Source organism: Antennarius striatus, chromosome 17, assembly GCF_040054535.1.
Source record: "Antennarius striatus isolate MH-2024 chromosome 17, ASM4005453v1, whole genome shotgun sequence".
Lineage (NCBI taxonomy): Eukaryota > Metazoa > Chordata > Actinopteri > Lophiiformes > Antennariidae > Antennarius > Antennarius striatus.
This window is the reverse complement of record NC_090792.1, coordinates 9,947,595-10,064,061: the sequence shown is the minus strand read 5'-3', so window position 1 is coordinate 10,064,061 and position 116,467 is coordinate 9,947,595. Positions and strand designations below refer to the sequence as shown.

Below are 116,467 nucleotides of genomic sequence, written 5' to 3'. Positions count from 1 at the left end.
AAATTTTTTGATCACTTCACCAATAAAAGAATGACCCTACATGACACCATCCATCATCATAAGGAATGACGCAGTGATCTAATAAGTAGATCCGACTCTTTGCTGCAAACGTAGAATAAGTCTAAGTCATCCTAAATGGTGGACAGATGGTTGGGCCCTCTGTAAGTAATCACAGCCAATGATTACCAAACTTCTCATCACACACTATCAACTGCTGAGAGGAAACAATAAGTTGGTGGGAAACAGTAGTAGGACTAACTGGAATTCAACCATCACAGCCTCTAATATTAGCCAGGCATGTTGTCAAACTGGCAGCATCTGTCCTTTTGTTTTGTTCAAACGCTACAGAATCTATTTATTTTCAGGGGAAGGCCAAAATTATTCTGGATCAATCTGTAAGTAACAAATAGAAACCGGGTTGTTATGCACATAACAACCCTCCCAACACATTCTACTTTTACCCATTGTGAAATCGCCTGCTGCTTTGGCCAAATTAAAAACAAACTGGTACACAACGAAATATGCAAAATTTTAAGCCAAAGTTTAAAAGGCTCTGAAATTTATCTAAACATCCCACGCATAATGGACCGCTATCAACGTCATGTCATGCAAGTCTTGATTTACAAGTCCTGTGATTGATTCCTCAAGGTTATCGTGTCTCTGGGCCAAAACAGTTAAGTAGAAACAGTTGAAGGACAATATGATGGTGTTATCCTTTTGTTAACAGCTCTTGATATTTCTCATTTCTGTCATCGCTTATTTTCCTGCTCATCTGTCATGCTGTTTTTATTAATTTAGAAATACTGTATGCCGCTTTCTTGATAAACAGTGATCTGGACCGTGCTGAGACTAGCCATGTAGAAAATAAGCTAGGTACTCACTCTGCATTACATTAACAGCACCGGGTCGGATCAGACAACTCCCCTCCATAATGACAGACTGATAAAGTACAACCTTGGTGCGCTCTGTGTTTTCATGTACCCCTGGTGTCTTGCAATGTAACACAAGAAAACAAACAGCATCCGTGTGGACACCCTGTTCTTACCTTTGGACCGTAGCTTATAATTTGTCAAAAAAGGTGCTCTTTAGTTTGTTGAATATATGTAACAGTTACAGCTCCATTTTCTTTTTGGGAAACAAAGATACAGTACTTATATACACAGAAAAAGAACATGAATAATTATTAACTCCTATGTTTTTCAAATAGCCACCAGTACATGTTACTTTTCAAGTTAAAGAAAGTACAAGGATTTTGAATAATGTAAAGTTTATCATTTCTGTACATTTAATTTCACAAACAGATTAACAAGCAAAATAACATATGTGAAGTGACGTGCTTTCAGGTGTTATTAAGAGGATGTTGTTACATTCAGACAAAACAGAGCTAATTCATTTTAGGTGAAGCTAACCAAGCAACTCTATTCCAATAATTGTAACATCACGTGACACCAACAAAAACAGATTGCAATTATTCGAAAATCCTTTTAAATTTAAATGCAACAGAGTGCGGTGTGTATTTTTAGTGTTAAAATGTTAAAATGCTTTTTCTGTTTGGGAAGAGACGACATCATCTGTTGATGTTTGGAAAGCAAATATCTGTGCCATTCTTGCTTTACTTACGATTCAGTTGCTCAACAGTCTGTTATTCTTGTTGCATTCAGTGATTTTTAACGAACCACACATGTTCACGGTAGACAGGTTTGCACTGCAGAGCAACCAGCCTTGTTCTGAAGCTACATTATTACATCCCACTTCAAAGCGGTGATGTATTGTAATTGCCAGTGTTTGTGTGTTCATCCGTTTGTCCGTTTGTTTGTCCGTTCATTTGTCCAACAAATATCTTCGCAACCGTTGCAGATAGAAAGATGAAACAAAAAGTACATTACTCAGGCGGCAAAGGGGATTAAAATGAGACGATGACCTTGACCTTGAGAAAACTAGGTCAAGGTCAAATTTCAACTTTTGTACACTCAGGAACCAGATAGGATAGATAGAGGAGGGAAAAGGCCAGTGTAAGACCATAGATCAAAGCTAGTGCTTTGACTGTGCACTAGCTTTGATCTATGGTCTTACTCACACTGGCTTTCTCCATATGCACTAGTCTATGCACCAGTCAGGTACTACTTTCAGGGTACTCTGACCTACCCTGACAGTAGGTCAGGGTAAGTCGCAGGATGTTGCAGTATTGTCTGGTCCATAAAGATGCTGTGTGTGTAGCAGTAAATGTGACTCCTTCCAGCACTGATGTTACCTTCAAAGACGTGTGAATTACAAATTCCTCCTACTCTAATAACCTTACTCCATACCATCACAGATGCTTTTTTACTTCAAAAGTCTGCATGGCAGACTTTAATGCAGTGAGCCTCTCCTCATCTTTATTCATCGTTAATGAGTGAACTTGAACTTGAGGATAAATTCAAATATGATACCTTCAAATATCAGTGAACTACTTCACTAATGATTAAAATTGGGGTTTTTTCACAACTTCTGAGAATACATACTGGCCTCACATTCAGAATCTGTCTATATTCACAATGGTTTATGAGAATAATGATGTACAACTTTAGATATGGTGTTTTTCCAAAGTTTTCAATTAAATCAAAAATCAAACAGGATTGGAAAAATATTCATAGTCTGTTTTGATCAGAATCAGGGTTGGCCTATTTTACTATGTAATAGACCAGAATAAAGTTGCTCCTTTGGAATGATGAACATCTTTCACTCTTAAGGCTTTTGGCCCTAGGACTGGACTGAGCTGCTGTGATATGTTCAGTCAGCTATTCACAAGACAAATAAAGGCTGAAATACAGGTAGAGCATTTCATTTTTTTGACCCATCTATCTGAATGCAGTTGCACCCATCCAAAAGCAGCTCCACAAACTAAATATGTAATGCCTATCAGCCACGTAACCCTTGACCTGATGCTAAATGGAGGGCAGTTGGTGACCATTTGGTCATGTCCATGTGTTCCCCATGGTGCCATGTGAAGTCACGAGGATCAGCAGGATAAGTAAATTCACCTCTCCTGGCACTTGCGGCTGTTTAGCAGCATGTCTGTCTGCAGGCTTATTAAAACTTGGCTCCTTAATGAACATTCGTCCTTGAAGCCTGCTGAGTGCTTAGTGCTGCTCAGGAGATGGGGCTCTGGACACACGGGGCCTCTCTTCCTGCTCCCTATGGAGCGCTTGAGTATAAAATTCAGCTGTACAGGCAGGCTGGGTTGGAGTATTGTAAACACTTTTACATTACATTGAACTGGAATGTTAACAAAAGACATTCCAACGAATAAATTCTGAAATTCCTCCTTCGTGTTTTGGGATTTTAGGAATAAATATGGGAGTCCATAGAGAGATGACTTTTATGTAGGATTTTCACTGCAACTGTTTTTTGTTTATGTTTTTGTCTCTGTCATATTGTCATCTCCGCCTTGGGTGATTTAAACTCCGCTGCTACAGCATGAGTGAGTGGGAGGAAAAGGCAGTTCTTCATGAGGTCTCGTAACTACTCCGTGACTCCCCCACACTCCATTGTGAACATGCCAATTTATGTTTGTGTATGTATGTCTGTTTATGTGAGTGCTGGACAAAGTTGAAATGTGGTGTTCGCTTGTAGACATTGTTGCACAACAACACGTCTAACCCAACAGTTCCCTGAGGGATATGATTTACAAGCTGGGCAGTGACAGACGACATCCAGGAACTAAGGTCTACTTAACAGACATGGAAATCCCATTCTGAGAAATTCGCTTATTTTTCTGTGCATTTTTCTTTAACTGTAGTATGTAGTTATTGGTTGAAGTCTTGTGCTGCTGGCTAAAACGATTATGTACAAAATTGAAAAAAGAAAAAACAAGAAAGAAGAAAAAAACACCAAAAGTATTTCAAAGAGATTCCACAAAAGTGCCATGATGAATGGGGCAATTTTCCCAAACATCTGTCGGAGGCCGTGGTGTCTGTCTGCCTGGAGGGTCTCTTACAGACAGGTCAGCACAGTCAAAGCCGCTTCATCCCCGATTCTCACATGCCTATTCTTCCCTTCAGCCCTGCTCCCCGGATCCCATCAGGGTAACAGGGTTTCATTGATGGGAGTTGCAGCGGCTGAACTGAAGTTTACTCTTTGTTATATGACGCTATTGGTGTTACCCTATTGACCTTGGCGCTGGAGGGATCCCCACCCAACACCGGTGACTCATAATTAGTGAGAGCATGTGGCAGAAAATACTTTGAAGTCATCTTGGCTAATTGTTATATCATCTGTCTTGTTCTTGAAGGGTTCTAGCATTGACCAGACTGCACCTTACAGCAGACAAGTGTTTTTCCTGACTAAATGGACTATGGAGAAAAGGTTTAATGGATTGAAAAATAAATTTATCATACTTAATAGGAAGCTATGCGGGTCAAATTGAGCTCATGCAGGGGGTTAAATCACATCATAACTTTCTGGAGCTCAACTTTCACTCTTAATTGAGGGCAGTGAAGAAGATTTTTCATTCACCTAACTGGTGCTGCAGAGGAAGCACATGATTCTCGGCTCACAGCTAATCAAGCATGAGACCCAACCAGCAGCCATCAAATGTGGGCATCGCATGAAACTGAACACTACATGTATGGGAAGGAGAAGCTTGAAAATACAGTGAGCAATTAGTTTGGCCATAACCACGGCACCATAACGAATTGATGTGTTGCTGTGTCAGAGGCTGGAAGGGACGTGTCATCACTGAGTCACACAGCAAACGTGGTTTATGCGTCATCAATTCCCGGCAGAAAAGGTAAACAGACCTGAAAAAGTATTACTCAACAGGCTGCAGTCTAGAAGGAAAACCATTAAGAAGTTGGCACGTCTTTCCTTCATACATGTGGGCTGACTGTTGAGTCGGTATCTTAGTGGTGAATAAATGTTTTTCTGTGTCAGACGCTCAAAGTTTGTACCACAACAGTTCTACAATCCTTAACATGATGTGTAGTGCAAGAAAAAAAAACCCCCAAAACCCTCATTTCCAAAAATCTTCCAGGCATGACTTATAACACTGTGCTGCACTAGGAGTACAAGTCAGTATTTGGAGCAGTTGAAATACATGCCTGACAAAATCCACATTATAATCTGTTTCGTTGATAGGTCATTGGTTGAAAAGGACTGACCTCTGGATGCAATTACAGGGTAAATGAATGTAATTTAATGCTTTTTCTGTGAGTGTGAACAGTATATTTTACAATGCCTGGATGCAGAATAAAACCACTTTTAAGAGCTGCATGACAGCCATTAAAGCTACAGAAAGGAAATACATCCAATGAAGCCTATCAATTTTTCTGAGTACATTATAACCGAGTTCCAATGAATCCGTTTTCTTTTTATAGCACATACGATACATCAGAAACTCAGTTCATGGCAGATTCAGATGAACTATCAGAGGGTTGTTGACAGTTTGGTCCCAGACGGTTGACAACACTTCAAATTGTCTCTCTCACCTTTAGCCTTATTTCTAAGATATCCTTTTCCAATATTACCTCTGAATTATTCTGATTTCATATGAAAGCCTGTTGAATAGAGTCATCATCAGTCAGGACTGTTGTGAGATAAGTGGGTGGAGCATTTTGCTCTTTGCTAGGAGGCGGCATGAAGAGTAATTGGAGCAGTTATCTATGTCTATCCTCCTGGTAAAGCTGCTAATGTGGAAAATGTTTGACCTTGATTTTCCATGCTCAGTTGGTAGAGACACTATGAAACAATGTAAATGGGGACTGAAGCCTCCTTTGGACAAATGACAGATAAGTCAATCCAGTGGACTTGTGGCCTTGTCGCAGTCAGAAGGTCCAAATGGAAGGGAGCCATCGAGGACCGAGCTGACAGCTACAGAGGCATGCTCAATCGAGGGTGAGGGGCCAGGAAAATTGAAAGGGAGGGGAGAGAAAAATGGGGAAAAAGAGGAAGAAAGTTCTGAGTGAAAAGCCAGGATGATCTATTGCACACATTAACCCCTCCTATTTTTTTCTTTTGTCAATTCTTCTGAAGGCCAAAGAAAACATGATGACTAAACACAACACTAGCATGTCGAGAGGCCACAATGTCCATCCCACACTTATTTAGACATTACTGCCTTCATTAATTTATTCTGTGATTGATTTCATGTAATTTCAATGTTTTACGCTACATCTAATTACTAGACTAAGACCCAACATCTTAGGAAAATGTATGATGTCTGGAAAGTTATGGCAAGTTCTTATTTGACTTAATTGGTTGCCGGCATGATCCACCCTTTGAATACACTCCAGTGGCATTTATCATGAAACAGCATGACATCATTCTGTGTATTGTTCAATAGGAGACACTTCTAAATCAAACGTCAAGAGACAGAAGGACTACACCACAAAATTTAAGGCTGGAGTGGAAAATTTAGAAAACGTTTAGTGAACTGAGTACACCGTTTTGTAGCTGACCAAAGATGAAACCGTTAACCAGCACATTTTTCAAAACCCACCAAGGTTGCCATCTACAAACTATTTTAATGTGATAAATTAAAACAATCATTTTGATAAATCCACAAGAATTTTCCTCTGTCTGTATGTCTGTAGCAACACCGAAAACAAATTTTCATTTCAGTACAGAAAGAAATTGACAATTGTGATCAGATTTATGGTTATAATGTACGGTATCTTTGTGAGACACCAAGACCAGAGACGATTATGTTGGCTAAGGAACAACAAAACTTTTTTTGCTTTATGAATATTAGTCCCATAGAATCAGGAGGACAGTAACTTTTGGGAAGATCCCGGTATCTCAGGAAACAGTGTTTTCTCAAACTGTCAGGGCACTGACTCTGGGGATTGTCACCACTGGATAACTGTGGTTACCACTGGGTAATCAGTGGTTACCCACTGGTACCAGTGGGTAAGTGTGGTTGCCTCTGATATGTACAGTGGTTGCCCTGCCTTAATCACATCAGCATACACACTAACCATCCAAGTCCCTGTTGCCCAACCCAAACAAACAGGAACTAGAACCAAGGCATTCACAGACTGCAACATCCCGCAACACCCCTGAATTAAAATTTTTACCCTGACCTACTTGCATAGGTCAAAGATAAAAGCTAGTGCTTTGAGCTATGGTCTTACACTGGCCTTCTCCCTCGTCTTTCTATCCTATCTGGTTCCTGAGTGTACAAAAGTTGAAATTTGACCTTGACCTATTTTTCTCAAGGTCAAGGTCATCATCTCATTTCCATCCCATTTTCTGCCCGACTAATGCGCTTTTTCTTTCATATTTCTATCTACAACGGTTGCGAAGATATTTGGTTGACAAACGGATGAACGGACGGACGGACGCACGACAATTACAATACATCACCGCTTTGAAGCGGGATGTTAAAAGGCAATGACTAATATCTCTCTTCTGATGCCCCTGACTCATTTATCCTCCCTCAAGTCAGGCAGAGAACTTCAACTTCAAAACTTCCTGCAACCATCTGCATAGTAGAATTTTGTATGTCTCCCCCTTCTGGCAATGAGATTCTAAAGAAAACTGTTGACATGCAGTGGCACAGTGGCATTGTCAAGTAGTACTGTTGGCTGACATCAAAATGGTCCTGAGACCAACATAGTTTGCATGTCCTCAGGTTCCCTCAAGGATCTTACACAATTTAAAACCATAGATGGTTGCAGAAAATGAATGGGTGGTTGTTGGCATGCTGATGATGCCACAATCTCCGCCATAGTGTTATTTTCTTTTGCTTATTGAAAAGTGTAGTTGTATGTGCAACACAGCAAATAGATGCTAACTCTACTTTGCCTGTTGCCTTGAGGAGATTGGGTTTAGGTATGAGGATTAATGAGTAGTTATAATAAGAATGTCATAAGAGTGTGGATAATTTCTGCACCACCCCTCAAAAATAAATATAACAAATTTTGCAGTGGACTTTTTTTTTATAATCAAACTGGGGGATTTTTTCAATTATTTATTTTTAGCACCTAATATTCTTGCCATTTTTTTTCACATAAAGTCAAACAATGTTGATTGCGGTGAGTGTGTGTGTGTGTGTGTGTGTGTGTGTGTGTGTGTGTGTGTGTGTGTGTGTGTGTGTGTGTGTGTGTGTGTGTGCGCGCGCGTGCATGCGTGTATGTGTGTGTGTGTGTGTGTGTATGCGCGCTATGTCTCAGTATTGAATTATTAATTTGAACAGAGTTTAGAACAAACAAGTAAAAAAAAAAGACGAGTGGAGGCGACATTCAATGGGCCACATTCATACTCGTATGAAACGAGTATCTGGCTCAACCCTGGTAACCACTAAAGCAGCACCTGTTCAACAGGATCGATAAAGATTCACACCAGTGGAGTCTGGTATTTTTTTATCTTGCCTGAAGACCCAATGGCACGTAGACCTGGGAACTGACCAATATACATTGGAAGACTGCCTCAATATCCCATTCTTCTCTGCAGTTGCTCTTTTTTTTCAGTTGTGGTAAACAAATCTTTGCTGGTTGATATAAAATACTTCACAGCTTGGGAAAGTCACCACAGATTACAACATGTAAAGAGTCAAATAAAATATGGGATGCACAGACTGTGGTGCTGTTACCTCACAGCAACAAGGTCTGGGTTCAAATCCACTGGAGGATGAGCTGCTGTTCTGTCTGGAGTTTGTGTGGTCTCCCCCTGTGTCCCAATGGGTTCCTTCCGGCTTCTTCTAACCACCAAAAACATGAACTGGTGACTCTATATTGACCCTAGAATGTGAGCATGAATGGTAGTTTGTCTTCCTATGGACTCTAGTGATAAATTGGACGCTTGTCTATGGTGCACCCCACCTCCTAGTTAGCTGGGATAGGGTCCAAACCCCTTGTGACCCCACACAGGACAAGTGCCAGTGTCTGAATGAATTATTGTACTGAAAATTACAGCCCTATTTGTTAACATTAGGCTTAGTTAGCAAAACACTCATTTCATAGCAGCTCAGAATAAAATAGACACCACTTGCCAGGTTTACACCTTTAGGTACATCCTGATTATATCAATTCATATACTGTAATATAGAAAAACAAAAATATTGGGGATGAATTTGGTCCTTTTTTAATTTTATCATCTTTATCATGATGTGGGATATGAAGCTTTAATTCATTGGATGCCCCCATAAGCTAAGCTGAGATCTAGCCATACGTTGGACTGTCATGTAATAAATGGTCTGCATATCTAAGCTCAAGCAGAAGTCTCAACCCTGAAGTAATGCAGGTTGAAAGTTTTATCATAATATAGTCTTAACTTTTCTTTCTTTCTATCGTTTCGGCGTCTTTCTGTTTGAAAGAGTGTAGATGTAGCCAATCCCTTTGTTAATGTGGTCCTTAAAAAAATGTATGACATATTTTTAAGGACTACTTTGAATCATCTAAGTCTGTTTCAAGCCAGCACTTGCAAATATGTTTATGAAGAAAAAACAAGTATGAATATCATGAAAGCCTGTCTTAGATAACGCCCATGTGACCTACTTCCATTACCCAGCTAAGGACACCTCATTCATACAAGCACATTTATCAGGCTCAATCTTCTGTTTCCTCTTTTGTTTGAATGCCTGTCTTATGTACTGTACACTGCTCAGTGTGTAAAGAAGCACCATATTGGTCTTACATAACATTCCATCCTAGAAAAGGTGGTCACGTTCAATTAAAAAAATACAACAACAAAAAAAACTGCCTTTATAAAGCACATAATTTCAGCTTTTACAAAACATTTCTTTGCCAAACGAACCTTCGTTTTCCATGTTTCCCTCCAGGTCTTCACTGTTGCCCAGTCTGAACAATGTCCGTATTATGTGCTCCTGGGCGAAAAGGAAGGAGAGCTAAGGGCTTTGATACAAATAGCCAAAGGTAGCTAATGAAGAGATTGACATTCCTTGTTGGTACTTTCCATTGAAAGTCATCACAGGGAACGATTCACATGGATCACTTAAAATTCTGCAGGAGAGGCAAAGAATCCCCTGTTGACACTTGCTTATAATAAGAACCCTACACTCTGGGTATAATGATACTGTTTGGCTTTCTAATGGGTACACTTGAACTCTGACCCTCCGCTAGTGACGAGGCAGTTGCTTTCAAATACATGGATGCAAATGTTCCTCTCCTGGGATGTTCATGCTGTCAGGTAATCATGTAGAGTTTGCTCCCATTGCGAGGCCTCAAATCTGCATTCAGTGGATTCAAAACACTTGCTTCACAGTTATGTAACTGAAAACCTCTGAGAAATCGAGCAATTAAAAGCACCATGTAGCATGGAGACAAACCAGATTGATTTTGAGATTGCTTTATTGGACACACACACAAGTTGTTTGCATCTGATTGCATCAAAGTTAATTATAGTGATGTAAAGTGGTTTGCATCAGTATAATTATATGACTTGGACACTGTTGTGTTTCTACAGCTCTGTGCTTTGTGAGAATCGGTGCAGTGTAATGTAGTTATATTTCTGCTCTGCGTTTGAAAGATGATAGGAGTGGCTTGCTTGTCATGCCAGAGTTTTCAAAGGACTCTTTGTGTAGCAGCTTTGGTCATAGCCAGAGTCATCCTCCTGGTGTTTATTTTAGAGCTCCTCCAGATGCTGCAAATTGTGTCAAATTGGGCCACATTAAAGCCCAGTTTCATAACATGAATTACTGTTCCATGGATCTTCAGTGACTGAAGCAGGGCTGCTTTCACCCCAGGGGCAAGGCTACCTCTGCAGTTGCTATGGCTTTGATAAAGATTATTCAACAACAGCCCAACAATTTGATTTGAATATATACAGTTGGAAGCAAAATTATTCAGTTGCCATTGTATATTATGTTTATTGGTTGAATTGGCTGTTTATCAGTGGCTTGCAATAATAGATAAAGAATAGTTTGAACAGCTCAACAAAACAAATATTACATTTTTTCGCCAGTAACACAAAAGCAAACATAAAATTTCTGTTGAAGTAGCACAATTAGTATTACCTCTTAATGCCAAGCGTTTTTCTTATTTTGTAAAGCATCTTTTTTACATTTATGACCTTCTGTAAATGTTTTACGTATCTAGAAACCAGCCTCTGACAGCATCCTATGGAATCTTTATCAATTCGCCATGGACATAGGCATCACGCTGTGTAATACTCCTGGTTTATGTGTTGTATAAACCAGGACTTTCAAGCCAGGTGAAAGTGACATTCGCTATGAAATAATACACTATTTCTGGATGAGGTCAGTTTGGGATCTTTGTCTTTTTGGAATGTTGAGTTATGCCCAACCTTCATCTTCCTCACATATTGTGAGATGTTTTTTTCTGGGATTTGCTGATGCTTGAGGGAATTCAATAACCCTCTGCATGCCACAAGTCTCTAATGAAAAAGGCAGAAAAACAGTTCCACGATATCACTGAGTCACCACCATCATCAGAACTCATCTATTGATTGAAAAAGCTGCAGTTTCCTCGATCCATGGAACAGGATCCCAAGACTTCTGTCTCATCTAAGGTTTTAGTGAACTGTTCTTCTGGGTGAGCAGTGGTGAACACCTTAGATTTTATAAGTGGAATGCTCATGTAAATTTAGATCTTAACAAAAACAAAACAAAAAAACATTTGGACTCCAATACCAAATTAAGCCTATGCAGTGTGCCCTTACGAAGAACGATATTCAGGGGGTTAAATCATTTTTAAACTGCACCAGTCAGTTAAAATAACATTTTGTGTTGAATGTTATAAAAACAACAACCCAGCATTAAGCTATTTAAACCTTTTTTATGTGATTTTTGCTCTCATAGCTGGCTCTATGTTGTCCGCATAGCATAATTTTAGAACTTTAATTGGCTGAGGCATACTATTGCTCTCTCTAGTCATTGTTCCTACAGCTGGCACTTGCTATTGTTTACATGCTGTTGATGTGTAAAATGGTGGCTCGAGGTAAGAATCATGGAAAATGTGATGTCTTAATATAAAACACTTTGTATATATTTAGTAAAATGTGTATTTAGTACATTCATGGGTTTGTACAAAAAATCGTCAGAAAGCTAAATGTGTACAGAAATGTTAGATGGATAAATATAATATATAAACAGTTGGAAAAGGGAAAAGTAATGGACCAAAACTTAGACCAGATAGATACAATGTCATTATAAATTGCTCCATTTAGAGCCTGAGGACTGTCCAGTCCTGGCTACTGTAAAAACATGGTGGCACTCTTTTTATGGGATGTAGTTATAACACTCATTCCTACAAATTTTAAACTTGCAGCTCAATAAGATGTGCTAGCCTTGGAATAATTCATCTGAGAGTGTAGCATATATTACAGATGGCCGCCCTCTAGAGTCTGGGTCCAAACCGGAGTTTCTTCCTCAATGGGGGAGTTGATCCCCGCTGCTGTCACTTGCTACCCCTGGAGGGTTCTGCTGGGTTTCTCTGTCTGTAAAAGCACTTTGAAATGTCAGTTGATGTGATTAAGTGCTTTATAAAATAAAAGTCGATTCATGGATTTATCTTCATTTTAATTTTGGAAGATGCTGATTGCAGAGCTGCTCAATTGTGACTAAAATACAGAGAGCTGTTTCTGCCATTTTGTCTTGTCTTGAAACACTTTCACTATTAAACATAATTTGTACATTATACAGTATTAGAAATCTGGATGTCCAAAATCTGCCTCTCCTAATAGTGGCTGTAACATTACAATTTTACTTGTGGATGGATAGAGTTGTCTCTTTATACAGAGCTACTTTCGCACTTAAGAACAACATGATACAAAACCAAAATTTTCTTTGCTTGCATGTGACACAGGTGTGTTTTCTTGACATTGACAATAGCACAGATCACACAAAATCTGATGTTTTTAACTATAGTTTGGCCTTTTTCATACGCTATGGGTTCCTGTAACAGGTACATATCTAATTCCTGCTGATGTGACAGCATCGATGGTCAGTTTTATTTCCCTGACAACGCTCAAAACACTGTAAAGTCAGAATCGATCAATTATCTACATTGGTAAAAGATCAATGACACTAGGGGATCCAACATGTAACAATAGAAGAAGATGCCTCTTTTAAATCATGATGGACCATCAACTATTATTACATTATCATGTGATGCAAGAAATGAACGTGTGCACTTCTATATAAGCTGGATGTTGTGTGTGCTGCCATTGGCGTTTTCTGTTGTTCAACAGTGTGCAGACTGTACAGATTAGTAGTAATATATGATCCATAATTCAAAATGAAATTTGTATGGACAGTACAAAAACATCAGATTTAACTATGCCATCTTGGATAGGCTCCAGCTCCCCGTGACCTGCTGCGGCGGATAAAGCAGAAGAAAAGGATGAATTCCTGATTCAGTTTTAACTGCAGTGTTGATGCAATCAACTATCTCTGATCTATGCATCCATTTTCTCTTATTAAACTTGCAAGAAAAAGTTCTGATCAGCTGTAGAGAGCTAAAAAGAGGACATCTCTGGCTGTCTTTTGAATCTGTTCATTCAGTTTTTCTGAGAAGTTTTCATACCTCAGTTGTGGTAAGATGAATGTTCAGACTCCTGGTCATACTCTTAGCTCCTGTATGTTTTGGATGGCATTCTGGTGAGTGGTAATGCTGCTCAGGGACCACTCATGAGAGAGACTGGCGTTCATCTTTGTGGGTTGAGTTGGAGGAAGGAGCCAACTCTCTTCGGGTTGTTTAATATCTTAAGGGAGAAGAGAAATGTGTTGTTTCCAGAGAGTCAGAAGGAAAGTGATGATACAGCATGGGTGAGAGGGGGAGATGAATGGGATCTGTTACATAACCTGACCAGTTTTCCAAGACTTCTGACTGAAATTAAACTGTGAGCTTCTCATGTCTTTTTTATTACTGGATCAAAGTGTGTTGGCATCCAACGACCAGGGTGCATGTTTAACATGTGATTCATAAAAACTGAACAGCCCATTGTAAATTGGATTCAAAATGCTTCACGTTGCGTCACATCAACAATAATCCTGAACTCATTCAATTCAAATAATCATAAAAACAGACTGCATTCACTCAACAATTAGTGTAACAGAAAGAAAAACACCTGGTTTCTAAATGTTTATTTGAGTGTAGCTGCCTGTCAATTCAGATTCACATTGAAGCTACAGATTAATGCGGTTGCATTCACGGCCATTCCTGTACATTTGTTGAAAGAAATGACAGAAAAAGACGCAGAGTAAAGTGATGTAATCTGGCAGAGAAAGTGCATGTGGGCACATGGGCCGAGCGGTGCCGTGAGGGAAGCAACAATGCAGCCGACAAGGGGGAGTTTCTTCTTCCAAGCGCAATGCAATCCCTACAAAAATTCCCAGTGACTTCAGATCCAAGGAGGTGGTGATATTCATGGGAGCACGATTCAAACTCTCTCTGGAGTAGAAGACCAGCTTCAGCAGTCCTGGAGCCAGCGAGCTGCTCTTTTTTTGCGCCACATGTAAACTAAAACAGATGGATTAAGGTTTGCGCAAAATAATAATCTGATCAGCGCTTGAAGGACAAAAGTTAAAAGTTTATCACGTTGGACTGACGTTAGGTGTTTATTTGACAGCCTGAAGACATTCTGAGAAATCTTACCTGGGCATTATGAAGAGGTGTCCAGGTATTTTTTCATTCTTGGGAAAGGATACCACTTTATTGAACTCGTGATTTTTAAATTTTTGCTCTGTATTTAGTGTCTCTTGCTAAATCTGTAACGCGACCTGCGCTTTTACGCGGTATTTTCCAAAACTTTACACGTACAAAATGGACCGGACTGGATTTGCTGTTTTAATTGTATTGACTGTGTCAATGGTGCGAGTTGGTGACAGTCAGAGGGACACAACAGGTGAGAGGAAAGAAGGCGCGCAGACAGGATGGGCGCTCTGGGACCAGCAGCCATCCCGGGAGAGGAGTCAAGGTCACTCTCCAAGAGGGCAAACGGCCGGTGTGTCCGCTGAAGCCTCTCCTGAGTCCATCCACTCTGCGATCCTGATACGCGTACCCAGGCACACATCATCCCGAGGGGATGGCAGGCACACATCCATAGCGGAACCGCTTCACGCAGCAGGCGCTTTCCGGGAAAACCTTGCGCCCCGGGATGGTGCGGTGCGCACCGCCAGACACCCGGCCAGCCAGCAGCACAGAACCAAAGCAAACCGCAGGCAAAGCAGCAAGCCCAGTTCTGCAAGTACAAGAAGACTTATTGGGTAAGAATGACAACCATGTGCTCCACAGTCTGCCACACAAATACTACATTGTCAAACGGTTTAAGCCATTCTGCTTCGCGCAGGATTAATATGTTACTGTTTGGCTCCATGTGGCTCACTGTAAGGTGCTGCTGCTCCTGCTAAGCAGAGTTTCTATTCCTGCAGGGAAACCAAGAGATAATTAAACATAATTGCGCAGAGAAATTACCTACAGTGTCAATCCAGAACAGTGCAAACCTGCTGGATATAATACATGAACCTGTCATCTAGGATGTGAAAGAGATGCATTTTAACAAAATCTGAATAATTGCATGTATATCTTGTCTTCAGGGTTATGGCAGGACATGGAATAAATCAAAGTTTAACACTGTTTTGATTAAGGATTGAAAGTGGAAGCATTGAAGCAGAAGGATGAATGAAAAGCATTTGAACTGTTGAGACAAATGTAATGCCGTATTATCACTGTCCCCTCCCTTTACACAGGGCTGCATTTAAATCATAGTTGGACAGACTGCTTCAAACCACTTCAATTTGTGTGCCACAGTTTTGTACTGTTTTGTGTAGCCAAGTATTCTAGTGGCACGACCGGAGCATTTCCTGGTGAACATTTACAATTTTGCTTCCTGATCAAAAACACCTGTTTCTCCGATGGCTCTCTCTCCGGACTGCAAATTAATCCTTTCTTCTGCTTCTGTTAAACTCCAAACAAGATGACTGGTTATTTCTTTAATAGAAGCCTTTTCTTGTTAAACAAACCCCTCATGCATCCAGTTGCTTCTTCCATAGGAACAAAGCATGATACAAACAGGAGGGTGAGTGTATACATAATAATCAGAGGGTGATTTGAATGACTGACATTAAATATAAATAAAGTATGTATTTTTTGCATCATAACAGTTCTTCTTGCCTGTAGGAAATGGATTGTTTTTATGGTCGATTGATGTGAATATCTACAGGAAATGGTACAATTCACCCAACAGATACACCCCCTGTGGGCAAACATATGATACGTACCGACTTGCCTTGATTTTAATGAATCTATGAGGATTGGACAAACCTACAGTATACATTTCAGTTCCTGGCCTGAAACGGTCCCATGCCCCCACCCCCCCACCCCCTGCTAGTTGCCGATGCCTTCTCCTGTTGAATTGACTTTGTGGTTCAGGACCTTGAAGATTAACTCGCTATTTACAACAGTTGACACGGAAGTGAACTGATAGTCAGGGATGTTGTCCATTTGCATTTTCCTGACTTTGTGCACAGAAAAAATGTCATCTTGTTCCCCATTAACAAGCCCCTATCCATCCCACCTTAAAAACAACATTTCTCAGCATATCCGTCAGCTTGTCAGCTGCACTTATGCATGGTTGAATTGAGATGCGGTCTACCTAAAGCACTATATAAAGAAAATAGCTGCCTGTAGTATTAGATCCAACATGGTTTATTGCAGCACAGGGCAAAAGGCTTGCTCGACTTTGCCAAAAAACATAGTTCAGTGTTTAATGAATGGGGTTCTTTGAGTTTTAAAGTAGCATATAGATGGTGTAACGAAGCTCTGCGGGAGCATGAACTTAAAACACTATGGCTGTTTGATTCACAAGCTTTGGATGAATCATCTGCTGCTTGTTAGAGAAAGTGTGTTCATGACACATTTCCTCTGCCTTTTTTTTTTACAGTATTTTACAGTATGCTGTGGCACTTACAGGCCTGGTTCACTTAACTCTTCTTATAACCTCATATTGACTCATTATGACTCTCAGAATGACTCTCAGTATGACTCGCCGTCTGTTTCCAGTGCACCTGTCAGAAGTTCGACTGATTCGATGGTGAAACAATACCCACCACCTCGTGTTGGGGTTTTAAACAAAAATATAGCGAGTGTGAACATGATGCTCTATTCTAACCTGTGGAATGATCTTCATTATGCTGCCTAATGTTCTCAATTATATGCATATATTCCCTGATGGAATTTGATTGTGATGATTGATGACTTTGGCACAGGCCCAATAAGATGTGTTGGATTCATGACTAAGCTAAGCCTACCAGAGGGCCCACACAACTGTATATCATCCCTGTGACGCCCCAGTAACACTTTCACTATCTAATGAGTGCAATCCAAGTGAAGTCAGTGAGTCAGTTCCTGTTATCTGCTCAAATCACCATGAGTCAGACAGCCACTTACTGTAATAACTTGTGAAAGGATGATGGGGCACAGATCCATGCCAGCACACTGACTGTTGCCCTGAAGTTGCATTCTTGTGCCGTTTCATCTATATGACCACAGAAAATAGCCTGTGTGACAAGTACAGATTAAAGAGTGCAAATAATCCACTTGTCTTTTTAAAACTTGTCATCTCTCATTTACTCAGTGGTTTACAGAAAATGCCGGTTTGCTTTTCATGTTCTGTGTATCTCACATAATCCTCTGAAGACTTAGATAACTGTATTCACTCCGGACTCTCACATAACAGAAAGGGGGGAATCTAGGTCCGCATTCAGATAGAATTTCATGACTTGCCCTGAAATTTTTATCCCAGAAAATGAAATTACAGTGCGATCTCTGAGGTGCTCGTATCAATAGTGGAGCCACATCAGAGTGATCTGAAACTATAATAGCATTTGCAATCAGATTAGTTTGTCATGCAAAAGATTGAGGCTTTCCACCCACCCTCTCTGTTATTGCTCTGGATTATGAAGAGGCCCACATTATTGAAATAAGTTGTAAACTGTACTATCAGTGTCTCATTTCACCCTGGTGTCTGTGCATGCCTTTTTTCAGGCCTAATGTCTGTGGAGGTCAGCAGTGCTGCTCAGGCTGGGCTTTGGCACCAGGGACCAATCGCTGTATTAAACGTAAGTGAAATACAACTTCCATTCAGCTATGAAAGACAATTATTTGACTCTTTGTGAACGCAATTCATACATGTTTATAAAATGTTTGATCATTCCCCGAAACACATGTACTTATCATGTCCAACATTTTAAAGCTGAGAAACTTTACAGACAGAGGCTTTCCAATCTTATGCACTCATACGGAATAATAACACAGTAAATGAGTACTGAGGACTATCCTGTCAAGCCGAATAACCCAATGAAAGTTTCCAAGGGTGTTATTGCCCCCATGGTTATGTTCATCATGTGGTGTTTGGCTTTTCTTTGAATGTAAGATCCTTGAATGGAAATTACCACCACTTAGCATTTGGCTGTCTTTTTGACACAACCTCCTAATTATGGGAAGAACTGCTTCTCCTTTAATTTGACCACAGCACTATTGAATATCCTGACTGCTGATGAGTAAAACTGCAAGAGAAGACATAGCCTGTGAATAAATTACAGTCCATTTATTTAAAGGCTATTTTGTTAAAAAGAAAAAAATGATAGAGTTATCCTTAACTTACACCCAAATTATCAGAGTCTGATTATTGGTCTCTTCTTGGTAAGGGGCTCGTATAAGCTTAAACCAGATTTAGTCTTTGCATGTTGTGCTTCAATCTCAGGTTTATGACCCCCTATGTTTGCTGCAGACAAAAATAACAGGCTGGAACTGAAGCTTTTTAAAGAGAGTTATCTTTAAATTTTACGAGAGAAGTAAAACCCACATGGCATCTGGCACTCATTCACTGACACAGTTGTCTTTTGCTTTCATCTCTGTCTGTCTATCTATCCATCTATCTATCTATCTATCTATCTATCTATCTATCTATCTATCTATCTATCTATCTATCTATCTATCTATCTATCTATCTATCTATCTATCTATCTATCTATCTATCTATCTATCTATCTATCTATCTATCTATCTATCTATCTATCTATCTACCTACCTACCTACCTACCTACCTACCTACCTACCTACCTACCTACCTACCTACCTACCTACCTACCTACCTACCTACCTACCTACCTACCTATCTATCTATCTATCTATCTATCTATCTATCTATCTATCTATCTATCTATCTATCTATCACGCACGCACGCACGCACACACACACGCACGCACACACCAGCCCTGAGATTACACAACCAACTGATTGGCCCCTGCAGCCTCCTAATTAGATCCCCTTCCCTCCCGCACTTTCCTTCCATTTTTTGTGAAGTCCCAGCTAAAGACACACTTACCAAGGTGTAAAATACATTTAACATGGAGCTGCAGTTACCCAAATTAAAAAAGTAAATACTTGATCTGCCAGAAAGTAACGGGTCCAGTCTAACGAGTCTGTGTTAAACAAGGCAGTACATTTGAGCAGGCCAGGGGTCGGTCCAACCATCTGGACCCTCTTACAGCTTGGCCCTCACCCAGGCCTGACTGGAGGCAATGCTATCATCAGCTGAGTGAAGCCTCACTGCCGGCACAATGCCAACACAAAGGCTCTGGGGTGTAGCTGAGACTGGAAGCCCCCTTGTAGAAGACCTCCATGGAGGAAAACATGCTCAGGCAATCCTTATTCAATCCTGCCTGAGACCTGGGCTGTTTGGTAGGAAATGGCAGAATTAGAAAACATGCCCACATTTTGGGAAAGAAAAGGAGCAAACCTGGAGAGTGGGAGCACCAGTTAAAGTAGTGGCATTTGAGAAATTGTCACCGAAGGCACTGAAATAAGGCCTGATATTAAAAGTGTGAGTTGTAGACTTCACCCAGGAGGCCGGATTGGGTGTCTAGAGTTATGGTTTCTTAACAATACGTTCTTGTTCAATTGGACTGAGCTAAGACCAAATATATGACAGGAATTGGATCACTAGTTGTCCACTGAGTGCACTTGCATTTTTTTTGAACTATGGTTATAAAACACCTTTGCCTGGCTCTCTGAAGACTGAGTCCCTTCTCTGTCCTGGCAGGACTGGTGTTGACTCTTGCATGTTGCTCTTCTTAATAAACAGTTGGTGTAAATTCCATGGGCTGAAAGTTGCCAGTATTGTGTTGCAGGTTATTTGGATTAATTTAGGTGACCAGAAGATTCCATTTCCACTGCTGTCTCTTGCTTGTTTCTCTTTTATTGAAGATAACTGTGATTGCAAATTAAATTTCTCATGTTTTCATGACTCAAATTTTATCTAACCAGTATTAGTTTCTATTGAAGGTGGCTGAGAACCAAAGGTGTGTGTGTGTGTGTGTGTGTGTGTGTGTGTGTGTGTGTGTGTGTGTGTGTGTGTGTGTGTGTGTGTGTGCGCATGGTTTTTGCTAAGCCAGAAAAGTGAGGCCAGGTGTAAGCTTGGCTGCACTTCTGTCTGCTTTACTTGCGAGCTCCTGTCAAAATGAATAGAGCATCTTGTTTTTCAGCCAGCAGTATTCTTATTCCCTGCAGTGCTGAGATTCACATCTGCTTATCTAAAAGTATTGTTGTCAAGATGAAGAGCAGAGGGAAGCCATACTGTAGCGTGACCAAGTCAGAGCACAGCAGTAGTCCCCCTTTCAGGTTTATGAAAGAAGACTGTCAACTACATTACTGTAAGTGATAACATTCACTGTCTTGACACAAAAAATGATGAAATAATCACGCTCAACACTGGAGATCCGCTCAGTATCTTCAGCCTTCACCCTAATCCCTATTGATAGTTTACCACTGGCCACTTTGAAACATTTCCCCAACAAATCAAAGACTTCATTCATAAAACACACCATTCATAGTATGGCATAGGACTGTAATTACCAAAAAGCCAAAACAGCAGTAATGTTGCCATACTGCGAAAGACTACAGAATCTGTTTACAAAATAGTAAAACACTCAGCTTTGGAGTAATCAAGAGTTTTAGTTGCTGAATTCTCAGATGGATAAAGTAACCCTCAATTAGATGTATTGTAAATTCAAGTAGAATTACTGTTTTTAACTTTGGAAAACAACATTTCAACAAAGTAGCTGAGAATATGTTCGAATCTTATCTGCTCACTTTTGTATCTGCTTTGCAATACCTAACTCCTACCTTTGTTCATTGGCTCTCTCATGCCTGGCAGTAAATGGCTTCTCTGATAGGCCAGTTGAAAGCACACAGACAATGGGAGCTAAATGAACCCTTTGGCAAGCTGAGTTTAGATACCCACACAAGAAAAGTAGTAGCTCTCTGAGGCTGTTACCGTTAAATAGATGTGCTTAAACCTGAATGCTAGTGTCAGTAATATAACGTGCTCATGCCCACATACTGATGCTTCACAGGTATAGACACGGCCATACTTTAGTGGGTAATCCTGCTAACCTTTGTCATTTAGTACTAAACACAACGTACAACAGAGGCTGCTTGAGTTCCATCTGTTTCAGAGGTTTGTTAAGTTTTAACCAGTTGGTGGTGCTAGATGTGAAGATACTGATTAGCAGTTATTATAATTCAGCCTGAGACGTATGATTTTATTCTAGGATTTTAATTTTCTATCTAGCTTTTTAGAGACCTGCTGGAACTTTCAGCCAACATTGGACGTTCGTTCTTACATCAAAAGCAAGGAAAGCTTAGTGTTGTTGTAGCTCATAGCAGCAGGGGCACCACGGATCAGACATGTTTTGTAGCACTGGCCTTTCCAGTAGACACGACTGTTTTAGTAATTGGATTAATGGCATGGCTTACCACACACAGAGTTAATATGTGGGACTATATAGAACTCTCCAGGACTTTGCAACACAGGCAGGAGCTGGCTTTTCATTTAAACTGAGGTCAGAAAGTCTGTTGCATAATTAATTTCACCACATTACATAATGTATGACAATATTTAGGATGAAGTATTCAGAACATATGGCAACTTGTTGCAAGTACAGCCAAAGGCGCCGGATTTAAATCTGCTGCTCTATTGCAGCCCGAGTGAGTGCAGATGAAAGGTGTATCATTCATGTGGGGCAATAAAGTTGTTTTCACTCTCTTAAGCAGGTGGTGATTGACAGAATGAAATGTGGGAGAGAGGAGTTTCTTTTTGATAGTCTTCCAGTTTTCTTTGGCAAGCTGTTTGAATCGAGCAATCCCAAAAATAACTCCTTATACAGAGAAATCCCTTTGTTGCTTTCTTCTCCCGTCACAAGGTGTCTTGTCCAATCTCATATCCTCTCATATCAAATACAACCTTTTCACATTTTTTATGGATTCTTTGTGCAAAATTTCTCTTGATGTGAACTCAGTCCTGTATGTGAAACACAATTACACAAATTTTTTTTTTCATTGGTTTTGGCTCATTTTTTGAAGCAGACAGCATATCCCAAACTGTGAATTCCATTATCATAACTGTTTTTCTGGGACTACTCTTCTGCATGCCAGCAAAGGAAAAACCTCACCCAAAACATTTCATTCATGCTTAAAAGTCTTGTTAATGTGTCAGAAACTTGGCCAGAGCCTCCAAAATAAAAGGTTGTCATTGCGTGAGCTGCATTGGTCAAAATGTTGAGATTATTTTTCACCATGGCAGTCAACACTGGAAATGTTCTGTACATGCAGATCTTTGTTTTACTGACATTGACCTCTTACTGTACTTTACAAGAATGTTTTGTCTAAGTGTTGTGCATCACACTGAGCCTTTAGGATTCAGATTTCAACAGGATGGTGTGGCCATTGGTGTCATTTACAACTAAATAGTTTACCAAATGACATAAACCTGTGTGAAAACCTGCAATTGCAAACTAAAATCTAAATAGCTGTATTTAAATGGATAATCTTGCTTCTAATTGGTTTCCGAGGACGTTTCTTTTATTTTTGCAAAGCATGACACTGAGACTCAGCTCATCAAACAAGCCATCAATTACGATCAATATCCCACATACACATTTGCACCAAAATATTTTGACTTCCCAGCAGTTACAAAAAAGTTTTTTCAAAAATCTGTTGCAAACAAATAGCTAATTATTCCAAGCCTTAAAGCAAAAGCAAAAGCAAAAACAAATCTTTAATGCTCTGCTGCAACATATGTGAAGCAGCTGGTGAAATATCAAGGACATACACGTGTGAACGTTTTCTGAGCTAAAAAACTGCTCAAAAACGGAGGTTCATCATCTTCACCTAATAGATACAAGCCGTCTCACTTTGCTTTTTGTTAACCTCCCTGGCACATGGCAGAATATCCACACGAACATTGGATGCATTACGCGGAGATGTGTCCTCCACACTCACCCCGAAACTCATGCTGAACCTCAAGGAGTTGGCCCAGAGACAGTTGTGCATCAACATTACAATATTCACTCTTATCTGCAGTCGTCACATGTGTTTTTAATTGTTGAAAAAAATGATTGTGCATAACAAATGTTTAAATATATAGGGGTTGTGGCATGTATACTTCATAAGATACATTAAGTCCCCATGACATCGATAGCAGTGATACATTCATTAGCTATTCAGTTTTTCCTCTATATGAGACAATAGCCTTTGGAAAGTGTGTAGCATTTGTGTACAACGTCCCACTAGCAGCTACAGAGATCAGTTTATCTCTCACTTTACGTAATGGAGATACACTTTATGAAAGAAAGAGGCCAAACACAGATGACAACCAAGCCTCCTCAGCAGCATCATGTAATTTTACAATAACAGGAGTTTTTATTTTTTAAATGCCGGCATTTCTTGCAACCTCTTTGATATCACTGCTGCACAGAGAACCCCAGATCTTTCCTCAGGTTTGCATGTTGTGTATGGATTTGAGGGTTGGGGTTGCTCAGTTCATAGTTCAGGGGCATGGCGCTCCTTTGGCAGCCCTGTGGAGAGTTATAGCCCATTAGACAGACCTGTAATCAATGTGCACCCCATCATACCAAACCCATCATTAGCATAGATGTTAACCAGCTCAGTCTTATTGTGTCTCCCCATACCAGGAGTGCTGTTTTCTCCACTCCAGCTGGTGTGTCTGTTTGTAGGTTGCAATTGGGTCCTGTATTGGCCTCCTGCACCACATGTTTTAGTAATTGCTACCATGAACTAAAGTGTGATGAAAATACAGTCTTACTCAGCGTCTGGAGCCTAGACATTTTCCTGAACGACTTCCTTTTTGTTTACTTCTATGTCTTTTTTCATGAGCTGTTATAATAGAGAAATAACGAAGAGTGCAGAACTCAACTGGCTGTGTAAAGATGCAATGTGTTCTTCAATGAAACGTTCAGCTTTATATTTAATGCCGTGATACAAAAAAACTGCACATGCTCCAGCAGATCCCTTCCATCTGAAAAGCAAGACTGGTCTTGAGTGACACTTGAGCAGAAAGTGATCCTCTCCTTTTGTCAAACACACACACACACACACACACACACACACACACACACACACACACACACACACACACACACACACACACACACACCGTGAGGACGCAGTGTTATTCATGCAGCCCGTAGACTAACTTACATTACATTATATCGTCCTGCTGCTTCAAGACCATATGGAAGTTGTTGGGAAGTGATCTCTCAGGAGGATGGGGTTTGTGGCTTTATGGTGAACACCACGTCTCACAGTGGCAGTTTTACAAGTTGCACAAGAGGCACACGCCCCCGGATCCAGATATCCTCCACAGAGAGCCGCAGCATATGGCTCATTAGAAGCCCAATGTGGGAGTCTGAGTTTTGTGGTGGAGGTATGATATAGCAGGCCTTAAAGTAATGTACACAATGTCATGGGTCAGCTGTAGGTTAGCATAATCCTTCCATAGAGCTGAGGTAGGTTAGGAGAACAAAAAGTCTCACCTTCCATGACAGAAGCACCTGAATCTGGTGAAATATTACCCTCGTTTGTATTTGCCACAAGGAGAAATTAAAGGATCAGTCAAATAATGTCAGCATCTCCTTTCCATCTGCTTCTGCTTAGAACAGTAGTGGATTTTGATTCCGGAGTTTAGAGTTAAGGTAACAGCAGTTGTAGGCAGAGCCTGAAATGTTAGCACTGGCAGTGGCGACCATGTGGAGATCACATGCTGTAAAGAGATTAACACTCATTTGAAATGATTAGCATTGAGGGGTAATTGTGTTTACTGCTCAATAGACTAATTTCTACTTCTTCAGTGGACGGTGGGAATGAATGAAAATCAAATATTTGAGCTCTGCTGACTGCCCTAAACACTTAAATCTAGTCTGTGGTTACTCCTAAAGATTACACAGGAGGGTTAACAGACTGTATAATCAGCTACTGGAGGAGTTTAAGTGCATTAAGCACATTCTACCTAGTGCATTACATCCTTATCTTTTAGAATGGATTCAGAAATAGCTGATCAGGCTGCTTTAGCCAGTCTTAACTTCTGTGGCGACTGCAAATGCTGTTTTGTCTTTCATTCTGACTTCCCTTCTTCCTCTCTTTCAGCTACAGGGTTTGAAATTGATTTCAATCAGTCCTTTGTTCATATTCTATTTAAGTCCCCAGAGCATCTCCCAGCTCTTAAATCTCATAATGGCACATAATGGCCTCAGTCTGTAGAGTCCTTCAGTCCATAAAAGATTATTGCGATTATGCTTTCATTACGATTATTATTTTCGAAACTGCCTTGTTAGCTGTGGTTGTATTGTTGACCAGAGTAAAGTGAGGAGAGTTCTCTCAGTGTTTATTCCATGTTTTGTCAGATATCGGTTTCAAATTGCTGATTGACAGAATTGTCGGGGGACAGTGAATCCCTGATGGATTGTAATGGACTGGAGATAAGCTCCAAGTTGGAAATGAGAGTCCGTTGCAGGGGGGATGAGAATGGCAATGTTCCTTGGATATGATGCAAACTGAAGCTTGTAACAGGTAACTGTAATCCACCCGAGAAATTACCACCAGTACTTACGTCAGTAAAGACCCCGGGGACCCCGGACTTTAATGTTCCTGCAGATTTATTTTGTGATTGTCTCAAATCTAACCAAGAAGTCTGACAATCAAAACAACGTTGCTTTATAGTTTATATCATTAAAAAAGTGAACCCAGAGTTGAAGGACAGATATTTGCTTTAATCACAGTCACTCATGCAGTGAGTGTCTCCTGAATTTTCCTTGTGCTGCTTAATTTTTAAAAGCCTGAGAAAAAGAGACACATAAATCTCATTTGGACTGAACCTCTCAAAACTCTGTGTCTGAAGCCTGAACCATGAAATCATTGCCAGCAAAATTAAATTTTTGAACAATGTCTTAACTGAACCTTCTGAAACATTTGCCATATATGAGCTTTAATTTATATATTTTTTACTAAGTCTGGAATTTGTTCATATGCAAAATGCAGATATATGTGTCTGATTGTATACAAGTTTATTGAGGAAAAAAAATCTTATGACGCAGAAGTCTCAAAATCCCAATAGACATAGAGTATCAAATACGATACACTTGGCTTTAAAGGGTTAAGACTGAAATGACTGGTCAATGCCCAAAAAATGGGCTGTGACTGTGTCCATCCTGGCCATGCAACAGGATGTTGTGACCTGTCCACTCAATATCAGCGCAGCTGAAATGTTTGCTGGTAGTTATGCAGTTCAGACATCACACTACTAAATGGATATCCCCTTTTAAGTGAGCCATGACACTCCAATCATTGGGTTATTTTTCTGCCCACTTCTGTTTCGCGTTCGAATTTATAGGGTATATTTGTCACAAGAGTCAATTTCCCTGGACTCTGTGGCCCATTTCAACCACTTCTTCATTCCCAAACTTGAGGTTAAACAGAATCTGGGCAAGGTGGTGGAACCCAGCCATCCTGAATTTTACTTAGAAGATGTATTTAACTCCTTTACAAAAAGAGGTCTATCAATTCTTATTTTATCCCACAATGTAAAATTTGGCTCATTTACCAAGTTCAGCGAATCTATAAACTCAAAATGTGTTTGCTTTATCAAAATATAGCTACATTTTCCTCAGAGTAGTTAAAAAGAGATGCTTGAATGAATTAGACGGTTCAAATAAAATTAGTTTCACCACAAGGCAGAAGAGAATGGTGATTGTCTGATATTTAATCCTCAATTTGTTATTTTTCTCATCATATCACCGGAATACAAAGTTTAATTTAGCGGTCTTTCAATTTGCATGCATCATGATCTAAGAAAGCTAAAACACAGAGCTTGATTAGGCATTCTTTGTGGGAATATATCTGTGGAAACAGTATCTACACAGCACTGTCGTATTTCTGTCTGTCTCTTTTACTTTGTGTTCACGTCATCCTCTGAGCTGAGTGTGCTTTTACTCAAGACTGAAAGAAATATGACGTTTCCCCAGAGTCTAAGCATTATCGAAATAACAGGAAGTGTGCAGCAGGTAGAGGACTGTTCGCACCCAGTGGGGCCCTTTTTTGTCTGCCAGCTCTCCTCATCGCCAAAAGCTGTGGCAGCGTTCCTGCCTGCGATCTGTCCACAGCATCTGTGTCAATAGCATTCCAAAGCCCTGTTGACAGAGTGCCACTGTTTGCTTTAGCCACCACAGACCAGTGGCCTGATTTACTGTTTGAACACTCTGTCATAAATCCTGGAGTGCCGTCCACTACATACATTTGTGTCACAAGATCGAGAGCCTGTTTACTTTAAATTGTGTGCCGTGGGTCTTCCAGTGATTCAAGTATCTGGAGTATGATGAGAGGATGCGGGGGTGGGCTGGAAGGGTGACATAGATTATTTTTCCATGACCATGAAATGACCTCAGCGCTGTGTCTTTGCAGACGCTTGATAAATATTATGAGCACATTCATCAATTTTACGTATGGCAAGCGCCTTTTAGATATTGTGTTTTCCTAATAAAGTCGCCAATCCATAGAGCTGTATTTCTTTTAATTAAAATACTATGGAGGGCTGCCATTTGAAGTTGGGTTTCTGCACCCAGTTTTTCCCATTTGCTCAGTTTTTATGGCCTCTAACTTTTATTAACTTTTTTTAAGCTGCTACGGTACAAGCATTCACTGGATGCTATATGAGAGACCAAAGATATTTTTAGGAAATCACCCCGTCTGGAAAAGCCAGGTCTTCTAAAATGAGCCATGAGCCTAAAGCACAGGCTTTATATCTGTGAGAAATTGGATAAGGATATAATGTAAATAATCATATACATTTACACTAAACAGGGCAGCTCAAGAAGGGAGAGAAATTGAACATGACAGCCCCTCCAGGCTCTCTGCTGAATGAAAAGTACAGAAAGAGTTGAGAAGTGAAACTAATGGCCCCTTGATTGAATCAATTTAAACTGAGTTCCTGTGTTCAGGGATCAGGGAAAACCACTTCTGCTACTGCTCTTTCATACAAGGGGGCACATGCTCAAGCGTGACCTGCTAAAAATTTGATATCCGTCTGCGTTCTCCTTTCAGCTGACTGCCAGCCCCCCTGCCAGAACCGTGGCTCCTGCAGCCGACCACATACCTGTGTGTGCCGCTCAGGCTTCCAGGGGTCTCGCTGTGAGGAGCTGACTCCGGAACAGGTGTACATCCATGAGGGAGGCAGCCTGAGGCGTGTTCAACCAGGGACCAACCCTTTCCAAAGAGACCAACCACGGAGAAAACCCCCAGAAAGGATCACTGACGTCAAGGCCCAGACCCCACGACCTGGGATCACCAGACAGCCTGTTCACACTGTGTAAGTGATGCAGCTGCACTTTCCTACCTCTTATTATAGCCTGAAGGAGCCTCACCTTTACCAAATAAGGATGGGTGACTATATAGCATTTAAAAAAGCCTTCGTCCTTAAACTCTAAATTATGGCCTGGCCTTACTAGAAAGTGATTACACACTATGCATGCTACTTGAAGGGCTAGTTTGTCAAGACAAGATAAGATAAGATAAAATACTTTGTCCCACAGTGGGAACATTTCTGGATCAAAAAGCTTTCATCATTTATTTAAATTTTTATTTTGACATTTTCATATTGCTTTCAGAAAGGTTTCAACACTGAACAATTGAGGGCAATTGAGGGTAGAGTATTATATCATAAACAGCATTACCTGCAAAGGTCAGTGCTGGTGTGAGTTTGCTCTTGTTAATTTTTGTTCCGAAATCCTTTAAAAGTTGAACAGTAGTTCATTACACTCATGTTTGCAATAAAGCAAACAAAACAAATGGAAGGATGTTTTCTTCTTTCATCCATGTGTCCTTCTTTTATCCTTCTTTTTATCCTTTAAGTATTTGTTGTCATGTTTGATCTATTTTATTGAAACTGCAATATAAGTCGCCAGACTGATATATTAACTCATGTTTGTTACCCAGAAGATTACATTTTCTTTAGATTTACTCACTTCTTTTTCCTTTTTTTTTATATGTACTGTGATTATATTGCATCCAGCCAATAATATGTCAGATGAGAAGCATTCAGCAAATTCTCCAAAGCCTACTAATCAGACCGGCCTAATAGTTTCCTGGCCTTAACAGCTGACTGTCATTTCAGTCTTGTTGGAAGGAACTTCATTAATCACCTTACCTAAACTAGACATTCTGTATGAAAGAAGTGGAAAGAGAGAAATGTTTCTTGTGATACTTTGATTGCCTCTAAATTCACAGATAAAGAATTGCTTTAACTATTTCTGAATTTTTGACTCATCGATGCTAATCCATTCGCAATCAGCTAAAGTTTTGGGCAGCCTTGGAACACCAAGTTCAACCTTCACTTTTTTAGTCACTTAAACATCCTTAGCTACATTCATTCAGGACACCCCTCCTGCTACATGTTAGAGTCTTTTGTTAGTGTTATGCAATTATTCTGGCTGAGACAGCCACATGTTTTTGGTAGCTCAAGAGAATCTCTCCTAAATGTTTTAGCAGATGGCTCATGAAAGGCTTTCAGTTCCTCATCCTTCCCAAAACAATTATCTTTGATTCATAGTAAATCTTCCAATCAATACAAGATGCCTGAAAACTACACAGTTGCTATGCATATGTTTTCTTTGTTCTTTACTCACAGGACATTTTTGCATCCTGAGTCACATGTCTGGGACATATCCAGAGATCCAGGGCTGCAGGTTTAATCATTTTGGGAATCACAGTGTTCCTAAGTCAAACATGCTGATATTATCACTGTAACAATAATAAAAAAAAAGTTGCCTGTTAAATTTCAGATGTGCTGGAGTGCAAAAATAATCAGCCATGCAGCTCGGACTAATCAAATTATGAGTTGTTGTAAATAATAGTTTCTGAAATCTGTAGGACAGAACAAGACTTGCTAACAGTGCATAATGTCTCCTTTTAATTAATTCATTTTTAAAGCTCAGCCCCTGAGAACTTCTGCAAACATTCTGTATTCTCTGTGCTCTTCAGGGGTGGAACAATGTTCCCTGTGGAGAGGTGGTGGATGCAAGTATAGGTTTCATATATCAGGAGGAGGTTCTACTACTGGCAAAGCCAGGAAATGTGAGGTCAGAGAGAGGGAGAGTCATAGCCTGAAAACCAGTGCCGAGCTCAATTAAGGTGTATGAAAACTAAAGGGGAGGACTGACGCTCGCATTCAGATTGATGTTGGCCCAACTGATGTATTCTCACGGAGCAAAGGCCACCCACCCCAAACATGCAGCACCCAGACAGTCTCTTTTCAGTGTTCCTCACTGGGGAAGGTGTGCAGGACTGTATACAGCTTTCTTGGAATGAATTTGGCTTGTTACGTCAGCAGCACCCTGTTACTGACCCGGCCTGTCAAGTGGCGCCAAAAACAGGAAAAAGTGTAGAGACTAGAGACGGACAATTAGAGAGAACAAAACAACCATGATAAGAGAAACATCAATTATAATTTGTTCAAATGAACAAGAGAAACAGATGGTTATGTTTCAGTTGCAGGAAATTCTCTAATGAACTTGTGCTTCCCTTATTTCTCGCCTGTCCATTCAACTCTTGTTCACAGCTATGGAGCCCCACTGGGAGCTTGTCAGCAGGCAGAACACAGGGAAAGTGTGGTGTCTGCACTGGGTTTTAAGAGGTCTGTTAATAGCCCAGTTAAGTTGATGCTTTCCTCAATTTTCAGCAGGCTGGCACCTCAGACTTGTGTGGGTTTTTTCATTAGCCACTGAGCAACCAGGAATCTCTGTAGGAACCTAAGTGTTTTTCTCAACAGTTCACTCAATAACCAGAGTGGATTTTAACATGCTGAAACTGCTACCACCGCCACGAGGATAAGCAGCTGATGACGAGACGAGACAAGGTTTTCACATGTCTTCTCATGGTTAAAGAAAAGGAAGCTTTAAACATTTAGAGTTCCATCTTTTGCAAATGTTGGCACAAAGCACTGCATGTGTCATTGGTAGTGCCTTACCAACATGGTTGTCTTATTTTTTTTCTTGCCTTGCACAAACCCGGTTTTCTCTATTTAGCATATGTATTTGTGCTTATCCTTGCACCCTTGGAAGTTTGTGTCCTGAAAGGAAATATAATAATATCACCAGGTCTAGTTAAATTAATTCTAACTGTGCCAAAATGCAGCATAAGTTGTATGAGGGCACTACAGCAAGCTTATAGTATTCTGCAGAAGACCATGCACTTGGTGATGGCGAGGAAAACCTGCCCTTTAACAGGCAGATACCTCGAGAAGATTCATGGTGGGCAGCCCTCTGCATTAATCAGAGGATAAGGGTTAGAAGCTGCTGACTAAGATGTCATTTTAAGGAAGAAACAGTCAAAAATCCTGCATATAAAACCTTGTTGAGATGGGCCAAATTCTTACTGTAAAATATGGGAATGTAATCCCATACCCAACCGTTCCTACCTGCCTCTAGGCTTTCACCTCTCCTATAACAATTTCAGCTGTGTCTCAAATGTTGCAGATGCCTGTCCTATAGCTTTAACATTTAAAATAAATACATCCTTATATGCTGCTGGCAAACAATTTCTTCCACTGCTTTTGCTATATGGCGGAAAAATGTTTCACTGCAAACTAGTGTTTCCTGTGAGCTCTGTGCTCAGCAGTGGAGAAAGGCTTGTCCCTGTCAGGACTATATCCTGTAGGTCACAAATATTCTGTTCACTCCCAGTGTGAAGGCCGGGGCCAGCAATGAAGGCTCCCAGCTGAGCCAAACTGTGATAAGGCACAGAGGACATATTCAGTCCTTCCTATGGGTCTTTCATATCACCTCCTTACACCCTCCATTCTCTGACAACAATCCTCTGCCGGAAACAGAGCAGGGCAGAGCAGGATGTGCGCAGCATGTGGGTCATCTCGCCAAAGATCACCTCTATCTGGTCTCTGTTACACAATCAGCAGCTGGCAGCAGCTACCTGGTCATCAGAACTATACTGTCATAATGCACACAAGTCAGGTTACTCAAAGTAGATTTGATTATTAGATGAAACGCTGAACTCTTCGTCATCACGATGATGACAATTCATTTGAGGTGGAGTTTGCAGTTAACACTGATATTGAAGTTCTGTTAAATACAGAGGAGGCTTTATCTAAATTTACATTTTGTTGAAACTGCGTTAGTCACAGAAACCAATTTGGAGACGACAAAACTGGAAAGGAAAATGATTTTTAGTGCTGCATCAGAAAACTCAGTCATAATGGTTTTAGGAAGGGCACTGCCTCCTCAAATCAGACAGCCTCAAAACACACCACATGTTTTCTGGCAAAGCACAACATTGACAAATCAAACATGTGCAAGTACTTAGATTACTTTGTAACTTAGGGTTGCGCACATAACATAATGGATTGTTACTGGCACACATACTGACCTCAGTAAGTGGATTAGGTATCAACCATTACCAATCCACCATAAACACAATTTCTGTCAATGTCACTGAATCGCGTTTAATGGTCCTCGGCCTTATGTTGATTTTTGCAAGCACAATTTGCTTAAGGGGTGATTGCAGATGTGGTCACACCCAGTAACATATTGAGATGCTGAAGAAAAACAAAAACAGCCTGCAACGTGGAGCAGAACGACCTCTAAGAGGGTGATGCATACATCTTTCTCTGTGTTAACTGTTCTGTTTATATTAGCCCCATCGCTTGCTCCGGGTGGCGGTTGTGTGTCTTGTTGACTCAGGGCTTTGCACATAGCCACACGGTCATTTCTCAGAGGAAATTGTGGTTGTAGTGGGAGTTCTCCATGTTAATCATGGATCACTGGTTGCTTTCAGTCCCGCTCCAGACAAACCACACCACCAGCGCTGATGGGAGCCACTGTCAAAATCATCTGGGTGACCTCAGCACCTGTATAGACACATTGTTTTATTACCATTACCAGTGCTCCTAGTTGTAAGGATTACTGAAGACTCTGAAGTGTCGAATGGATTGCAATTGTGCACTTCGAATAAAATACGATTACAAATGTCGAAAGGCGGGTGTTGAAATTCGCTCAATGATATTCACAGCGGAGAGGCTAATAAATTAAAGTGACCCAAATCCCACAGCAAACTTCTTTCCCGTAATACTTCTGATGCTTTTGACTCCGATGATGTGTGTTCTTATAAATAAAGTATATGCCTCAACATTCAGCCATGGGAAAGTTTTCTTATTGTACCAGCTGGCATTCTGCTTTGCTCCTCATGGATGAGACATGTCCAGAATCGTCCTCTTGTCTCCCTTTTCGACTGCTGCCAAAACAGAGGAGGCCTGCAGATGGGGAGTGAAGTTGACGTCTGAAGCAGACGGGTGAAGTGCGGAGTAATTCCCGCAGGTTGCATGCGCTGCTGCCCAGTTATAAAACAGACATATGTCAGAGCGTCTAGGGCTGTGATTTGTATATCCTGCATGAGTGCACTGGGAATTAATTTGAATGAGTTAAGGTTAACTGGCTTCGTGTCTGTGGACCACAGGCATATTTGTCTTGCTGACAGTTCTACAAACTTCACCTTTGCCCTAACCCCAGTCCCGGGTGAGCATTTCATTTGTGATATGAAGGGGCTTCCCGGAGCATTACTGGACAGCCTTTGACTCAGTATTGTGTTGTCTGGGGGTGGAGAAAAACAATTATGTACCTCTGCTACTGTCTCAGCTGAGACGGCCACCATGTCCTCAGGTGAACTGTCTACATCACTACATCATGTGTCAAAGTCATGGCCCAGCTGAATCACCAATCTATTTTATTGAGAAAAAGGCAGTTATAATTTCTTGAATTTTGGCCCCTTGTGTGATCAAGTTATGCACTCCTGGCCTACGTGCTGCGAAAGGTGAGGAAATGTTAATATTTTGCAAGACAGCAGGGATTGAACCGAGATTAATTCCGCAAATGTCGTAAAATTTTTTAATATGCATGTCTATATTTGCTGTAAATTTTTCAATTTGAATAAACTCAGCACACAGCGATATTAACTGAGCCAGGGATGGAAGAGCTGGTGTGTTGTTTTTTTTAAATTTTTTTACGAACACAAAGCCAAACGGGTCCCATGAGTGTTTTGCTTCCTACAAGGCCAGGGGGAACAAAGAGCCATAGAAAACTCAGCACTCAGCGTGGGACAGATATGTTTTTCTCTTTCGATCCCAACTCTCCAAAGCCCCATCTGAAACACACTCCCCAAGCTGCAGTGCCAGCAGGCTCAGCATCCACGGCCAAATCCTCCTCATCAAGTAGGACTGTGCAGATGCAGCTGTTGGAGCGACAAATGCTGTACAGCAGTTACAAGAAGAGGGGCGCCTACTCCAGACTGTACATGAACCTCTACTGTAGCTCCGGAGCTGAGGCAGATGGAGAGAGCATCAATCAGGCTCATCTCCCAGATATGCAACATGGTGCTGAAAGCATTATCATTATAGCTGCGGGTGGAACTCAGTAATCTAGTCAGATGTCAGGAGATAGGTTCCTATGGTCACCAGACCACTAAACAAACACAGCCAACACACTCATGTCCCACACATAAACGTCCTGTTTGCAGACGTTACAGTTCAGGTTGGTGTTGGCCGTCACTCGGTCTGCATTTTTCCTCTGTGTTCTATGTGAACCTCTGGTAAAGTTTTTATTGCTTTTAACCCCATGTTGAAAGCCTGTTCAAAAATTCCCTCAGTCACCTCACTCACTGGAAACTCTCAGACTGACATATGGCACTGGCTGGCATAGGCATAGTCTAAGTCAGCACTTTGTAACGGCTCTTCCTGCTGACTTGTGTTGTGGATTATTACTAAGCGAATGATTAGAGCAACAGCAGTAAACTAAAGGGAATTGAATCTTTTAGTTCACCAGGACTGCAGGCATTTTGAATGTGCTCCTGAACCACAGCAGCCATGCTTCTTTCTGGATTTCTTGGAGCTTGCAAACCTCCCTGGCACTGCTTCTTACCCCCCAGAGATTTAAAGGGAAGTGTTTATTTCACAGCTTCTGAGTAGAATGCAGTGGTCGTATGTCTTAAATGTGAAAACCTCAGCAAGGTCAAGTTTGCACAAAATGTATTTTCATACCGGCTGTACCCAAAAAAAATTAAGTGGAACTTCATCTCTTCACCAAATAATACTCTTTGCTAATTAAATTTCTCAACAACCAATGCTGCTTTCAGTTCTGACCTTGGCTCAGTTGTTGCTACGATATAATATAAGTCTCATTCCCTGTGGAGAGAAGAAAAAAAAAAGCTTTTTGAATCAATCCAACCTCACTGTAATTCATTTCGCCCAGGCTCTGGCTGCTACTAGCAAGATTCCTGGAAGGCCGTCCAGACAGAGAGCATGATTTAATCCAGCCTCTGTGGCTGGTGCGATAAGCCCTCAGACACACCCAGATTTTCACAAGGGGAAATATTCTGCCGGGTCTCACAATTATCCAAGTCATCACGAGTAAAGATGTTATCAAAGAGAGACTGGGCTTTAATTGCTCACCGATGTTTGGCCTTACGTGGCCCGAGAAGAACGTCCTTATTGCGAGAGAAAGGAGCTCATCGTTAAAGTGCTGCACATGTTTCTGTGACGAGGTGTTTTCCTGTTATTCCCAGTTTATAGCATGGGACACATTGGACTACTGGCAATGTTAAATCGCATTAGTATGCAGTCAGTCGTTTTGTTTTATTTGGTTATTGTGACTGTTTGCTGAACACCAGACGATGACGTTGTTCATTCATTATTCATGTGTCTTAGAATGAATGTTTCTTTTGTTTTCTGTTTGCTTGTATTATCCTTTATCACACATTAATTTCTACTTATACACACCAGGCTTTAAATCAAGCCTGACTGCTGCAGTCTGCAGTTTATATTTGCTGTCATAATGGGAGAGTGTTATTAATCTTCCCATCAATCCTTCAGCAGAAAACCGTATGACTTTTTTGAATGATACAACCCAAATAGTTTGAAAAACAAACAAACAACCAAGTTATGAGAATAGCCTGTGGAGGTTTGAGCATTTACTACCAGGGATTAAACATTCACAAAAAGCTGCAATTTAGGCTAAGCCTTTAATATGACAGAGGCTGGTGTTGAGTTATATTTGACTTTGCCACCATGCTATTGCACAAGTGTTGCTTTGAGGAGCACACACACAGCAGCAGCATAATGAAAATGCCCTTGGGGTTGGATATGATATTTATTGGTGCGTGCTAAGGTTCAAACCTCAGGATTTTATTGAAAGAAACACACATGGACCTCAGCGGCAAATGATGAATAGAAGAGGTCGTTCTGCATAAAGCCACAGTGTGACCACAGTGGGGTTTGACCACTGGTGTTACCAATGTTTTGGTGCACTGGGTAAATGAGAAAGAATTATTTCTCTCTCAGCCCACAGCGATGTTTTTCACCTTCTAAAATGGACCAAGATTGTTAGGATGGATGAAATTCTGAAATAAACTTTTCCCCTTTTCACATTTGGAACCTCAACACAAGATCAAACATGTGAAAACAACACCATCCTCTATGAGTGCAAACATAATAGACTTAAAATATTCCAATCAGTGATTCATGTCTTATCAAATATCAGAAATAAAAGCAGACATTCTGCTCAAACAAATTCTGAAGCAAACAAGTCATACTTGGAACAGGAATTCCAGTCAAACTATGACGGGTATCTTAACTGCTAATCTTGAACATTTTCTCATTTCATAGCTGCATCACAGTTAATGTGTTGGACGTTGTAGACATTCATAACATTGTTGGACTTTGAATAGCAAAACATGAACAAGAGTCAAGTGTGTCTTTGCTAATGTTCTTGAATAACACCTCCTGGGACCAGTTTCAACAGTCTGCACTGTCTTTCCTTGTCTGCAAGCTTTAGTCTGTGAAATGTGCAACACCATCTGTTGTTGAGCTTTTTGCTGAAAAACATCTCTTTCTTAACGCTCTCGAATTATATTAAAGAGCAGAAAGAGAAATCAACTCTGTATGTTTTGAGGTCTCAGTTCAACCGAGGCTCTTCTGCAAAACTGGAGAAGAATGGCTGGAAGCAATATCTATTATCATTTGTTAAAGCCTTTGGTAGGGAGCTTTGGAACAGGGCCAGTGTGTTTTGTTGCGTCCACAAACTGTTTGTACCCATCACCCATTGCTCACAGTTCTACCTCTTTCACTGCAAAGGTACGTGCCCCAAATAGTCTCATAAATCTTTTCTTCCTTTGTGTTTGGCGTGGTTTAACAGGACAAAGTTTTAATTGTTTCAGCTTCTGTTTGCATGATACTATTCGATTTCAGCTGCTCTTTCCACTTATGCTGATGATCCGCATGTTTCACGCTTTGAATTTAATGATAGCTTTAAACACCTTCCCTGAGTGAGATGAATGTGAGTAAACTTTGACTTGCGCATATTTTGATGATCATAATTTACTTTCTCATTTACCAAGTAGCCTTCAAATTGGCCTAATTATGTGCAGTTCTTATGTAATAAGGGGTTTTTGGCTGACATTTTATGTTGGAAAGAGGTAAATGGAACCATTAAATGTTTTGTTTGAATAAAAAGAATAATGACTATTTTCCTCAGCAGTACTGAACAACTCGTGGGTTGATTGGTTGTAAACCTAATGGTGGTTCCAGAGGCTTGTCATTAGTCACTACAGAGGTCAGGCCCAGTCCAGACAGCTGTGACTGTACAATGTGACAAGGATGGGAGTTATGAAGTTGTGCAGTGTGACCCAGATTGGGATTCTCATGCCAGATCTTTCTGCCTGCTTTCAGGCTGTGTTGTTTAGACAGTCTGTTCAAAGCCAAATGATTCCATCCAATAAAGAAGCTCTACGTATCAGTGAAATTTCGGCATTAGCTGCCATAAGCCAACGATCCAACCCATTAGATGTTGGTATGGACTGTGGTATTCTCAAACAAATCAAGAAGAAAAATGAGTTTGCCAAGGTAGACTGGTGCTGAGCCGAAAGAGAGAAAGAGAGAGATTTTTTATTTATTTTTAAAAATCATGTTTATTCATAAAAGCCAAATTTCAAGATAATCACGTTGACACAAAATCCAAAAGAGATTTACAGAGGATTTTCAATAGTACTGTGCGTTTCCTGAACTAAGAGAGGGAGAGAAAATGATTGTTAAAATCCATTTGAAATCACAACCTTTTACATCTTATTTCTCCATCTTGAGTCCAAATATCTATTATGGATATTTATAGGAAGAGAAGATAAAGCCCCTCAGAGGCTGGACTGTTGGAGAACAAATCAGCTGTGAGCCATACGTTACTGTGCAGCGTTTCACATAAACATTGTTCTGGTCTCGTCATACGGAGTGAGCTACAGAGATGGTTTGAGATGTAAACAGTTGGCCTATTCTTGAGTAGCTGGGTCACTGCATATAAGTGTGTGAGTGAATGTTTGGGGTGAACAGGATCATCAGATAAATCCAGAATTCCCCTGTTAGTCTAAGAGGCTCCTGTTTATAAGTGGTCAGCTTAAAGATAGAAGACAGTAACCACTGGGATGATGGGAAGTAATATTTTCTGAGTCCTCACTACGGTGGGTCCCTGGCACCTAAATGAATTTATCCACATCGACCTCTCATCACCTGCAGCTCACTCTTGTGGAGTTTAATGCACAAAACAATTTTGTATAGTGAAGTTTGGAACCTGTTGTGTAGTCTTTGGTCCTAGGTTGTGTTTTCACACTGCTTGACTTTGTGATGTTTGCCTTGTAGACCTGCATGCTTTACTACTCAGCTGGATCAAGAGTAGTGCTGGAACTGCTATTCATGCAGGCTGTCTTTCCTTCATGAAAGCTAATGCTCACGTTTTGTAACGAAAAAATGACTTCAAAGATACATAACTAAGTGTCATTGGAAGCCTTACAATTGTTTGATCCCTAGTGTGGATTCTTGGCCTTGAGTGTGACTCGTAATTTCCGCACATTTGATGAGATTTAGTTTGAGTTGTTTTCCATACATATGAAATGATGATAATGATGGGTGAAACTGGACAGTGCCAGTGACTTTATGTCTAAGGAGACCTCCTTTTTTCCACAGATAAACTGTCATTTGTTTGGAAGTCTATAAGAATTTAATGTTACCCTTTGAATGTAATTATCATGCACATTCTTGGAACATGAATCAATGTGCTAAACCTTGTCAAACTGTGTGAGTTCACTGTCATGTGTTTAACGTTATGCGTTTCCATTATGCTTTTTCTCTGGCCATGACTGAACAATTTGATTAAAGGAATTTTTGCTTCAGAAATAAAAGTGATCATTTGAGAGAGAGATCTTAAGATTGATATCAATGTTATTACTTTATGGTAGGTAGCAATTAGCTGAGCTTAGAATAACTACGGGAGAAATGGAAAAACAAGCTAAAAAAAACATATCTGTTGACACATCTAAAGGTAAATATTTGTGGTCTTTGGTTGGACTGATGTGGTTTGTCTATTCTAACAAGTACCTGTCTTCTGAGAATCTGGTACGATTACCCAAATCAGTGGCACAGAGGTGGTTGCTTGATAAAATTAGAGAACTTTAATTTTTGTAGAACCACAAATTATTGTCTTTATATAGTTGTGATTAGATAATTTATCGTATTTTACTTTTAACCTTACACAGACGGAGTTGTTTTCCACAGTTTATACTTCACAGAGTTAACCCTTTATTGGGCACATAACTATTTTTGGTCATTTGATTTTCTACATGACATTGAATTTTTTTTAAAAAATTTAAAAAAATAAACTTTTCTTATGTCCTCCAAAAACACTCTGAAGTTGAATTTATTGAGTTTCAAAGTATATCAATGAATATCCTAATAATATAAGCATTATTATAATTATCATCTGTAATTATGATTGTAAGATACAATACACATTTTAACTATAACCAGTACTCAATCGCATCGGGTCACTGTAATGTTTTGAGGCAAATATGCATGTTTGACTGTGTGGTATCTTAGGCTTGCATACAGCTGAGCAGAGCGATGCTCCAGTTCGTACAGTATTACTTGTCCTACAGAAAGCAGCTTGTCTGGGTTGTGTTCTTGCAGCCTGTTATTTTGTGAATGTTTCACTGGCATAGACTAAAATCAAAAATATACTCTTGTATTCGCTTGTATAATACTGTACACTAAGCATTACTTTTTTCTCCTCTATGCTTTCCCCATCATTGTTCTCTTTTTTCTTTTCAGCTCTTTCATGATGTAAAAAAATTTGCTGAGTTTGATTTTGTTGGTCCCCTGAACCCAAAGGTCCTTTAATATCTAATCAAGTTTTAAACAAAAGCACTGCACATCTGGTCCTTTGTACTAAAGCAGTGTATGGTAATAAAGTATGTGTAGTATGAAAACTTACTGCCATAGTAGGTGAGACCAGTTGCTTTCACAGAGCGTGACTTTAAATTCAAAGAGTTACAGGTGAGCATTTGGCCCAGAAGACATACCAGAGACAAGCAAGCACACACATGTTGGTAATGATACGAGCATGAGAATACCTAATACAAAACACCTTCTATCTATCACTCAATCAATCAATCAATCAATCAATCACTCACTCACTCACTCACTCACTCACTCACTCACTCACTCACTCACTCACTCACTCACTCAATCAATCAATCAATCAATCAATCAATCAATCAAGCTATCTATCTGTCTGTCTGTCTGTCTGTCTGTCTGTCTGTCTGTCTGTCTATCTATCTATCTATCCATCCATCCATCCATCCATCCAGCCATCCAACCATCCATCCATCTATCTTTATATATTTACTGTATATAAAAAATAAAGGTAACACTTAAACAACACAGTGTAACTCAAGTCAATCCAAATTTTTTGAAATAAAACTGGCCACTTAGGATTGACAAAATCACAAGCTGTTGTGCAAAGTAGAATGGAAAACAGGCGGAAATTTTAGGCAGTTAGAAAGACACCCCCAATAAAAGTGTGATTCTGCAGGCGCTGACCACAGACCCCTTCTCAGTTTCTATGCTCAGTGACTGATGTTTTGGTCACTTTTGATTGCTGGCGATGCTTTCCCTCTAGTGGCAGCATGAGAGGGAGTCTACAACCCACACAAAAGGTTCAAATAGTGCAGCTCCTCCAGGATGTGAGCTGTGGCAAGACGTTTTGCTGTGTCAGTCAGCGTAGTGTCCAGAGCATGGAGGCGCTACCAGGAGACAGCCCAGTACATCATGAGACGTGGACGAGTAATGAAGAACAGGATTGGCAAATTTGCCACTGACGCCCTGTGCTCTCACATCGATTTTTCTTCATGCAAGACAATACCAAACCTCATGTGCTTGAGTGTGTCAGCAGTTCCTTCAAGACAAAGGCATTGATGGTGTTGACTGGCCCACCCGTTCCCCAGGCGTGAATCCAATTGAGCACATCTGGGACATCATGTCTTGCTCCATCCACCAACGCCACGTTGCACCGCAGACTGTCCAGGAGTTGGCAGATGTTTTAGTCCAGGTCTGGGAGGAGATCCCTCAGGAGACCATCTACCACCTCATCAGGAGCATGCCCAGGCGTTGTAGGGGAGGTCATACAGGCATATGGAGGACACACACACTACTGAGCCTCTGTTGGACTTGTTTTAAGGACATTACATCAACGTTGGATCAGCCTGTAGTGTGTTTTTCCACATTTTTTTTGTGTGTGACTCCAATTTCAGACCTCTGTGGGTTAATAAATTTGATTTCCATTGATAATTTTTGTGTGATTTTGCTGTTCTCAGTTGTCAGGGTATACACACATGCACACACAAACACACACAAACATACACACACACACACACACATACATGCACACTTTAGATATAAATATAGTGTGTGTGTGTGTGTGTGTGTGTGTGTGTGTGTGTGTGTGTGCGTGTGCGTGTGCGTGTGTGTGTATACCGTGAGAACTGAGAACTGTAAAAAGGAACGAAAACAGTAGAATTGTAGACGCTAAAAATTTCAATAGGGCCAAGGGGAATTTAGAAGTTGGAAGTCCGTTAATATTAAAAATGGCTCAAGTTCTGACTTTCAAAATGAACAGAAAAGGAATAACACATGTTATTAAAGAAAAATTTTGCAAATAATGTTTTATTTGCTTCAATTCAGTCTGTATACCATATGTGCATTCAATACTTCTTTTATTGGTACCATAAGTAATTTGATTAGAACTGCATGTCCACCATTTGACACCATAAGCATATTTTCAATCTCTCTATGCAAACCATATTTCATGAACCCTTGAAAGAGGTTTGCTATCGCTTTTGAGTCACCAAGATCATTGTATGAGTAGCTCCTCTTGGATCTTTGGAGCCTTGATGCAGTTAACAATGACATTAAATGTTGAGGGGGAGTCGCTTGTTTCCTCGCTGCTCTCTGATCTGTAGAGAAGGCAATGATGCGCTCATGCTGGCAGGAAGTCACTTTGCCACTGAAAGGGAGAGAGGCAGAAAGAGAGACAAACATTAGGTAATGAGGCCAGATGCTTCCAGGCCAGGTGTCACTGTTAGCGATGGAAAAATGGAATCATGATTATGAGTGAATAATGTAGTAGGGTTAGCCCCCACCTCTAGATTCTTACCATGACATTTGAACTCCATATTTCTTTCATATCCTGTCCCCAGACCCACCCTGGACATTCAGGATCTGGTTCAGCAGTTGTCAGCTATAGTTGGCGTCTTTAGAGAAGATGACTCGAGAGACTTTCGTCAAATGTTTGCCCCCCTTTTCCTCCTCTTATGCAGTGCCATGTGCCTCTGTGCAGCAGGAATGTGGTTGGAACGAAGTGACGTGCAGAAGCTTGTGCAACATCTCACACATCTGGGAAAAACACACACGCTGTACCACACACATGCCCTGTGTACGCTTTACACGCATGTATTTATGTGTCGCACACATGTGTTTATTTGTTGAAAGAGCTGATTCTGAGTGTAAGTATGTGGTGTGTGGCAAACGACCACATGTAAATAGATGTTAACACGTGATTCTTATCCTCATTTGGGATTTGATTACAGCCTTTATTACCTTCCAGAACCACAGGTGTGTTTTGTCAAGCCGTTCCTCTGATCTAACCGACATGGTCCATCTTCATCTTGCTTTGCTGATGTTCTGTCAGGACAGATCAGTAGGATCCAGATGTTTTTCAAAAGGATGAATCCCAGCACTCCCAAAGCTGTTTTAAACACTCAGAGCCAAGTCCTGTTCTGTCTGAGAGGCACGCGTCTCCCCCAGGTCGCTCACATGAGCTCAGCTTCCAGGTCATACAAGCTGAGTAATTGACCCAAATCAAATGTTCACAGAGGGAAAAAAAAGAAAAAACAGGACATGCCCCTCATGGCCCTGGTTGAGATTTGTTCTTTGACCCCAGTTTTAATACTTCCTACGACTTGATGTAACACTCAGCATGTAACGGAAAAAGGGAGTTCAGGCAGACTCAAACAGGTGGTGGAAATACCTCATGTGTTTACTAATACGCTTTTGTCTAAGTCAGACAGAAACAACCAGTGAGTCTAATTCCCTTTGCTTGTCTGATGCTCTTTTGTTAATCATTGATGAAAAATCTTCACTTTCAGAATAGCTTTAGTTTCAAATCGGATCTTTCATTAATTAGTTTGGGTCACGGTTCTCTGCCTTACAACAGATGTTAGATTCAAAACTCTATGTGCAGAGATTGATACGGTATTATTCATTTAATTAAAATAAAATTATTCCCAAATCATTGTGCCTCATCTATAAAATCAGTTAAGCAGAGCTATGAGCTAAGGCAGCTTGTTTTCCTCTTAGGAATACTATTTTCTGTTGCACACACTCACCATGCTTTAATTGATTTCACGCTGATACACACGTGTTGCTGATGGGTGTATCTCTTCAAGTGTATATATGTGTTGGACGTTTGCGTTTATCTGAGGTCATATGTTTATGATCTTGTGATGATGTGATTGACAGGACCCAAGTGAGATGGGGACCCCCTGACTCCTCCCCTCAGCAGACCGGGACCTCCCGTACTGTGAAACGTTATCCATCATCCTCTGGACCCATTACCTCCAACGCTCTACCCAATGGCAACGGCTACACCAGCAGTCACAGCAATGACCACAGAAACTGGCACCGACAAAGAAATGGACACAGCAACGTGCACCCATTAAATCCGCACCGACCTGGCAGTGACAGCCAGTTCCATGGCCACTTCAACAATGCATTATTACCAGCAGGTAAGGATGAAACGTCAGCATGTCTATCATTTATTTATCGTCTGTAAATATTTGTTCCATGTAGGTTCAAGAAGGAGACTTAGCCTATCCCAGCTGACTTAGGGCGGGAGGTGGTGTACACCCTGGATGAGTTGCCAGTTCGTCAGGGCCACACAGAAAGAAAAATAACCAATCACGCTCACTTAAATTACGGTAGTTATACGACATATTTTTTTGATGGAACAAAGCTGGATGGGAATCCACACAAGCATGAGGAGAACTTGCAAACTCCAAACAGGTCCTCAGATGGATTTGAACTCACAGCTTCCGTGTACTGAGGCAACAGCATGCAACTCACCGTGCACCAACATTTATGTCCAAATGGGTAAATAGGAATATCATAAAACTGTAATCTGCACTCTCTTTACGTGTGTACTTAATACTTCCACTCTCCCTAGCTACGTCAAAACAAACTTGACCCACTCTGGCTCGGTTTACACAGGCTAGGATGCACACATACACATTCTGTAGTGTCATCTTTAAAATGGGACATTAGCTGCAAAAAAAAAAAAGTTGGCAGCTACCCAGACTGCACTTCTCTTCTCTCATCATCCAACCAGCCACCCCCACTGTGGTGGGACAGGCAGACATCTGACAGCAAGGCAGCATGCAGTGTGTTAACATGTGTGTGATCGGGCTCTACTCATTCCTGATCTGCAAGAGAAAATGAACCGTGTGTGTGTGTGTGTGTGTGTGTGTGTGTGTGTGTGTGTGTGTGTGTGTGTGTGTGTGTGTGTGTGTGTGTGTGTGTGTGTGTGAGATCTTATATTTTCACAGTTACATTATGTGTTATCTTTGGGAATCCTCGCTGTCACCTCTCCTGCACAAGTGGCACTGAACCCTGGCGCCTCCACCCTCACAAAAAAGAAATGCGATCTTGTCTTTCCTAATCTTTATCCTCTCTTCACTACCTCATCCTCCTCTGATCCCACTACACATACACAGCGCAGCGCACACAGCTGTCCGCTGTTCAAGCGTCCCTTGTTTTTAGCAAAGTACCACAGCAACGGCTGTTGAACAGCTTCCCGCCATTACACAACATTTACTTACGCTCATGCTCTCTTTGTCTCCTTCGCACATACACTCATCTAAAACACCTTCTCCCAGAGATAAAGCCTTTGGCGTTCAGCCGGGTACCTAATAGTAACCTCCCTCATTTGCTGGCCTGTGGCACATCACCCATTCAGCTGCGGCGTACCGCTGGCCAGCTGTCAGCACACACCCTCGCGCAGTTATAAGCCTTCCTTTTCCTAAACAGGGAGTGTGTCACAGTGAGGCTGACGGAGGAAGGATGCAGCTCGTCTCTGGCCTGTCTCTGCTACTGCTCCTTCACATTCAGGTGTGTGTATCTTTTCCAGGGGCTAACCTCACCTCCAGCCTGGACCGCATCAAGATCGTCTTCACACCCATGATGTGCCGTCGGGTGTGCAGTGGCGGGCGTTGCTACAACAACTGTGAGAAGGGAGACATCACCACGGTCTACAGCGAGACCTCACAGCAGCAGCACCAATCAAAGAATCAGGGCTTCCGGCTCTGTAAGTATTGATTCTCCCTCTGATTATCATTAACCCTTGTCCTTTATGCTTGTCATGCTCTCCACTTATTTCCTTCTCACTGACTCTTGCTTACATTCTGTATCTCCCACATTCCTCCAGCGTCTCCATCCCATTCCTTCCTTCCTTTATTATGGGGTGAGTTTCACTAAATGGGCTCCCAGTGGCATGCTGTCTGTTCTGAATGCCTGGTTTAGAGAAGGGACAGGTTGGTGCACATGAAAGCTGAGAACTATGCCAAAAACTCTTATTGTCAAAGTGAAAGAGGGACAGAGTCTGTTGTAGGCGCGATTTAAAGCAAGCTCTATAACAGAGGCCTAATCCTCCCTCACACACAAACAGACACACACGTGGAGCTGGTGGTCCCACGCTCCCAACACTTAGCCCCATCTCTTTGCGGTTTACACCTCGCTGTTGGCCCCGCCGTTAACCATTTAACGTGCTCCTTGGGAGACCAGGAATGAATGAAAGAGAGAGAGAAGCAAAAAGAGAGAAAGAGTAGCAGCATGAACAGGATTTTATAGGGATTACATTAAACCTTGCATTTATCCTGGGGGCTTTTCTCCAAATTCACACAGGAGTGTCCATAGGAAGTTGGTTTGGGGTTAAAGTTGAGGGATGAGGGGTCGGTGCCAAGGCGAGGGTTGTACTCTCGCATGATTCTTGTGTTTTTTGTGACTTCTAAGGGTCCATGTAAAGCTCAGACTAATTATTACATGTGGATTAGAGGGTGAACATACCACACACATGCACATTCAATTCACAACTTCATGCGAACATGCCGCCTTCGCCTCATCATCCCGCCCGGCCTCACCAGTTGACTTTTGAATATATAAACAGGTTGATGTTGCAGATTTATGTGCCCATTAATGGGGCTTTGGATCATGCCGTAGACATTCCAAACACTTCAGCAACACTGGCAGCGCCCTTCCACAAGATTACATTCCTGGCACCTCTGTTTCTTCTTGTGCAGCAGTTTGTTTTTAAGCCCCGCTTTCAATACTCCAGGAGTCTCCCTTCATTATGTAAAAGCGTGTGTTAAAGAGTGTGTTAAAAAAAGGGATTGCTTTCCATTAAGGTTTGCATCCTGTTATTGCTTGGGTGTGCGTGCTCTTCGAGGAATGTCAAGTGGACAGCAAACAGTTATCTCATGCTGATGTTATGTTCCTTACTCGGCACTGTAGAATCTGGGTGGGTAATTACGACAGGCTCCCCTGATGCTTAACCTGACAACCTAAAGCCTGATATTAAATTTAGTAGAATTCTGTTTATTGGGTGAGAAGTGTGGGTACATGTGCTTGTTGGTTTGCTTGTTAGTCTTTATTGAATAGATGGAGAGAAAGGCATATGACATGTGTGTTATGGGCCTGGAACACTCCAGATCAGACCTGCATCCCACATTGAGAGGCTGTCGTGAGCTGAAAGTTTAGCTAACGTATGTGGAATACTGTATGTGGACACCAAAACTGGACCTCTCTCAGCCTCTCAACTTATCACATCTTATTTTCCTAATCTCTTTCAGCCCTTATCTGCTTCTCATTTATATGTTCCATCCCTCCCTCTCTTCCTCTTCCAGTCTGTTGTTAATGCTGAGTGACACGAAGTTCATTCCCGACATGCCTGAAGGACCGTCCAGCGTCGCCCTGCTCGCTGTTTCCATCCTGTTAGTGTGTTGCTGCCTGTCTGTCTGAGACAGAGACGATGCAGCTCACAACATGTTTCCATCACCCGCATCCCCTTTCATCTCATAGTGTGCAAGCCATCTGTGTTTCAGATTTGTAAAGCAGTCCTCATATTTGTTGGGTGTGTTGCTGCTGATCCGCAAAAGTTCAGCTCTTTAATTTTTCATCTCAGTGCCCCAAAATGGTTCTTTTCTCATTTGTCACGGGTGAATGGGTTTTTCTCATTTTGATTATCTTTGATGTTTTTAGTTAGATGAGGTCGGGTCAGAGCGAATCTGAGGATGGGAGCCGGCCCAGGTATGTCGGGTACTGGGCGGGCATCCATCCCTTATGCCAAAAGATAAGGGCAATGAAAGGACTGTGAAGGCAATGCAATCAAACCCCATCTGGCCAGCACTGGTCTTTCCTTTCTTTGGCAAATTCCAAGTAATAAATCAAACTCCAATCGGGTTCAAATATTTTTTCACATATTAAAGATCGGTTAAGGTTGGTCTTCTTTGATGATTTGATAATGTGTGAATTTGCTGACATCCAACCAAGTTTCCATATAGATATGTACATTCTTTGAACCATCTAGGATGAATTATCACTCGTTGCCACACACAGAAGACCGCAAGATGTGAAAAGAAGGGCAATACCCTGGTTCTTCATGGCCATTTCTGTCAATTCGCAAACAAAACATGCAGACATGAACCTCCTCCCCAATGGGACTGTCTCTTCTGTTTCTTGCGATTTTTCCTAGATAATGAGAATATGTGTCATCGAATCATGCTGAATAACTACAAATTTCCCATTTCTGATGACCTCTCTTGTTCCCTTCTGCAGTCTTCTGTCAGATCCCATGTCTCAATGGGGGGCGTTGCATTGGCAGGGACCAGTGCTGGTGTCCATCTAACTCGACAGGAAAGTTTTGCCATCTGGTGGTACCGCCTCCATCCAAACCCGGCGCTCATAACCACAAGGATGCAAGTCACCATGTCCCAAAATCGCCTTCCCACTCCATGTACACTCTACCCCTGTCTAATCAGCAAGGTAATCCCTCAGCACTGAGTTCAATGGGATGGACAGGTGTTCTCCCGCTGGCTGTCACACCAAAGGGTAGAACAGAAACATTTCACCGTGCATTTTTTACTAAACAAATTGTTCTGCAAGGTTTTTAATGTATTGGGTAATGGTTGGTCATTAACAATGCAAAACATTAATCTCTTCACTACACTGTTAACTCCTCTATTGACATGTTTTTCTGTGGATTGTAAATATTGAAAAGGGGAAATTAATTTGGAGATAAGTGAGTTTGTCAAACAACTGTACCCTGAGGAGAGTTACAAAAAGATTTCTGAGGTGAATTCATCACCGGAGGGAAACCCCTTCATTAGTCAGGACCAAATTCTCCCGCTGAAATAAAAGTCATCTCTTATTTGAGTCCTTGCACAATTTATTTTCTTTGGCTGCTCTCTGATTGGCTCTTAGATTTCTTTGTGTTTCCTTCATCTGGTTGTTTATGTTTCTTCTCTATTTCTATCAGTTAAATTTGTTTCATGTTGACACCCTGTCTCAAACTTTTCCTGTCTTGTGACTAGTTTGTGCTCCAACAGAGGGTTGAAAGGGAATGATGTAGAACAGCTAATGGGCAACAATAGCTTGTTCCATTGTGGCGTCTCCTCATCTTTTTTCTCCCAGAAGTCAACACTGTCAAGACAACTTGCCAACCATCAGTTGAATTCCACATGAAAAATTTAATCCACTGAGTCCGATAAATCCACTGACATAAATTTGACTGCATTCCCCTTTCTAAAAAGACGATGTGATGGAGCCACTTTTCTCTGCCAATTGTTCCACTTGTTATGATCAGAGGTCATCTTTGTTTAATGGACTCATGTCTACTCCTTGATTTTGTCAACTGTGTCATGAAATGTTCTGACTCTTTTGGACGGCAGTGGAGCCCAGGCGCTATTTTGAGCAGATTAAGTAATGGATGACTCAGTGGAAGTCCTCTCATTGTTTGTACAATGCTGCTTTTGTCAAACACGTGGATATTACAAACAGAGCAGGACAACGTCATGACCTGATAAGAATGAATATAAACAAGAAAGATTTGCTCACTTTCCATTTCTATCTCTGATATAATCCTTTTTTATCTCTCCTTCATGTTTGACTCAGCATCTCTGTCTATCTAATAATAAGCAGAAGCTTTGCGTGAGATCACTCAGATTGCTCTCAGACAACTTCTATCATCCTCAATTTTGAAGTAAATTAAATGATATGTCCAATATCTGTATTGACATGTTACAGCAAAGAAACAATCATTCCTTCTTACAAGCTTTATTAAATGCTTGGAGGCAGCTTCCTGTCCAGGACTTTTGACAAGGTCTTCTCATCAGATTCTTTTCTGCTGTCTTTTTGAAAGATTATGATTTATGAGAGCGGGGTCAGGATTCTGGGAAAAATCCCTGGCACTCCCTAAAGATAGATACTTCTCTGTCAGAGTGACAGAAGATATCGTCTTCTTAATTAACTGATCAGCGAATCTGTTTTTGATGTTTAAAAATAATTTGATTTAAGTAGGAGAATACAGCATTTTTTTTCTGTTGTTATAACAGCTTAATAATGTCTCAGTGTGTTTTCATCAAGGCTGTGCTGGATGTTAGCTGATAGCTCACAAACTGCACTTTGTATACAGCTTTTATCCCTTGGCTGAGGATGCATTCACTCAGATTATTCAACATTTGAATCTTAAAAGTAAACCGTCCACTATGTCGTGTAAACTGTGGGTCTCTCCTTCTTCAGTGTCTCTCCACCCATCGTTGGTGAATGTCCACGTTCAGCATCCTCCTGAGGCAGAAGTCCAAATCCACCAAGTCGCCAGGGTCCAGCCCGGACAGAGACTGCCCACCACGGATGGAGCTCACTCTGTCCAGCAACGCTCCCAACCTGGAAACGGACACGACTCCACACATGAACATAGCAATGGGCACGCCAAAACCAGTGAGCACGGCCATGACCACACCAGGCCACACCACCACCACCACCACCACCAGAGTGGGCATGTGGGAAGATGCTTTCAGGAGACGACTGATGGACAGGTATTGGTTACTAAAACATGCTGGGTGCGCTGTCATCTGTAGTTGATATAGGCTTCAACCATCATGCCGGTGGGCATGTTACAATGGTTTTTATATTGCAATTTTATGTGTTATTTACTAAATTACCATGTTTTAAGTAAGAATGACATTAAGATAATGTCTGAATGGCATCATACATACTGGTTCCTACCCCAGATTTACTACACTTTCCACGGTCACACTGATGGATGCTACAATAAACATGCATTGAAGGGAAAAGGAATTTTGGGGGGGCAAAGACATAATTGGCAGTGTGTGAGCATGGCTAATCTGAAGTTTAATAATGCATCTGTTTACTTGGCTGCATGTGTAAGGCATTATCCAGGACTCTTAGCGTTTAGGTTTGCCTGTTGCAGCAGCACAATGAACTGCAACAGAGATGTTTTTCCCAGCATTATTCCTTGTTTGTGCTCAAGATCACCTCCCAATTTTTTCTACTCTGGTTTCATAGAGAGCTTGAAATTGACACTGCCAGTCTGTGATTTTCGAGAACATGAGTAGAACTGCCCTAGAATATAAGCACACAAAAGCTTTAGCTTTCATTGCTATTCCAGTTTGTTGTCCAGAAAAATGTTCTTTCTGTTGCCACTTTAATTTCATAAGTTTCTGTTGGCCAAAAGTTGTATAAATAAATCGGGTCAGAATCTCTTCATAATTAGACGGTGACTTAATGACTGATGCCAGGAGGGCATTTGTACTCCAACTGACTAACTAACATCAGATTTGTCTGGTTTTGCTCTGTTTCGCTATTGGTTTTCTCTCTCTCTCTCTCTCTCTCCTCTCTCTCTCTCTCTCTCTCTCTCTCTCTCTCTCTCTCTCTCTCTCTCTCTCTCACACACACACACACACACACACACTTGTAAATGCACACATGTTGTTTTGCATGCAAACAGGCATGCATGCACAAACATGTAGCACTCATTTCCAAAACTTGTACTTCAGATTTAACACAGATGTGTGTTGTTGTAGTGTGGCAAGCCTCTGCCAGGCCTAACCAAACAGGAGGATTGCTGTGGGAGCGTGGGCGCCTCCTGGGGTCTACACAAGTGTCAAAAGTGTCCAACCAAACCAGGTAAAGCCACCCACTCCATTACATAATAACATTTCTTTCTTTTTTGTCATGTTGTTCTGCGGATATTCTTGCACAGATATTCACATTAAAACAGCCTAGTGCTATATATTATGTTTAGTTACTGATACTTGTTCACATCTGGGGGGGGGGGTCTTATAACATTTTACATGTCTTGACAAATAGCTGTGTTCCATCAATGTCTGAGCTCCAGGAAGGTGCCTGTCTGAACACAGTTGTAAAATTGAAGTGTTTTTTTCTTCCGTAAAACCAAAACCAGAGCAGCAAAATTAAAACACATTTAGCATGAAGATGAGAGCCTGGCAGGCATGCCACCCAGCCTGCTGGGTTATTGGGCTGAGTTGGCCTTGAAAGAGTGAGGAAATTAACAGCCACAGCTCAGCTACCTCCAACTAAAGCTGTGGTAGGTTTGAAAAACAGCAGCAGGGTGGTTGTGTGGTGGCAGGATGGGAGCTGGTACCCCTCACAGAGGGTGGAGTCTCAGTCGGCCTTACAGCTCCCTGTGTAATTTTCAGGTCTCATGAGAAGCAGCTTTAAGTGGCACATGGGGACACCGAGCTATTTCCCAAATCAGTAACATGCTGTCATATTATTATTGCAAATGCCCACACATGTCGGTTGGCTGTCAAAAGTTGGTGTCCTGTTTAGTGTCTGACACCATCCCTCTCTGCCTCAGCCAATGTATTTCATTTGGATCCATTCCTTTTTTGCATCACTGCCTGTTTCCTCATCTCTTTTGAATTCCAGATGTTCTTCTGAAGTTAGGCTGGGAAATAATAACCCATTTGCTTATTTTTCTGGATGTTTGTGGGCGCCAAAGTGCTATAGGCTCTGATGCTAGGTGACGCAGAGCTTACCCTGTGTGTAATTATAGCATATTACTCTGATTGGGTAAAGCAATCATTTCTCTACTTCACAATACCATAGCAGACGTCTCTGAGAAACTTCCACTGTCTCTCTCTCTGACCGCTGAGCTCCTAACAAGTCTTGTAAATCTTCGACACAATACTGTGAATAGCTTTGTCAGTAAACTACTGCATAAGTACTGTAAGTGAAGTGTAGTTGAATCCACAGTGTGTTCCCTATATTTAAAGAGACTTAACAGTACTCTAGTATTTTAATGTGCTACTGAGTATCTTTATTGTTTGACTCAGTCAAACCACTTAACAACACAGACCAGCCTTTACCCATTCACACATGCACGGTAGCATGCATGGTAGGGCACCACCTACTCATTAGGAGCAGTTGTAATTAAAATAATGACATACGTCGCTTAATGGAGGCTGTTTTATTAATGCAGTGTCAAAAGGCAAAGCATGATGTAGCATGTCTTCTTTTATTTTTCAATTTTGCTTCCCACTCTTTGCTTTCACCTTCCCACAATGCTTTGCAATTTACAGCTAAATTTACAATCCATTTCTGTAAGTAATAGCATTCTGGCATTCATGCTGTAATCACGTATTATTCTTCCCAGATTGTATGGCTGTTTACAGCATGTCTGTATATGACATTAATACAGTGTGATACTGTTCAGATTTCATTGAATATTCACATCAAAGTTTGCAGTGCATGCAAACTAGGAATAGAGAATGAAACAAGAGAAAAATGAAGTCAAGAACTGTCATGTACTCTGTCCCAGAGTTTTATGGGGAGCTTTAATAAGAGAAATGCTTTGAATTCGTCTCGAGTGTTATTGTTCTTAGTTTAGACACTTGGCTCTGTCTTACAGTTGCATTCCCCCACAGCTTGCTGAGACTGTGCTTTCTTGCATATGTGATTGAAATGATATACAACTCTGAAACTACAACCTGAAAAATGATTGCAGGTCTTTTTATTTTATATTGAACGGATCTATTGTCGGCGTACACTGTGGGGAACAAGTTATATAGCTTTTAGAGAGTGCTGCACTTCTTGTAGAGTGTGATAATGATTGTCATGAAAGTTTTTATTTAACAGTATAATGCTTTCATTAGTCGGTTTACAGTTGCATAATGCATTAACGGCAAGCATTCACTCTTAATTTATTTTGGTTGAGGCATAATTTATTGCATAGATTATGCCTCAAAGTTTCAAATTAGCCTTTGCTTTCTCTCTTTGTTTTCGTTTGCTGTACTTAAGATTACTTTTTTTTATTATTATTATTATTTGTTCACAGTTTTGACATTTCTTTGAAAAGCAAGTCGTAATCTTGTTATGAAATGTGTTTTATAAATTTAAAAAAAAAAACTTTTTGCCTATTACCCCCTTCTAAGAGGGAATGTTTTTACCGGCATTGCTTTGGTTGTTTATTTGTCTGTCAGAATGATTACTGAAGAAGTTTTGAACTTATTTCAATTTGTTTGTTTTGCAGAGGTAGGTTATGACCGAGGAAAGAATCCAGATTTTAGTGGTGATCCAGATCATTTGGAATCTTTTAGGACTCTCTACCATTGTGGGATAGAGACAATTCTAAGATGCTTTCTTTTAATATCATAGATAACGCTTGCAATGCATTGACAAGATTAGAAGATTTACCACACAAGATCTACCACACATTAGTTTATGATCCAGATGAATATTCCAGCTCTAGTGATCATCAAGGAAAATTCACCACTGAGATATGACAAATGATGACACTACAAACAGTTAGGGGTCAAATGTGATGTAGGTGCATCGTGAACTAAGGCACCAATAATGAAATATTATTTTTCTGTAATAACTACAGTATCTGTACCCGTTGACTATCTTTGTATCGAGTGTGTGGGTTCACTCAGCTATGGCACTGTTATGATGGTTGGCAATGGGCTTTATTTGTATGCACCTCAAATAAACATAAATTAAACTTTCCAGATTCACAAAAATAGATGCTTTCCAGACTTAAGTCGAGAACAATTCAATATGAGGGAAAGAGAGCAACACAATCAGTTCAACACAAAAAAACAGTAACAATCACCTCTCTCTCCCTGGCTAAGAACTGTTCTCAGGAATGAGGGCAAACCAGTCACTTGTTCAGTCCAGCGTATTGAAGTTAAAGACCTGAGAGGTCTTGAAACACCAAAATCTAGGATAGTCTTATTTGTGAAATTCTAGAAATTATCTAAGGATCCAAATCTAGGTGTGCTGTAGTCTTAGTCCATATCTGTATCTCTTCCTGTACATGATGCTAGGAGGCTTTCCAGGGTGCCACACCAGAAGACCCATTGGGTCAAGGCAACACCCAAAGAAGCCTCGGTTTCTTCCTCCAATTCCCTGGGTCATCCGGGTCATCATGATGTCACCACATCAGTGCTGTTTTAGCGCCACCCACTACTCCACCTCAGTGTGTGGGAGTTGTCTGCTTGTTTCACTCCCATCTCCATTCCATGTAGGACACTACTCTTCATGAGGTTTAGATCAATAAATGAGGCAAGTCACATGAGGCAAAGAAGCAGAAGACCCACTGAGTTTACAGATCTTCCCACATGAACTCGATATTCAATATGATTTTCATCATGGGGCCAAAGCCTGTGCGTATCCCTTTTTATGAGCACTGATCAAGCATGAATACTCGTTAATGAGCAACAAAATCCAGGGATGCAACGATTTTGTCACAGAAGGAGACAGCGAGAGAGCAGATGCATTGGAATAGTTCCACGGCAGCTTCTCGTGGTGATTAAAGACACATCACACAGCTCTGACAGCATTTGATTCATTGATGTTGACTTAATATTATACCTTCACAACTACAACGATGGAATCCATTACCAGCGATGTAGCTAATCAGGACTGAGCAGAGCTAACCACGATGAGAAATAAACCTCATTTGGAGGCAGATGGATGTAAAATTTATTTCTTAATTGGATAAGAGTTCAGAAAGCTTTTATTGAGGGTGTCATGTCGACTTTTGGACCAGGTCCAGCTGGTTAGTATTTAACCTGAATTGGTGATTATGGATGAATATTAATGCAGTGATATCAGCTACAGACAAAGTAAAATGCATAATTTGTTCATATTTTGTGGAAAATTCACATCTTGTGGAAAATTTGTGTGCATAGAAGTATCATGGGGCAGTGTTTAGTGGAAAAACTGTATCACTCCTGATGTGCTGGTTGGCCTTTCACTTGGCTTCCTCTGCTGCCAATGTATGCATGTTTGTGTGAATGTGGCGAGAGTTGTAAAATTCTTTGACGGGTAAGTAGATATGAAACATGTTGCATAAAAATGTAAACCCAAGACTGTGGAAGTATGTTTTCAGTTAAGGCTTAATGTGGCGGCAAAGTTAAATAATCTCTCTTCATCAATTTTTTTTTTTGCTGCTTCAGTTGTTAGTAGTTCATGTTAGCGCTGAAGCTGTATGATATGGACATGATTAATGACTGGAGCTTGGACATTGGCTCTGTGTTTGTATCACCAGGAGATTGTTGATATTAGTCTCATGTGTCTTAACTGATTAGCCTCTGCTTTACTAGCAAGGGCACTTAATTTACGGGGTATTTGATATGGCTGTGTCAAAATTACAAATGTGGCATGTGCCAAGGAGACAGTCTGTTTTTAAAAGTGAATTACTTCCCTCCAAGCTGTTTGCTCCAATCAAGCATGGGCGTAGAGGCCAAGAAGCGATGGCGTTACCAATGAAGAAACTCAAAAGACCTGAAAACCTTCATGGGTGATTAAAGAGTTCTTTTTGTGGTACCGGTTTGTGCCATGGCGGCATGCATGAAAATAAACTTCTCGAGAAGGTCTTGGCTTTGGGTCGACTTCCTACACTGTAAAATATGAGAAATTAGTTTAACCTAAACAGTTTGAGGAAGTATTACATTATTTGTTTATCAACTTAAGTTTTAAACATGAAAAATTTTTGATTTGAGAAATTAACTCAGGTAAGTAACTAAGTCGTTTTACTCATCCTATTTGCTCACAGGGTCCCTTTCCAAATGTTATTTATTTGTCGTCACGCAGGCTTCAAATTTGTTTGTCCTCACCATTTGCTTGAAATAACACTCAGAAAATGTCACCACTTTACACTATAATAAAATATTGTCATTGGAATACAAATTTTATAAGCAAAAAAACAAAACAAGGAATCAAATCAGCAAGTAGCTATGAACATAAAATGAACAAGCAACTTGACACAGTACAAACTACTTTTGACTAACTTATGATGTATTCACCCCTGATTCAAAACAAGTTGTCAAGAGCCTGAGGGTTTTGTGAGAAGCTGATTTTTTTTGAATTTGAATATTTTATCAGAGATTTTGTACACCCACACATCTATGGCTGGGTTCCCCAGCACATTGCCCACTAGTGGTATAAATTGTAAAGCCACCAAAGAACTTTTGGAGCACAAATCCCTCTTGGCATAGGACTGGGCCATGTGCAGAGCCTCTGCACCTTTGGTACTTGGGACACATGGCCAGCAGAGTTCACATATTCAAATTTTAGCAAATTACAAGGTATTTACAATTAAATTTACAATTTACTGACGTGCAGTAGAGTGTAAAGGAAGTATTCTTCTGCTGTCTTGTGGATGGCATCAATCCCTGCTCACTCCTGTTTCTCACACATTCTCAGCAGTTCCAAAAACTGGAATTGTCTCCCAGGTCTGAGGCAAAGCTGGTGATTGATAGACCAGATCCCTCAGTCTTCTTATAAGAATAGTCCCCAGGCCGGGTGGTCTGTACAGTGATTGAACCAATTAGAGATATCTGTACAGCCGAAGAACCCATCAGACTTTGCACTCTCTCCCTCCTCAGCCTCCTGTACCCTTCTCCCTTTATTTTCTCTCTCGTTTTGCATAAGCTGTCCTTTCATTTGAATACCCTCAGCAGTGCTCTGTGTGATTAAGAAAAGCAAACTTTCATGTTGAAAAGAGAATGAAGGGATTTATGCTGATTTAATTTTGGACCACCCCACCAATCAAGAAGCTCCAAGGAATTTGAATTTCACTTTCAGGTCAGGGAATTCAAGCAAATATTATTGAGGAGTTGCCAGTGGAATGTACAATAGACAGACAATAAATTAATAAGGGGTGACAAAGTCTTTTGTTGTGCAGGGTTAAATGGATAGACAACAATTGGAATTTCTGCATGTACCCTCAGTGGACTCAGACCAGTCTGGGTCTTTGTAACCAAGGGTGACCCTAATGATGCGCAGCTTGAGCTCACTCTTGCAAGCCATTGCCTGCATAATTCTGCTTTCTACACAAATGAAAAAAGATTATTGAATCTTCTGAGGATAAAGTAATTCTTTGTACAATAATGAAAATTACATGGCCAAGCTGTGTATTTTAATCCTGATGTTTTTCTTGCACAGAAAACATGGTTCTAATTTTCTGGTAAAGTAACATAGAATTTAGAAAACAGAGTGCAAATCAACTAGCATCACAACTGACTTTACTATTCAAAGTTTTTGTGGAAACATAAATGGAACAAACTACACCTTCAAACATGACAGGCTCATCTCCATTAAACATTATCAACACAATCGCCAGTGAGAGGTAATATTATCCAAGTCCCATCTCTTCCTCTGCATATCACCTTCATCCCCACTACCACAGAATCATCCACCTACCGTACGTATATAGCCTCAAGATGGAGGTTAAACAGTTTCCCTCAACACTCCTCAACACAACCATGTAAACCTGTGAAGAATAATGAGTTTGTGGAGTCTAGATGCCAAAATCAATTTGTGTTCTGCTGCCACAGCAACAGTAAATGTTTTTGAAATGTTAGATGTCTGACGGAACTACACGTCACAGCTTACATCTTTAATGCATTGCTGCATATAAAAGTAAAAAGTATGCTTGACCTTTGTGTTATATATTTTACTGAATTAGGTATTTAAATGATCTGAAGTGTTTCCAGTGTTGTTCAAACCTCGAGTTTTTTTTATACAAACTAGTGTCTAATTTGATCTCCAGTTGCTTTTAAAAGATGTATCTTCTGTGTGTGTGTGTCTGTTTAAATAGCATCACTTATACTTCCATGGACGATGGGATTTTTTTAACTTTAAAGACAGAAATTCATGCTATGTACGTATTTTTCTTTGTTGCTTTTGAATTTCTGTATGGGATGTTTTACATAATTAGTTTACGTTCTTAGTCCAGCCGTTTTTAGACATACCAAGTCTTGAAGTGAGCTTTCTCTCAGATTCATGTTCAAGTTGTTGCTGATGGCAGAGGTCATCACCTCTCTGCTAATAAGCTTCATTGAGACACCCGGACCTTCCCCACCAGGCTTCTCCTGGCATGTGCTCCCCGCTGTCACTTAGCTCAGATTTTCCCTGATCCCATCGCGGCAGGAGTGCATGCCCACCGCCCTACCACAACATCTCATTACTCAGAAACTTTGAAAGGGGGATTAGGAGGGTGCAGATGAAGATGAGGTGGGCAGACGGGAACAGGGGTGTTGCTTTGACACAGTTCCCCTTTTCCCTGTTACCCCCTTCATGCTGACCCACTTCTGCTTTGTCGATTCTCAGGTACTTTGACCCTGCCTGGTCCACTGGGTCACAGCAGGACCCAAACATAGCTCAGCTTCCAGGACTGTGTTCCCAGAAAGCCTCCATGGGACACACATTCCAGTCACTCCTGGGAAAATCAGAAAAACTGTTGGCCGATAACTGGGTTTTGTATTGACAGAAAACGATTTTGTTGGCACCCCTTACATTCTGGAGACCAACAAAATTTTTTAAAAAAATTATTTTTAATTTTTAAATTTTATATACTGTTATAAATATACACAATATCTGATTTTTTTTCCCTTTACTTCAGGACTAAGCTGAAACAAAGTGGTCAGGCTGACTTAAGCCACAGGTTTTGTGGATCTTTCTGGTCACAGATTTTTTTCCCCATAGTGGTATACGTAAGGAAAAGATCTGCAAGAAAATGAATCTACAATTTTTTGTCTTCATCACGTCTATTTCCAGCCTTTTATTGACTTTGCGTTTCATTCAGACCAAACCAGTGCTTTGTTAAGACATTATTTTTTCTGGTCAAAAAAACAAATCTTTCCAGTATGGTTATGAGCATAATATTTAAATCAGAATCATGGTTATCGTGATTAGAAAAGATCATATTACTACATTGGGCTCCCTGATTTAAAATTGTAATTTTGGTAGCAAAATGGTAAAGTTGTCCTCACCCAAACACGGACTTTCCTATCCAGAGACGCACTCTGTTTATGTCATGGCACTAATGATCATCAGCTCTCTATTTATAAACCTGCAGAACTCCATACACACTTGGCCGTCTTGCTTCTTGCCATATGATGGTCATGTTGACCTCTCCATGCTTTTAATGCAGCATGCTTGGGCTTGACTGAGTGCTGAACAAGTAATGATGTAATGTTTTGAAACTTCTGTCACAATGGCCCCACGGGGTTCTGAACAGACGCACCATGTTTTTAACAGCAGCACTTCTGAGAGCCTATAAAGTACACACCTGAAGCACACACCAAATTATTTTTATTGCCTTGGCAAAACATGCAAGAAGAAGTTTCTAGCCAATCAACTTCCTACAAGTTTTGCATTAATCATCATTTTGAGTCCTCACAGTGAAATTATCTTGTTTAAATAGATTCACATTGTAGTTGATGATAAAGGTCAGAGCTGTCGTGAAGGCTTCCTCAACATATTTATGATGTAAGCACTTCCTTCATCTGTCCCTAGGGCTTGAAGAGAGTTATAGGTAATGTGATTACACATGACGTACGGTGTTATTGTTACATTTTGCTGGATGGCAGCGCTGTCTTATAAATATGGTGGATGGGGATCCGTTTCCATACACTATGCATTCCCTTGAGGCCCAGCTGTGGGTCCCCTCATTTTTTCCTTTTGCCAAGATGTTCACATCTGTAAGTTATAAGATCCCCTCCAAAAGCTGCACTATTCTTGTCCTTCTGATGAATGCAATGCTTTGTGACAAAGAGGCATGGCACTCTGTGATCATTTTGCTGTTCTGAAGCTGAGCTTTCTCTTTCTGTTTGCAGCGTATGCTGTGATTTCAAACGGACAACTGGAATGTTCCAAAGGCTTTAAAAAGATGAATCGTACACACTGTCAAGGTAAGTGATAAAATGTGTTTCAGAATGTTATTCTAGGACCTAAATCTCTGCATATTTTAACAGGTATCTTACCTAAACAAAAACATAACATGTCTTAAATACATGAAATAGATGGGATAAAGACACACAGGCCATATGGTACATTATCCCCCGGAGACCTCTTTAATAGTAATCCTTGCTTATACTGCAGGCCCCTATGGGAACCAGGTCAGGAGTACAATTAGCCAGGGCTCAGGGTCAGAGTTCATCAACCAACAAGCACCTGGGGCTGCTCTTGTGATTGGTCTTTGGGCTTCTGAGTAGTAGAGCAGACTGTGATTGTGGTCAGTATGATTCTCTGAGTATTTTGAAGGGGGCTTGAAGAGCAGATTTGTTTGTTGCACTGCTTCCCTAAACAGCCAACACATACAGCCATCCATCTGTGGAAACAAAACAAACTTTTTTCCTGAATATGGACGGTACTGTCTCTATTCCAGCATCCAAGAAGTGTCTAGTTATCAACTAGCCTTTAGTTCATGGAGCAGTAAACACCAACAGTGTCAACTCTGTTGACAAGCTTCCTCCAAAAGGTTAAGGTTATTTATATATTTTTTTGATTTTGTTAGTATACAGCACAAGAATTTGTTGACATGAAAAAAATAAACCTTGAATAAAATCCAAAGCAGAAATTCCTAATCTGTGAATAATGCAATTGTTCTTGATGCTCTCAATGGCTAAACGTAGCCTTTCTGACAGCTGGCTTGAGCTGAGTGTCAGACTTGATTCACGGTGTCATCATCCAAAGGGCAATGCTTACTGAAGCCTATGGAGAGTAACAACATAACGGTCCATCAGGCAGCTTTGAAAACTATCGGCATCATCCACAGGTTCAGCAAGTTCAACCTGTTCTGTGATCTCAGTATTGCTATTGGCCTTTTGATGCTTTCTGGTAATAATTGAGTTGGGAAATACATTTTAATAAAGCAAAGACCTGTAGACAGGGAGACACTCATTTTCCAATAGTGTATCAACTAGCCAACAACTGTGGAAACGTATCTGTGTATTATTCATGCATTTCTTCTGTGATTGTTTCAAGATGTTCCTCCGTTTTCTGTCGCTCACTTCTGGAGTTCCAAAAAAGCAAACCTGACAGTTAGCCACAATATTTACTGGATTGCCTTAAAGCCTCTGTCCTGTTCAACTGCTGCACCATTTCCAAAAGTTATTTCTAAATCAGGGTCTCACAACGACAGCCAAGGAGGCCGAAACTTTTGTCTGGAAATTTCTCATGATTTTTGGATTAGTGTCCAGGTCACAAAAGTGCAGCCCTGAGTCTGATCTTTTTGCAGTCATATTAGTGGAAACCAAGTGGAACTTATACTTACAATTTAGCACCCCTACACCCTTTCTTTGTACAATGATCCTTTGTGTCAGTGATGTCCAGTGATGCCCATCTGAGTGAGTTGGCTTTAGGTATGATTACCTTAGCCTTAACTTCAAAAGCGGCTTCCTGGACACTAAGATGAATTGTCCTTTTGCATCATGAATTTCATAAATGAAAGGCACATGTTGGTGGTGTTAATCTGGGAATACGTCAAATTGCTTATACCCTTCAAAGTACAGATGATGGATATTTTAACTCTTTCAATGATTGGCTCAACCAACACATTAAGAGAACTGAAACACTGTTATTTGACAAGTTGAGATCTCCATATGTGTTTCTGTATTATTAGACAGTGAAAACAGCCACTGTGAAAGATAGATGCTTATGAGTTCTTATCACAAGAACTTTTTGTCAATGATCAAACCAGATGAAGACATGAAACAGATGTTGATTTTCATGCTGGTCATGACAAGTTGTCATAGAAGTCAGTCGTAATCCTGTTCAACCCACCAGCAGACTATAACAATGGTAATAATGTCAAATGAACCAGGGATTAACAACCCCATGTGATGAAGACTGAGCATAACACTGACTTGAACTCTGACCAGGTAGCATGCTGCTTAATCTAAACTTAAGTCCAGTCCCCACAGTACCTATGCAGACTACAATTGTTGTTTTTGTCTTTTCAGCATCAATATCACCTCAAGCATGCCTGTGGTCTGCTCCATTGTCTTCACAACATGCGTCTCATCCTTTCTCATCCAAACAGGTTGTTCCTGCTAACAGAAACACAGGCTTGTTTTAAGTGACATAACACAGAGCCTGGAGGCTTTGTTATTACAAGGCTGACTGTCATTAGAACTACTTCCTCCCAAGAGAGATGGAGAAGTACAAAGAGAAATGGAAAAAATACAGTGGGCAACAGTGAAAAAAATATCAACAAACAAAGAACACTGAGGCATTCCCTGGACTTGCTTCAGTTCACAAAACTTATCAACTTCAATCCCCTATAAACTCACTTTTTCCAGCGGGAAGCAAATCAACAAAACAAGAGCAGATTAATTTGAATCGGGAAAATCTGTGGTGGCAGGCTGTCAGGTTCCAGTCATCAAGGCAACTGGAAAAAACCTAATGATGCACTCTTTGTTTAACGTGGTAGAACTACAAACTTGGCCTTGTCCCCATGTGATCGCATGACTAAGTGCCCGAAATATATCCCCCTACGCTCCTGGCACATTAGCAGGCTAGCTTGCCTTCACCTGAACTATCATTGCAGCACACGTTTCAGGCGCGGCAGAGGGGGAAAAAAATCTAAATTTAAATAACTGAGGGAGGCTATGAATGATTCTACCTTTACAGAACACCGTTAAAGAAAGATGCTGAGGAAGATAATAAAGCATTCTGCTGTGGCCACCCACATCTGAATGTTTAGTGGAGTACATGAGTGTATTCTGGTTTACAGCTGTCAAATATAGAATGTTTCCTCATGTCATCACTTCACCTTGCTTTCTTATGAAGTTTTCCATACTTCATCACCTCACAGCGGCTGGTGGGTTGACATCATGATCTACAGTTATATTTGTTTCACCTTTCAAGGTGTAATAGATACTTGCACTAAGTTTGGTTTCACTTGGGAGTTTCTTGTCGAAGGAAAAATGTTTCTTCACAACATTTCCATTATCAGGAAATGTACTACATCCTCCAGGACTGACATATTGCATATTTCACAGACATCAACGAGTGCCTGTTGCCTGGGATCTGTAAGAATGCTGAATGTCTTAACAGCAAAGGAAGCTACAGGTGCACGTGTAAACCAGGTTATATGTTGGACCCTGAAAGCAAGCACTGTGTCTGTAAGTTACCAACCCCTTTCATCTCAATCATCTTTTGGTTCTGTAGACATTTTCTTTTGTGTATTACATCTGAATATGTGGGATGTATTAACTTCTCTCCTCAGCGGACAAAGCTGTGTCAGACCAGAGGGCATTGTGCTACAGATCGGTGTCCGGTGGCTCCTGCTCTCTGCCACTTGCTCAACACATCACCAAGCAGATCTGTTGTTGCAGCCGAGTAGGCAAGGCCTGGGGCACTGGATGCGATCGCTGTCCTTTACCGGGATCAGGTACTGCCAGGACTCTACATGCTTGGCACATTTAAAGTGTTTGGGAAGTTAAAATGCACATCTTATGCAAGTTCCAGCAATGGTAGGAAAAAAATGAAAATGCAAGCAAAGAATTTTTACCACTCTGTTACTATTCTGATGTGTGTCAGGCTTGCAAAGCATTTCAAAATATCCAAATGTGTTAGGAGTGGAAAATGACCAAAAACATAATAGTTTTCATATTTTGGAGGCTGCAAATCAGTGGGAGTCAGCGTGGGGTTATCACTCCAATCCTCAGGGAGAAACCTTACTAATAGAAAGGCGAAGGTTGTCAGCAGATATAAATAGGTTGGCCAAGTGAAACATGGGAAGTAGTTGTCATCTTTTTTCCATACAGATTTAATCTTCAAAGTCTCTGAAAGAAACAGACTGGTTTTATGGAGTGTCTGTGCTGGGCTGTGATTCATGGGGATTGTCATAGATCAGATATCACAGACCTCCATGGCGCTGCTCAATCCGGACTGACAGAGAGCACAGACACAGCCTCTTATTATTTCGGATGCTGGCTTTTGTAAGGCTGGACAAAATGTTTGAGCTGTGTTCTGAACAAAGCAGCCAGGTCTATTATTTGTGACTGGGTAACAAGAGCCCTTTGAGTTTCATTCCATATTTGCTCTGGTTCCTCTGATGTGGCTCCTGATCACATATAGACCTATTTCCTTCCAATTTAAATTCATCATCCAGTAGCCTATCATATCCACATTCCCTGCACTTACAGAAACCACATATCAGTCATTACTCATATCTCTATTCCAGACCCTTTTGGCTTAGAGTTGGTGGTTTAAGGTCACGCAGGGGACAGAGAACCTTTCTCTTGTAATGGATTTACCATTGCTTAGGTTTGTTGGGTACAACACAAAGAGGTGTAGTCTCTTGCCTATTATTTAACTAACCAATACTCCATTAGTGTCTGACTCACATGCCTGAACACCGAGTAGTTCAAAGGTCAGTCAGTATTACATGTTCTTCTACTTCCCCTACTGCCATGACTTTATCTGTTTTAGAGTGTAGATATAATCCATCTTTCCAAATCCCTTTGCTGGTCCATGTCTGTGACAGCTGTCCCATCATTCATAGCGCAACATGCTCAGCATTACTGTATTACATGGATGGCTTTTCATTTTTCTTTGAACATCAGGAAACAAAGATTAGACTCTGGCAGAGTTTTATGTTGGCTTTATTAGCCCGAGAGAAGAATTCAGAGGTGATGATTTCTATGGCTCATTATGTGTTGCTGTGTGTGTTTTGCCTACTCACAGATCATTTCAAGGAGATTTGCCCAGCTGGCCATGGATATACCTACTCAAGATCGGATGTACAGATTTCTCTCAGACAGCTCGAGGAAGATGATCTGCAGAGTACAGGAGTCTCATGGGAGGAGCAGAGCTACACTTATCCTCAGCCTCCATCTTCCCAGCCCTCACTGACTTTAAGGCCACATCATCCCAACTACCCACAAACGCCACAAGTACCCCAATACCCTGAGTACCACGAGACACCTCAAGCACCAAGGCACCCTCTAACTCCACAGCAACCTCTCCAACCATCTCATCCAGCAGGAGGATCACCTAAACATCCGGAATGTGAGCAAAAAATGTTTGGAACATTAAATTGCTGCCATTTGGACTTAAAGGTTATTTGCTGTAAATGGCAAAGAGGTCAATAGTTGAATGTAGCTCGATAGTCTGCACATTTTATGCACTTAAGCCATGCTCTTATCCAAACATGGCAACCTCATGCATATTTTTACTACAACCCACAGCATAAACAATGCAGGGCAGCTGGGTGACCGACTATAGGATATGTTTTCCTAAAGGATGAAAGTGGATAAGAGTTGTAGTTTTTTTGCAAGAAGTCAAACATCAACAGGATGTTTTGATCCTTATAAATAAATGACTTATCTAATGAACATGTTCATAATAATAATAATAATCATGACCCCATCCATCAGAAAAAAATTCCTATGAGCATCACAACAGCACATAAAATACCCCACTGGCCATACATCTAATTCGCCAGAAGTTTCTGTAAATATGTCCCAATTTAATACTTGTAAGATACTTTATTGGCAAAGCTCTAACATTTTGATTTACATTATAGGATGCTTCTGTAAATATTTAGGGATTTTTGTCTTCATTATCAGGAATATCTTATTTCCTTGTCTCTTTGCATTTCTCCTTGGCTTGAAGTCTGCTCTACTTCTTTGACAGAACCCTTTCTGAGTAGCTTAAAGGATAAACGTGACATAAGCTTTGTTTTATTAGAAATAGAGATTGCAACTCAAATGCCAAGAGAGATGGTGAATTGTTGTCTGTAGTCAGTAATGGTATTTGTTAATGCAAACAGATTGTCAGCTTTTGCTACTGATAAACTTTTCCTCTTCTTTTTGTCTCATGGCAGATGTGGAAATTCTTAGCCCGGTAAGTTCTCCCTGCCTGTCAACCTCTTGGCACATACCTTTGAAATGTTTATCCTAGAAAGATACGTTCCAGCTATCTCAGCTGGAGGGTTTGCTATGATTATATAACTTATTCAGACCACATTTTGCTAGAAATACTCATCTAATTAGCACTGACTATGACAGCAAAAGCAGACAAAATATATGAACATAAATATGTTGATTAAATTTAACCAAACTCTTTGACAAGCGCTGTTTACTTGTTTTGTAGCCAGCTGTTGTGACTGACTCACCGCTGAAATATCCAGGTATTTTTCTTTTGGCTTAACTCACAGAGTTAATACACCTCTAATTGTTCATTCTGAGTAACAGACTCTGCACTTTTATTTAATGCCTGTTGTGGTTTGCACGGAGTAAGCACGGAGTAAACAATAGTTTTCAGTCAGGCACAGACATGTGATGTGTTTCCTATAAACTGCTCGCTCCTGCAAAGAGGTTGTAGGCTCAGCCTTCCATTCTGTTTTCATGCCTGTGAATAACATTGACATTAAATCTGACAGTTGACTACATTGAATGAGCATGCATGAATTATGTTGTTCAATGTTTACTGTTTATCGCCCAGAGAAAATAGAATCATTTTTATACAGCTTCCCATTGAGTGACAGCTGAACCACAAGTAGTTTGGAAAACAAGCAGTGTCTCGTTTAGATAACAGAGAATTCATTCTATGTCTCAGAGTGTTATTGGTTCATTCTCATCCTGTCTTATAGACTCCTCCGTCATCAACCTGACACCAGAATCCCAGGACACAACCCACACAGACTCATTCACAGGTAAAAGATGCATAAGAAGATATATTCACTGGAAACATCTAATATCAGCAGTATCTGACGATTGACAAAAAGAAGGAGAAAGAAACTCAAATCTTAGTATTTTATACTCTTGGTGAACTGCTGGCAAACAGCAGTGCTTTTCATAAGGTGATTTTTCAGGTTCAAGCCAAGCGGGGTTGCATTAGGCTTTTGTTTGACCCCTTTTTCTCCAAGCCAATTTGGGTTGAAGATTTCGTGCTGCACAGAGGGTGAGATGGCGAGAAACCAAACATCCGTGTGCATCTTGGAAGGAGAAGCTATCCTCTGGGTGGATGAGGGCCAGGTTTATGAAAAATGGAGGGAAAGTGCAAGTCTCAGTCATAGTCAGTCCGGCTGGCAGCGAGAGTGAGAGAAAGAACAAAAGGGTGAGAAGTGAAGTAAGGTGAATTAACGGTAATCCTGTAAAGTGACCAGTTCAATTTCTCTGTTTTACCAAAATCTATTTGGACAGGGAAAAGACACCAACAACAGTAGTATCAGACTCTACTGTGCGTAGCTGGTTTCCTTGCAACCCTTTTGTAAGAGCTCCAAGCCACCTGTTAGAACACTACACTGCTGTAAAAACTGTCCTCTCATCCAAGACCCAACCTATAAAACAGCAAGATGGGTTACCATGGAAAACAACATCTGTCAATGGAATGTTGTCTTTTTTTATTTGTACAGTGTCTTTAATGTTGTGTAACCCTAGGTCAGAAATATACTTTGTCTGCCCCCTGAGTAATGACGTTGCACATCTATGGCTTTTCATAGGTATCAACAAGTGTGCCACTGCTCCCGCCATTTGTGGCCGTGGGAAATGCATTCCTGTACAGACTGGTTACACCTGCCACTGCGAGCCAGGATTCAAGCTCAGCGCACTGCAGACCAACTGCATTGGTAAGTGACGATGGTGAGATGGAGTCATGCAGTGGGATGCTCAAAGAAGGGCGGGGTGTGTGTGGTGGTGTTACACAAACACACAGAGGCCCCAGCAGCTGTCTGTCACTATTTCTGTTCAAACGAATGCACGCACCAAACATTACACGGCACTGAAGGCTTGAGAAATGAAACAAGCCAAAATGAAAGGGATCCGTTACTTAATGTTGACCTGTTCCGTGATGCCTGACAACACTTTTTTGGCCATCCAAAGAGCTGCCACTGTGCTGTGATCCCTTACCTCCCGATGAAGGCTTTGGCTGAGGCTTCTGCTCTGCCTCGGTTGGTCTCCAGCCATCACTGAGGAATGCATGTGCCTTAGAGGAGCTCCAAAGTCATGACTTGGAAAGGGAATAATCTATGCTGGCGAAACAGAGCTGTTATATTATGTCACATTCAGTCTCTTCCACTCTCCTTCTCTGACTTCTGCCTATGCTGTCTTTTTCTGTCTCCTTTTGTAGATGTGGATGAGTGTTTGGAGAACCCATGTGAAGGAAAGGGCCGCTGTATAAACAGCTATGGATCCTACACCTGTCAGTGCCTCAGTGGTTACAGCCAAGTGATCACCCAGAACAGGAAGTTTTGTCAAGGTGAGACACAATGTCAAAAGACAGCAGGAGACACAGTGTTTCCAGTGGAGGAAAGCCACACAAGGTTGCCATTAGCTCTCCAACACTGACTCTGTCAACGTTATTCATTCAAAAAGCATCCTGTCTGAATTAATTCTGTGAAAGACAATAGCTACTTTCTTTTTCTCTCTCCTTGGTTTCTTTCAAATTGGCAGACATTGATGAGTGCAGCATGCCCAACAAGTGCCAGAATGGCAAATGCAGCAACACAGACGGATCGTACACATGTGAATGTAACAGTGGCTACAGCGAGTCTTGGAGAGGCCTATGTGAAGGTAACACACATAACACAAGCACCTGAATGCACATAATAAATGTTGTATAACAGAACAATCATATCAAAGCTTATTTGTTTACTGTCATGAGTCAACGTGTAGCCAGGTAACAAAACACATGTAAAGTGTTTTCCTGTAGTTTGAGCCAAGAAAAAAGTTTTTTACTCAGTTAAATCTGTTTGTAGGTTTTTAAGGTGGGACCTCAACAATTTAATCAGTAGAGACAAAAAATGAAGAAAAGATAACTTTTTTTGCAGACTGTGATAATTAGTCCGTCAGAAATTATATGGCATTTAGACTTAACTGGGTCAAGGCTGAGCATCTGTGTGAGTCTAGAGTGGTGGTGATGGTGGCTGATGATACTGTCAAGAGATGACGCTGTTGAAATGATGAAGTTAGTAGATTTGTAAAAAAAAAACCTAGGCATTGAGAGACTGCTAGAATAAGGACAGTTTGAATTAATTAACTACTGTGCAAGATAACTGGTTAACATGAATGCCTAATGAAAGTGACAGTGATATTAGATAGGGTACTGGCCAATGAGAACAGTTGATATGTTGATTGATAGCCCTGGACAATGGCAGTAGCAAAGTAAAAAAGAACACGAGATGTGTGAATGACAGAATGGTATGAGACTAAACTATGGAAAAAGAGTGTAAATAAGACACTGTACACTGTAATAACTGACTGAGTGAACTTTCAACAGAGTCTCATTTAATTTCAATGATTGTTTTCATGTCCCACCTTCTCCTCGACCAGATGAAGATGAGTGCAGAGATCCCAGTTCCTGTCCCAAAGGTGTCTGCGTCAACACTCTGGGTTCCTTCCACTGCCAGGATTGCGACCCAGGGTTTAGGCCTGTCAATGACAGATGTGTGGGTAAGGCAACCCACACCCCATGATCGCACATCGTGAACACCATCACTGCCCAAACTCCTCAAGTTTTGTTTTTTTTAACCACCACATGGAAAAAAAGCTGTGCCTCAACTCTTAAGCTATAAATGCTTCCTGTATTAGAATTTAATTATCTAGACTAAACTGCTGGTCACTCTTGGCATCACCCAAAATAATCAAGTTACCATAACAACAAGTTGCATGTCAAACTCAAGTGATAATAAATACCAAGTGGCTTCATATGATGCTTCCCTGTACAGTGTACCAAGACACTAGATTTCACTGACTGTGTCACAGGACTTTGCTGGCGGGCTGTGCACCACCTTCTGCCCTCTCTCTGCAGTCAGCGTTTCCACTCATGATATATCAGCTCCTCTACCCAGCAGCCTCTGCATATCCCCAATATTGTTTAAACACATCCACTGTGTTATTTCTGATCTTTTGATATCACTGGCCCCTGTAAAAAGATTTTTCATAATACATTAATTAGGAGAAAATCATAATATTTTGTCTTAGTCCCAGCCTTGAGCAAACAGCTTGTTATTGTTGGAGAGCTCTGGCCACTGTACTGCCGGGTCCTTTTGAGGCCAGCAAGGCTTTATTATCAGTGCAGGGCCAGGTGAGACAATTGAGCAGTCACAAGAGATGTCTGAGAAGGTCGCTGGGTCAGCTCCCCTCTGTGAGGAGGTCCCTATAGGCAAACAAATTTTCTCACTCTCCTATAGTGTTCTCTGAGGTCCCCTGTAAAACTCTTATTGCTGATAATTAGATTTGAATACTCCAATGGCCAATGAACTACATTTGGTGTGGGTTATGTGTAGGCTAACATGCTAGGAGCTTCCAATCTGTAAGCAACCCTATTGCATTAGAACTTGAACTGGTGTTACTTTCCACATCCCCTCTCTACGACCTTACACCCATCTAATTTGTTTGGGAACCTGAACTCCTAAAGTGAGTATTCCAGAAACACTAAGAGCTGAAAAGCAGAATGAAGATGGAAAATATGGGATTTAAATTTAATAGTAATTTGGAGTTCTTTACAATTGATTTGTCAGAAAGTCAAAACATTGATGTCCATGATAAAAGTCTCATTATGTCCTGGCTTCCAAAGAAAACATCTCTAAAGAGGATTTCTATTTGTGAGTGAACCTATTCTTTTTTGTGTAAATCTGTCATGTAGATTAAGTAACTTAGAGGAAGCCATTAAATGAGGTATAACTTTATAAAGGTAAATATTTTACAACTGCATATCCACACAGGCGGAGCAAACGGGCCTACAGTACAACCCTGGTGCAGTGGGAGTCACATAAAACTGGCAACACCAGCGCTAACTTTCCAGTATTTGCTTCAGTCAATTGAAGGTGGTTCAGTGGTTTGAGCCCAATTAGCCGAATCGTGGATAAGCCTAATTGCTGGTGTGATAGGGAAAACAGCTCCATTCCCTTGTCAGGGCTTATCATGGAGACCTGGGAGATGCTGAATGATTGAAGAGACAAAGCGACTGTCCGCACTGACAGATGTCTGGCAGTGCCCGCAGCTAGGCAAACAAAATCCAGTCTGCGATTTACTCTGTGTTTTTACTGCTAAAGCCCTCAGTTTCAGCCTCTCTGTCACCCCAGTTAAGTGTCCTCTCTCCACCTCCTCTGCATAAAAATATTTTTCCTTCCTCACACCACCTTCCCTTCCTCTTTTAATGGCTCTGTTTCTTTAATTTATACTTACATAATCAGAATTTTTTCATTTTCCTACACCTCCATTCTATTTTTAACACCTGATAAATTCCACTATATAATAAAAATCTACATGGGCATCTCTACAAATGTAATTCCTGGTTATACGTAAAGCTCCTGAGGTGGAAAAGACAGCTACTGCATCAAACACTGAAGGGCAATGAATGAGGTTTGGGTCTATGCAGTGATGTAATTTAATGACTGCTGTGTCATTTTGCACGCTAATTATGCTGTGATTGTTTCCCCTTTACTGCTGTACTCTGCCAGAGCAACCCTTAAGTTGTACACATGGCTCTATTTTTATTGTCTGTATTTTATTGTTGCTTCCTGCTGCAATTACACACAACCTCACATATTTACATCCTGCTTCAAAGCGGTGATGTATTGCAATTGTCAGTGTTCGTGTGTTCGTCCGTTCGTTCATTCGCCCATTACTATTTCCACCAAATATGTAATCAACCGTTGCAGATAGAAAGATGAAACAAAAAGCATATTACTCGGGCGGCAAAGGGGATGAAAATAAGATGATAACCTTGACCTTGGGAAAAGTAGTTCAAGGTCAAATTTCAACTTTTGTACACTCAGGAACCAGATAAGTTAGAAAGACAAGGAAGAAGGCCAGCATGAGTAAGACCATAGATCAAAGCTAGTGCTTTGATATACCTATGTTCTAGCTTTAATCTATGGTCACAGACCTACCCTGGAAGTGGGTCAGGGTAAGTCGCGAGATGCTGCAGTCTCTGACTGCCTTGTTTATTTTACATCACGTCATCAATTGACCAAACTTACAACAATAATATATTTTTTGTACCTCCAGTTTTATCTTGTCATGCAAATACATTAGTTGTTTGTTTGGGTTCGCTGCATTTTACCTATGGAGGAATTTAGAATTTTCCTTCTATATTTAACAGCATTAAAATGTACTTTGAGATTCTAGTAATTAGCCTTTACTGTTTTTTTTTATTATTATTGTTGTTGTTATTTTACAACAATGCTACTTAAATTTTAATTTGGCATTGTTTCAGTCGCAACAATCATTTATTTTAGGTGTTGTTGATACAGTGGAGCTGTGCTTTGCATTGTCGCCTCTGAGCCAGAAGGTTTTGAGTGAATCCGGATGCATTTTGCTCCAACTTCAACAAAATCATGCAATATACACTGGAGATCAAATTAGAGAACCTACAATTTCCTAAATGTCAAGACCACTGTATAGTCATATTGGAAATTATCCAGGCAGGAGTAAAAGAGTGAGATTTAAAGCATATTTCAGGAGTTACATATATCCTGAAGCACAGTATAAAAACTTAAATGAGATATTAGACAAAGAAGACTGATCAAAATTAGAGACGACTTTCAGATACCTTCCAGTGAAGGAAGGTGCTAATATCCTCGATTATCTGACATCCCCTATTTAACTGGCTGCTTAACATTCAGTTTCACTGACTCTGCCAGACGAAGAGCCGTTCTACAGGGACAGAAACCCTCCGGCAGCAGGTTGTCCAGATGCAGGACAAAGGGATGACCCTATCAGCAATAGCAAAACAGGTTACGTTTGTTGACAAAGTGGGGAAAGACTGAACCCAAAGTGTGTACAGAAGTCAGTGAAAGATGAAGGAGGAAGTGTCATGGTTTCAGCAGAAGAAACTGGGCCTCTTTTAGTTACCTGGCAGAGTGAATGCAAATGTTTACCAGAACTTTCATCCCTGCATTCATCACCAAATATTCATGTAGGACAATGCTCCCTGTCACACAGCAAAATGGGGAAAAGAGTTCCTTGAAACTGAAAACAGTAAAATAATCCTGAACTAAACCCCATAGAGAACCACTGAAGAGTCCTTGCCAACAAAGTCTTGGCCAAGAAACCACTACAGTCACCGAACCGTGAAAGAGACTGGACCAAACTCACACCGGAATAATGTGAGAGACCAGTGATGTCCTCTGGCCACAGTTGTGCTGAAGTCATTCAAAGCAATGATCTACATACTTCCTACTAATTGTTGCCTGTTGTAACCTTCAAAAAAATTAGTTTTAATCTTTTTCTACTCTACAGTCATTGTTGTTCTCTAATTTTGATCATGACTGTTCTAGTAGCAAAGTACAGCCACAACGAAAGATCCTTCAACTGTAGAGCGGTGAAATTACCGATATATTATTTCAGGAAAAAATCATTCTCTAATTTTGATCTCCACCCAAAGTTGTCCATGCTGGGATATCTCATGAACATCTTAAAAGACTCTGCGTGTCTAAATACCACCAGAGTTTGAGAGAGAGAGACCTTTCTTTTATTCTCATGGACCCTTTAGTCTCACTGTGACAAGATAAAAAGAAAAATCACCATCTCATATATGCTGTGTCCTGTCCCCTTCTGTCCTCAGATGTAAACGAGTGCTTGAACCAAACAGTATGTGGTCGTGGTAGGTGTGTCAACACCGAGGGCTCTTATAGGTGCAACTGTTTCCATGGATATAAAATCTCACCGCAGAGCATTTGCCAAGGTAGCTGTCAGTCAGCAGCTCAGACAGTCATTATTAACATTGCATGTCAACGACTCAGTAGTTCTCTACAGAATGTCTACGAAAGGTAACGGTCTTTATTTTCTGAAGCCCACTTTTTCTTTCTTTATATCCCCCTTCCAGATGTGAACGAGTGCTTACTTCCTGGAGTCTGTCTCCATGGCCGCTGTGCCAATCTGGACGGCACCCACAAGTGCATCTGTAACCATGGCTATCAAGTCACCTCAGACAGCAAGAACTGTGAAGGTCTGTAAAGTATTATCTAGAGCTGTCGGGCGTAATACACCACCACATACTTCTCTCCTCATGTAGCTCTGTCAACGGGAGGTTAAGGTCTGCAAATTGTGTCTTTTTTTGTTAGATGTCAACGAGTGTGCAACTGGTAATGTATGTCCTGCGGGAATTTGCATCAACACAGCAGGATCCTACGATTGCCAGGGTTGCGGGCCTGGGTTTGGACCTTCTGCTGACGGACTGAGATGTGAAGGTGAGAAATTGGCTGATTAACAATTTATGACAGGCACTGGAAGGTGGTGATGATTGTTTCATCACATTCTGGGTGAATTTGTTCTTTCTGTTTCCAGATGTAGATGAGTGTGCCCACGTTGATGTGTGTGTTAATGGCGTGTGTGCCAACACAGAGGGATCCTACACTTGTACCAGATGTAATGCTGGCTACAGAGTGACTAAAGACCGAAAGAGGTGTGAAGGTAAAATCTCTAGCAGGGCTCCTCATTTAGTGAAAAGCATTTGTATTGAGGCCCCGTCCACACGGTGCGGGATCTTTTCGAATATACAAATTTTTTTGTTGAGGTTACACCTTCCATCCACACGACAGCGCAGATATCCAGGATGAAAATGCAACTTTTTGAAAACTCTGGCCAAAGTGAAGTTTTTTGAAAACGGTCTGCGTTGTCTTGTGGACACTGTATCCGCGACTTTTTCTATCTGAGGGGCGTCTCCCTGCGCCGAAAACCGCTGTGACGTTAGCGTGAGTGACCCGTGTCTGCATGTCCACACAGAATAGACGGAGCTAAAACCGGCTATTTTCTGACGTATAACAGCTCCACGTCAAAGACGCGTTGATAAACATGCTTGACACTTGAATAGTTTTTTGTCTGTTTCTTTCTTTATGAGTCATAAAGTTTATATATATAGTTATTTATTCATTCATTCACGTTCCTCGCCAAAGATGCCGACGCCATTTCCGGGTTGGACCGGGTAGCACTGCCTGCTGGTGGGTGAACTCTGTGATGGAGGTCGTCCTCCAGGAGAAACGGCGTGAATTTCCACACGTCCCGGTCCTCCCCAGTCGTTCCCGGAGTTGTTCTGCTTATATAAGTGTTGATCAACGCACTGATGCGGTTACGTGTGGACGGAGATTTTTTTGAAAACACCGTCGTGAGGACACAAATCTTTTTCTATGCTGGGTGAAAAAAATTGCTTTTTCAAAAAGATCCATCACCGTGTGGACATGTCCTCAAACTTACTCTGTGTATCTGTGCACTGTGTCAAGTTAAGATGTGTTTGCTGTGAATTCTCTCTACATGTAATTCATTATCTAAAGTGATATTCATGTGTGGCTGTGCTGGTGTGCATGTATTTTGTCCAGATATTGATGAATGCCAATCCTTATCTACCTGTGCCAATGGGATCTGTCTGAACTCGGAGGGCTCCTACACCTGTGAGAACTGCCCCACAGGGTACCGAGTATCATATGACGGAGAGCTCTGTCAAGGTTGGTATTTTCAACACCATTCATGGAAACCATGCATTATCCCTGGTTTTGAGCCCAGTCTGAAGGAACTAACTCTGATGAGTTCTAGCTGTCATCATGGATTTGACTGTTTTGTTCTTGGCTGTAGAGATGCCCCTGATGTGCAATAAATGTCTAAGAGTCTGTGTTGTTCCACACAGATATTGATGAGTGTGCACTGCCCACTACATGCCCCCAGGGAACATGCACAAACACAGACGGTTCCTTTACATGTATCATCTGTCAACCTGGTTTCCGAGTCTCTGAGGATGGACAGCACTGTGACGGTGAGGTTTTGGCTGTACTAGTTTGGAAATGTGTTTTTGTGAAGTAGTGTCCTTGAACAAAGGTGTCTGCCTTCTTCTATTCAAGCATGCCAGACTTCCTCATAATACACGAGAAGTGTTTGCCAGCTTGTTTGAAGTACCATGTCAACAGCATCAGGTGTGATGGCACTGGCCCCAAAGGTCCATCATCTCACTTAAAAAAAAGTCCCAAAATACTCCTTCTAGACATCACATCATAGTTGGATCCTGGAGCCATCTGCCTCTGGCACCACTCATCTAAGCCTCGCTCAAAACAATGAGACAACAGCCCTCAAATAGAATGAGATGATGTCAGGCTAATGTCCTGCAGATAGTTCAACTAAAAAGAAAGAGGCGTCGACATTTGCAATTCCAGCAACCAATGATTACCAGTCTAACTGATTACAAGTGGCAGACTTTATTTATTTGAAGCCAGTGATGTTAATCTGTGCTATGATGTGTCTGTGTTTTTGCGTCCAGATGTGGACGAGTGTTTGGTGGCTAACATGTGCCCGGGCCAGTTGTGTTTGAACAATCCAGGATCCTACACCTGCAGGAGCTGCGGGATTGGCCTGCAACTATCTGAGGATGGTTACGACTGTGAAGGTATGATTACCTCTGTGTGTGGAACAATCTGAGCTGTCAGTGTGGTAAACAGTAGAGCACAATAAAAAGGCATAGTTAGACTCAGAACATTATTATCAAAAATATTTACACTGCTCAGTAATTTATGGTGACATGATTTATGAGACAAGTGTGGTGGAAAGACTGTTTTGACAAGTCCAAGGAGGTTAGATCTGCCATGACTTCATGGGAAAATGATTACTTAAATGGATTCAAACATGGCCTCAGTTAGTTAGACTTACTATGGTGTGTTTTTGAATGGAAGTGTGGATCTAGCCCAGGAGGAAGATCCCCTACTGATATGTGCCTTTGCTCTGGGAAAAAAAAGTTTTACAAAACAAGCCAGAGTCCAAGTCAGCCCCTGATAGGATTTTAATGGATGCCTCTGATGCCATGGAAAATATTTAGGGTTTGATTGGAAGTCAGCCACTCCCCTGCCTTTCAAACATTGGATTTGTTCTATAGAATTCTCTCTGTTTGCCCACAGGCAACTACATCTGAATCACCTAACAATGGCCTGCACTATATTCTCCATAAGAAATATAGTCTGTGAAAGCGAAAGGAATGTCCAGTGATCGCATATCAGCGAGCCAGCGACTGTTTGTACATCCAGTAATTGTACACCACCTGTCTTAGCTTTCTGTTTTGGATTCTGTGACTGTCCTGCATACTTGTCTCTCCACCCTTTTTAATAAAACACTGTCAGTGTGATCTAATAAAGAGGGCATGGCTTGCTGTAAATTGGGCTGAGTCACACTCAGCCATTAATAATGTTAAACAGATAAGAAAGTGAACAATTGATTTGACTCTGTAGAGGTCACTTTGCGTAATGTTATTTCTTATATCCAGAGGTTAAAGGGGATCTGGCTGCTGGTGGAACCCTAAATTCCAGGGTAGTGGTTAGAGCCAGACAGAGGGCCAGAGAACATCTGTTACTTAATTCATGCTGATACCTCTAACCATTATTTTAAACACTAACCTGAGAGTACAAAAAATCATTAAACTGTTAATACTGAAAATGCCTGTTAAAAGTGTGGACGAAGTTACACATCACAACATGTTACTTGACAAATCAGATACATTTATCACGAAACTTTCCTAAATCTATTTTCTCCATGTTCTCTTGTCTCTTAGATATCGATGAATGCCAGACCCCAGATGTGTGTCCCACTGGGTTTTGCACCAACACAGAGGGCTCCTTCTCCTGCATGGCATGCGACCCAGGCTTCACAGTGGCAGCCAATGGCCTGTCATGTGACGGTACAAGAAGTGGATATTTAGGGTTGAATTTAGGGTTTTCCTTTCATTATTTTGTTCTGGTGCTGTAGAACCCATTATAAACTTAATGATACATGACCTCTGACAGTGATTTTATCATTTTAACCAATATGTGTGTGTGTGTGTGTGTGTGTGTGTGTGTGTGTGTGTGTGTGTGTGTGTGTGTGTGTGTGTGCGTGTGTGTGTGTGCGCGTGCGTGCGTGCGTGTGTGTGTGTGACTGCAGATGTGAATGAATGTAAGGACAACAGCTTGTGTAGGGGAGGCCAGTGCACCAACAGCATTGGCTCTTACACTTGCTCCTGCCCCATTGGTTTGGAGCTGGTGGATGGGACATCCTGCAGAGGTACAGACACACACACACAGACACACACGCACGCACACACACACACACACATTACTGGTTGGCCTTTATCCACAGCTTGTTTCCATGGTGTGTGTTTATGTTTGTGTGCAACAGACATCAACGAGTGTTTAACCATAATGGGGATCTGTGGAGAAGGAGAGTGTCGGAATACTGAGGGCTCATTCACATGTATCTGTCCTGATGGATACATCAACACTGATGGAAGGACAGGCTGTCAAGGTACAACACACTAATAATAATGTCAAGGTATAAAATACTCATGATAAAGCACTAAAATCAATGGATAACTATTTTTTACATAATTTATGGGCTTTTTCCATTGTATAAGTCAAAAGTGGATTAAATTGGTAATAATGTCAAAATGATACAATGGTTCAGTTCATTTTAAAGTAGTCGTTTGTGCATCTTCATTCAGTGCATGCAGGCTGGCAGATAGCATCTTGTCTACACTGTCCTGGATGTCGGGGTCAGACCCAGGGATGAGCACACACCAGTCTGTGAAATGAGCCATGGCCTCATTAGCCATCTCAGCTCAGTCTCTCCCTGCTTGGACATCGGTTTAATGTTATTTCAGCCTCACCTAATGACCTTGCAATGGGAGAAAAGCATCAAACCAGATCATCAGCTTTTCTTTTCAACCAATTAAGTATTTGCTGTCAAAATACATGATCTAAGTTTGGCAGGGATGTCAGAATTGAATCAGTGTTATTGCTTGTATGTCATGCACGAGTAATAAGAAGTGAAGTAAAGATAATGTTGTCTGTCAGTGAAATATCTGACGGTGATGTGAAGCAGGTAGGTTTTGATCTCTGGATTTGACTTATATTAATGAACCAGGAACGGTCCTTGAACATGGTCATCCTTCCACTGAGATTCTGGCCTTGGAGAGCTTTAGATATCATCCTCAGGCTCACAGCCAACTGCCCAGCCTGTGTCAGGTACTTTGGCTACCCGCCACAACAAATATGGGCCTCTAATTATCCAATAAATCAGCAGTTGTCATATATTTTCTTGCAGTCTGCTGTTGTGTGTGCACAGTGCTGACACAATAAAAACCAGACTCCTCTGACATGATCCTGCGCGGGGAGGTGAACGGAAGATTAGTATATAGAGGTTTATAGGAATGACATATGGGTTTAGTCAGGTGATACTAAATGATGCCTGGCCCTGACCGGACTGGTCACTCAGCAAAAACAGCAAATGCAATATAAAGGACTAATAAAAGAATGAAAAAGGCATAAATTCAATCCAGCCGGGTTTCTACCTTTCAATACAGGACTTGAAGGCCTTTAAATGAAATGCAGTCATCCGGTGACAGTGTATTTATGTGTTTGCTTAAAGTCTGAGGTGCTGTTTTTATTTCGTCTCCACAAACGGGTATTTACCTTTTCGTCTCTGAGAAAATTATTTGACTTTCAAAGGTTGGAAAAGAAAGATGGTCTTTTCCTCCGCAATGAATTTCTCCTCCTGCCTTTCCTCCACTTTTAAACCCAGGTTGAAGCACTTTAAAATTTATTTAGTAATGCTGCAATTATCCACCAATCTACGACTAATCAAGCATATCACATTCATTGTGAATTTTTAAGAGTTGGAGGGAAATGTTCTCAGCCAAGAAAGCTGAGGTAAATGTTTTTTTTCCTCCTTGTTTCCTGTTTGCCAGCGTACTGTTAAGTGCTCCAAGTGGCCAATGCATCTTGTGCTGGACTAGCGCTTGATTACATGTTCTTTTTGTGAAACTTGTTAAAGGGAGGGCTGTTCCCTGCGGAATTATTAAGCACAGAGGATATATGATTATATGTAATGATAATCAATGTGTAATAAATCTTAGCCTATCCTTTCTCTAATTGTCTAATTACTCTCGCTTTTTCTTCTCTTCTGTGCATTAGATGTGGACGAATGCAGTAAAGACAATGTGTGCATCCACGGCCAGTGTCTAAACACCGATGGCTCTTTCTCGTGCTTGTGTGAGACCGGCTTCAAGTTCAGTACTGACACGGCTGACTGTGAAGGTGAGGATGCCTTGAGATGCTCTTTCATGCATGACAAAGTGGGGTTTTTTTTATTACCTCAGACTGTCTCGGGGTTTGATCGTTCTCAGGCAACCAATTTGTCAAAATTATGATCACGCCACATTTCGACTGGAGTGTACTCAGTACAGGTGGCTGTGATTGATTATCTATAACAAGTGGGGACAGGGCTGGAATGAGATTGTCCCAACCTGGCTTAGAGTTTTCTCCATGGTCCCAGGACTGAGGGGTGCCTGGATTACATGACTGGAGCGCTGCACTCCCTCTCCCCAGAGGGAAGTATGAATGACCCCTTTGTGAGCAGGAGGTGTTTCTCCCTCTGGAACGTCTCCCTTTAGCTCCTTGACAAGTTCTTTGGTTGCTGTGATAATATTGTTCTTGGCCTGTACTGTTACGTACTGCATTATACTGAGGACAGCTACACCACAGGCCTCCTGGACGACTCCTGCTGGACTGCCATTACAGTATGAGAGTGTGTTTGTGCATGCATGTCTCTTTCTTTGTTCCTCAGTTTGCCAATTTCTAACCAATATCTGTCTCTGACTTTCTCATTGGATCAGATCAGAATGAATGCAAGGATTTTGGAAGCTTGGTGTGTGGTACCTGGCGCTGCGAGAACACCATCGGCTCCTATCGGTGCTTCATGGGTTGCCAGCCTGGCCTCGAAGGAGAGGACACCGCAGACTGTGGTGAGTGGTCAAAATGTCTGTTTAGAGTTAATTATATGAAGACAAAACAGGCAGATTTTGAGTCTAAATGCGTTTAGACTAAAGTAAATGACATCTGCGTCATGGTGCACCATAAATGAACCCTAATTCAACCTATTTACTGTGTGAACCTAAAGAAAGGGGAGAGCATAACAAAACTGACTCATCACTCTGAATAGTCCACAGGACTCTCCCTCTGTGCATAGATAATTATTTCTGTTTGGCTTGGAGTCACAAAGAGGCAGACGTGAATCAAAAGCAATAAGGTACTCAAAGTCTTCCCACACAAGGGGCCAAGGGGAAGATGAAGACAAGTGGCCCCTGGAATTGGGTGACTTCAGAAGGAGGAGTTCATTGTCGTTGGAGGCAGCGTGTGAGGCCAGCGGCTAATAACTGTCTCCTCCTGAAAACAGAGCTAATGAAATGCGTCTGGCAGAGACACAAGGTGGAACCTGATCATTTCTGAGAGTGGACGGGTTTTTCAGGCCATTTAATCTTTTACCTGCTAAAGGTAGAGCCTGGCTCGGCTTGCCAGTCAGTCTGGGTTGACTGGCCAGCCTTTGCTTATGCTGCATCTGGTTCTGCTGCTAGCCAACAGTAACAGATACAACATTTTGACCTCCAGAGTACATGAAGCCCTCTGTGTTTACTGGCAGGATCAGACAAGTGGGCTTTCAGATATGTACACGGCTGTTGCACAAAGAATTAAGTTTATTAGTCTTTATATTTGTAGTGTCTTTGTTGCTCTCGTAGCGCCATAAAACAACACGTCTGGTTTATGAGGACTATGAGAGACAAAAACAAACGGCCAAATATTTTCCTCATATTAGGACGGGGTCCAAACAGTCACTGGAGGGAGACAGGCGAAAAGTGGAAAGCAGTCTGAGAGCATAACAATGGAATGATGTGTTGGACCACAGTTGGTTGCTGTGGGTGTTTGTGGGTGATTGTATGTGTGTGCGAGAGTGTATGTGTGCATGTGCATGTGGTTAAATGTGGGTTTTTGCATCGCTGTTTGTGCGTTTGTGTTAGGGAAAGAGAAGCAGAGACTGCAACCTTTGCACTCGGATTGCAGAACGGCTTCAAATATTCTCATGACCCTTAGTTTTTATTTGACTATCAACAGATGGAGTTTGGGGTAGAATATGCTGCTCCAGTGATGATCGGTGACACTCCAGACATCCGCCCCCCCTCCCCCCTCCACCCTAATCCCAGTTATGTGTGGCTGCCTGATCACGGCACTTTATGATTTTGTCAGCTTTTTGAGTGAAGGGGCTTATGGTGTGATAAGAAGGGAGACTGAAACCAGCTGTTCACCTTTCCACTCATATGATGCAAAGTCAAAAACACTGCTAAGCAGCTCATAGGTTCAAATCAGAAGCCTTTTTCACACAGCGATCAGCTAAGACCCCTCTTTGCCTTGTAGGTCTTATGTATTACACAGAACAGAACAGTGTGTGGCTGTAATCAGTGTTGCAGTTTTCAAGAGATGTGTGACATTAGTTTTCCCCTTTACACAGCGGTTGATCTCATGTCCAGCAACAAATGCAGTCTCCTAAATCTGAAAAAAAAAGTACTTGATTTTCTGCTTTTTATGAATTAACCGCCAACTTATTACTAGCTGTTTTTTAAATCCTTTTGTCACCAAGGCATCACACTCCCATCCTGTCCGACCACCTCTCCATGTAATGCATTCACACAGATGTCTGATTCAGTTACTACCACCGCTGCCATCACGGAAGCAAAATAATATTGACAGCTATTTTCCTACATGACACATTCTGTAATGGAACCAGATTAAAGAACCATTGTCCCCTGTGGTGCCACAAAATTTTTACTTGAATGGGCATCCCGGTATGATTGCATGTGATGTCTTTCCCCTGTTGCTCCATGATGACGCCAGCTATTCCCATTTTCTCTAGACCCCAAAACAAACAGTTGTACAACTCAGCACTGATTCATAGTCCCAGTCTGAGCACCAGTTCACTCCCTACCCTCAGAAGCCCAGTGGTACACACAATAGTGGCTTGTTTCACCTCATGATGGCAAGTTTGGGAGATGCTGCCGTCACCCCAATAAAAGTCCACAGAGGGAGCTTAATTACTCCGCCGCATTTTTGTCTGCTTGTAAAAATCAACAAATATTTAAGAAGAGGCCCGACACTGTAATTTACCATTTCTGTGAGGGACATTTTATTTTTATGCACCGGTCTTTCGAGGGGCAGCGGTTGTCTTTGGCTGTGCTTGTAGCACTGATTTAGATGTAGAGGTCATAATACAAAAGGGAAAAACAGGGTTTTTCCTCAGCATCACGTCAGCTGCAGCTCTGCTGTGAAGGCTCTTGGTGGATTGGGAAACAGTCAATGTGTATATATTCACAGCTCATTGTTTTTTAACTCTTATTCACTGTAATGCTCATAAATTCCCTCAAGCTGTGCCCTGTCTATTAAAAAGGTTTTCCGAAGGGCGGAAATTGCATGTGGTCACACTCTTGCCAACGTCCCAAACCCTTTAAACGTATAGAAATCTGTATGATTGCTCGTACAGCGGTGCAGATGTAAGATATATTGTCTTCGAAGTACACCCCATGATATGACGTCAACTTCGATTATTGTTAGCCCATGACCACTTGTAGGTGTAATGTCAAACAAAGTGCACAAACACACTTCCCCAAAAACAAATGCTCCTCATCCTCATCGAGTAGCGTGTCAAATATCATCTGCATGAAAATACGGGGGCTGTAGAGGAACTGATCCTAAGTTGTTTTTTTACTTGCCACCATGTGCTTCAGATTAACATGCGGCACAGAGACCCTCACTTAACCCCCTGCACTGCATCACCTGATCGAGGAAACAGGTCCTCCTGGGTCTGTTCATTATGATCGGTGCTTGTTGGGACCTAATCTTCGCTCCTCCCATCTCAAGTGTTCTCCTCACGTGTTTCCTCGCCGCAGTTCTTCCCTTCAGGCGTTTTTTTTACCTCTTCTTGTGTTCTGACGTAACTGGTATTACATGGAAAAAAAACTAAGAAAGCCAAGCCCAGGTGCTGCTCGTGGAGTTATCTCATTTTGCATTACTTGTTTTTTTTCCCCCCACAAACCATTACTCCTACGATCAGAAGGCTGATGATAAATCCAAATGGCTGCTCAAGAATTGCTGCCACTGAAACACAACCAGATACACAGAAAAAGCAAAGGCCATTAAATTATTTTTGGTCTCAATGCTCTCATCTCTCCCCAGGATGATAATTTGATTGCATCTCATCCCAACATGTGGTTTTCAGCATATTTTGTTCCATGTCACACATGAATGAAAATCTGCCTGCAGACACTGATCATTTCGTGTATTAAAAGAAGGCTTTCATCGCATTCTTCCCAGACCTCCCAGCCGGAGGTTGCTGTCATTCCAGCATACCAAACTCCAGTTAAACTCAACACACATCAGGAATACTTCCTCAAGTGTCTGATATACGATACTTTTCACCTTATTCTAAGAATGCTTCTGATTTAGCCAGGGGAATATTCTTTTGAAAAACGTATTTTTAATTTGTACATTACATCTTGAAGTATCCAAAAAAAAAAACAACAACAACTCCGCACCAGTTTGTCATTTCAATTCATGGCTGCAAAATGCAAATCTATGAGGTTAACAGTTTTCTGTCCTGTCTCATTTGGTTATCTTGCAGCCATTTGAGTCTTAAAGTTTCAGTCTTTCCTGTGCAAAGGGAACAAATGACAAAGACAATGTTGTGTACACAGGTTTATTTGCTTGTGGAAGCCCCCTGTTGCTGACCGCAAAGGCATGATGGAGACGATGCCAAATCAGGAAAGGATCAGTGACAGAGGACTTTCCCTCTTGCAAGCATGAAAAAGAAGATGTCTGTGTCCTGTCTGAGATGACAGGACGCTGGCCAAGCGCTCAGTTTAGATCAAATGACTTGCAGCTCCTAGGGCTCACTTTCTTCCTTTTTGCAGTTGACACACCAATGAGTGCTCAAAGGCAAAATAAAAGTGGTTTACACATGTGAAACATCGGTCTTGATTTGACTTTTTGTCCAAATTTATCTTATGAGCAGACTTTGCAAGAGTGAGACGGGGGGAAAAAAATATTCAAAAACTGAATCACATTTTCACATTTTTGTGTTCTCATCAATCAGTTTTTTGATCACTAGTGCAGTTTCTGCCATGGCAAGCTTGAATGTAATGTTCACAGAGATTTGTCATAATTCTACAAAGTCAACTCAAAGAAATCTAATCATGTTTAAAATAAAACAGACATAGTGATGTGTTCTTCAATAACATCAGCGTTGTTCATGTCAGATAATCGGCTTTTCTGTCCCAAAGTACCCAACTTAATGACTTGCAGAAACAACACAAGGCTCAATTTTTTTCTGTGGCTTAACTGTTTTTGCTGACTCTAGTTAAGCTGAGAAGAACAAGATGTGGTTTTTCACATGAGTTCCTGAACAAATTTCCCCCAAAGATGCAGAAACACCAGGTTTGGATTGAATGAAAGAACAGGGTATTTCATGCTCCTTTGAGGCCAAGACTAAACAGATTCACTTGAAAACCAGTAGATTGTGATTAAGTAACTGTATTTTCTACATACATGTAGTTTAGTTTGACCTGCAGTAATACAAACTGACAAAAAAACATCTCATATGACTACAGAAAGAACATTAAACTCTAGTAATGCTTTAAACCTTTACAATTAGCCTAGCTTTACAACGGTATTGGGTTTTGGGCCTTCTGTTATACTCAAGATGCCAAGAATTATTAAGTCATCTCCGTATAAAATTGCTAACAAATGTTGCCTTAAAACGATGAATGGAAGGAAATCAGCACTGCTTTTACACATTCCATTGTGTAAACCATAAACACAACCATATCTGACTTTACTTATCCTAATTGACATGCTGTATGCTGCAATGGAAAGAGTACAGAGGAATATATTTAATGTTTCACCTCATCGATTTCGCCGTTTTTTTGTAAATGCATGGTGATTCAGAATATCAGGCGAGCAAAGCGTTATAAGTATGTTGTGACAGGGGTAACAAAAGGCTGACACAAATACCTATTTGGTTATTTGTAGTGGCTGATCGTGACTATAACAGGGGTCAAACAAGCAGAGATGGCATGGAGCTTTTTTTACATTTTACACAGCAGCCCAACTCTTTTATAATCTGGGTTATAACCATATAGTTGCTACACTGGTTTTAACATATTTACGATTTACTGCTATGCAGTCATGGAACTACTGTAGGCCGCCACCTACCAGATTTGATCCCTAACTACCATTTAGGCCCTAAAATAAATTCTCAAAGTCCTTCAGAGTACAATTTTTACTCCAAATGAGATCTCCAGCTGATGTCATGCAGACTGAGGCTGGTTCAAACAGTGATTGGGATAGACGACCCTGTGAGGAAGCTGTCAAAAAATATTTTTGTGCCAAGCCTGAACTCCCAGCCATCTTTCTCCATTTTCTTGTAAAGTGGGTAAAAGCTGAGTGCTGCTGTATGCCGTAAAGTCCCCATGTCTTAAATTTCGCACACAGTTTTCCAGTGTCACTTCTCACTCTACTGACACGACCAAAGAACTTTCACTTGCAGTTTTCCAGATCCGGGCTACACTCAATTTCACTTTGTTGATGCAGAGAGAAACTCTCCCTGAATTACTTCACAAGTGCCAGAGTTTGAAAACTGTTGTAATGAATTGTCTGATCTGCAGCCCTCTCTGACATGTTATGATGTCGGTGATTTCTGTTGTTATTGTAAGTCAAAATGGTAGTTATGTTTATTGTGGGAAATCCCCACACTGTTTACTGCAGCAGTTTGAACGCCTATTGTGCTGAGCATCGCTGTAAATATTATCATTGTGCTGTCCTCTCTGTGTGTTCGCCCCTTGCAGATATTGATGAGTGTGTCAATGAAACCATCTGTGGGAAACACGGCTTTTGTGAGAACACTGACGGCTCCTTCCGATGCCAGTGCGACCAAGGCTACACGAACCCGCCAGGAGACATGAGCAAATGCATTGGTTTGTAACCTCTCTCCAAAATATATGTATTGCACAGTACTGCTGCAAAACAAACTGGGAATTCATATCTTTTTGAGTCAATGCCACACTTACAGTCTTGTTGCTGTAAACAGCACACAAGTTCAAGTTCATACTGCACAAATGTTGTATCTCGTTTGCTGAAACAAACCGTGCCCAGCTGTTTTTCTTATTATTAAGCCTATTTTGAAAATGAGAGTACTGTTAAAGGATTGACATCCTCATTTTTAGACAATAACTTCAGAATATTACAACAAACAATATTTAATATCACCAGAGATGCTTTTTACTTCAGTCGTTTTCTATACAGAGATAAAGTAATTTGTTCCAAAGTGTGATAATCAGAGGAAGCGTCTGAGAAGGGTGCATCATAGTACTCAAAGAAAAATGAATCAGTCATCATTACATACAGACGTGGCCTGATGAAGTGATGTCTTTCTCAGATGTGAACGAGTGTGAGATGAGCCTGGCGCTGTGCGGGGAGGCCCTGTGTGAGAACTTCGACGGCAGCTTCCTGTGCATCTGCCCCAACGACAATGAGGAATTTGATCCCATCACCAGCCAGTGCCGCTCCCTGGGTAATAGAGCAGGACCAGCGCTCACAGTGACTCATAGGACTTAATTCTCAATCCCATCATCGGGAGATGGAGCTTTCTCTGATTTAATGAGCTGTCTCTCATTATCCAAACAACAAGGGTGACGAGGTGGATATGACTTGCCCCGCGTCTCGTAGAGAATCTTTTGACCTTGCTGTTTCCATTTATTTTATAGGCTGGGTGTGTTGCCTTCAAAAATGTGTATTAGCCTAATCCTTTGAATGACTCATTAAGTAACTCCCCCACTGGAGTCGAGGGAAATACCCCAAGAGCTTAGTTATAGCAAACCCATATCTCCACCGAGGCAAACAGGGATAAGACGTAGCTATTGGCCATCGGTGCTGAAGACACATTGCTCTCTTCCCTGCTAAAATGATCTTAAGTGCAGAGGTCACATATGTGCAATCCACTGCAATTTCAGAATGACAGAAAAGGCCTTTTGACTGGTGAAATACCATCACGTCTCCAGGCATGATAGGCGTATGTGTACATGAATTGGCCGTATTTACATTATTAAGCGGCGCGCCCTCAGTGGGGATGTTTTTTCTTCTTCCTGGGCGCTAAACCCCAGCTATGCCTTTGTGTAACTTTTTGCCACATTCCACTGTTTGCTTTTGACGTGTGTTAATCAATCATGTGAGAGTGAATGGTGTGTTGACTCACATGCCAGTGTTTCCATTTGGCTAAGCCAGCAGCTTAAGGGTGAAATGCCTGAGCCCATGCCTTTGGACAAATGAGCAGGCTCAGCAGTGGCGGCAGTGGGTAACGGACTATCTGCCGGAGGATGTGTGGTGACGTCCCAGTGAAGTGTAGGATTTAATTTGTTTACCGGGAGATTTCACTTCAATAGGAAATTCTGGGTTTCAAGCTATTTTATGAGTGATAATTCAAAGTTCTCAAAATCAAACTTCTGTGGCTAACCATGACCTCGGACCTCACATAGCCTGAATCGCTGCTTTCTTTCCCCATTTACAGCTGAAATGACCCTAAAACCATCGGCCGGAGCCCCTTCACACGCACCCTCATCCGAAGAGAGGAAAGAGTGTTACTACAATTTGAATGATATCAACTTCTGTGACAACGTTTTATCTCGAAATACCACCAAGCAAGAGTGCTGCTGCACGGTGGGGGCGGGCTGGGGGGACAACTGCGAGATTCATGCCTGTCCTCTACAAGGAAGAGGTATAACAGCAAGAAGCTGATATGTCAGAATATAGTAATCTAAGTTTATTCAGTAAATCTCTTAACATTTTTTCTCTATTTTTGCATCTTATATATATGAATTAAGCCAGTTTTTATTTTTCAGAAGATTATAATCAGCTTTGCCCTCATGGCAGTGGATTATTGTCCCCACCTTCGTCCTCCTTGCTCAGCCTGGGTGACCAGCGTCCTTACATAGGTACTATTTCTCTTATACTGTATATACTAATTTATTTTATTGATATTCATTTGCATTGGCACAGAAAGCTGCAGCGTCAGCCTGCTTTATTTCCACTTGCATTTCACTTCATTCATGAGTGTGTCTCTACATCTAGCCAAGATTAATTGGACACGTGCCTGCGTAACCAGTTAATTACTGTAATAATGGTGTGTCCTAACTGCTTCTTACAACATGAATAAATGACGTTTCAAGCAGAGAAACAGCGCTAGCTTTAGAATGTTGTTTCCTTTCCGTCTGACTTATTTAACACCAAGGTGTGAACATTTCTTTCCCCTCAGATGCGAATGAGTGTGAGATGTTTGGGTCAGACATTTGTAAGAATGGACAGTGTTCAAATCTCTTCTCTACGTATACCTGCTACTGTCGCAGTGGCTTCTACTATGACAACATTCGACTTGAGTGTGTGGGTAAGAAATTACACTTATTTCTATTTTAGCTGGTGATCATATTTATTTCTTAATCTGAAGTATCTGTGTCTCCTGCTAGTGTTTTGGGTGCTCTCATGAAGCTCATATTTCCTATGGATCTCATGTTTCAGCCTTCATTCTAATTTTGCATTACATCCATTCAATACGCTCAAAAAATAACCTCCAGCTGTTTAGCATAAAAATGAAAATATTTATAAAGAATTAAAAAGTATTGGAAATTCTTTGAAAAGTCTTCAGAGGCAGTTGATCACTTCATCATGTTTATCCTCCAGTTTAGTAATGATATCGATGCATAAAAATGTCATGAATTTTTATCGCCTTTGAAAGTGCTTTATGCTTTATTTATTTTAATGAGACTTTCTTTGCAAATGTGTTCTCAGATTACGATGAATGTGGTTTTGGGAATGCTTGTGAGGATGGAGTGTGTGTCAACACCGCAGGATCTTTCAACTGTTTCTGCAGCCCGCCATTAGTTCTGGATGGCACACGGCGTCGGTGCATCAGCACGAACACTACAGAAGGTGTGACACAACATTCTACTCGTGTCAGCTTGTTGTTAATACAAATGAAACGATCTGAATAAGAGATTTTGCATTCTGTAAATTTTAATTTTTTTTATCAGGAGGTTAATAAATAAGGCAATAAAATAGACGTGTAGATTAGTAATTAATATAATTGTTAGCTGAAGCTCTCTTACCAGTTCATCATAGTCCTCATTATCCCATGGGGGAAATTTTCATTGATGATCTTCAAAATCATCATTAAAACAAACACAACCATCAACAAAAATGATAGAAACAGAAGATATTCTTCTCTTTGACTGAACAAGCTTTAGGATGTGTAGACAGCTGTATCCCTATTTGACGTTTCTCTGTTTGTTAATTCCTGCTCACCCCAACTTTTATCTCCCAGATGCTCTAGAACCAGACCACGATGTGCACATGGCCATATGCTGGCAACGTCTGGAGAATGACAATATTTGTGCGGAACCTCTCCATGGCCGTAGAACTACATACACCGAGTGCTGCTGCCTGTACGGAATTGCTTGGAGCGGCCAGTGTGCCTTCTGTCCCCAGAGAGATTCAGGTGAGAAGCGGGATGCACATGAGAGGCATGGTTTAGGAACAGCAGTCATTATAGTAACAGACACATTGTCTTTAATCACTACTTATAATAAACCTATGTGTGTGCTGCTGTGTTCAGAGGACTATGCAGTGATGTGCAACCTGCCTCGGAGGGGAGGCTCAGACAGTCTGCGCGAGCGGCCGGGATATGAGTACGGCCTTGAGGAACCCGAGGAGCCTTTTGTTCCGCCATACTTTGACACGTATGGCAACCCTGCAGGCCCTTTTCCTGAGAGTGTCCCTCTCTTTGATGACAATGACTACAACATTCAAAACCCGCATGTTCGTGTTCCCATCCACCGACCACAGGAGCACCTGCCTCAACCAGTGGATTCTCATCCTGGTGGGTTTATGCATCGTTCTCAGACAGGCGCTCAGTGTAAGGGTTTTCATTCGCTAATTTTTTGGTGGTTAGTAAAGTCTATATTTGACCAATATCCTAAGGCATTATTATTCATGATAAGACAGAAAAATAGTTCCTCATCTTTCACCTGATCTGATCCATTTGTTATCATACAACATAAATATAATAAAATGAATAACTTCTGTGCATTTTTCTGTGACCAACCAGAGCGCTATGAGGGCTTTGAGGGTCTCCGAGCAGAAGAATGTGGAATCTTGAACGGATGTGAAAACGGCCGCTGCGTCCGTGTGCGAGAAGGCTACACCTGCGACTGCTTCGATGGTTATGAATTTGATATAAAGAAACTGGCCTGCATTGGTGGGTTGTTTTTCCAGGAATTTTCTTTCTTCCTCTACAGACCACCCACATGAAGACCCTATGTCTAAAAGTAAAAACATTCATGAATAATGTTCATATTAAGGAGGATTAAATCAGTTTATGTAATCTGGTTTGAAAATACGATGAATCCTGAAATCTAACCACAGAAAAGTCTCTCGTCATGTTTAAGCCTTGTGGAGCCAGATCCTGGGTTAATTTAAGGGAGGTGACTCACAGTGCATCATCGAGCTCAAGGAGAAGCTTTGAATTTAACAAGCCTGCATAAAGATATATTTTATGCGAAACTAATGCAAGCAGCGTACTCAAAACCAACATGTTTTATCATTGAGCGTGAGGAAGCCTTGAATAGTACCCACATGAGATATTAGATCCTTTATCTGTTCTATGTTTGTTTTCTAAGAATGTGAAACTGTCTTTTTATAATAACATGCTATGATTACAATGTTCTGCTTGAAAATCAACTCTCCATCTCCAAGGCTAGATGCTTTTTCCATACATATGGGAACTGTGTAATTTTTACCATCTCTCTTTTTATGATGTCACCAAGAGTGTTTCCCTGGTAGAACATGAGATGGAGTCGTCTGAGACTGTTTGCCATGAAATGACAATCAGACCTCTCTTGCTGGAAAAAGGCAAACAGTTCCTTGAAGGGGAGAAGGAAACATAATCCAGTGCATTGTTCATGTTTCTGTCATTCTGAGCAGTAGTGGGCTTGAGATGGGAGGGATTTCAAGTTTATATCTAACCTTGCCAGCACACAACACAATGGCACGTTTGATTAAAGACAGACAAGATGAGAAATTACAACATATAATCAGTTTTGAGGGAAAACCTTGTACAAACGGGAACTTCTCTGGAACAAATGTTGTGTGCCATGTTTTTTAAAGTGCTTATGATGTTGTATGATATTTTAAACAATCTCACCTCGACATTAACATCATCAGAACAAGGAAGGAAGGGAGAGAGAGAGGGAGGAAGGAAGGAAGGAAGGATAGCTTTCCTGTGTCCCTGACTCTTCATATTTTCTTTTCCTGCAGACATAAACGAGTGCAAAGACATCAGCGACAAGGTGCCCTTGTGTCAGAACGGGCAGTGCACCAACACAGAGGGATCGTACAAGTGCACCTGTTTGCCTGGATTTGTGGCGTCTGCCAAGCCACACGAATGCATCCCAGCTATCCCAGAGTCTGAACTCAGGAAGACAGGAAACTGAGATGTTGGTCGTTGGAGCGCCGCATTCTCCTGATCTCCTTTCCCCAAGGACCTGGCACTAAACCTCCAACAGGACTGCTGAGACATGCAAAGTCATTTAACTCTATACACACACACACACACACACACACACACACACACACACACACACACACACACACACACACACACGAGCATACACACTTGCATTTAGAACACATTCACACACAGTCAGACCCCCTCATACACAAGAGGACCAGGAATTGTGCATTGAATGTATTAAAATGGGATTAAGTATTAACCAGATATTCATTTGCCTTAAAGGGATTTTGTGGACTGATCTTTTTTTATTCACCTACCCCAGGCAATTTAATATGCAATGTATTTTTCACATATTTTCTCTGTCACTTTTGTTGTTGTTATTTATTTCAATCACATGACGGCCTCTGCAATCTAAGAAAGCATCTATTTCAGAGGGCACACTTGATTCCTCTTGCTTTATTTGTCTCGCCAATTGATCACAGAGACAATGAGGGGAAAACATCAATGTTATTTTCAGTAAAAATTTCATCAGAAATCAGCCACTCAAAAATCCACTTAAGCGTCAAGGTTAAACCTTCTTCCCAGTATTATGTCACACTGTCATTATAATTGGAATGGACTTCCAACTAAATGAATGGTGAGGATGTATGTATGTAATATTCAGAATTCCAGAAACAGCTTATTTAACTGCTGTCTTTTCATTTTTTAAAAACTGTAATATGAGAAATATGTGGAGCAAGAAGTGGGAGGTTAGGTAACATTTAAAACCTCACCTTTTAACGTGGACCTGAAAAGACCCTAGGTGTATATGATGCTCAGTGTAATCTTCTTACTATAGGTAACACATCTGTTTTCCTATTTTTCACACTATTTTTCAATCAGAATACCGGCAATGAAGTTAAAAAAAAAAAGCATGGGCTAACTTACTGCAGGTTTTTTAATTAGTTTTCATTTGTTTTATTGTTGTACTTTAAAAAAAAGCATGACTGATTAAATTTGTTCTATGATTTTGCCTAACATCTGAAACATAGGTAGGTAAATTAGTTCAAATTCTCCACAAGGAAAGATTTGTTTTATTTATAATTTTTTTTACATTTGACAATGCAGTCAAATCTCTGATCCCACATCAGACAATTTCCATGTGTGCATCTCTGAATGCATGTAAAGACAAAGGCTTCGTTGGAGAGGTTTGGTATATTTTGTACAGATCTGGTACTATGTATTATTTTTGTTTTGTATTCTCTTAATGCATTATAGCACCAATATTTTTATTAACATAGAGCATAAAATGTAAGAAAAGTCTGGCATTATACCTTTGTAGATTTATACATGTCTGTAAAAATGTTTTTTAAAGCATATCTTTTAATGTATGCGGAGAGTGGCTGACACTGTACCAGAGGAACTGTGTGTATACCCTGCCCTGTGGAGCAGACAATGAAATATATATTTTTGGAAGGTGCAGCACTGTTCTAATTGCAGACATATTGTCTCTTCAAATTCATTATAAAGACAATGCTTTTGAAATGCAAGCAACAACCATGCATCGCAACTTCATGGCAAAATATTAGTAATTGTCTCCGTTGCATTCTTGTCATGAATGTAATGAGACAACATTGTTTCATACATCTGTCATCTGAAATACCACTCATACTTATTTGTTTTTAAATACATTAAATACAGATTTAAGAAGGTAACCGAGAAATAACCATGTGTTACAGTTGTGACACCGAAATGTACCGCACAATACACCTAACATTTGGTCAAGGATGGAATATTTAATGCCTTTCAAAACTGCAAATATGTTGAGATAAATGTCTTGTTGTAAAGCTGTGGTCAATGGAAATATCATGCTCATTCATTTTGTTTACCTGTTGACTGTAATCAATGTCAGTCAATAAAATAAAAACAGAAAAAATATCGGTCTCTCTAATTTCCTCTGTAAAATGCCACCCAATACACCTTGCATTTACCACATTCATATGCATAAACATTTAACAACATAAAGGATTTAACATGAACAACTTATTAATTGATAGCATATTCCAAAGGAGCTCCATTTTTGTGCTCTTGCTGAAGAGAGTATCTAAGGTTATGGTTGTTCTTGTTTTCAATCGTATGTCATAGGTGTAGTAAGGGGAATAGTCTACATACACAGCTTACAAATTCACTAAAATTTAACAGATGCTTCGTCAAGTACAAAAGGTGTGTATGTTGTATTTGTTTGTTTTGATCCACATCAGCACAAATTTAGTTTTTAACAATAATGAGAGCATCTGTGAGTACAGTATATGCTGAAAATCCCACAGATTATTGATTTGTTATTACAATTGTTAATAGTTTTACACCAGACAGTGTGGTTCTTGTTAGTTTGGTGCAGATGTTAACAGCTGGCACATTACGTGTGGATGTTATTATGTGGATGTTATTGTTTTATATTGATTATATATTGATAAATACTAATGTATTTAACTTCAGTAAATATAGTAATGCTCCACTTTTTTTCTCAGTTTCTTTAAATGTATTCCATTAAAAATGAAAATTTAAAACCAGAAACTCTAAGTACTTATTTATTCTGATCATTTACTACACTGAAAAACATTTCAAATGTTGCTGTCATTATATTATTTTTTTAAACAGTTGTATCAAATCTCAGTAAATGTTCTTTGGTTTTAAAAAAATACAGTATTTTATATAAAAATCTAAATTGGGAACTGGCACTTACCTTAAATGTTTTAGGAAAACGCAAGTTTCATACAACATGATGATATATAATGTACTTTCATACCAGGCGTTTTAAAACATGGTACAGTATTTACGAAGAACAGAAACCGCACTTTAAGAAAAGCGGATTTATTAAATAATGTCTCCATCTAGTGTACAGACAGAGCAGTACACTACAGTTTGTACTTGTCTAGCGATACCGCACTATTTCCTGTTTCCTATTGGTTAACCACAGAAGAAGATTTGTACCGAGGGACTCTGGGAATTGACGTTTCTCACTGCAACACCAAGAACGAATAACTTCTACATCGTACTACACCTCCCAGAAGTGATTTCGCTTGTTCCGAGGACGTGAGCCACTAAGCTCTCGCGTTGTCGCTGTGCTGCTAACGTAAATTGTTAGGGCTATAGAACGGTTTTCTGATACAACAGAGCCCATTGGAGTTTTCAATTACTACTGCTTGGATTACTGCCATTTGACGTGATGACAAAAACAGTTTAGTAACCAGAATGAGTATGTAAAGTTGGAGAAGTCGCCATATCTGTCTATTATTATGTATACGTCATTTGAGAGATGTGACAACAACAATGTCACGATATTGAGAGTATATGCTTAGCGTTAGATGGGCATTAATATCCATGGTACGTGGAGTTATTTGAGCCAGAAAGTTGAGTTCCACATCATAGTTATTAACTTAGGTAAATATTTATCATGTTAGGAATTAGAAAGAGTTACCAAATTATTGGTTTTTAATATTACTTGTCTCCGGAAGAGGTTTGATCTTGTTTTCTAATGGCAAAGGAAGAATCCATGAAACAATGGAGCACAACAGACGACACTCCAAAGGTCCGACAGAGAAACATCCGCTCCACCGGAGAACGGAAAGCATCCACGACTTTGTTGAAGGACAAAAACTGTCAAACCACTGGACTCGTATCCAAAGATGACCCCCGGTCCTCGAACGGGACGTGTGGTCGGTCTGCAGCCGGTGGACGTGTCGGTGGGGATCCGGCCGGTGTGCTGCTGCTCATGCTGGTGATGGGGATGTCTTTCTCTACACGCTTCTACAAGATCTCTGAGCCCCCTCATGTGTGGTGAGTACGAAGCCCCCGCTGCATCCGTGCCTCACACATTTTGTGCATTTTTATTTTATTTTTAATTTTATCTGTTTTTGATGTTTCAGCTGGGATGAGACACATTTTGGAAAGATGGGCAGCTACTACATCAATAGGACCTTCTTTTTTGATGTTCATCCTCCTCTGGGAAAAGTATGAAGGCAGATTCTGTGGCGGCTCCAGTATCGTCATGGAGACCTATGATTGTTGATGTCCTTCCTTTCTCCTAACTCCTGCAGATGCTGATCGGTTTGGCTGGGTACTCCACTGGTTATGACGGCACCTTCCCTTTCTCAAAGCCAGGAGATAAATATGAACACCACAACTACTGGGGGATGAGAGGAGTATGTTGAAAACCTACAATTTCCGTTAGTCTTGGTTTTTGAAGATGTATAATTCCATTTTACCTTTCTCCTTGTAGTTCTGTGCTATGATGGGCTCCTTTCTCCCAGTCTTTTGCTACCTCATAGTGATGGAGTTGTCTCTGTCTCATACTGCTGCTTTCATCACTGCCACCCTGCTCATATTTGGTGAGTTATCAACTAATTGATCATAGTTACACAGCACAAAAAGAAATCGCATACATCCCTGGATGAATAGAATCTGCGCACATTCAAAGTAATGTTTATGTCTTTTTCCAACAGAGGACTTCTTTTATTTTATTATCTGCCTCTTACTATTCAAATTGAATATTTGATGTACATTCATCTTTAATTTCATCCTCCTGACAGACACTGGCTGCATCACCATCTCCCAGTACATCCTGTTAGACCCGATACTCATGTTCTTCATCACAGCAGCAGTGCTGAGCATGGTGAAGTTCAACCAACAAATGTACAGGTATGGAACTGGCAAAACCTTTATTTATTTATTTTTTATTTTTCTCCGTGCAGTGATCAGCAGTATTGCAGTAGTTGATAGTTTCAGAATGTTAATCACCAATTAATGTTTTTGGTAAAATGTGACATATTTGCTGGTTGCAGCTTCTCATGTGATGATTTGCTTACTTCCTGATTCACACCATTGTGAGTTCAGAGCTGCTGTTGTTGTTTTTGTCAAATGAATTCAAGACATCTCTTTCAATTCTTTTGGTTTCCATCTGTCTTTATTTAGGAGATTTTGTTTTCCAAAAGATTTGCGGTTGCTGAGAAAAAGATTAGCATCATAAAAATAATTGAAATCACACTCTCAGTGGAAAAATCTGTCTATCTTCTAACAAAAACAAATTTTGCTAATTATGTTTATAGAGTGTGTCGCATATAGCAAAGTCATTCTAAGCAGTACATACAGAGTTGTTTTATCACTGCTTTCAGGCCCTTTACTGCCCCCTGGTGGCTCTGGCTGGTACTGACTGGGGTAAACCTCGCTGGAGCGTTGGGGGTGAAGTTTGTGGGTTTGTTTGTCATTCTATTGGTTGGACTGAACACAGTCTGGGACCTCTGGAGACTTTTCGGAGATCTGAGTCTCTCACTGGTAGATGGCAGCATAATTCTTTCAATGCTAACTGATGGCGCTGATGAGTAATGACAGAGCTGTGACTGTATTTCCTCTTTCCCAGGGAGAAATTACCAAACACTTCCTGGCTCGGGTGTTTGGGCTTATCCTGCTTCCATTTCTCCTCTACATTACAATTTTTGCAGTCCACTTTGTTGTGTTGAACAAAAGGTGCACCTGATAGTTATATTACAGTTATACTCACTCCACCTTACTGCATGATGACAAATAATAGCCGTTTTTCTCTCACCAGTGGTCCAGGAGATGGCTTCTTCAGTTCAGCCTTTCAGTCCCGTTTAATTGGGAACAACCTACACAATGCATCTATGCCTGAGTGTGAGTCTGAAACACGTGAGGCCGAGCTCACATGCTGTGCAGATGTGTGTAGTTCACCCTGAAAGGTGGTCAAAAGGAAAATGTTGGCATTCTCCTCGATAATGATGACAACCGATGGACTGGAACGTTTACTTATACTTTGCTATTTTTACAAAATGACTTTTTTACATTCACTCCTATAATTGGTCAATGTGCTGGGCATTTTTGCTACTTTATTTTTCCAGAGACATTTTATATTTAATGTAATAGCTTCTTGTATTTAATGTAAGGAAATGTTTAATTGTTTTAATGCAGACCTGGCGTACGGCTCCACTATTACAGTTAAAAACCTCCGTATTGCTGGAGGTTATTTGCATTCTCATTGGCACTTGTACCCAGAAGGAGTGGGAGAAAAACAGCAACAGGTCAGCCTACCAGAGCGATAAGTGTAAAACATTATCAGCTATAATTAAGATATTCAAATACCCGTGATATAACATCATTTTTGTCTTTTTCCACACAGGTGACAGCATATCTGCATAAGGACTACAACAACCTGTGGCTTGTTCACAATCAGGATGACACTAAATGTGAGAGGACATGGGTTTATTGTTTGCAGCGTTAAGACATTACGTCTTTTAATTGTTGATTTTTATAATTCCTTATTATTAAGCTCAATCTGGGACACCCAATCTGGTTCGTCATGGTGATATCATTCGTCTGGAGCACAAGGAGTGAGTATTGATGGAACCACAAATTAAAATAATGATGTATATACTGTATAGATTTTAATTATTCAGTGACCTTCACTGGCAAATGATGCATTTTATTTAGATTGTGTCATTTGTTTTGGTCCTTTCAGGACAAGGAGAAATCTTCACAGTCACCTACATGAAGCTCCTCTGACCAAGAAACATTTCCAGGTTACAGGATACGGCATTGTGAGTAGTTTCACAAAATAAAGCTGCATGAAAAACGGGTTTCCATTGAGGACATGCCAAACTGTTACCAATAACTGATTCTGATTGCATGTCACCTCATCTTTTCACCTTTCTTTAGAATGGCACAGGTGACGCCAATGACCTGTGGCAGGTGGAGGTGTGTGGAGGTCGGAAAGGGGACCCGGTGAAGGTGCTGCGCAGCAAAGTCCGCTTCCGACACCGAGCTACCGGTTGTATGCTTTTCTCTTCTGGCAAGACTCTCCCAAAGTGGTAAAACTATTCTTCTCTGCTCTGACTTCATCTCCTTTTAATCATGTGTGCCGACACTCACCTTCTCATGTTGTGTGTGTGTCCAGGGGTTGGGAACAGGTGGAGGTGACCTGTAGTCCCTACCTGAAGGAGACCCCCAGCTCTCAGTGGAACATCGAAGATCACATCAATCCCAAACGTAAAGTCAACACAGTCCTTGTGTACCTTCACCTCATGATGCTAAGCACACATTTAACCTCTTTTCTTGTGTATTTTAACAGTGCCCAACATTAGTTTGTCTGTGCTGAAGCCCCATTTTCTGGAGATCTTACTGGAGTCCCACATTGTTATGATAAGAGTAAGATATAAAAGACGTGGACCTAAATCTTTGCTAAGGATGAATATAAGAAGAAATCACTTATTTTTGTCTTTTTAGGGTAACAGTGGCCTGAAACCCAAAGACAATGAGATAAACTCCAAACCCTGGCATTGGCCCATTAACTATCAGGTGCTTTGAATGATCTAAAGATTTTTTTGTATGAAATCAGATTATATTCATAAAGACTTATGACAACATACATTCTTGTTGTGTTTGTGTAAAGGGATTGAGGTTCTCTGGAGTGAATGACACAGATTATCGTATATACCTGCTGGGAAACCCTGTAAGTCTGTTTTAAGCTTCATTTTCCCTGCTGTAGGTCCTGTCTGAGACACATTTGAATCCCTTCTTGACTTAATTCTGCCTTTCAGGTTGTGTGGTGGATGAACCTGGCCTGTTTGGGATTGTATCTCGTCATGGTGGCGGTAGCATCTATAGCCCTCCAGAGGGGTTTCTTGATGGGCCATAAAAGACGAGGTATGGTTAATCATGTTGTACCATTGTTGATCAGGGTTGCAATGACATTGTGTACTCCTCTGTTCTGTCTACTCCAGAGCATTGTCGTGTTCTTAGGAAGGATGGAGGACTGCTGCTCCTCGGCTGGCTGCTGCACTATGCACCTTTCTATGCTATGGGCCGTGTGCTCTATTACCATCACTACTTCCCTGCAATGCTCTTCAACAGCATGCTAACAGGTACTGAATTCCATCACTGCTTCCTTTAACTCTTAAAGTACTTGTAACCTCTAGGGGAGGGGGGTGGAATTCTGCATCCTAAATAAAACACATATGAACACATACACATGATGCACCAATTTAGACCTGACATGAAAAAAACATTCATCTTCTAACTAAGAGATCTATGATGCACAATTACATTTTCTATTTTCTATAGTTTCATCTGTTGGGGACCTGTAGTCAGACACTGAAAACTCTTCATGTATGTTAGGTATGTTAGTAAGGGGCTCTGGTAAAGCATTGTGATTATTTTTCACAGGAATTACTTTGGACATTCTGTTGAAAAGCTCGGACCTGTTGCTCCACCCTCCCTATTGTGATTGGCTGCAGAAGGTCGGCCAGATGGTGCTTCTTTTTATCATCCTTTACAGGTGAGATGAACGACTGTATGTCTGTCATTCACTGTCACGCTCAGAAAATGGTCTTTTGCATTAATGAGGATCCTACCAGTTGTGCGTTTATCTTGTAAGGATTCTTTATTTTGATACTTTATTGTTTCCTGACTGAAGGCTGATACCTGAAATATGAAACAAAGCCATCAGGCAATAAGCAGTATGGCTTTGTAGAAATTATGACATTTATATATTATATAGAAACAGTGAATATGTTTGAGCGACAGTAAAATGGTGGATTTCTTTTACCTTTGGATGAAGTTTACACAACCCATTTCCTCCACCTCATAGTTTTTGAACTAACCTGAATAAACCACCTCACTAGAGGAGTTTAGAAATTAATGTTCAGTTTGTAGTAATCAGTCTTACCTAATGCTTGACCAAAAAAATTTTTGTTTGACTATTACTCAGCTATTATTAAAAACAACTCTGTAATTGAATGTCCTGTTTATTTAAAGGACTTTATATTCTCTATTTGCCAGCTTTTACTTGTTCCATCCACTCTCCTATGGCATGACGGGCCCTCTGGCACACGAACCCGGCAACGCTATGACCGGCCTGAAGTGGATGGACACCTGGGAATTCTAGTCGACCCTCCACAGACTCATGGTTTTAAAGTGTTTATGAAACAGTGATGTAACTAACACGGCTGTAGAATCTACCTGTATGGTTGTTTGTGTGTCTCCACATTTCACACTATCAGTCTGTCGCTTGTCAAGAATTTTTTATAATACAGTCAAATCAGTGCAATATGCAAGCCAGACTAGTGGACTTAAAAATAAGCATCACTGAGTTGCCTTAACTCAAGATACACCTCACTTTCTTGTGAGATGACGTGTGTGTGTGTGTGTGTGTGTGTGTATTTATATGGTGTGTCTCAAAAGAATAAGTTAGAGTGCCTGAAAGGAGACAATGGAAATCTGAAAAAGGAAAATACATTTTCCTTTTAACTGGTTTTTAAGATTGACCTTTTTTTTCTGTGTTCACTGACTTAGTCTTTAATTGGGGGGGTGTCATATTTTTTTTACCAGTGAAATCTGTCTTCTTTTTTCATTAAAACGGAATCTCAGTGTATGTTATTGTTGCCTCTACTTATTGTCATTTCAAATTTTAGCTTTACTCTACATTCACTTTTTTATTATACTTAACATAGCAATACTAAAGAAAGATATAACAAATGAAAGAGAAAAAAAAACTTTTTTCAAACTACATCGCCCTCTAGTGGACGAGTAAACCAGTACACCTCTGCTCCCACCGGACCTGTAGGTGCTCTGCCCTTGTGCGCCGCCTTGTGGCTAGTATACAGAAGTACGCCCCTACAGACGGCTGTTGTGATTGGTTACTGTTCGTCACATGTTTATTCTGAAGATGGCGTCTCCAAATGGAGGTAAATTCTAATTCCTTACCTTGCTATGCGATGTATAAACTCTAAATTTGACATTACTGGGGGCATAAAATCGACGGCGACTCATTCGCTGTGTTGAACGAGCGCTCAGAGATGACGGAATACACAGGTTGTGGCCATATTTGAAGGGTTTGGAGATATCCGTTGGCTGAAGCCTTCACTAGCAGCACTGTTGTGTTTGAAATGTGTTCAGAGAAACACGTCAGATGTTAAGCTTTGAAGCCTGGTCTGGTTTAACACACACACACCAGAATGGAGGCCACATAGACAGACTTTGATGTTTGCTGCTGAGTTACACACAGCTCAAAGCCCCATTACTGATACCAGAGGGATCCGTTCAGTATTGTCTCATTACATCGGAATTGTCATTCAGAAGAGCTTATTGTTGTTTATTCCACGTTTTTGCACTAAAGCTCTTTTATAGTTGACTCGTTCTCCAGTTTTAACATTAACGGACTAGTCCTCACACCCTCGGTAAAATGTATTTATCAGAACATGGAGGAATAAAAACAGTCTTCTCCATTTAAGAGGAAATGTTCTTTCTTACCTCACTGGGTTTAGTGAAAGAATGAAGGTGCTTGTGCCTTTACAGATTTACTTGTTAATTTATGGAAATAGAATTGACAATTGATGATCAAACTGATTAAGGAATAGCTTTTCTGACCACCGGGGGGGGGGGGGGGGAATTCACAAGCTACCGGTCGGATACAGTTTTTACTACAATCTGAAGACATCGCTTTTGGCTCTGGAAAAATCCACTGAAATGAAGAAATGTCTGTTTGATGAGATGTGTTCATGTGGAGTGGGTCTGCGATCCTAGCAGTCTGGTGGTGATGAGGATGTATAGAAAATTTACTGTCGCTGACCACTTAAGCATGCAGCAATCCCTTAAAAAAAATTTTTTAAATAAATAAATAAAAAAAAAATTTTTTTAAAATTATATATATATATATATATATATATATATATATATATATATATATATATATATATATATATATATATATATATATATATTAGGGCTGTCAGTTTAACGGGTTAAGTAAATTAATTAATTACCTGCAAATTAATGCGCTATAAACGCAATTAATTGTGAGTGGCAAGTCAATGCAAGCATTTTAAATTTGGCCCATTGAGGGACCCGTAGGCTGCAGTGACGTCACTTCGTACTTGCGCCACTAGTCAAAAACAGAATGACAACAGAGATGGACGCGACGAAGGAGAGCGAGGCAAGCCCACTCGGACCTTTGGGCGGAAAGTTTATTTATAAAAAGAACAAAGACGGGACTACCAACAAAAACGCAGTGATCTGTACCTTTTGTAAAACATAACTTTCTTATCACCGAAGCAGCTCCAGCATAACATATCATTTAAATTCAAAACATGTCAAGGACACAGAGTTGAACGTTAGCTTACCCTTTTAAAGGAAAAGCCTGTTGGTTGATGTTTCCTTATTTACAAATTCTTTATTTGGGGGCCTTTAGCAGATGTGAGATTAAAATGCGTTAATTAGATTAATTAATTACAAATCGTGTAATTAATTACATGAATTTTGTTAATCGCCTGGCAGCACTAATATACAATATATATATATATATATATATATATATATATATATATATATATATATAATTTATTTTTTTGCATGTGTGACAAGAGAAAACTGCAAACAGGCCAACAGGATCTTCCAGGAATTTTCATGGATATCTGTTCCTCAATAGACTGTTTAATAGAAATAAAATATTCTATAGCTCTAAATTTATACAACTGATAGAACTTGATCTAAGAAACTTGCACTGGGTCAGACTTAGGCTTAACAGGACAAACTTCTGAAGAGATGCTTTTTAGAGTGATGTGGATAAGATGGAACATACTTGAATTAAAAAATAAGAACTTTGTATTTTAAAATGCAGGTCAAATCAAAGGTTTAAAAACACTTTAACGTTTAGACTTTTTTTCATTACCAAATGTACATAGAGCCGTAAGTAACTGTAAAACCACTGACAAATGGTTGTCACCCTTGTTTTTTGTTTAGAAGTCTGTGATTACGTTATTTGCTAATTTGCTATTTACTTTTTTTTTTTTTGCAAAAATGTAAAAAAAAAATCTAAAAAACATCTTTGTGCTCCGGCAGGTGACGACTTTGAGTCCTCATTACTGAGCTTTGAGAAGCTGGACAGAGCGTCCCCAGATCTGTGGCCAGAGCAGCGTGAGTCACATTCTGTGATCCCATTCATCGTGTTTTATGCTGTTATAATCTTGATTATTCTGTAATCTCTCATGCAGTGCCTGGAGTAGCAGAATTTGCTGCATCTTTTAAAAACGTGAGTTAGATTTCTTGTGGTTCAATTTGTTTTCATAAACAAGATAAATAGAGTATGCTGTAATATTGAAGTCAAGTATAAAGAAAAGTCTTTTAAGAAGTTGGAACTAAAGCTTTGATTTGTCTTACATCACAGCCCATCACTAATTCGCCCCCCAAGTGGATGGCTGAACTAGAGAGTGAGGACATTGAAATGTTGAAAGGCAAGTGCTGTTTTTTTATGTTTTCACTGTAGCTGCAACATTTGATGTGGAAACAAATTGTCAAATAGAATATCTGCTAATACTAGTTACATATAGATGGGAGCTTTCATCATTGGTTCTGTTATCGTTCCATAGAACTGGGCAGTCTAACCACAGCCAACCTGATGGAGAAGGTCAAAGGTCTTCAGAACCTTGCATATCAGCTGGGCTTAGAGGAGTGTAAGTACCTGTTAACACCAGGTGTTATTAAATACTTTTATGTTGAAACAAACTTTCCAAATGCGCAAAACTCTGCTACAAACTCTCATGTGAGTTTTAATGTGAGCGACAGAGTTATTCTGATTTTACCACTAGATGGTGCTAGGAGTCTGGCTTTCACAGTGGATGGAGGACTGATGTTCAAAACCCAGTCTGACTGCACAAAGGGTTAATATGTTTTCCTTCAGTGATAGAATGGGTGATGTAGAGACTGAAAGTTAGTTTTTGTGAAACAACAGACTTCAGCATCATAAATTGGTCGAATTATGGATGAATCGGGCGAATATGTAAACTGATAAAGGTAGATATCCAGAGTATTTATACCCACAAGAGAACAGAGAAGTGGTCAAGCATTTGATAGAAGCAAAATCTGGTTTATAATCCATTCCTGACTGCCTCCATTGTCATAATCCTTGTGGAGTGTGGATTAGAGAGATGTAGTAAGTGCTCCTTTTTTCCTAGGAGAAAAATGTTTATTTATTTTTCCAGTGAAAAACAACGAAGGCATTGAATTTTGGATATACAGTCCCTTTACAATGAAAGAAATATAAGAACATAGTTGTTTTTTTTAATGATAACATGACAGACAAAATTTTTGGCTCAAATTGAAATACTTAGATTTCTCTGTGTGAATTGACTTTAGGTTGTGTCACATGTTCTTTGATATCATAGACTGCTTTTCACATTATTTGGACAAATTCTGCGTGGTTTTCCTAACTTGAAGGTCCGTATAGACTAGTTGAATGAAGATGTTGGCTGTCTCAGGTGCAGGCCTGCAGGTTTTGCAATCATGTCATGCACTTCTGGATGACAGGACACAATGATGGTTATTATTGGTGTGGAGCAGCCTGGTAATGGGTGCCTGTTTAATGCTCTCTGGTTTAATTTTCTCCTTTTCCTGGCTGTCAGGGGAGGCCTTGTAAATCTCAGCTACTTTTTCATCATGTTTGTACACTCTTCAGTCCCCGTAAACGAGACGCCGCAGAGGCACGACAGAGCGAGGGCAGGGGACAGGATTTACTGCCCCTCCCCCTTCAGCGTGTCGACCATTAAAGAGGAAGCTGGTTAATGGGCGAAGCACAATCATCAGTGAAAACTCACCCGCCCCACCGCAGTGGACCAAACATTATTACAACGCCATTATCCTGTGCCTAGATTACACCGAAGCACCGCTACGGTTGCTCTCTGGATTTTATTGCAAATTGTGCCCTGTGCACATACCGCTGCATACTTATGTTAGTAGATATTTATTAACATGGCTGTGTAGGGGAAATGCAACACACCCTTTACCCCCCCCCCCCCCCACCAATCCCCCTCCACTGACATGTACCTCCAATCATGGCTGTGTGACGCTGGCCGGTCTGGTCCCTGAGGGGTTTGACGCGTGCCTCTTCCTCAGGCCCCAGCTGTTCCCCCACCCCGTGATGAATGCCCCTGTCGCGGGCCGCTGAGTGCGGGCACCAAGCCCAAAGTCTCTGGGGAGGGATGAGGACTGTGATAAGTGCTGTTATTGGAGGTAATTGAAAGCTGAGTGTTCCTCTGGGACGCTGTGGAAGGCCTGAGCTGCTGACCACCAGACTACCAGGGGCGCACCTGTAGGCTAAAGGAAACTGAATATCATTGAACACCAATACTTGTGGGATGTGTTGTTCATTGGGAAAGGTTCCAACTGTTGTCTCTGGTCATTATTAATTAGGATGGTTCCTTACACTGAAGGTCCAAGAAGCTTTTGTTATTCTGCTGAGAAAGAGAATTATCAGAAAACTCACCCAAATCAACGTACAAGCTTATAAAAATTAACTTCACACTGATTTTTTTTTTGTGTGTTTTCCTAAAGGAGCATGTGCTTGTTGTCTGTCTGTCTGTCTATCCATCTGTCTAGTCTTTCTGTTATCTAACTTTTTGGGTACACACAAGTGTCATCCTCCTCTTCTAGTAATGTCAGGCTTGTATCGTTGAAGCCTTCTGGGTCCCACCTGTTGTCCCTGTGGTAGCACCTGTTCTAGCTGCGATGCCCCCCAGCGCAGACCTTTGTCGACCCAGTGTTGCGTCTGCCTATTTGAAGGTGAGCTTGGAGGTCGTCATGCTTGACATCTCCTAATGGCCCCCCGAATTCACCTCCTCTTCCTCAGCCTGGGGATCAATCTCTGGCCTATTAGGAGCACGCCGCTTCTGAATATGATTGCATTCACTGGGCCCCCGCTGGTGCTAATGCGCCTCCATCAATCCATCAGGCGGGCTGACCGCAGGGTAGTCGGTTATGAAGTGCCTGAGCTGACAGCCGCTGAATGAGGAGCAGGGGACGCCTACCCTTCGCCACCACCCTTCCTCCTCCTCACCTCTACTGCTCGTCTGTTGTCTTTCCACCCCTCCTGTCTCTCTCTTTGGGCCCGTGTGGTTGGGATGAATAGTGGTGTTCTGGTTCTCCTTGAAGGTCACACCTCTGCTGAAGGAAAGTGTTTCTGTACTCGTACTATTCCGTGAGCTCGGGGCTTGTTTGCTTAGTGACATCACATTGATTACCTGCCTTTTAATTATCGAGTGTGCTATTTGAAAATAGTGCTGCTGCTGTAGAGATGTTTTGAAAAAACTTGAAGGGGGGGGCGGGTTCCTCTTCATTGTGCAGCAGAATGTCTCCTTCCTCAGTAGAGCAGACTGCAGCTGAATCTGATGGAGCCTGTCCATATTTTCAGCAGGATCAGTGTCAAAGCTCTGTGAAAGCAGAGGCAGACAGAGCTTAACACACACACACACACACTCACACACACACACACACTGTGCCTGCCTGCCTGCCGCCTCCCTGAGCAGATCGGAAATGACACCTCATTTCCATAAAGGCATTAGGAATTCATTGGATTTTCTTTCCCAGCTAATCATAGTGTGGGTGTAAAACCTTTTAGGCTTTTTAATGAATGATTTTTGACTGATTGCCTATTAATAAGGACACCTCTTGAACAGACACAGGCTCGGGCCAGGGTTGGGAGGTGCAGATGTGTTTGTTTTGGTCTGTGTATGTGTGTGTGTGTCAGCCAGGCGAAAACACATTGGAGAGGGAGGCGAGGGAGAGGAGGGGAGGGCCCCCCTCTCAGTTGGGACATAAAGAGGAACCAGTGGCTCCCCTGGGAAATCACAGCTTGTGTCTGCATCTTAAATATCCCTGTGAAGTATCAATAAGTGGGTAATTGAATTTTGAACACAAACATGAGCGTTGTGTGTGTATGTGTTGGTAGATCGGGGGGGTGCTGAGTGGAATGTGTGTGCTCTAAGCGCGTCTTTTCTTGTGCGTCTGCGTGTTTCATCTCCGGTGTGTGTATGTGTGTGTGTGTGTGTGTGTGTGTGTTCCTCGTCCCCCGGGGAGGAGGGCGGTGAAGTAGGATGTTAAATCCATTAAATAAAGCTTACAGGCCCGTAATAGCTGAGCGGCTCTCAGAGATGGGCAGTGGGGGTCAGATCAGTCCACTTAACTCTTAATGAAAGTGAGTGGGTGCAGTCAGGACCGGGGTGCAGGACTCCACTTAACTCCAGTGGTCATCTGTCTTTGGGGGGGGGGGTGCAGGGCTGCAGGAGGAGCGGGCCGTCAAGACAGGTGGGGAGGGTGGGGCTGTGAGGTGGTGGTGGTCGGGGAGGGAGGTGATTACTCTCATTTTATACACCTGGGAGTGGTGGTGCAGATTGGGAAGGGGCCGTGACAATGACACCCACTGTGAGCGAGGAGAAAGTAAGATGTTACACCACCTCATTTACATTTGAGCCATCTGGGAATTTCCAAATGAAAATGATTTGCAGACAAACTGCAGAAATGTTTGGGATGCACCGCAGATTGCCCACAGTCTGCTTTTAGTCCTTGCAGCATAAAAGCAACATTTTAGAAATGAAATGTTGTCTATTTGCATATGTGTAGTATATTGTATCTGTGTAGATAAAGGTTAATCTCTGTGGTTCCAGTGGTCCCAAGGATTACTGGGCTGATGGAGTCCAGGGGTTTCAGGATCCTCAGCCTGATGAGGACAAAGCTTTGTGTGCTTATTGTGTCTATTTTATGTGAAAATGGTTTTAAATTGCTGAAATAAAAATCCTCATAGAATATCTAATACAGTCATACTTTTTACATCCAGTCGGATGTGTTTAGTCCACGAATGGTGGAGTGTGTATTCGGCTGTGACAGGATCCCAGATCGGTTCCTGACAATTAAATAGAAACAAATCAACAGGGCAAGACGTCGGCCCATAGAATCCATAAGGTGTCATTTAGTATGGATGGCAGTCCTAACAAGATGCTGATTAACTTAGTGCAAAATTAGTAATTGACCTTTCTAATCAACTAAACAAATCTCTAAGTCCCCCTAATCAGTATCGATCGCTTGTGGTGTATGACGAAGCAAATATCGTGTGTGTGTGTGTGTTTGTGTGTGTGTGTGTACATTTTTGTTTATTTCCTGTATCTGTTCCATTGCAAGCTGCTGCATTTTGATTCTATTGACGCACAAACAATCTTTTTCCACCACAGTCAGGATTAATCTTCTCATCCAATTCTTTTTCTGCGGGTCACGGGGGTTGCTGGAGCCTATCCGAGCAGACTTACAGGCAAGAGGCTGGGGATACTCCAGGCACGATGCCGGTGCACCACAGGGCCACACGAAAGACAAATAACCACTCACACACACACTCACACTTACGGACAATTTGGAACCGACCAATTCATATTCGAATTTTCGCTTGAAAATATTTTCGGTCTGCACCTAATATAGGTAGACCATCTGCGTTACATTCTTACCAACTTGCTGATGTAAAGTTTTGGGTCGTATCACCTTCATCTTACCAATCACAGCAGTTCCCCCCATTATTCCTTATAATGGAAAAAGAACCTCATATTATAAAATGAGCTCTGATTTATGTCTGACGAGGTCTCCAATGTGACGATATGAATGATTTTTCTCTCTGAGCGGGGTTAGGCTCAACTGAGCTGTAATTAATGAGACGCTCAGAGGGGCGAGGGGTCTCAGGAGGAGAAGCAAAACCATCCTTGATCGGTTTTACAGTTGGTCTCAGTAGATGGAAAAAGCAGCGAAAAGAGGGAGAAGCATTGCATCATAAAAATCAAAAATATTAACTGCTGCCCGTTACCGTTTCCAGTGTAACTGCTCCTAATAACACAGTGACACGGAGGTTCTCATGGGATCAGGGTCATCCCAATGTAATTTCTTTCCCTGGCAGGAGTTTTGTGGCCTCATTTCCTTTTGAGACACTGTCTTCTTGCCCACCGCTCCCTGATGACTTTGTTTAAGGTGATTTAAAGAGACAGCATAGTGCAAAAGGAAGCCATCCCATTCCAGTTAGCATCATTTTTGACGTAAAGAGAGACACTTCAAGGTGGCGTAGCCCCACGCCCACATCCACCATCACCGTTTCACACTGGGGAACTCACCTAAACTTCTAACTGCCCAGCTTTTTCTACGGCCACCATGAACACCGGTACACAAGCAGACCATGGACTACATCCTAGTCATGATCCTCACTACTTGTCTTTGAAGAATCATGAAAAATGAAAGCCGCCCTGCTCGGTGCTTTGATTTTAGTGAGGTGGACAGTGTTGCATCTCTTCAGAACTGCACTGGAGACAAAAGCCTGATCCTCTTCTGATCATGACCAAAGGATAATTACTGTTTGCATGTGGCGCCTCTACCGGGTTTATTCCTCTGTTAACAGTCTCCATAGCGACACAGAAACCCCTCGGCAATGATTTCCCCCCCACTGAAGACCTGTTCGTTTGTTGCATTGATCACATTACAGACCTTGTTTACTAGATCACACCCTGACACGATTGTGTTGTCAGCGTAACGCAAATTCAGCCATGTGGATGAAGATTACCTCAAGCAGAGGTTCCCAACCTTTTAGACTACCAAAGCATAATAAACAGAGTATTATTATATTTGATTTAATTTTATTAATATGTGATGGATTTTCCCAGAGCTTTTCACTTCTGCTCCTACACTCTTGGTGAATTTCAAACACACTCTGAGTCATGCCAGCTCCTTTTACTCGAGCTTCACCACACTGAGACAGTAATCAAACAAATCCTGGGACTTTGGTAGCTACATCTCCATTTTATGCTTTTTCAATGTCCTAAATGAAAAGACGTTAGTATAAATTTCCTCCTAGTGTGACACTGCAGATATTAAATACATGCTTTGCATTACTAAACAGGTCTGAAGTGTTTTGAGCTGTAGACAAATGTTGTGTGAGACTAGCAGCTATTTCCAGATTTCACCTACTTATTAAAGATGAATAGAGGGGCATGAGAAATGAGTGTTTTTGTCGAAGAAGCATAACGAGTAATGAAAGCTGTTATAATGTTAATGTTGAATGTGTGCCGTTGTGTCTCCTTGTGTTCCAGCCAGGGAAATGACCAGAGGGAAGTTTCTGAACATCTTGGAGAGGCCGAAGAAGTGACTGTTTATACAGGCAACTGGAGATATTGGTCTGAAAAGGGAATCTGATCAGTATGTTTGTCAATATGTTCATAAGATGTTCTGAATTTCATGACAAAAGACTTTTGCAGAAATGCTCACGTACACTGAGGTCTTCTCCTCAGACCCTCCAGCGTCTTATCATCCTGTAGATAGAGGCCTTCAGATGAACGGAAACTCCAAATGATTTATTACTTCTCACTGAATTTGTTTGTAGCATCTAGACCTGCTTTTTAAATGTTACCTATTTATTTTCATTTCTGTTTTAAACTTGATTGACAGTTTTTTGCAGTTTATGAAGTTGTATAATAAAGTTTTGAAATGAAAACATGACTGTTACTCGTGTTTGAAGCCTCTTCTATGTTTGCAGCTAGCTTTGTTTCTGCAGCAGTTTCCAGCTTGTGATCAGGGTTCTAACTTCATGGCTGTCGCTCCACACAGCTCTGCACCTCTCAAACTCTGGACATGAGAGGCGCTTCGACCGCTTTCCTGGCTGCCAGGGCATTTTCGTTTAATGAGCATTGGAAGCAGGGTCCCACACACAAAACATTGCATAAAAATAATATTGCTCATTGTCATCGCTGTTAATGAGAGTTGACATAATTACTAAGACCATTTCTTTTCTAATTAGCACACTTCGGCCTAGTCTGAGCTAGTGGCCAGGCAAAAAGGGAATCAGACAGGCATGCCGAATGGGAAACAAAAAGAAGTCCATCCACCATAATTAGGTAAGACAATGCCTCGGACTGTTCTCAGCTGGACATGTCGCTGGGGCTCTGGCCGCTCACTCCCAACAAGTTACACTTCTCCCCAGGCTGCTAATAAGCCCCTAATCGTCTTTCCGATTCACACGGACAGAGGCCGCCATTGCCTCAGTGGCTTCACCCCCCCTGCCTCATGCATACCCTGGTTCACCCCTTCAAAAAATACTTAACACAGTTCTGCAAGTACAAGAGAGATTTTGTGGATATTTAACCATAACTTGGTTTCTTTGCAGGATGATGAGGACCAGAAATCACTTCTACTTCCCTCTTTGGAGGAGCTCTTTGGTTTGTTACCTGGGGGGGGGGGGTCAGGCATGTGTCAGGAAAGGCCAGATTTATAGCCCAGTTTTTCCTTTTTCACCATTTCTGTGTAGTGTTCATAAACTAGCTCAACTTTGTTTTACTTCATTTTGTAATTTTATGAATTTAGTTAGAAGAGTTGAACATTTCAGACATCATATTTTGGACTGGATCCAGATAAAGTTATACACACTTGTCTTCTTCTTTTCCTCCTCACTTCAAATAGTGTGAATAGCTCAATAATCAAGTGGGTCCACTAGTCACTCTTTACCTTTTATTTTGTATTAAGTATTGATGTTGAATTTTGAACCCAAATAAACGCAATTTCAATACACTTATACAGAATATGCTTTACATACTGTATATAACAACATCCCAATATTCCAATTACATTTCTAAATAAAGCTGTCCAACATAATGGGAGTTATAAAGTGTGTCTAGGATGTAAGGTGAAGCTTTTCTGGAAGTTAATAAAGCATTATTAATAAGAACATATACCTTTGGTGACATCAGACTATGGAAACCGTTTAGTGATGTTGTTCAGAACATATTTATTAACATCACAGACGTCATATTGTAGAATAATCATTTAAAAACCAAAATATTCAGCAGATTATTAACATTTATAAAACCGTATGCTTTTATGGTCTATAGTACAAGGAACCCCTCTTTCTTCAACTGCACCAATTTTAAATAATGAAGAAGACATAAACGGTGTCAAAGCCTTAAATGAGACGAGAGGAAAAAGAAACTACCTTAAAATAACGAGATTAGTCGTTTCAGTAACGGTAGTTATAGGATGAGAATTTATGATGTCGGATTTTCTCGTTCTGTATGGAATTATGTCATGAAATGTTATATTATAGGTTATCATCTTTTGATGGTCAGTGGCATTGTACTTTTTATATACTTGTTCTCTTCTTCTCATTTTTATAGCCCTTTAAATAAATGTTGTTTTCTGAGGTGAAGACCTTATATGAAGGCCTCATGTAAAAGTCAGGAAAACGCAGGAATTCAAAATCGGATCTCTATATCGACTAAATGATAAATATTTTAAATCCTTACAATTTCTAGAGGTGATCCTGTTCTAAATCGAACACTTGTTGATGATGACATCTCCAAAACGCTGCTCCATCCTGCTGCCCGTCATCCGCAGCTCCTGCGCCCTCCGGCCTCCTCAGGACGCGGGTCAGCCTCCCGCCGAGCTGCTTCATCCATATGGAGAGGAAATCCGTGCTCCTCCAGCCGTGCACCCCTCCAGCAGTGCGTTACGCTGACCCAACATAACCCCTGTGCTTCGACAAACGTCAATCCGATGAGCGTCTTAAATTAGCTGTCAATTAGTGCAAATTAATCAACTCCTCGCCTAATTAAACAAAGCGCCGGGCAGCTACCAAACAGGCCATTGTGGTGGAGCCATGAGAAAGCTGCGGGTCCCGCAAACTCTCCCTGGATCGGGGAGGGGGGGGGGTGTCACATCACATCACACCCTGCAAGTGCTTTGGGAAGGCCGAGGCTCCGGCTGGCTTTAGTCCCCCCCCCCCCCCCGTCACAGACACACACACACACACACACACACACACTCACACACACACACACACACTGACTCGGCTCGACATGTGTGCTGTCATCAGGTTTCCCTGCACCCAGTTTGAACAGCAAGGACGCGCTGTTGCGCACCGCGGATTGCGGTGCGGTGCGCATTGATCAATAATAAAAACAGATTTCTGACGCACAGATGCTGCGTGAAAATCAGTCCGTACATGATCGGTGAGGAATTATTCCTCATGTGGTCAGGCATGCGTATAGGCCTGTGTGTGTATGTGTGTGTGTGTGTGTGTGTGTGCTAAACAAATCCGTTTGCGTTCCGCTGTGACCTTAAAGAATGTCCTCCTATATAATCAAGCGTTTCCTGTCAGGATTTGATTTTCATTCTAATGGGGAGGTTTCTGATCACAGCCGCTTATGAATTTTTGTCCCGCTGCAGATAACTCCTATTTGAAGGTTACGGGCTGAAATCACTGCGTGCATAAGTTGAACAAAATGCCTAAAAATTGACACTAGAGATGATAGGGGTTTGGGTTTTTATGGGGCGCATATTAAACAAAATTTCTCAACAGCTGTTTGCTTTTTAATCTGCAGTCGTCAGATCCTGCAGATCTTTGATGGCCAACCCAATCTGCACGAGTGACTGAACTAAATCTTCCCCTAATCTACAGCCTTTTTAGGTGCTCTGTCTTGTGCATGTAAATCAGCAAGCAGCCATTTTCACGGGAGATGGATTATTAGAAGCCACGCAGAGAGGAGACGTGTTGTGCTGGGATGGATGTTCAGGAGTGATGATGGAGTGAGAGGGGGCAGGAAGTTGCGCGTAATTGACGGGTCAGCCTCGTTCACACCCTCCTGTGCTGATAAATAACACGATCCCCACAGGCTGCTGTGTCATTAACATATCCTGATAACATTGATTTCTTCATTAATAGAACTTCCACTAAATAGGCCCTAATTAGTTTCAACTGGCCAAACACCGATTGCAGCAGCGATATTTTTCTGCTTCTCCATCAGCGTGTCGTTTCCGATGCGCGTCGGGTCTGTCCGGTCACGTTCACGCAGTTTTAGGTCATTTTAGTCACGATCGTGTGTAATTTAGTCATGATTTCCTCGTTCTATTTTTGTGTCGATGTATTAATAATCTAACAATGCTGCTGCAAACGGTTCAGACGGGCAACATTTAAATATGGGCACAAAATGAATGAATTATTTAGTTTGATTGTGTCCAACTAATTAATATGTAATTTAATACGGTGGGAAAAAAATAACAGAATTATGCCATCAGCAATATGAAAAGAAAATGTAGGTCTGTGGTCATTGTATGATAAAGAATAATATGTTAAAATGCGCTTCAAGACTAAGAGATCTCACGAATACTTTTATTAACTTTAAAACAAGAATACATGTCGAGCAAAAGGGCGAAAATGTATTAGAATTATGGAATTTCTCCAAAT

At 41.0% G+C, this 116,467-nt stretch overlaps 3 protein-coding genes across 8 annotated transcripts; all 3 read left to right on the top strand.

Moving 5' to 3' along the window:
• The first annotated feature begins 14,297 nt into the window (after positions 1-14,297).
• Positions 14,298-95,318, top strand: LOC137610738 (latent-transforming growth factor beta-binding protein 2-like). 2 transcript variants are annotated; one of them, XM_068338518.1, is made up of 41 exons: positions 14,299-15,163; positions 17,943-18,016; positions 28,354-28,618; positions 44,201-44,466; positions 45,864-46,040; positions 48,566-48,772; positions 50,528-50,823; positions 51,832-51,934; positions 60,898-60,972; positions 64,066-64,188; positions 64,293-64,457; positions 65,756-66,079; positions 66,897-66,916; positions 67,166-67,202; positions 67,665-67,727; positions 68,517-68,642; positions 69,143-69,271; positions 69,466-69,585; positions 70,345-70,464; positions 74,585-74,704; positions 74,846-74,968; positions 75,084-75,209; positions 75,307-75,432; positions 76,335-76,460; positions 76,640-76,765; positions 77,264-77,389; positions 78,542-78,667; positions 78,910-79,029; positions 79,144-79,269; positions 80,937-81,059; positions 81,638-81,766; positions 87,689-87,817; positions 88,279-88,413; positions 89,407-89,613; positions 89,738-89,830; positions 90,151-90,279; positions 90,681-90,821; positions 91,213-91,386; positions 91,504-91,767; positions 91,996-92,145; positions 93,204-95,318. In XM_068338518.1, exons 1-41 carry the CDS (start codon positions 14,721-14,723, stop codon positions 93,377-93,379), a joined length of 6,228 nt encoding a protein of 2,075 aa, XP_068194619.1. In that variant the 5' UTR covers positions 14,299-14,720; the 3' UTR covers positions 93,380-95,318. The 2 variants fall into 2 exon arrangements, with proteins under 2 accessions (XP_068194618.1, XP_068194619.1); XM_068338517.1 differs by having other exon boundaries at positions 14,298-15,163; positions 78,910-79,269.
• Positions 95,319-96,496: 1,178 nt separating this feature from the next.
• Positions 96,497-102,817, top strand: pomt2 (protein-O-mannosyltransferase 2). 5 transcript variants are annotated; one of them, XM_068338717.1, is made up of 22 exons: positions 96,497-96,762; positions 96,927-97,215; positions 97,305-97,389; positions 97,476-97,580; positions 97,658-97,766; positions 97,968-98,076; positions 98,550-98,709; positions 98,795-98,901; positions 98,984-99,066; positions 99,361-99,470; positions 99,569-99,635; positions 99,719-99,779; positions 99,908-99,986; positions 100,105-100,256; positions 100,343-100,434; positions 100,517-100,593; positions 100,672-100,743; positions 100,838-100,897; positions 100,986-101,091; positions 101,169-101,309; positions 101,611-101,722; positions 102,226-102,817. In XM_068338717.1, exons 1-22 carry the CDS (start codon positions 96,744-96,746, stop codon positions 102,329-102,331), a joined length of 2,301 nt encoding a protein of 766 aa, XP_068194818.1. In that variant the 5' UTR covers positions 96,497-96,743; the 3' UTR covers positions 102,332-102,817. The 5 variants fall into 5 exon arrangements, with proteins under 5 accessions (XP_068194818.1, XP_068194817.1, XP_068194816.1 ...); XM_068338716.1 differs by having other exon boundaries at positions 96,923-97,215; XM_068338715.1 differs by having other exon boundaries at positions 96,497-96,819.
• Positions 102,818-103,099: 282 nt separating this feature from the next.
• On the top strand, positions 103,100-112,738 carry lin52 (lin-52 DREAM MuvB core complex component). Its single transcript, XM_068338933.1, has 6 exons — positions 103,100-103,130; positions 105,283-105,357; positions 105,435-105,472; positions 105,608-105,674; positions 105,810-105,893; positions 112,326-112,738. Exons 1-6 carry the CDS (start codon positions 103,112-103,114, stop codon positions 112,379-112,381), a joined length of 339 nt encoding a protein of 112 aa, XP_068195034.1. The 5' UTR covers positions 103,100-103,111; the 3' UTR covers positions 112,382-112,738.
• Positions 112,739-116,467: the final 3,729 nt, after the last annotated feature.

Bases quoted from the DNA above. Each gene is read 5' to 3' on its own strand.
- LOC137610738 (XM_068338517.1), top strand. From the start codon at position 14,721: ATGGACCGGACTGGATTTGCTGTTTTAATTGTATTGACTGTGTCAATG. The intron at 28,619-44,200 runs GTAAGTGATGCA...TGTGATTGACAG, and splicing joins AGACAGCCTGTTCACACTGT to GACCCAAGTGAGATGGGGAC. The intron at 67,728-68,516 runs GTAAAAGATGCA...GGCTTTTCATAG, and splicing joins CCACACAGACTCATTCACAG to GTATCAACAAGTGTGCCACT.
- pomt2 (XM_068338715.1), top strand. From the start codon at position 96,744: ATGGGCATTAATATCCATGGTACGTGGAGTTATTTGAGCCAGAAAGTT. The intron at 96,820-96,926 runs GTAAATATTTAT...TGGCAAAGGAAG, and splicing joins CATCATAGTTATTAACTTAG to AATCCATGAAACAATGGAGC. The intron at 98,077-98,549 runs GTATGGAACTGG...CACTGCTTTCAG, and splicing joins TTCAACCAACAAATGTACAG to GCCCTTTACTGCCCCCTGGT.
- lin52 (XM_068338933.1), top strand. The intron at 105,473-105,607 runs GTGAGTTAGATT...CTTACATCACAG, and splicing joins TTGCTGCATCTTTTAAAAAC to CCCATCACTAATTCGCCCCC. The intron at 105,675-105,809 runs GCAAGTGCTGTT...ATCGTTCCATAG, and splicing joins GGACATTGAAATGTTGAAAG to AACTGGGCAGTCTAACCACA.